The sequence below is a fragment of the Mixophyes fleayi genome, chromosome 9 (assembly GCF_038048845.1).
Source record: "Mixophyes fleayi isolate aMixFle1 chromosome 9, aMixFle1.hap1, whole genome shotgun sequence".
NCBI lineage: Eukaryota > Metazoa > Chordata > Amphibia > Anura > Limnodynastidae > Mixophyes > Mixophyes fleayi.
In genome coordinates this window covers 19,969,779-20,113,957 of record NC_134410.1, presented here as the reverse complement: position 1 = coordinate 20,113,957, position 144,179 = coordinate 19,969,779, and the positions used below count along the sequence as shown (strand labels likewise).

The 144,179-nt window shown below is 42.0% G+C and overlaps 1 long non-coding RNA gene across 1 annotated transcript; it reads left to right on the top strand.

The window, feature by feature from the left end:
• The first annotated feature begins 61,716 nt into the window (after positions 1 to 61,716).
• LOC142101479 (uncharacterized) lies at positions 61,717 to 117,967 on the top strand. The gene is made up of 2 exons (XR_012679024.1): positions 61,717 to 61,868; positions 117,648 to 117,967. It is a non-coding gene; the product is annotated as an uncharacterized LOC142101479 (long non-coding RNA).
• The last annotated feature ends 26,212 nt before the right edge of the window (positions 117,968 to 144,179 follow it).

The following is a 144,179-nucleotide window of genomic DNA, read 5'->3' as shown; positions in this document are numbered from 1 at the left end:
CCCGGGAAAAGCAGTGCACTGGGGCCGCTACCAACAAAACCACTCACAGGAATAAAAATGTCAATTATTTATAAAATTTTATATTTATTGTTACCTACTTAAAAAGTCAGTGTTTAAACATTAAAAAAAACATTCTGTACTACAGAGATTAATCCACAAAAACGTTTTTTTCTGTTTGCCCCCCTTCATCATTCTTCTGGGACTAGATTTACTAAGCTGCGGGTTTTAAAAAGTGGGGATGTTGCCTATAGCAACCAATCAGATTCTAGCTGTCATTTATTTATTACTTTCTACAAAATGACAGCCAGAATCTGATTGGTTGCTATAGGAAACATCCCCACTTTTTAAAACCCGCAGCTTAGTAAATCTAGCCCTTGGTCTCTCCTCCCCCGCCCCTGTATCAGATACTGTGCCCTCCCTTATCCTCCTAATTGTCCCCCCTCTTCACTTACCTTTCTATCTCCTTCTTCTCTTCTTTTTTCTACTTTCTGCTTTCTTTCTACGTCGCTTGGTTGTTGTGGCTCCTCTCGGTGTGCTCCTGTGTGCTCCTCACTGAGAATGTTGGGCGTGATGATGTCACGCCCAACATTCAGTGCGAGCACAGCACGGAAGAGGGAGGGAGCCGGATCGCCGCTGTGTGACCGCCAAAAAGTAAGTTTTTTTTATTAATTATTTCAGAGCCCTGGTTATAGGGCCCCTGTGCACGTGGGGCCCCTGGGCAGCTGCCCATCGTGCCCAATGGGAAAGACTGCCCTGTAGTACAAGACAGTACAGCATTGCATAAGCATGTTCCAAGAAGTATGAAAACCTAAACATATTCATCTCTTGGAAAACCTATTTCATAAAAAACAGAATTATATAAGTACATTAATGACTGCAGAACTCCGTTTTGTAACCCAAGTTGATTGCACAAAAAATTCTGTCTCAGTAGCGTAATTTTAAATACAGGTCTATAATAGTGTTTATTTTTAGTGAATATAAACAATCTCTTCCCAGTAGGACTGTAATCTCCCAGGGCTTCCTTTCTTGGTCAGATTTCTTTCTAGCACTCTACTACTTGGTGCTACATCAGCCTCATGGAGTTTCTGGTTATAATAGTCTCTACTTCAATCTGCTACTTTATTCACTGTTTTGGAAGTAATTTCTTAAACCTCAGTCAACCTCTTTGTCCAGAAAATAACAACCTCCGGATATTTGTCATCTTTATCTGTTGCAGAACTGTAAAACATACTGTCATTGGGGAGTCTGGAGGTTCACTCAAATAGCAGAAAGAAAAAGAGAAATTCCCTTGCCCTTGCAGTTATAAGCACAACTTTTATAATGGATCTTTTCCAGTCTCTGCTAAATGAGCATAAACTAAGGATAGAAGTGTGTGATTGTACATTCTATTCTCTTCTGGGTGCTATGTAGAACAATTTTTAAGAATACAGCGTTTTCCTAATACAGAAAACAATTTGTTTGCAAATGACAAGTCTTGATGTATTTTTTTTTAACAGGGAAGCCAAATTTCAAAACAGTAATTGAATATTTTGTTTACAGCGGTTCTCGTTGCTGTGTGAAAACATTCATCACAACTAAGATATACCCATAACCCCATTTGCATAGCTCTAGACAGAGAAAGTCAAATGAAACCATTCCAGATATATAAGTTGTAACAATTTGAGTAGAATGTGCTCAGGTAAGATTATTTGGGCCTATATGGCCAATATCATCTGTTTCTGACCAAATTCTCAGTTTTTTCCAACTCCTAGAGGTAAATGTATCAAGCTGCAGGTTTCCGGCGGGTTTAAAAAGTGGAGATGTTGCCTATAGCAACCAATCAGATTCTAGTTATCATTTATTTAGTACATTCTACAAAATAGCTGATATCTGATTGGTTTCTATTAGAAATGCTCACTGACCCCCGTGAACAGGTTTTGGTTTTGGTTTTGGATCTGGATTAGCTTCATGTTTTGGTTTTGGCAAAACCGCCCTTGTGTGTTTTAGTTTTGGTTTTGGATTTTTTAGAAAAAATTCTAAAATATGCTAAAATCACATAATTTTGCTCTTTTTTTGTTCCTACATTATTATTAACCTCAATAACACTAATTTTAAGTCATTTGCAGTCAGTTTTGACCACCTCACAGATCACAATATTAGGCAATATTATTTTCATACACTTTCAAACAAAGACTGGCTGGATGGTAGGCGACAGAGCAATGACACAAATACACGGCAGTTCCTAGCACATCTAGGAAACATTGGCACACAGCAGTGGCAGAAAAATGGGGCTCTGTCCTTCCTCCCACCCACCGTTATGTTGGCTCTTAAAAAGAATTCCAAAACTCGCGAGATCCGAGATCCGACGACATACCGATGACGTTTTGCCTCATTTTCAAATCCGAGGGCGCGCGGCAGTACCGAGCCAGCTCGGCTCGGTACTTGGATCTGCTAAGTTCGGGTGTGTTTGGTTCTCGGGGAACTGAGTCTGAGCATCTCTAATTGCTATAGGCAACATCTCCAATTTTCAAGCCCTCCGGAAACTTCAGCTTGATACATTTACCCCCTAGTGTCCCATCTGTGTCCTAGCTAGGAACTGGATAAAGTTTTGCTATTAATGATTTCCTGTGCCTAGATGTAGGTTGGACTACTGTAACATGAACGGAGGGATATCCTAGGACATTCCTCGTCTCTTGCATTTGTGTGGAAGCGTGTTCTGAATTTTGTACTGCAAGAGATTTACAATTACTGGGTCCACGCTCTGTACCTTATTTACAGGGTTTTAAAAGTTTTGGCTACCACTGGATTAGATTCAATGGGGGAAATTCAATTGCAGGCGAAGTCCCCTCTGAACCTCGCGTGATGAGACTCCGAGGGATGTTCGGTACCTATAACATCTCTAATCCTTACTTACACCTCTATGAAAAATCAGAGATGTTTTAGGTTCTGTAATACACAAAAAAGGAGAACCTACAAATTCTGCTTGGCTTCTAAGGGACCTCCCGCTGAATTGAATCACATCTATTGTCTGTTTTTGCAGTTGTATTGTCTATTGTTAAAACCAGAGTATTCTTCCAACCTTGTATGTAGTGGTGGAACTACAGCGGGGAGCGACCTCTACGAGGACTGGAGGTGAGGGGTCCCCTCCGAGAGACCATGCTCCCCCTGAAATTCTGCTGTGTGCTCAAAAGAGTAAAGCAGAGGAATCATCTGAGCCTGACTGTAGAGGCTCAGAAGAGGACCTCACTCTCCTCCTCTGAGATCAGACTGGAGGGGCCGGGAGGCTAGATCACCATGGCCAAGCCCCTACTCAAATTGTTCTTTGGGGCTCGGCAATGCCTGTTCTACCCCTTCTTGTGTGTCTTGAGCTGTGCTGCTGATGACTTTGAGGTCCACTTCCATATATTTTTTAGGATGATATCTATTGGTGAAGTTAAAGTCAACTAGTTCTGTAACCCACCTGTGACCTGTTGCACTCAATTTTGCTGTTGTGAGGACAAGTGCATGGGCTATTGTCAGTGTATATCACAAAAGATGGTAAAAGAACTGTGGTATAAGCAATTTTGAAACCTCTAACAGATGGCCCATTTTATTGCTGTAAATTCCAGAGTGCATATGGTAATTTTTGTCCCTTAACATCTGTCTTACAATTTCTTGTTATTCTTCGGTCAGGTGTTTTAGAGACACTTGTGAGTCGCATGTCTCCTGCCTACAACTATTACTTAGTGATTGGAAACTATTTCTGCTCTCTGTTAGCCCTTTGTGGTCCTCTTGATTTCTTGACGTATTGAGTTGACTGTATGCTTCAAATTCCTCTCCTGTCCTGGGTAAGCAGTCTTATAGATTCAATACATCCAAGTCTGGTCTTTGATTCCAAACTGGTATGAGTAGTCTGGAGAACACAACTCTTTGATTTCATTAACACAGAATCTATCAGTTAACATGTATTATTGGGCATAGATAGAATTGTCTGTTTTTGTTGTCAGAATTTTGTGTGGAATTTTGTGTTTTTTTGTGAAGGTATTATCAGGGATATTGTCCTTTTTTGTCCCAAGCTTGACCATAATAGTTAGTTTAGACTAATATCACTACAATTTATGTATCTACTTTAGCTTATGGCAATAAGACTGATGTTCATATGGCTTCAGCCAAGCTAGGATTCTACTCCTTCCCCATATACTTATACACGTGGGAGCAGCACAGTGGCTTAGTGGTTAACACTTCTACCTCACAGCACTGGGGTCATGAGCTCAGTTCTTAACCCTGGCCTTATCTATGTGGAGTTTGTATGTTCTCCCCGTGTTTGCGTGGGTTTCCTCCGGGTGCTTCGGTTTCCTCCCACACTCCAAAAACGTACTGGTAGGTTAATTGTCTGCTATTAAAAGATTGACCTTAGTCTCTCTGTCTGTGTGAGTATGTTAGGGATTTTAAGCTCCAATGGGGTAGGGACTGATGTGAGTTCTTTGTACAGCGCTGCGGAATTAGTGGCGCTATAAATAGCTGATGATGATATACTTACTTGATGACTTTCTCAATCACATTATAACTTTTTGGTTTTTCAGCACCTCTAAGGTCTGCAGACACTACTATTGACACCAACACCTCCTGGCCATGGCTGCGTTTTGATGTTACTTCAGTTCATCCCATAAACTTCTTGTTTGCTCTTTTTCCACATAAAGTTCCAGGACCTAGCACTTCCTCTATTGACTTTAGCGAAATGTTTAGTTCCAGCCATCATTGATTAAATTCCCCTGGGAGCTGGTGGCCCAAAGGACTTCATGTAAGCATCTGCTGGGGTTTTGAACCCAGGACCTCTGTGCTCCAGTGTCTACTCTGGTTATTGGAACGGGTGGTGTGTTTTGTCCCTTCTTTGTAGTCTGTCTTCTCAGCCATAATGAGCGTAGCTGCAGTGAATTCCTAGAAATCTCCAGGCCTATCTAAGGAATGCTCATACACTAAAGACTACTGATTTGTTTTGTGGCTTGTCCTTGTATCCCGCCTTGCCTTGGATTGGTTTTGTCGATTTTTGCTATATCCTGGTCCTTGTCTAGGTCCCAGTTCTCATCTTAGTCTGTTGTCTTGAGCCTTTTGATATTGTTACTGTCTGTGCCTTGTGTATCATGGTTCTCCATGTCTGTCTGTCTTGACCTATTGCTACAGGCCTAACTAGTCCTAGTCCTTGACTCCTGGAATAGACCGTGGCCTATCTGTCTACTCATTAGACTTACTCCTCAGTAACATCCATGCCTTCATCATCATCATCATCATCATCATTTATTTATATATATATGCCTGCTCGCAGAGCCATAACTAGTAACCTTAATGTCGGGTGCAAGGAGGAATTGTGACACCCCTCCCTCCAAACCCTGAATTGTAACCAAATGAAGGAATGTAAAATATTAATTCCCTGTGCCCTCCTTCATATTAGCTCCCTGACCGGATTCCATAATAACAGCCCTGCCGGCTCGGTCCCTAGACCCTGGCTTGTTTAACTATTCTCTTGTTTACTCCTTTTATTTGTTTATATAAGTTTAGCATTGTCTATACCAACCCTTTATGTGGGATTCCCCTTTTCGCTGTTGATCAGCAATCTCCAACTGATCAGTACACTTGAGTAAGAACACTGTCCATCTTGCAATTAACAAAGCATCTTCCTCCAGTAAGATACTCAATAATGTTTTGAAGCTATACAGCTTCCATAACCCGTTCAACTTTCAATCATCAGTCTTCTAAGTGGCAGTTTATCTGTGTTTCTGGAATCTAGATGGTGACGGTATTTTTGTATTATTTGTGACTTTTACCACTGTATTTCTTAGGGTGTACAAACTTTTTTTCCTTCTGCTTCCAACCCCACCCCCCCCTTTTTTTACTCGACCGTTAACTGCGCTAATCTCCTTCTCTATTATTTTTTTGTGCATAATAAAGTACTGTCCCTTTAAATGTTAAACGATGCTGCTCTTCTTGGGTCCTGATCATTATGTCTTTTTTTGCTTCAGGTTCAATTGCTTTTCCCTAGACCAGCGATGAACTGTTTGACATTCTTTATAAATAACATTGCACTTTCCTCTGTCTCATCCACCTCCTGCAGTAGATCATCAGATAACCTCCTAGAATGGCAGCAGGTTTTCCATTTTGCTATTCTATATGTTCCAAAAATTTTAGAGAAACAGCAGGTTTTAATCCTGACATCTGTTGTGATACGAGTTAGGCATCTGCCGATTGCATCTCGTATGCTTTCCACATCCGTTTTCTGAACTTTTTAGCTTGCTGCACCAAAGTTCTAGTGTGATAAATATTCTCCCCAATACAGTCTGTGTGTGTCTTTTAATTCAAGTGCTCAGTTCACCCCCTTCAGCATGCTCTCTTATCTGCACACATCTTATTACCCAGCAGCTCACAGACAATGGAGTTTTTTTTCTGGCTGCTGTGAAATTTTTTGCAATCATTACCCCAGCCCAATTTTGCTGCACACATGGGGAATAAATTGAGAGTTTCAGGGTGGGTAAAAGGAAAATGTATTCCTTTTATTAGAGGCGCCTGAAGCAATATAGGAGCAAACTTAAACCAGACGGCACATGGGGAATTGGTGTAACAGAGGACAAATCTAACCAATAGCAAATAAACATATTTAGTATTATTCTATCATACTATAACATCAGGCTACTTTGATTATATAAGACACCGTTATCATTCTAGAAATGCTGTTAACATAATCTACCTTGACAATAAAGCCTAGATAGCACTGGTTAATAATAGCAGAATTAAAATATCAGATCCTGGGAGTATATTTACTAGACTGCGGGTTTCAAAAAGTGGAGGTGTTGCCTATAGCAACCAATCAGAGTCTAGCGTTCGTTAATTTAGTGCATTCTACAAAATGACAGCTAGAAGCTGATTGGTTGCTATAGGCAACATCTCCACTTTTTCAAACCCGCAGTTTAGTAAACATACCCTCTGGCATTATAGTTTATAGTTAAGCAAATAAAGCCTTCACATCAGAGTAGCGTAGCTGCTTTACAGCAATTAGAAGTGTCTGGTTTTTGCCACTGCAAATCTGCGCATCCCCATTCCCACCGATCATCTCAATGGGCAAAAAGTGTAGTGGTTGGGCATCCAAAAATCATTTACATTCTTGCTGTCCGAGAGGGAGACTCATAAATTCCCTGGACCCCGCTTCCCTTTGCATCATCAAACCCCTGTCATCACGATTTGCATCATCACAACATGCATCACCTCGGCCCCACCCCTGCTGCGCCATGATGCAAAAATAAAATAGGCAAATGTGATCTATTGGGTTCACGATGGCTACAGAGGTGAGAGTGACATAGGTGATATCCTCCTCACACAACCTTTACCTTTCCAGCTGAGTCCATGAGCCGAATGGGGGGGGAACCGTAGGGTAAACAACTGATTGGAGCTGCCCCTGGGACTCCACTGAGGGGCGTCCTGGACAGGGTGATTTTTGGAAGTGTGGCTTTACATGGTAGCACAGAGACATCTGAATGGGTCCTAATAAAGTTGTTATTGAATTCTTAAAGATCTTGAAACAATCGGTGAAAAAAAAACCACTGCACACGGGGAAGTGTTGCTCTTCGGTAGCGCTATGCTCTTTCATCTGTGCAAGTTCGCCTTAGATTTCAGTCAAGGAGCATCGGCACTGGCGGAACTACCAGTGAAAGAGCCCATGTGCTGCCATGGGGTGTAGTGGGTGTGGGGACAAGCACAAGTGTTCTCGAGCCCCATTTGGGCTTTCACATAAGTGTTCTGGAGCCCCATTTGGGCTTTCATTTCCAGAAAGGAAAGAGGATGTAATGTGAATGTGCTAGTCCCCATGCATGGTCAAAAGAGAACTCTGGAGACTGGAGTGGATTACCGAGTTACCCCAAAATTTGACTATGAGGCCATCTGCACTTCGTCAGAGAAGCAATCCTTAAAAATGGTTATACGTTGTCCTTAATTTAATTAATTCAAAAACAGCCTTAAAATGTCCCACGCACCCTCACATCATGCATTCAAAAATAACCCCACATGCCACTTAGACCTTTCACTGCCATAAAATGCTCCTACATGCCCTAAAACCACCATGCGCCCTTTGATCCCACATGTACCCAAAAAACACGACTTACCCCCACATGCTACTCAGACCTCCCAAAATGTCCCCCATATGCCACTTAGACCTTCCCAAATGTCACTCAGGTGTCCCCACATGCCACTCAGACCACCCAACATGCCCCCCCACATTCCATTCAGACTTCCACACCTCCCCACCATGTGCCACTCAGACCTCCCCACATTCCTCCCATGTGCCACACACACCCTTCCCACATGCCCTTATTCACTAGCTAACACATACCTCTCAAATGTCCTGATTTAGGCAGGACAGCCCCGCTATGAGTGTACTGTCCCACCCTTGGAAAAAAGGAAAGTTGTTAAGTATTTCCCTTCCCATTCATGTGATACCCAGAAAACCGCAGGGCACTAGGACTTTGTCACAGTATGATACAGGAGTGGCCCTAGGACTCAGGCAAAGCCTAGGTTACTGGAAAGTTCCAGAGTTTGGTGACAGACGCTGCTGAGAGGAGGAGTCAGAGAGAGGGCTGAGGAGACATTCTGTGAAATGAGACAGGTTTCTCTGCTATGTTGTTGTGAGGAAAAGTGAGAGACAGACTGCTGCAGAGGGCTGATGTGTGTCGATAGCCAGAACCCTGTGTTGTTAAAGACTTGACGACAAGGACTGATATCAGTGAGTCAGATTGGAGCTGACAACTATCTACACAACAAGAAACAGCTCTGTGTAATCAAACTGACTGTGTATTCTCACTCACTACACAGTATATCCTACATTTTAAGAGCTGTGAGCTAGATTTACAGAGACATTTGCTTAAAAAGTGGAGTATCTCACCCAACCTTCCAGTATATACCTGAGACAGTAACTGCTGTTTTTGATCGCTGTACTGAAGTTATAAGGCTGCCATTATAATAAAAGTGCACTAGGCCATCTGTTGCCCATCTGTGATCTATGTGCTCTAGTGCAAAGCCCAAGTGATTTGTGCTACACAGCCAGTGTGCTTCGGAAGTTAGACCAATAGGATAAGAGGAACTCTATTGTGTAGTTGGTTGTTACTAGCGGCATATTCTGAGGATAACATGTTTCATTACACATCTTGAAAATCTGAGGAAAACTTACCTGGAGTTTGGCAACTATGTCAGAGATGAGATCCTGTTGAATTTGTAAGTCAATAAAAAGTAAGGGATGACAATTACAATCAGAAAAGTTGTCACATGGCTGGTTTTCTGCTTTACAATGACAGGAAATCCTACTCTAGGAAAAATAGGTTCCAGTGCTCCCTCTTGTATTTGTGCTGTAAACAAAGCTACCGGTCAGTTTGTAGCTGACATAAATCTGAATGGTTGTTAGGGGTTACTGCACGTCTGCGCACATACATAACTCGTCATGTTTCTGATATGGAAATAGGAACATTTTAAGCCATGTGTCTGTCCAATCAGATAATACCTCAATCTGCTAAGACCACGCCCCTAGATGGTCAAGCTCCACTACTAAACTACCAAGCTCCACCCCTTGGGCCATGAAAATCAGAACTGCCCCATCTAACTCTGGCCTGCTGGTGGGTATGAGCATAGCATCATATTATATCATATTATATCATATTTTTTCACATCATATAAAATGTGTTAAGCCCTAAGTGAAATATTAAATGCAATATAAAAGTAAATATTATCTCAAATGCTGATACATTTCGATATCTATTAGTTTGTTTCTCATGCATACATGATGTCACTAGTTTCTGGTGAATTGATAGGCTGCGTTCTCATGAAATTTGGTTCAGTACACAAAATGGCTGCCTCCATGGTTTGTAGACGATAGCTCAAATTGTAAATCATTACATACGGCAGCTGTCTAAGGAGTATGGTATGAAAGTGCCATGCTAATTTATCAGTAAATATTGGGGGGGGGGGGGGGGTTCTGCTAACAGGACAGAGAACAATTCTGATTTGAATTGTGCATACGTGGACAGGTGCTATTGAAATGCTAGTAACAGGGGCAAACGCAGGTTTTGTAGAGGGGGGTTTCCACACCGCGCCGCGTGGCCAGCATGCATGGGGGCGTGGCTATAATTTTAGAGAGTGCTTGGCTGCTCTCCAACTCTTCCTATCCCCATAATATACATGGGAAATGCTGCGTGCACTACTGTTAGGTGCAGACAGCTCTCCCTTTTCAAGCAGAGCTGTGTGAAGCGGGGGCAGGGTCCAGATACCTGAATTATACAGTGCCCCAGGCTTGGAGGGGGGTTTCCAGGCACTAGAAAGCCCCCTCGGTTTGCCTATGAGTAACTAACACTAAATTATTTTCCTATATGGGTGACACTTATTTTTGCTACATGTTGGATATTGGGCGCTGGCAGCCAACAGTACTTTGGCAGAATAATACAGGACTTGGCTTGAAAAGGAGATTCTGGCTTTTTTTTTTTTTGCATTGTTCATCTGAAATTCTAAATAATTCATCATCTCCCAGCCCTGTCAGTCAACACCTCTCTGTACACAAAAAAAAAGCAGGAGAGCAGACTACATTTTGTAGTATCTGGGACATAGTACGCTCATCCTTAAAAGGATGTTCATATCTAATTAATCATTAAATACGAGTCTCTTTCCCCCAGCATGCAGAATCAGTGTTTACGTTGTCTTGCTGAAGCCTGGAGGTCCCTCCTTCTTTATTTCCTTCCTTACACTGTAATATGCTTATATAACCTGCTCCTGTCCCCGAGAATTTAATTACTGAGCAGTGCTCAGGGTACTCAATGCACTTCATTGCCAGACTGCAGAATCCCCTGCGTTCAGCGCTTTGCAATATATACAGAACAGGTTAACCCTTCCCCACTTGGCTGTTTTATATTCATCGCCGAGAACAAGCCCTACGTGCTCTCAGCAAGGAGGCGCTTAACCCTTTCATGCCACGACAGGAGCAGAATGACTGCAGTCTGAATTATACAGGATAATTCAGCGTTTCTTTGGTGCCACAATCCCAGGTGGTCCAAGCCTATTAAAACTCTACTTTCAGGAACGTTGTTAAATCCTACTCGCTCCATCAATACACTTCTCTATAGCAAAGCACACAAGAGGGGGTTTCTCTTTCTGAAACACCCTGTTAGTATTCAGTGAATAAATGAGCTGTAATGTGCCGCTGAGCTACAACACCGAAACACCCTCTCCCCCAGGTCAGGATAGTCCCAACAGTTGTCCAATGATGGACAAGCCTTTAATTCTGGCAATGGACCATTCGTTGTAAGTGCAACATCTGATCTTCCGTGCTGGATTGGCATTGTACAAACACAATAACTGCTTTGTGTACACAGAAACATTTACTAGACCCCAACTGAGAGCTAAACATTGTTTATTTTCACTTCCAGCTCAGCCCATAGATCATTCTGTGTTTGCTGCGATGTGACATTGTATTTAAACTGGGAAATAGACCATTATCCGCTCGATGGATTAATAATTCCCATCATAATGACAGAAGATCTTTTAAGTCTTTGGTTATGCAATTGTTTCAGACTCAGGAAGCCAGAGACAGAGGGATTGCTTGGCTTTCGTCGGGTGTCGGTTTAGTAGACATTGCGTCAACCTCACTTCATTTGTCTGGTTCAGTATTTATGACTGACTATCTGAATTGACCAGGGATAAAGCCATTACCTGATGTCAAGCAATCAGTTTACATCAATTAGTGAAGAGAGCCTATGTTATTTCTAGAACCATTGCTAAGGAGTGGAAGGCAAACGGCATTTTCCAAGGATTCCCAAGACCCAGTTGGACCCTCAGCAATATCACAGCTTTTTTTTTAAGGTTAAAAAAATGACTGGCATCTCCTGTTGCCTATTCACTTGTCTCTCTTTCTCCTTTGCCCTCCTAGTAGGGAGGGCAAAGTCTCTCCTGGAACAGTTATACTACACATGTCTCCTGGAACCTCCGCTTCCACATAATCACTGAACCGGAGTTGAAACCACAAGCAGCTGCACGTACATATGCACTCAACTAGTTGCCAACATTTTTAAATCACTTCCATTTTGCTGCTGAGATGATGCGATGATGCACAGAGCGCGCGATAATGTCTCCACAATCTTTGGAACCCTGCAATTCCCATCATGTCATGCATTTTGAAAACTTCTCTTCAATCAATATCAACTCTTAGGGGCGTATTCAATTGTCGGCGGAAACGCAGAAAATCCCGCGGTCCATGCACGATTACCATTATTACGGTAATCGTGCGCAGAAAAACAGTTAATACGGTAAATTTACTCGCTGCATTTCAGCTCGCAGCTTCCTGAGCCGCAAGCTGAAATCCAGCTAGATAGGGCGCATTTGGGATAACGAAAGAGAACGGTGGCAAAGTAAGCCCAGGCGGTTCCCAGCAACAACAGACAGGGTGGCATAGGCGGTCCATCCTGTCACAGTTTGGTTCTCTCATTCCCACCTGGTGGGGTCGGGAGAACATGTTAGTCTGTAAGCTATTGGGGAGATCTTCTGATCCTTTGGAAGAAGTGAGGATGGGGCAGAGTATTGTCTAGTAAATGGGACCCACCAATGCCCCATGGAGATGTTGTCTAGTGCATGGGACCCACCGATGCCCCATGGACATGTTGTCTAGTGCATGGGACCCACCGATGTCCCATGGACATGTTGTCTAGTGCATGGGACCCACCGATGCACCATTGAGATGTTGTCTAGTGAATGGGACCCACCGATGCCCCATGGAGATGTTTTCTAGTGCATGGGACCCACCGTTGCCCCATGGAGATTTTGTCTAGTGAATGGGACCCACCGATGCCCCGTGGAGATTTTTTCTAGTGAATGGGACCCACCGATGCCCCATGGAGATTTTGTCTAGTTAATGGGACCCACCGATGCCCCATGGAGATTTTGTCTAGTGCATGAGACCCACCGATGCCCCATGGAGATGTTGTCTAGTGCATGGGACCCACCGATGCCCCATGGAGATGTTGTCTAGTGCATGGCACCCACCAATGCCCCATGGAGATGTTGCCATCCTGGTACCTAGGTCAAGGGGGGATATGTTTTCTCTTTTTGGTATTATTTATATTAATGGACTATGGTGACTCAAGAAAAGGGGACTGTGGATAGCACTAGGATGTTTCTTTTAGTGAAGTTTCTAACATTACAAGATAAAGACCATTAACACTACACATAGAAGAAGGGACAGTAAGTACTTTGTGATGTAATCAGGAGAGTAACAAAAGTGGGTACAGTGGCTATAGGGTCCAAAGTTACCACCCTACGAGTCTCTAGCTCCCCCCCTGAGGCCCCCTCTCTACTTTGCAAGAATGGCATCATCGCGCCTCTACACAAATTTTGCTAATGGGTCCGGCAATGCTGTAATAACGTGGTTTAAAAAAAAATATACATATTCAAATATTTTCCCCTCTAACTAATATTTTTTTTTTTATTCTAACTAATATTTTCCTCTTCCATTTGATAGAAAGTCCCCAGGTGACCACGAGAATTTTCAATGAGTTCAATCCATCAACAGGGTGTTCCAAAACACCCTCTTCTCGGCCAAATTGCTGGTGTATGAAAACGGCAATATGAAATCAGAAACGTTTGGTAACCTTTGATAACGGCAGACATCTGTTCGTGTCTCCTCTTTGTTTATGGCTAAAGTCACAAATCTATTACCTGCTACGCGCCAGCCATGCCAAGAAGACCCCATGTTCGGTATGTTATCACGTTCAGTCACGTTCAGTCACCAGGCAGATGATTAAACTATTCCATGTAAAAAAAATGCCTTTCAGCAGCTCACTGCCAAATGGCAATTAGCTCCCAGGCAGCTGGCATAAACACAGAGAACGTTGGCACACAGCTACCTCCCTCTAATATCGAGACCTTTGTGAAAACGTGTTTCTCATTTATTTATTTCACTTGAAGAATTCAGAGTCCTTTCCATCCATCACTCGCCAGCCTGTGTTGTCCACTCCGCCCCCCACGCCAGCGCTACACCTCATTCCATCTAAATTAACCGAATTATGAAAGTAATCTAATTTGGTAACACTCATTAGAGAGAAGCTTAGCAGCTAACAGCATAGCAAAATACAATGCCTCATTGTAAACACATCTGATTGATAGTCAAGACCCCTCAGGGACTTGTGTTCTATAATTAACTGAGGTCACTTTCACTGTGTAACATTAATGACTCTCATTTTATTATGCAAATGAATCGCTGTGTGACCGATATCCTCTCTGTTGCTAACTTAGATGTTACAAAATAAAGTGAATGTTTCAGGCTTTCTCGTCACAAAAGCATTGTGTGCGCTGTATATAAAATACTTCAGCTGCAAAAAGTCCCAAAGGGTATCTATTCCTACTCAGTGTGATATACAACATAAATGACATGCGTGTAGTCATTTAAAAACAAAGTTGCTTATTAAAAGAGCAAATCTGTAGTGACCTTTAGCAACCAATCAGCAATTAGCTTTGATGGGGCTAGTGCAAGTTCCATAATGAAGACAAATGTCTGATTGGTTGAAATGGGTTATGCAAATTTGCAAATACAATGGATTGCCGCAGGCAGGGGGGTAGGAATGAAACTTTTTATGGGTGGGGGGGGGGGGTCAAAGACTAAGGACTACCATAGGACTTGCATTTGGTACCTCATTTTTACAACAGTTGTAATAGTGATTGTAGATATGCAAAGACTCCCAATCCTATGTTAATTTTTGTCAGTGTTTCAGGGGTTGGCCAAAAAACGTATTTATACATTATTAAATAAATAGTATTATTAATATTAACTACCAATGTGTAAAATAGCTGTTAGCAAGATAGATCATTTCAATTGTTCATCTTAAAAATTTATATTTTTCATAATCATTAACCTATTTTTTTTTCCAGATTTTGTTGACCGCACACTTTCATTTGATTGGGAATATTTTTAAATCTGTGGTCACTGCCTCACTGGTTATGATATGTGCTATAAATTTAAATTGCTATATCTCATGTTTGTTACTGGACGCACGGCACTAAATTCAGGGTAAACGTAAAGTGCATAGATGTTCATCATTAATACAGGTTATTTATTAAATGTTTATGAATGGAACACTTAGAGTTTTTTAAATAAAAACAATTCAATCTGAATTAAATCTATACTAAAGCAATCTATATTAAAGAACACTTGGTAGTTATACAAAGACAATCTAATATTTAAAAAAGTTTCACAAGTTTAGAACAGATACAACAGAAAGTAACATGAAGGCTTTTGTGTAGAAGTTCATGGAGGGGGGGGGGGGAACCAGTCTTTGCCCACCCAAAAGAAATCCTGGGGGATGCAACTGCCCCCTCTGCCTCTCCCACTGGTTCCTGCACCCCTGACCGGGGGCACTAATAGGTATAATATATAGTTCATGGAGCAAGTAATTGTCATTTAAGGGATCACATTGTTTTGAGTCCTTGTTCAGCTACTTGCTCAACAATTTTTCTGTTTTTGATTCACTTATCCCGGGTCTCAGATTGTGTTATCAGTGTAGTGCCCCCCATATAGTCCCATATATATATTCCCAAGCATGGCATTCCTATATATCACTCTGAACTTGACCCCGTCGTCTTCCTCTGTTGCAATCCAGTTTTGACGTACAGTTCAGTATAATCCAAATGAGGCGGCACTCAAGGGATTGTACCCAAACAATCCATTGAAAGAGGTGTTTAATGGAGACAATCCAGTGTGAAAGGTGTTTAATGAATTGTTCATTAAACACCTTTTACACTGGATTATTTGGGTACAAATCCTTGGGTGTACAGTATATTTTTCAAATTAGACACCACCATGCACAGTATGAAAGCTAGGTACCAGATATGGGGTAAATAAAGATAAAATTAAAGTTCATCCTTATCTCAATTTTTTATCTTATATAAAGCAAATCTCATCTGTGCACCACAAAAACAATGTGGTTAAAGCCAGGCGTATCTTAAACAATTCTTGGGATCAGCAAAGGCTCCAATTCTGAGGTCAAACACTCCAAATTTTTCCAACAAACTCAGAGTTAACGTCATTAAGACTTTAATAATTGCTTTTAAAATTACATGGATGTCAAAATGAACAGAAAATAGGCTTATCTGAAAAGCTGGAGTCCTTCTTACAATGACCCAACGCGTTTCATCTGTGTAGTCTTCATCAGGAGGATTAAGACTAAATTCTGCATTGCAAAACATGCCAATTGTTGCGGTCAAACGAAAAACAAGGCGATAATTATTAAAATCAGGTTTTGAAGATTTTGCTTGTCTTTAGGAGTTAAAGATTTTATTGGAAAAAAAGGGGACTGTTTTGGCAAAGTCGGATCTATGGGACCAATGCAGGCATGGGCCGATCCTGCGGATCAGATGTTTCCAATTTGGCCGCACATGTGAATGACAAAATGGAATCAGATTCTTTTATGGGCATGCAGATCAGTTTTCGGTCCACATGCTGCACATAGTAATATTGGCCCAATTTACCAGAATAGGCAGTGACATCAAAACTTTTTGTTATATATTTTTTCATTAACATCCAGTCACTGACAATAGAACATATATTACTGAATAAAGGTGCTATGAAGGTTGAGTTGAAACCAATAGACATCTTGTCTTTATACATCGTTTTTCATGTTTACCGATTAGATGGCTACACCATCATCTCGTCATTAATACCAGACACAATTTATGTAAATCTCACATCACCACTAACACTAATAAAATATCTAATTATATCGTTGATCCACAAATCAATAATTGCTTCTTTTTCATACCATTGGTCATTAAAGAACACAGAGTCATAGACTTCATGAATGGTGAACAGCAATCACTGTTATCTAACTCACCGATGAGTATTCATGTTGATGATGCCCAATTTTCAAGTCCATTTGCAAGGATGAGTGGTACCTGGCTGTCAAATGTAATTACTTAGCGACAGATCCATTTATATAATGCATGTAGCAGTTAGCACTGTTTTCCCTTTCTGACACCCATGCTGCCATAATGACTTATGATATCTCTGACCCAAATACATGTAATGACTGCTCTACACGGCTGACTACCAAAAATCAATAGAGACTGTTATCTAAGACTCGCACACCAGTAATGACTGTCACCCAAGTGTCAGATTCAAACATACAGTTAATTAGTGACTGTCTGTTATCAGAGATCCGCACACCGGTAATGACTGTCGTTCAAGTATCAGACTTCCAACCCATCATTAGTAAATGACTGGATTCTCGTTGGCCATACTGTAGAGGTCATCTTTTTACGACTCCCAGATCCACTGCACAACCTGGTGGTGTTAACATTCAAACTAGTGTTGCAGTAAAGAAAGGGGAGAATGTGTAGCAGAAATGGTTGTCTTTTAGGCAAATCTAAATAAGTTCGGCTGCATCCAAGCTGAATAAATCATCAGAGGATAAAGCACAGATTTTGTAGTCTCGATTTAGACCAGCGGGTGGCGTTGCAGAGTTTTCTATTGTCTATGTCTTGAACCCTGAGGCTGGAACACTACACAGGGGCAGGATTTCTACATACTCTATAGTTACTGAGTGGTTGGAATGAGGGAGGTGTATCCGAGGAGTGGTCACTAGCCACTCACTATGGTCATTCACTAGCTCTGTTCCTGATACAGCACTCAGATTTAGATTTTGACTAGGATCTGCCTTTTTGATTTATGTTAATTTACCAGGTTACTTAAGCTGGGTACACACTACAGAATTTTCCATCAACTTTTTATGCCGAGCGATTTTACATGCGATCGATGGTCCGATCGCTCGGTCCATGGACTGCATACACACTAGCCTTGTTTTAGACCAGGGTTTCCCAAACCCAGTCCTCAGGGCTCCCTAACAGTACAAGTTTCCCATATCTCCTTGCTGGAGCACAGGGGTGTTCATTACTGACTGACACATTGTAACAGATCCACAGGTGGTCCTAATTATGTCACATGTGATCCAGAAAACCTGCACTGTTAGGGAGCCCTGAGGACTGGGTTTGGGAAACCCTGTTTTAGACGATAAAGGGAAGAGCGGACGTCCCTTTAGCGACTTTTTACAGCCATGTTGTCGTGAGCAATGATTGCAATATAATTGTGGATCAGTCGGAAGTTTATACACACTACACAACGGAAACGAGATTGGAAAATATTTAACTGTGCGACCAACCAAATGAGGCGACAATCGTCCATTTGGGCAGACTTTCGACCATAGTGTCACTGCACACACTGACCCGACTTTTGAGAGAGTGGTTGTATGTCGGCTGGTTGAGCCGATTATTGAACAAAAACCCTGTACTAGCTTAAACATATGGTTTTATCACATGGCATAGCAATCTTAAGTGTGGATCGCCTTTTTTTCCTGTTGGGGTAGATGGCTTGTTATGCTCTCCTTGATCCTCCTCATCATCATCATCCATTTATATAGCGCCACTAATTTTGCAGTGCTGTACAGAGAACTCACATCAGTCCCTGCCCCATTGAAGCTTACAGTCTAAATTAATTAACATACATACATACACACACACACACACACACACTAGGGTCAATTTTGATAGCTGCCAATTGACCTACTAGTATGTTTTTGGAATGTGGGAGAAAACCACACAGATAAGGCCATGGTTGGGAATCGAACTCATGACCCCAGTGCTGTGAGGCAGAAGTGGTAACCACTGAGCCACCCTGCTGCACGTAAAGACAGGCTGCATCCGTAATGTCGGAACACAAAAATCTTAGCCGCGGTGCATATTTTGCTACAATTCCAGCAGCCCCTTGTTGGTTCATCTATGCGCGTTGCTAGTGTAGAAGTGTGCATGTGCTACAAATATGTAAATGCATTTTGTAAAGATGAATACATAGTGTAGGTTAACTATTCAAAGTCCATAATTTATTGTTTATTAACATTTATTTACATAGTGCCTATGTATTATGCAGCGCTTCACATAAAATATTTATTCAATCAGTTCCTTCCCCAGTGGATCCTGCCATATATATCCCCCAACACACAGACACTAGGGTTAAGCTAATCAGAAGTATGTTGACCTACCAGTATGTTTTTAGAGTGTGGGAGGAAACCGGAGCACCCGGAGGAAACCCACGCAAACACGGGGAGAACATGCAAACTCCACACAGATAGTGCTATGGTCGAAATCAAACGGCCCCAGCACTGTGAGGCAGCAATGTTAACCGACCAACGTGTGACTCATTTGCATCCACAAATAATCAGGGTACAAGTATAGGAAAAATGAAGCATTAGATGATTGCTTGCTGGGTTCTTTACATTAGGGAATGATGAAGCAGTGAGGTGGTCATTATACTATACTGTTATGCTAGTCTTGTATAGTAACAGTAACTGTGTATGTTTTATGTGTCTGCAAAAATGGGCACGTGTGAATAGCCATTAAAATAGATAAAAATGGTAGTAAACATATAATATGAATAGTACATGTATTTTTCACTACTACTAAAGCTTACGGGAAGATTTTCAATTTTGAGCAAATTCAAGCAAGGAAATTTAAGCAGATGTTTAAAAGTCCATTTTAACATACACGTGCTCAATTTGTTATTTTGGACTTTTTCTTTTTCCACATAAATTAGAACTAGTGGCTATTATTGAAGATCACTGCCCTAAGCCAGGTAGACCCCAATTCAGACTTCGGAAGAGACAAAGAATAAAAGGTGGCTGCTATGTAAATATTTGTTTGCAAAGTGGTGGAAAATGATATTAATCCCATGCTTGAGGCCTATAATGACTTCTGATAAATATAGAATACAGTACTCTGAGCCCAATATCCACTTGATTGTTCCTACTCCCATTCCCACTGCGACCATTATGAGTCCTGAGGACACCACCACCTACAGCCCAAGGGCTTCACGGTACAAGCAATAGCACAAACCAGGGGAGATTTCTGAAAGCTGGCGCATTGGAAAAATAGGTGGTGTTGCCTATAGCAATCAGTCAAATGTTTGCTTTTGCTTTTTAATATGCACTCAGAAAAGAAAGTCCTAACCTGGTTGGTTCATATGGGCAACATCACCTCGTTGGTTCTTATGGGTCCAGCATATTGCTGGATTTATTTAACTTGACTGCCGCAGTCATCCAGCTGTCATACTAGGTTCACTTGTCATCACTTTCTCTTTTTATCTCTGCCTTTCATATCATGTTCACTGCAGCATTTGTCATATTCACAGCTTTCTGTTTATTTAATAAAATAATCACTTTCTGCTACTCGCCTGTAATTAACACCATTCATATTTCCCCCAGTCTCCTCTCATCTCCCCTGTTCAACAGCCATAAACTGCTCACACATATTCACAGCCTCACACCACCACCAGTCACCGCTAAACACCAACACCAATCCTATATACTGGTATGTCTCATAACCATCTTCTGTCTCTGGTCCTCCTCCCAGCCCTAGTCCTCTCTTTATCCTGCGTGGTCCTCACTTTCTCTCACCAGTATATGAAACCACAATACAAGCCCACTATGGAACTCACATTCAATAACCTTATCTCTGTCTGTGATCTCTTTCTTTCCACCTGTCTGTCTGAACCATTCCCTGAACCTTGAATTAGTTACTCAGATGCTGCCTCTCTTTCTGCCTTGTCCTATGCTGGTTTACACTTTAATTACTATCGGACACCTGGGAAAATTCTTATAATTTAAACACCCCTATTTACCAAGTAATTGCACAATTTCCTATAAGTTATTTCAAACCGTATCTTATATCAGTATTTAGACCTTTTCTAACGCATCACATTTTCTTCCTCTACTGCGTTCCTCATGCAAATCAGTATGGATTTTAACAATACAACTTTTATATTTATAACACTGTTCTTTATTATAACATTAATATGAGTTACAGCAAACTAGTTACCACATTGTTATTGCTTGAAAGCTGTTAACCCCAGCTAGTGACCCACTTATCGAATACTTCACTCAAAGATCAACCGATAGCTCCCAGTCATGTCTCTCTTCCACACATCCAATATATATATTATTTAATTAGATTATTATCAATACAATGTTCTTTAGATGGTGTACTTTATATTAAGGGTGTGCACCGAGCACTTTTGATGTTTTGGGTTTTGGGCTCTGATTAGCTTGAGGTTTTGGGTTCTGATTTGTTTTGCCAAAACACCCCACGAAAGGTTTTGGTTCTGATTTTGGGTTTTGGGTTCTGATTTTTTTTTAAAAAAGCATAAAAAGTGCTAATATCCATATTTCGGGTTTTTTTTCACTCCTACACTATTATTAACCACAATAACATTAATTTCCACTAATTTCCAGTCTATTGTGAACACCTCACCTCACAATATTGTTTTTAGTCCAAAAGGTTGCACCGAGGTAGTTGGATGTCTAAGCAAAGCGACACAAGTCGGCGGCACAAACACGCGGCCCATCGTAGGTGGCTGTGTAGGCTTGAATGGCCTTTTTCTGCTCCTCCATCCTCTGCAGCATATAGAGGGTGGAGTTCAAGCGCATCACTACCTCTTGTTTTTGTTGATGGCAGGGCAGGTTCATGCTTTTTGATGTAGCAGAAACAGTGAACGTAGTAATATAGATTGCAGTTCCTATTTTTGGGAAATGCAGAAACAGTGAACGTAGTAATATAGATTGCAGTACCTATTTTTTGGAAATGCAGAAACAGTGAACGTAGTAATATAGATTGCAGTTCCTATTTTTGGGAAATGCAGAAACAGTGAACGTAGTAATATAGATTGCAGTTCCTATTTTTGGGAAATGCAGAAACAGTGAACGTAGTAATATAGATTGCAGTACCTATTTTTTGGACTGCAGAAACAGTGAACGTAGTAATATAGATTGCAGTTCCTATTTTTTGGAAATGCAGAAACAGTGAACGTAGTAATATAGATTGCAGTTCCTATTTTTGGGAAATGCAGAAACAGTGAACGTAGTAATATAGATTGCAGTTCCTATTTTTGGGAAATGCAGAAACAGTGAACGTAGTAATATAGATTGCAGTTCCTATTTTTGGGAAATGCAGAAACAGTGAACGTAGTAATATAGATTGCAGTTCCTATTTTTTGGAAATGCAGAAACAGTGAACGTAGTAATATAGATTGCAGTTCCTATTTTTGGGAAATGCAGAAACAGTGAACGTAGTAATATAGATTGCAGTTCCTATTTTTGGGAAATGCAGAAACAGTGAACGTAGTAATATAGATTGCAGTTCCTATTTTTGGGAAATGCAGAAACAGTGAACGTAGTAATATAGATTGCAGTTCCTATTTTTTGGACTGCAGAAACAGTGAACGTAGTAATATAGATTGCAGTTCCTATTTTTTGGAAATGCAGAAACAGTGAACGTAGTAAAATAGATTGCAGTTCCTATTTTTTGGAACTGCAGGAATATATTGCTCTAGAATATTTTTTATACTTTTTAAATAATTTTTTTATATTTTTTGTAAAAAAAAATTTTTTTATATTTTTTTAAAATTTTTAGAAGATTTTATTATAATTATAAAATGACTATGGACTTAGCCCACAAAAACTAAGGAGAAAAGCACCACTGGACTCAGCAGGACAGACACTGGCCAAAGCACCACTGGAATCAGCAGGACAGAGCACTGGACAAAGTACTACTGGACTCAGCAGGACAGAACACTGGACAAAGGACCACTTGACTATAGTAAATTAGTATAACAGAGCACAGGATATCAACCTCCCTCGACAGTGATCGCAGGGAGAATGAAGATGGCGGCCGCGAGCGGGGCATTTATGACATCCGAGTCTCGCGAGATCCGACGCGAGACTTGGATGTCATAGCCTCGTTTTGGATTCGTTTGGCGGCCGGAAGTACCCGAACAGTGCTCGGATCCCGTCGGATCCGCACTGTTCGGGTGGGCTCGGATTTCGGTAATCCGAGCCCGCTCATCCTTACTTTATATACATAGCAGGCCTGAATGATTCTTTTCACAGTTAATTATAATTATGGATCTTGGAAGTGGGACCCTTTTTCAGTATTTCTTTATAATGCTTTAAGTCTTTTAATGTATTTAATATCGCACAGTTCTTGAAGGATGTCTTTGTGCTTTGTGTAAATAAGGATTAAACGCCGAGGGCCGATGCCAACACCCTGCACCATCTTGATCTTTTCCCGTTGAGTTGTCTAAACTTACTTATGACCTAAAATAATGACACGGACAAAATTAAATTTTGGCGAGCTAAGGTCACAGTTTAATTGCTTTGCAAAAGAGGTAGCAACGAAAGCAGGTGTAGGAACCACTACCGCTCAATACCCACGTATAAAAAGGTATGGCCAGCCGGCCCTGAATCCCCTGCGCTACTTTATGGTGTCAGAAATACTCGGCCCCTCCTGGCATCAAAAGGGCACACTTCCACAAACGATACCATGGGCATTTACACAAGTGACCCAGACAGAGACAAGATCGAAGCGGGAAGAATATTGGTACCTAACATAGCTCTTGCGCCCTGAATTAAACCGCTGTTTGCACTGCTTTCCAGACGACTGTGGCTTGTCTAAATAAGGAGAGAAAACATAGTTAAGAAAAGAAAAGATGTTCCTTCGAACATCGCGGATTTCTCCTTGTACCCCTATGCGCTCTCTTTGTGGGCATGGAAAGTGCAGTCTTTCATAATTTACTCTTGGCAAATTGGCATAAGTTCAACTCGGCATCAGGTACTGAGAGTTTCTTCCTAGTCACTCTGAGGAGCACTGCTATATAGAAGGCCAGTAGCAATGTTGGAAAAGATAGGGGTAACTTTTGTAATTCAATTTAGTATATTTAGTCGCGGCTATCCAAATTTAGGGGAAACAAAACCCTTATCTGGGAAACTACAAGTCCCAAGTATTCCAGATAATAGATGTCATACTTGCAAATTATTGGTAGCTAAAACGGATAGGATGTTTATCTCAGACCAGAGATGCAGTTACTATATGAGAATGTCTTTTATTTCTTGTGTAAGTACAATTCCTATGTCTCCACCTTACACCAGACGCATAATCCTTCACTACAGAAAGGGGATGCACATACCCATATTAACAACTGCTATGTAAATACACAATGACTTCCCTACATCGATTTGAAATTCCACTCTGCTTTGTAAATATGTTTGTTGCTTTCTGGTAATAGCTGAGCGATTAAGGGCTGTGGTGCCTGGCAGCGGACATTGATTTTCAGGTACTCAATATCAAATGCAATATATTCAGTTTTTTTCATCTGAAAGCAATTTGTATAGTGAGACACTCTATTTTTATCAGTGAGACACTCACTATCTCCATACTCCATACTATCCCCAGCTCCTGAATTTACCACCCTTCTAAAGGTATAATTAAATTGCATTATATTTTTAAAAAAACATGATTTGTATATGTCCTCTTATTGAATATTACAGAAAGTGTGCTGTAATGTGCCTTAGTGCCAGCAGCAAGGAGAATTCCATGCTTTTCCATGTCTTACAGATTCACTTAAGGATCTTATTTATGGAGCGTAAAGGAGGCGGACCACAAAACGTCTTTAGGTCCCGCCCCTCTACTAAACCATGCCAATTTCGTCCAAATACAGCAGGGGATGGGGCCAGGATGACACAATTAGCCCCGCCCACCCACTTCACCAATGAACAGGGCAGGGTGCAGGAGGTTGCCCTAGATGATGAAGTAGCACACGCATCACTGACGACTTTATTTTTACACTGCAATTTGCAGTTGAGCTAGGACACGGCCCCTCTAAACTTTAAATCTGTCCGGACATTTAAAATTTGCCCCCCAGCAGTGCAACATGATGCAACTTTGCTTCTTTTTTTGCTTTGCTCCTAATTGTAAAAGAGCCCCAAAATTGAAATTGCCTCCCTCTTTACATCTACCATATTTATTCACTTTTAAATATTTTTCTCTTAAATTGCTTCACAATTTAACATCATTCATGATTTAATATAATCCTGAGAGTGATGGGATATGTGGACTGTCTGTATTACATGTGGAGCTTGTGTGTGTGTGGGAAGCTTTGTATTACATCGCTCGTAGTGCGCCTAGAAATTTGCTTCTCCACTTAAGTGCGACTTGAAGGCACAAAATGGATCTCATTAAAAGTATAGGATGAATCTGCCAGCACTGATCTACAACAAACTTCAAGGGGTATATTTACTAAACTGCGGGTTTGCAAAAGTGGAGATGTTGCCTATAGCAACCAATCGGATTCTAGTTATTATTTAATCAGTACATTCTACAAAGTGACAGCTAGAACCAGACCCACAGCTATTATGTGCTTTATAAATGACCTTAACAAAGACATAAAATCTAAGATCTGTGACATTGCTATGCTATGTATGTCTGGTGAAATGCGTGTAACTCTACATTTCTACCTTTAACGCCAAAATACTTTGTCCCAACACTGCTCACACTTCTACTATTGCTTCTACCAAAAATCCTGTCCTTCTTTCCATATCAATCTGTCTGGAAAAACTGTAATTCCATTATGTTTGAACAGGGGAGGGAAAGATAGGGGGACAGAAGAGCTATTGCTTTCAGGGTCATTATGGTTTTACAGAAATGCGAGTTGCGCGGGGGAAGGGGGGTTTCGCGAGTCGGGGGAGGGGTTCAATTTTTTTTTCTCCCTTGTCCCCCCCATCTGGGCCCCCAGAGAGCCGCTAGGCCCTAGGCAGGTGCCTAGGTTGCCTAGCGGTAAATCCGGCCCTGGTTCAGCGGTGTTAATGTGGATGTTAAGCCACAATGCTTTTGTAACTTAAACAGGTTGCTGTTTATTAAAGATGATAACACAGTGGATTATATGCAGGTACTCACAGTTGCTTGTAGTACAGCAGGCGATCAACAGTTTATACAGGTTTATGTACTTGTATATGATATGGCGGTATACACTGTCTCGTACAGTATACAGATGCAGGCAGGTTCTTTAATATGCTGAATGTCCGTGCGGTACTTGTGGGCGCAGACTCTCTCCTATATTATATGGTGGGAGCATCCGGTCACCTTCTAAATCATCATCAGCAGCTATTTATATAGCGCTACTAATTCCGCAGCGCTGTACAGAGAACTCACTCACTGCCCCATTGGAGCTTACAGTCTAAATTCCCTAACACACACACACACACATACACACACAGAGAGAGAGAGAGAGAGACTAGGGTCAATTTGATAGCAGCCAATTAACCTACTAGTATGGACTTTTGGGAACTATACATATTTGTGCCAAGCAACTCTCTAAGCCGTGACTATCCCCGTCTGTATCTCTGATGGAAGTGTCGGCGCGGTTTTGGGGTGAAGAACATGAGCAAGTAGTGCAAAACGGACATAGGTATCCTGCCCTACTTCCTATCACTAGACAGATGGGAGACGGAGCAAAGCGCTCCTATATGCTAACACTTTTCAATTTCCTTCCTCTCAGTGACTGTCTGTATAGCGAATGCATTCATTTGCATTTGATTTTTACACAGTTTGTTCAGATACATAAAAAGCCTCCCGAACACATTTTTACCTTGTTTTTTTGAAAGCATTGTTTATACATGTCCCCAGTTTCCATCAGAATGTCACATGACTATTTTTTACAGTTTTTAGGTGAGGTTTTGTTTGATTTAGCTATACACAAAGGAAAGGAACACTGCAGGCATTTGTCAGCAGCTTTCAACTACATTGTGATGTGTGCTATTTAAGGTTGTGTCAAAACTCCAAAAAGCAACAGCGAAAACCAAGTATCAACTAAATAACAGCAACAAAAAAAAACATCACTTTTCTTGGAGCTGCTCTAGGGCTCTTTGCTTTTACCCTTGACCTTCTCAAGGTCATCGTGCTGTCGCCAAGACATTTTAGAGAGAGCTGTGCTCTGGCAGACCAGCTCACTCTACCCCGTATAATATTATTTCTCGGATATGTGCACCGTAAAATTACATTGCAGTCGGTTTCAGGCCCCACTATGTATTCAAGCATTGTGTATGTATTTAGTGTGGAGGAAAAGAGGGAGAAAATAACAGTGTAGAGCAGGGTTAAGCACTCGCAGTCACTACGGATTCTGATGTGTCTGAGAACAGGGGGTCTGACTCTGCACAGGGATGAAAAGGCACAAACATAAATGTTATTTCTGCTAAGAGAAGCGTGAACAACACTCTTCTTCTTTGCAGATTTATTTTAATATTTGCCAGAGAATTGAGGATGTTTCTGCATTGCCACTAAAAGTAAATATTATTCTACATAAAATGCATTTTTTTGCTTTTTATGCATCAGCACCAAATAAAAAACAGTTTTAATCCTGTAAAACATTAAAATATATTTAAAAATAACCTATTATCAATATTTGTTGTAGTTATTTATTTTTATAAAACTAAAACTAAAAATAATTTAAAAAAAAATATCTTTTAAACCAACCATATTTTTATTTAGGATTATACTGTTTAGAGTATTTCCTTTTATTTGATAACATACCATTTTTTTAATGCGTTCTAAAGTGACCTTATTAAGACATATGTTTGTGCGAATAGTGCGCTCGGTACTTGTCGTATGTCTGTTCACATACGACATGTACTGCTTAGGCAGAGTGTTCTAACACCCAGATTCAAATCGAAGCGCTTCTTGAGATCAGTTTCGATTTAAATACGGAACTTTAACTGCGCTGAAGTTCTGCGCGCTTTTTTAAACGGCAACTTGCGGCGTTCTGATTTGAATAAGGCCCTGTGTGTTTTTATTATTTATGCTTTGAGAACTGCACAGTATCACTGTAACAATTTTGTCAGCACCTGGAGATAAATGTATTAACCTGCACTTCTAGCAGATGGCCGACATTCGTAGACTTTGCTGGCCAAATATAAAACGGCAATGTGTTTAAAGGCAAAACTTTCCTTTAAACATATTGTTGTCATAATTTGCCCAGGAAAATGTCGCAGAATAGCGGTGATTTGCTAGAATGGTAGGTTAATACATTTACCCCTTAGTCTTAGTTTGTAGGCAGAACTGTAAACAGCAGCAATATTATCACAGCTCATGAATTATAAGTAGAATCCACTATTCAATCCTCCAAAAAGTTTCAGGCCCTGGGAATTAGTGTAGGTTGCCTTGTCTATACTCCCAGCTGCTAACAGAAAACAACCAAATCATTGTACCAAGAACCATGAGTGCCCTTAATTTCCTGAACAGGACAGAATAGTGTTCGATGAATGCAGAGCTCATGCCATGCTCACATGACCTCACATCAAACACAGCCGATGAGCTGACATCTCACTACCATGCCCAATAAATAACAGCGCGCACATTGGAAATGTCCGGATCCCCTTGCAGCCCAGCCTGAGATTTACACACTGTGCCGGCTTAATTTATTGCTAATCAATTACTACTTTTTTCAATATAGATACTGAATCTTTGCCTGCGAAGACGCCCGGCCCTGATTTAATGCCACAGACCTGCTCCATCAACCCCATTAATGTGTTTTCTGACAGACCTGTGCACATTTAACATATTTGCATGGCTGCCCCCCGTAAAAACTAGGCTGAACGCCGCGCTGTGATTGAAAACAAGCTGCCTGCAGAAGGTATTTAACAAAGGCTCTGAGTAATAAATAAGACAGGGGGGTGTTCTTCTGCTGAGGTAATGGATTCTCAATTGTCCGCCTTTCAATCAAGTATTGGATAGAAGGTTGATTTCAGCACCAGGGAACGTCCGAGGCAGGCTGAACGTTCTCATCTTCTCCCTCACTTGAACAGGAATACATTTACCTCTTTACTTTTTTTGCACGACTAATATGCAGATTATTATTCTATTTATTTCTGTAGGGCTGTGTTTGCTATATGAGGAAGCTGAGCACATGTTTGTGTTCATTTTACATAATTATTGTTCTTATTTTGCTATTGGATATTTCTCAACTTAGTAAACATAATACCACAGAGGCATGAATATGTTGGGTGATATATCTAATAAAGTAATATCGCAGGGAGAAGGAACAGGAGTGATCTTATGGTAATATTTAATCTCATTACCATAAATGCGCACCCTCGCTCTGACTTGGTTCCTTCCCCACAACAACTCTGAAGGTGACAGACAATGTTTAGGCAGGTGGTACATTCCAAAGTAACATCCACATGAATGCGAGGACCTAAGGTTTCCCAGCAGAACATTGCACAGAGCATCACACTGCCTCCACCTTCTTCCCATAATGCAGCCTGGTGCCATCTCTTCCCCGGGTAAACGACGCAAATGCATCCGGCCGTTCACATGATGTAGAAGAAACGTGATTCATCAGACCAGGCCACCTTCTTCTATTGTTCCATGGTCCAGTTCTGGTGCTTACGACCACCTTTGGAAGGTACTAGCCACCGCATACGGGAACACCCCACAAGACCTGCCATTTTGGATATGCTCTGACCCAGTCATCTAGCCATCACGTTTTGGCCTTTGTCAAAGTCGTTCAGATCCTTACGCTTGCCCATTTTTACTGCTTCCAACACATCATCTTCAAGAACTGACTGTTCACTTGCTGCCTACTATATCCCACCCCTTGACAACCACACCCACCAGAACTTAGCAGATCCGAGAATCGAAATTGAAAATGAGGAAACAAGTCATTGTTACGTTGTCGGGTCTCGCGAGTTTTGGATTCTATAAGTACCGCCCTCCACAGCGAACCAGCACAATTTCACAGAGAGACACAGAAGGGGGTAGCACGATTCTTGGCAGTCTCTAGTGCAGTTGGGCAGCGTCATAGCTAGAAAAGAAAGAGGAGGGGTGGCAGTGTTCTTCAAAGTCTCCAGTTACATTCTACTGAGTTATAGCTCACACAGAAACAGGAGAGCTCCATTGTTAATTGTCATTGCTGAAATAGAAATAATGGGGCTGGAATTATGTGTGGAATTATTTCTACCCAAATCCTGAACACAATTGTCTAGCTATTTGTAGCATTTGTAAAGCCACAGTCAGTAGAGGTAGGGACATTAACCATCTAGGAACCTCATCCATGTTACACCATTTGAAGCGAGTTCATGGCAAGCTGTTGGGAAAATCAGAAACTTATGCTAAAAAAATAAAAACAAGCAGTCCAGTATCAGCTAGGTCCCTTCTCTCAGCTAGATCCCGACACCTGCAATCTACACCCACAACACCTTCCTCATCAATATCCTCAGTAGCGATCAGAGTTAGTCCTGCATCCAAGTTGCTAAGACTAGATGACTCCTTCACTATCTTGGATTCCTCAGAAGAATTCTTGAGCGTTAGTCCCACTGCTGCTGCTGCTGGGGGTGAATCTTCATCCCAGAACTAGACCAAGAAGAAGACTTCTAGTATTTTACAACAATTGATTGTTAAACAATCCTTTACAAGAGGAAGCAAGTATGAAAGCTGTCACCCAGTCGCAAAGCGGATCACAGACACCATGGCGACTATGCTAATATTAGATCTGCTTCCAATATCCTCTATTAATGCAGCTGTTTTTAGACAGTTACTTGAAGTCTTGTGTCCCCATTACCAAATTCCATCACAACACCATTTCACTAGAAACTCTATTCCTCACCTCTACCAGAAGGTTCGTAAAAATGTAATTATTGGGCTACAAAATGTCATTCTACCCACTGTACTCTTAACCACAGATATGTGGACAAGCGGAACTGGGCAAACTAAAGATTATTTGACTGTGACAGTCCACTGGGTTGGTGATTCGCCTTCATCAGCAGGAACAGCAGCAGCATGTACCCAAGTACGTCACATTTTTCAGAAGCAGGCTACTCTGTGTATCACCAGCTTCACTAAGAGGCATACAGCTGACAATCTGTTACAAAAACTAAGGGATGTCATTGCAACATGGCTTATCCTGCTTGAAATCTATTCAGGATATGTCATTTCTGATACCAAAACCAATATTGTGAGAGCATTACAGCTGAGTGATTTCCTGTTTTGCTCACACAATAAACTTGGTGGTGCAGAGCTTTTTATAAAATGACAGGGATGTGCAGGAGATGCTGTCTGTGGCCCGTAAAGTATATGGACATTTCCGGCATTCAGCAACAGCACGTAGGAGACTGCAGCAGCTACAAGACCAATTTAATTTGCCCTGCCACCAACTGAAGCAAGAGGTGGTGACAAGGTGTAATTCCACCCTCTATATGCTTCTGAGGATGAAGGAACAGTGAAAAGCCATCCACGCTTACTCTACAAGCCATGAAAGGAGGCAGATGTATTTTACCCAACCGGTAATACTTTCCGTGTTGTGCAAGGTGCTGAAACCATTCAAAGTAGTCGCCTGTGAAGTGAGTTCAGACACTGCTAGCTTGAGTCAAGTGATTCCCTTAATTAGACTTTGGAAAAGCAGCTTGAGAAACTGAAGGAGGAGATTAAACAAAGCAATTACGCTAAGTATGTCAGACTTGTAGATCAAGTACTTTATTCGCTTCGCCAGGATCCAAGAGTTATCAAAATCTTGAAATCGGATCATTACATTTTGGTGAATGTGCTTGATCCTAGGTTTAAGAGCTATGTCTTCTCTTTGTTTTCAACTGACTCAGATCTCAAGGAGCTCCTGGTGAGGAAGATGACAGCTCAAGTGTTACGTGACAGGTCAGCGTCTCCTCCTTCAGTTTCTAAGTCAACTGCTGCTAGGAAAAAACTTAGCTTTCCCAAGAGAACCAGGGATGATGCAGATGACTCAGCACAACATTTTGACATCTGGCCTGGTCTATAAGAATTGACCAAAAAACGTGACACCTCTGCCGTAACTCCACCTGATCCTACTATCAACATCCAAAGGATGGAGGATTATTTTAACGACAGCATAGAAATAGACACATTAGGGAACCTTGTCAGCGATCAGCGTAGGAGGCTACTTCCTCAAATTGTGGAAAAGATGATGTTCATAAAAATGAACTACAATTTCCACAAGGAAGGCCTCTCCCGCCAAATACATCAAAATACAGAGACTTCTGCAATGGTGGATTCCAGCAGTGATGAATTCATAATGTGTGAGGATGATGTACACACTGATGAGGGTGAGGATGAGGCTGAGGATGATGACAACAACATCTTTCCACAGTAGAGTTCATTAACAGCACTGTTACCTTAGGTGTCTTAAGCCCATTGTTCGCTTGTTTTGTGGGTGCCCAAACAAACCAAGCACATCAGCCACAAAAGTGACACTCCTTGTCGCTGAAGTGTTTGGTTTGTTAAAGTGTGCATGTCTTTTTTAAGATCCAACATAAAGGATCAAGGACAATTCCATCTTGCACCACTTTTCCGTTCAGCTACCGCTCTGTGCCAATGTTACCTACATGTGCTATATACTGTTGTGTGCTTTGCAAAAATCAAAGACACCCATTGATGATGCAGATGAATTAGCACAACATTTTGACATCTGAGGCTAGATTTACTGAACTGCGGGTTTCAAAAAGTGGAGACGTTGCCTATAGCAGCCAATCAGACTCTAGCTGTCATTTTGTAGAAAGTACTAAATAAATGAAAGCTAGAATCCGATTGGTTGCTATAGGCAACATCCCCACTTTTTCAAACCCGCAGTTTAGTAAATATACCCACTTGGTCTTGTTTACTGTAAAATAATTGACCAACATTAGAGACATCTCTGCTGTAACTCCACCTGATCCTACTATCAACTATCAACATCTAAAGAATGGTGGAGGATTATTTTAAATTTTCTTGAACAGTATAAAGACAACAGTTTTATTAACAAAGAACAACGTTGCTTGCAGAAGTAATATAAGCATGGATGTCTAAATAGACGTGTATCTGTATTACCTTCCACTTTGCTGCTGTTTCATCAGTATTGCGCAAAGTGTTTGTATTCTGCACTTTACGTCAAAGGTACCTAACTATATTATATTTTTTTGGGAATTGGGGCTGATTCGAAGGTCAGTGATGACATTTCTTTTTGCTGTGAATTTCAATGGCTCTTTTTAGTGCATTGTCTGGTACAAGATCTGATATACTCATGTCAGAGTGATTCAGCCAATTTTTGGACACCTGGCGGATTTATCCTTCTGAAGTTTATTTTCAATCATCCTTTCAATTGCTTCTCTCTCGTACGTGTGACCACATACTTTGATTTTCACTGGGTTCACCATCTCCAACCCTTTGGGTTGGAGATGGTGAAGCAAGATCAAGACCTGCATTGGTCTTGGTCTTATAAATGTACGCATCCTGGGTGGGGTGCAGCGCTCATCGCCATGTATTAGCTGTAGAATTACCACAGTTATCCAAGGAACGGGTGGAGCGATCAAATGAACCATAACCGATTTCATGAGCCATTCTCAGTTCCGGACGTGTACTCAGAGTGACAGCGATCTCCTCATCGTCATCTTCCAAAGCTTAGTCTGCAGGGGCCGGTGACACACCCATTTGTTTTCTCAGGTCTCTTCACTGTTCTTTAAACTGGACATAATTATCATCCTGCCTCAGGGCCTCCTCTGTATTATTCTTCTGAAGCACAGTGTATCTCTCGTGTACAAGCTCTCTTAAATCCGGGATCTCATCTGGTGGGTCACGTTTTAACTTAAGTACAGTATCCTCAACTGCGTTTACATATTGCTTTAAATCTCTGCTCAATGCAGCGTATTCCAACATGACAGATTCCATGCTGTCCACTTGTTCCATGTCACAGTCTGTCTGAAGCTGATCTAATGCCACTCCAGTTGTAATATCCATTCCTGTGTCTACATAAGTTGTGTGACAATGTTTCCTAGATGTGCTAGGAACTGCCGTGTGTTTGTGTTATTGCTCTGTCGCTTAGCATCCAGCAAGGTCACTGCACTCTTTGTCCGAACGTGGATGAAAATAATATTGTGACCTGTGAGGTGGTCAAAATTGACTGCAAATGACTTGAAATTAGTGTTATTGAGGTTAATAATAATATAGGAACAAAAAAAGAGCAAAATTATGTGATTTCAGCATATTTTAGCATTTTTTCTAAAAAATACAGATCCAAAACCAAAACACAAAATTAATCCATATATATATATATATATATATATATATATATATATATATATATATATATATATAAAACCCTCTACATAACCCTCGACCTTCCATGAGTTTATATAACTATAATTTCCACTAGCCAACTTTATCCCCATCCTCTTGGGGTAATTTTCTAATAACATCATAATATCATATTATTCTTTTACATATTTACCTGTTTGTCCAAAGAGCAATCATTTCCCTCCCTCCCCCCCAGCTTGTTCTCAGGCATCTTGATTCCTTTGTAGATGTATCTTGCTGAGTATCTCCTACTAAAGAAAACCAGGAATTTATTGTTATTCCTTTAATCCTGAGCATCTGCCATTTTTTCAATAGAATCGAGCGAATCTCCCAATGTTTTCATTCTATGAGCAGTGTGACGTTGGTATGTTCACCCTGTTTTTGCGTGGGTTTCCTGAGGGTAATCCGGTTTCCTCCCACGCTCTATAAATATACTGGTAGATTAATTTAATTTCATAAGAATTAATTTAAAGTGTGTGTGTGTGTGTATATGTGTGTGTGTGTGTGTGTGTGTGTGTGTGTGTGTCTGTAGAGAATATAGATTGTAAGCTCCATTGGGGCAGGAATTCTTAAGTATGTATAGTGCTTTGTAATATGTAGATACATAAATAACTGCTAATAAATAGATAATCTATTTGTAATTCCCAATAGTTCATTGATTTGCAAATCTTTCATTTCTTTGAAAAATATATGAATAATGTTCAATCTTTGCTACTTTTAGATTTTCTTGTACAATTTATTGTTCAAATTGAGTACGACTGTTTTGCCAATTGTTTATAAAAATCGTACTTCAAATGGATTCTAAACCGTAACTTGTTCCCAGTTGCCTCATTTGAATATCATTTTCACGTATACTGCTGAACTGGTGTAAGTAAATGGACCACACGCTGTGCACTTTGATGCAGTACGAGTCCGTCATATCATGTACCTTGAACATGGTTATAATATCTATTTTGTATTTAAATGTTTCTACATAGTAGCTTACAGGGGGCAGCAATGGATAGGAGTTGCCTGTGAATGGATTAGATTTGTATTTTAATATTGATAAATTAAGGACTTAAAATATTGTTTGAACTAGCCCTTAAATGAGGAGTAAAAACAATTACATTAAAAAAATTATATTATTATTATATTTAAACATATAGGGAGATAGCACAGACAAAAAAAATCCTGGTATTACATTATGAAACCTGGAAATTAGGAATAGTTTGAAACTATACATCATACTTGTCTACTCTCCCGGAATTTCCAGGAGGCTCCCAAATTTCGAGGAGTCCTCCCCCGGAAGAGTAGGCAAACCTTCCGGATCCTAAAAAATGCTGATATTCACGGTATTGAATATGGGGGGTGGGGCTTAATCGCCTCATTAAAGGGGTGAAAATTAGTTTTGTATTTTGCACAATGCTGTCTGTTTTTTCATGTAGCACACAAATATCAACTTTGAATTTCAGTGTACAAATAAGCTATCAAGTATTTTTTGTGCTACATGAAAAAGCAGCCAGTATTTAACTTATGTGCAAAATAATAAACTCATGTTCACCCCTTTCATTTTAACATGGTTTTGTCTAGGAAACTTAAGTAAGAAATTTCTTGCCTAAGTCCCTTAATGAATAAGGCCCATTGCATCTATGCATCTGAGTGCATGTTATCAGCCATTGAATACATAGGCAAGGCTGACTTCAGTGCCCTTGAATAGGATAACAGGGAGGTCTGCTGTGTATAGAAAAATAACTCACTACATGATAAAAACTTAGGGCTAGATTTACTAAGCTGTGGGTTTGAAAAAGTGGAGATGTTGGCTATAGCAACCAATCAGATTCTATCTGTCATTTTGTAGAATGCACTAAATAAATGATAACTAGAATCTGATTGGTTGCTATAGGCAACATCCCCACTTTTTCAAACCCGCAGCTTAGCAAATCTAGCCCTTAATCTCAAATATCTGCATCTATGATAAGATGCTGGACCTCTTACATAAATTTGTAAATCCTATTATTAGCTGTTTTATCTAAGTTATATTGTATATTAGGTTAAGTGGTCCTGTAGTAAGTCTATTCTTGCAAGTAATTTATTTAAATGTATCCCTGTCTTGGCCATTATATGCCTAAACTAACCACATTGAATTTGCCCTCAACCTTTCATTTTGTGCAGCAGTCTTAACTCTTTAACCTCTCTTGGGCGCCTATCCAAATCAGCCTATAGTAATAAAGCCTATTTATGTGTTTTTATAAAAAAAATCCTAATAATAATGGACCACTGTTCACTCGCGTAAAATGTTTTGATTTTCCTTTACCTCCAATCTACATCTCACTTACTGGTAAGTGGTAGTCCACAGTTCAAAGTTTCAGCCATAGACTCTATTGCTTTCCCCATTTTTCAAGTGGGGAAGCTATCGCCGGTGAACCTGGGCAAATATTATCACTGGAGGTGGCTCCTTGATGTATAGTGCAAATACCCTTACAGCACTGAGACGGTGTTACCAGGGTCACTGAGTACAGATCGGCAATAATTTATTGTTAAAATGCGGTTATAACAGATTGGGGGACCAGTGACCTGTTTCTGTCTGTATATTATTATAGAGAATGAACTGTGTCTGTATGACTGAATGCTCTTATCAGTCAGAATGGACTGTGTCTGTATGACTGTATGTTCTTGTTAATCACAATGGACTGTGTCTGTGCGACTGAATGCTCTTGTTAATCAGAATTGACTGTGTCTGTGTGACTGTATGTTCTTATCAATCAGATTGGACTGTGTCTGTGTGACTGAATGCTCTTGTTAATCAGAATGGACTGTGTCTATGCGACTGTATGCTATTATCAATCAGAATGGACTGCGTCTGTGCAATTGTATGCTCTTATCAGTCAGAATGGACTGTGTCTGTATGACTGAATGTTCTTATCAATCAGATTGGACTGTGTCTGTGTGACTGTATATTCATATTAATCAGAATGGACTGTGTCTATGCGACTGAATGCTCATGTTAATCAGAATGGACTGCGTCTGTGCGACTGTATGCTCTTATCAATCAGAATGGACTGCGTCTGTGTGACTGTATGCTCTTATCAATCAGAATGGACTGTGTCTGTGCGACTGTACGCTCTTGTCATGGAGAATGGACTGTGTCTGTGCGACTGTATGCTCTTGTCAATAAGAATGGACTGCGTCTGTGCGACTACACGCTCTTTTCATGGAGAATGGACTGTATTCGTATTACTGTATATAAATTTCATACAGTATGAAGATAGGTCTCCTGACAGTGATAGGAGGTGACTGCCGAGTGACGAGATTGTCAGCGCCAGCAGGTATATATCTGTGAAGGAATGAATTAGAAACACAATATAGACAGCTCTTTGTCAGTTTGCCAGAGGACAGCCAGTGACAGGTGGAGCAAAGATCTCTGATCCATATGCTAATGCCACTCTGTAAAATGAGGAGAAATTGCAGTTCAGATAAAGCAGATTGTAATGCACTGTGACACAATGAACTTCATTACATCAATGTGACATGGCCCAAATTGTTGTGAAAAGAGGACACAGATGTTCGCGATACAAGACACATTTGTCACTCAGCTTCAGCCCCGATTGATTCTCCAGTTGCCCTTGAGACTTGATGGCCCCAAGTCCCATCTGAGACCTGGAGGATTTCAGCATCTTGGGCAGAATATGATCAATGTTTAATCACAAAGCGTGAAAGCTGTGCGTGAGAAGGGTACGACCAGGCCTATTAATCACAGCATTGATCTGAACCTGCTCACCAGTGCCCGGCCATGACAGCGTGAGCAGGAGAACAGGAGATACTGTAAGGGAGGCAGACTGTAAAGAAGAAAAATAAAGTGAGAAAGAGAGACGGAGAGAGATAAAAGAAGACTGGGAGAGATACTGACTCAGATTGAGAATGTCTGAACAATATAGAGACAGCATTCATTAGGTTGAAAGAGAGTGTGTTTTATAAACCAGAAACCAATAATAAATGATCACTTTAGCGCATGGCAGGAGTACAGCCAAGTGTTATGTTAGCATCATGTTCTATCATGCCTTGCTGACTCTGGGCTCAATCTGTATTAAACTAATTGTTTATTTAAACTGCAACTGTCCTACAAACTGTGTACACACTACAAATGGCTGAGTACACACTACAGATATTTCTCCCAATGCGATATTATTAACGATTTTAACAGCAACTGAAAGTTCCAATCAGCATTCCGATTCATATGTACACGCTATACACGTTTTACAGGCGCGGGCTGGGAGAGGCATGGCCAGGGGGGCAAAGAGGCGGCCGCATCTCATGAAAAGGGATGCGGCCACGTCATTGATGATGATGCGGCCGCATCCCCTGTCATGTGTCATCAGATGCGGCCGCGGGGGAAAGTATTGTATTTTGCATCCGGGGGGGGGGGCGGCCGGCCGGCCTACCCCCCGGCCCTAATAGTGGCCTGACCGAGCGGCCCGGGGGGCCGCTGCCCCCCTGCCCCCCGGGCCAGCCCGCCCCTGACGTTTCTCATGATTTACCTTCAGATCTGTGCTCTTCATCTGTCATAACCATCGGCTGAAAAGAACGTGACTCTGCACACTCCATAGAGATCTATGGACACTGCTGGTAGTGAGTGCGCACACAATGCAGAATCGGCAAAACGGTGTTCCATCGTTGAACGAGTTTTTTATTCCGGATTAAAATTCAAATGATACGATACAATGTGCTTTGGAAGGATAATCGTTCATCGTTGGAGCGATATCAGACCTATCAGACGATTATCGTTGTGATTGGCCCGATAATCGCATTTTAAACCTGTAGGGTGTAAACAACCTATGTCATGAGCAGGAGAGAAGTATAAGAGATGTAAATAGTTGTTCATTGCCTTCAACTCCAGTAGTTCAGGAGTTAATAATTATGGAAGCGTCAATAAAGAAGAGAGTTTTATTGCGATATGGACTGGTGCTCATTTATTATAACAATTATAATTACACTCTTTGTAATTTGCAATGCAAATTGCACCATTATACCTGTTATATCCAAAAGCTTTCATGTACTAGGGCAACTTTTTACACACAGCCCACAGAGCCTGGGGATGCAAGGGAGACTAAGCTAGCCTTGAGATCCCTAAGTGAGGGGCAGATGCATATATCAGAGCACCTATACCACCCACTAGTGTATATATGTACAGGCTACATCTGTGGGATATAGGCACCAAAACTGCAGTATTAGTGATATTGGTGAAGGGCACTGCAAATTAGATTTGGGCCATGCCACCCAACTAAATCAATCCGCACATTTTAAATCCCTCCTCCCCACAGTGCAACATAATTATGCCAATGTGCAAAATTGCATCTTCTAGCTATATTTACTCCTGAATCTTAATGAGGCCCATTATGTGTAACACCTCCTTTGGCGTATGTTTGTAGGCCATGCCCCATGGTGACCTGTAGACAATTGTCAACAGGTGGACGAGAGAAAGCAGCGGGCCTATAGGAGGTGTGGCCAAGCGGTGAGCAATGGCTCTTCAAAGTAGGGATGTGCACCGGCGACTTTTGAGGTCTCGTGTTTTGTGTTTTGGATCCGGATTTTCGTTATTTTTGAGGTTCGGATTTGTCTCGCAAAACACTTGACGAAAGGTCTCGGTTCGGATTTAAGGTATTGGATTCGGATTTTTTTTGAAAAAAACATAAAAAGTTTAAAAATCAAGTTTTTGGGCTTATTTTCACTCCTAGGCTATTATTAACCTCAATAACATTCAATAACAAGCATTTCCACTAATTTACAGTGTATTCTGAACACCTCACAATATAGTTATTAGTCCAAAACGTTGCAACAAGGTATCTTTCTGGACTGCGTAGAGGAGTGGGTCACCACAATATATATTAAAAACCCTGAACTTTTATGATTCGCACCAATAATTGTACCTGGACTGCGTAGAGGAGTGGGTCACCACAATATATTAAAAACCCTGAACTTTTATGAATCGCACCAATAAATGTACCTGGACTGCGTAGAGGAGTGGGTCACCACAATATATATAATAAGAAAACCATCAACTGGTTTGATTCGCACCAATAAATGTACCTGGACTGCGTAGAGGAGTGGGTCACCACAATATATTAAAAACCCTGAACTTTTATGAATCGCACCAATAAATGTACCTGGACTGCGTAGAGGAGTGGGTCACCACAATATATATAATAAGAAAACCATCAACTTGTTTGATTCGCACCAATAAATGTACCTGGACTGCGTAGAGGAGTGGGTCACCACAATATCTTAAAAACCCTGAACTTTTATGAATCGCACCAATAAATGTACCTGGACTGCGTAGAGGAGTGGGTCACCACAATATATATAATAAGAAAACCATCAACTTGTTTGATTCGCACCAATAAATGTACCTGGACTGCGTAGAGGAGTGGGTCACCACAATATATTAAAAACCCTGAACTTTTATGAATCGCACCAATAAATGTACCTGGACTGCGTAGAGGAGTGGGTCACCACAATATATATAATAAGAAAACCATCAACTGGTTTGATTCGCACCAATAAATGTACCTGGACTGCGTAGAGGAGTGGGTCACCACAATATATTAAAAACCCTGAACTTTTATGAATCGCACCAATAAATGTACCTGGACTGCGTAGAGGAGTGGGTCACCACAATATATATAATAAGAAAACCATCAACTTGTTTGATTCGCACCAATAAATGTACCTGGACTGCGTAGAGGAGTGGGTCACCACAATATCTTAAAAACCCTGAACTTTTATGAATCGCACCAATAAATGTACCTGGACTGCGTAGAGGAGTGGGTCACCACAATATATATAATAAGAAAACCATCAACTTGTTTGATTCGCACCAATAAATGTACCTGGACTGCGTAGAGGAGTGGGTCACCACAATATATTAAAAACCCTGAACTTTTATGAATCGCACCAATAAATGTACCTGGACTGCGTAGAGGAGTGGGTCACCACAATATCTTAAAAACCCTGAACTTTTATGAATCGCACCAATAAATGTACCTGGACTGCGTAGAGGAGTGGGTCACCACAATATATATAATAAGAAAACCATCAACTTGTTTGATTCGCACCAATAAATGTACCTGGACTGCGTAGAGGAGTGGGTCACCACAATATATATAATAAGAAAACCATCAACTTGTTTGATTCGCACCAATAAATGTACCTGGACTGCGTAGAGGAGTGGGCACTGGGCACCACAATAAAATATATAAAAAACCTTCAACAGGTCTGCATTACACTACACATACGGCTGCTCCTCCATCCTCTCCATCATATACATGTTGGAGTTTTAGCATGTGACAACCTCTTGTTTTTGATAATGTCAGTGCATTTTGAATATTTTTCAATTTGCCCCACACCACTGAATGTACTTTATCTATGATACGCATCTATCTATCTTGACTGCGTAGTGTGGTGGCCCCGGTACACAATTTGGTACCGGGGCCACAATAAAATAAATACACCCTCCACGTGTCAGAATTCCACCAAACAAGTATCTGGACTGCGTAGTGGGGTGGCCCCGGTACCCAACTTGATACCGGGGCCACAATAAAATAAATACACCCTCCACGTGTCAGAATTCCACCAAACAAGTATCTGGACTGCGTAGTGGGGTGGCCCCGGTACCCAACTTGATACCGGGGCCACAATAAAATAAATACACCCTCCACGTGTCAGAATTCCACCAAACAAGTATCTGGACTGCGTAGTGGGGTGGCCCCGGTACCCAACTTGATACCGGGGCCACAATAAAATAAATACACCCTCCACGTGTCAGAATTCCACCAAACAAGTATCTGGACTGCGTAGTGGGGTGGCCCCGGTACCCAACTTGATACCGGGGCCACAATAAAATAAATACACCCTCCACGTGTCAGAATTCCACCAAACAAGTATCTGGACTGCGTAGTGGGGTGGCCCCGGTACCCAACTTGATACCGGGGCCACAATAAAATAAATACACCCTCCACGTGTCAGAATTCCACCAAACAAGTATCTGGACTGCGTAGTGGGGTGGCCCCGGTACCCAACTTGATACCGGGGCCACAATACCTCCTCCAAACATGCTACAGACAATTCGTCATTGAGATCCCATTAAGTATGTTAAAGACAGACAGGGTCCAAGTGTTATTAGTTGACTTTGTAAAGAAAAAAACTGTCCCTGTTGCACATAGTCGTGCAATGAAGACTTACTTTTTCATTTAAAGGCACGATCTTTCAAGTGTAGTGTTTGTAAGTCTAAGTCATATTATACTTTTGGTAAAATTGGTTTTTTTGGTTCCTCTTTATGTTAATTAATTAGTAATAGAATTAAAGTAGGAAATAGAATTAAATAGAATTAAAGTAGGAAATAGAGTGGTATAGAGTTGTAGTGTGGTATAGATAGAGTGGTCCACACAATATAATAATAAAACCCTCAACTGGTCTGAATTCCACCAAACAAGTATCTTGACTGCGTAGTGTGGTGGCCCCGGTACACAATTTGGTACCGAGGCCACAATATAATTAAAAAACCCTCCACGTGTCGGAATTCCACCAAACAAGTATCTGGACTGCATAGTGGGGTGGCCCCGGTACCCAATTTGATACCGGGGCCACAATACCTCCTCAAAACATGCTCCAGACAATTCGTCATTGACAGACCCCAGACAGACAGGGTCGTAGTGTTACTGTTTGACTTTGTAAACCCAAAAAAATGTCCCTGTTGCACTTGCACATAGTCGTGCAATCAAGACTGACTTTTTCATTTAAAGGCACGATCTTTCAAGTGTCAGAAAGAGAGAGAAGACACAGGAGAGGAGAGTTGTAGCTGGGGACCTGGGGTGGAAGCTCCCAGGCTCCCCCAGCATTGCCTGGAAGTCTGAGCGTGGTGACTGAGCCAGGGCAAGGAATGTGTGCCCTGGATGAGGGGGAGAACTCCATGCCACTATAGTGAACCCAAGAGAGAGGGGGACACTGCACATGGAAGAGGCCCTGGAGTGAGGGCTGCTACAAGAGGCATGGTAGCTGTAGTGTCAGATCCTGAGGCTGAGAGTACACAGAGTGACGTGTCAGAGCACAGGAGACATTATCCCCGCAGAGGAGGGATGAGCTGCAGTTGAGAGGTCTGCTGTTGAAATAGGACATGCACACTTTAACAAACCAATCATTTCAGCGACAGGGCCTACCAAACAACTTTGACTGAAATGATTGGTTTGTTTGGGCCCCCACACCAAAAAAGCTATTCATCTCTCCCTGTACAGACTAAACAGGCTCTACTGAGGCAAGATGTCGTCCTCATCCTCAACCTCTGATTCCTCTCCCCCTACAGTGTCTACTTCCTCCTCATCACACATTATCAATTCGTCCCCGCTGGACTCCACAACCACAGGTCCCTCTGTAGTATCTGGAGGGCAGTGCTGTACTTCATTGAGGAATTGATTATTCATTTTTATAAACATCATTTTTTCAACGTTGTGAGGAAGCAACCTCCTTCGCCGCTCACTGACCAGGTTCCCCGCTGCACTAAAAACTCTTTCCGAGTACACACTGGAGGGGGGACAACTCAGGTAAAATAGAGCCAGTTTGTACAGGGGCTTCCAAACTGCCTTTTTTTCCTGCCAGTAACAATATGGACTGTCTGACATGTCTACTTGGATGGTGTCAGCAAAGTAATCATCCACAATTTTTTCTATTGTGACAGCATCCAATGCAGCGAGAGTAGACATGTCTGCAATGGTTGGCAGGTCCTTCAGTCCGGACCAGATGTTATCAGCATCCCCGCCAGTGCCTCTTTTGGGAAAACTGAGCTTTTTCCTCGCAGCCATAGATGTGGAAGAAAATGAGGGTGGAGCTGTTGGCATGTCACGGTCCTCTTCAGAGGACAATCTCCTGACCAGCAGGTCTTTGCACCGCTGTAGATTTGTGTCCGCCGGAAACAGAGACACAACATACGCTTTAAACCGAGGATCGAGCACGGTGGCCAGAATGTATTCCTCTGACTTTAAAAGAGTGACCACCCTCGGATCCTGGCAAAGCGTACGAAGGGCTACATCCACAAGAGCTACATGCTTGCTGTAATCGCAATGGCTTACCAGCTCCTCCCTCACTTTCTCCAGCTGCTTCTGCAACAGCCTGATCAGGGGAATGACCTGACTCAAGCTGGCAGTGTCGGAACTGACTTCTCGTGTGGCAAGTTCAAATGGCTGCAGAACCTTGCACAACACGGAAATCAGTCTCCACTGCGCTTGACTCAGGCGCATCCCCACTCCTTTGCCTATGTCGTAGGTGGCTGTGTAGGCCTGAATGGCCTTTTGCTGCTCCTCCATCCTCTGCAGCATATAGAGGGTGGAGTTCCAGCGCGTCACAACCTCTTGTTTGAGGTGATGGCAGGGCAGGTTCAAGCTTTTCTGATGTGCCTCTAGTCTGCGGTAGGCACTGGCTGAATGCCGAAAGTGTCCAGCAATTTTGCGGGCCACCGCAAGCATCTCCTGCACACCCCTGTCACTCTTGAGGTAATGCTGCACCACCAAATTAATGGTGTGGGCAAAACATGGGACGTGCTGGAAATTGCCCATATTTAATGCCCGCACAATGTTACTGGCATTGTCTGACACCACAAATCCCCATGAGAGTCTAAGTGGGGTAAGCCACTGGGAGATAATTTCCCTCATTTTCTCTAATATGTTGGCAGCGTTGTGCCTCTTATTAAAGCCTGTAATGCACAATGTTGCCTGCCTTTGCATGAGCAGCCATTTTGTAGATGCTGCTACTGATGCAGCTGTTGCTGTTGCTGCGGAAGGGGATGCATCTACCCAGTGGGCTGTCACAGTCATATAGTCCTTCGTTTGCCCAGAACCACTTGTCCACATGTCCGTGGTTAAGTGGACAGTGGGTACAACCGCATTTTTAAGAGCACTGAGGACACTTGATCGTACTTCTCTGTACATTTTTGGTATCGCCTGCCTAGTGAAGTGGAATCTCGAGGGGATTTGGTACCGGGGACACAATACCTCCATCAACCCTCTAAATCCCACTCCACTGATGGCGGACACCGGGCGCACGTCTAACACCAACATTGCAGTTACAGCCGCAGTTATACGCTTTGCAATAGGGTGACTACTATCGTATTTGGTGGTCATGGCAAACGACTGTTGGACGGTCAATTGTTTGGTGAAAGACTTAGCGGTCTTACGACTTCCCCTCTGGGAAGATGACCGACTAACAGCAGCAACAGCAGCAGTGGCAGTAGTAGGCGTACCGCTGCAGGATTCCTCGGATGAATCCCGTATTGAGGAGGACTCAGTCTGGCTGGTGACTTGGGCTGCAGGACTGAATCTGATGGAGATTGTGGAGGAAGTTGACGAGGAGGGTGTTGCTGGTGTGTATCCAACTGGACCACGGGATTTAGGTGTCCCTGTACCGATGAGGGTCCTAGCCCCAGTTCCTGAACTAACCACTGAACTATGAAGGTTATTCAGGTGACGTATAAGGGAGGATGTTCCTAGGTGGGCAAGATCCTTACCCCTGCTTATTTGAGCTTTACATAAGCTACATATTGCCATACATTGGTTGTCTGGATTTGGATAAAAATAACTCCAGACCGAAGAGGTGCATTTTTTGGTCTTCTGACCAGGCATGACGATGGGCTTTTTCATCCCATGGACATCAGCTGTTTCCCCCCCTGGTGCCTCATTTACAATAACCACATCACCATCCTCATCATCAAGTTCCTCCACAGCGCCAGCTACATCATCAATAGCCTCCTCCCGAGCCACCTCTTCCCGTACAGTGATGGGAAGGTCAGGCTTGACAACCACCAACACGCTTGGACTCGCCTTGGGGATTTGTGATAATTTCTCTTTAGAAGGCAGAGTTGTTTGCTGTTTTGTTGCTGACAGCATAACTCTCTTCAATTTTTTGTAGGGGGGGGGAGGAGGAGGAGGGCTAAGATCCGTGGGTGAAGCTGAACCACTAGTCATGAACACGGGCCAGGGCCTAAGCCGTTCCTTGCCACTCCGTGTCGTAAATGGCATATTGGCAACTTTACGTTTCTCCTCAGATGATTTTAAGTTTCTCTTTTTGCTACTTTTTCTTAACTTGGGCTTTTTGGATTTTACATGCCCGGTACTACGAGATTGGGCATCGGGCTTGGAAGACGACGTTGATGGCATTTCATCGTCTATGTCATGACTAGTGGCAGCAGCTTCAGCATTAGGAGGAAGTGGGTCTTGATCTTTCCCTACTTTATCCTCCAAATTTTTGGTCTCCATTATATGTAGCACAAGATACTGCAGAATGTGTGAACTTGTTAATATTGCAGTACCAATGGACTTATAATGCTGGATTGGTTTTGCAAATTTGGTTATAATTATTATATATATTTTTTTTTTTTTTAATTTTTTATTTTTTTTTACTTTTTTTTTATTTTTTACAAACTTGGGAATAATGGGGAAATAACTATGCCCTTAGAAGCACAGAGCACAGGACACAGCACCACTGGACTGAACAGGACACGGCACAGGACCCAGCAGCACTACGGAACTCAGCAGGACAGAGCACAGGACACAGCACCACTGGACTGATACTGCAGAATGTGTAAACTTTGTAATATTGCAGTACCACTGGACTTTTACTGCTGAATGTGTGAACTTGGTAATATTGCAGTACCAATGGACTTATAATGCTGGATTGGTTTTGCAAATTTGGTTATAATTATTATATATATTTTTTTTTTTTTTAATTTTTTATTTTTTTTTACTTTTTTTTTATTTTTTACAAACTTGGGAATAATGGGGAAATAACTATGCCCTTAGAAGCACAGAGCACAGGACACAGCACCACTGGACTGAACAGGACACGGCACAGGACCCAGCAGCACTACGGAACTCAGCAGGACAGAGCACAGGACACAGCACCACTGGACTGATACTGCAGAATGTGTAAACTTTGTAATATTGCAGTACCACTGGACTTTTACTGCTGAATGTGTGAACTTGGTAATATTGCAGTACCAATGGGCTTATACTGCAGGATTGGTTGTGAAAATTTTGTGGTAATTAAAAAATATTAAAGTAGTTTTTGGTATTTTATAAAAAAAACTTTTTTTTATTTTTTTAAACACAGGGGAATATTGGGGAAATAACTATGCCCTTAGAAGCACAGAGCACAGGACACAGCACCACTGGACTGAACAGGACACAGCACAGGACCCAGCAGCACCACTGACCTCAGAAGGACAGAGCACAGCACACAGCACCACTGGACTGATACTGCAGAACACAGCACAGCACAGCACAGCACAGCACTAAACAGCACAGCACTAAACAGCACAGAACTAAACAGCACAGAACTAAACAGCACAGAGGACCACCTAACACACCCTCCCTCTACCCTGATCAATGCCCGAGTGAAGATGGCGGCGACTAGCGGGGAATTTATAGGATCCGAGTATCGCGAGATCCGACAACGGGATTATGAGTCAGAGCCTCAGTTTCACTTTTGAATTTGGCGCCAATACCCGGATCTGTCTCGGATCCGACTCGGATCCGCAACGTTCGGGTGGGCTCGGATTTCAGAAATCCGAGCGCGCTCATCCCTACTTCAAAGTAGCCCCAAAACTGGAGATGTTGTGTGGACAAAACTTTGCACTCTGTCCTTGCGTGTAACAGATCAGTAAAATAGTGTTCTCAAGGCCTTCCTGCAGCATAGTGTATTGTGTACCTAATGAGTGTTATCACAGAACTCCTTTGTAATTTACAGAGCATTACCACTTTTGTACCCTTGTCAGAATGTGTGTGTGTGTGTGTGTGTGTGTGTGTGTGTGTGTGTGTTGTGTGTATATTTATTGGACTATCAGGAGATTGTACGCTCCTCTGAGCAGGGCCATCTCTCCTCCTGTTTCCACCACTTCTAACTCTGCTCTCCAGCTACTTAGCCCTCCTCCTCGAGGCTCCACTCCACGTCCACTCTCGCTCCCTCCTCCCCCCCTGGGGGTCTCCCTGTCTTCTGCGCCCTCCTTCTTGGGCCCCGTCATTTGCGGATCCTCCCTCCCCCTTCCCCGCCCTCTCTAGCTGTGCATTGAGCTTACTGAGTTGCTGTGCTTACTGTACTGTGCTGTCTCCCATTGTATTGTAATTTGTTTGTCTCTGTACGGCGCTGCGGACGCCTTGTGGCGTCTTATAAATAAAAATTAATAATAATAATAATAATAATAATAATAATAATATCAGGGGGAGTAATGTGGTCCATGCACTATTACCATTACTACGGTAATAGTGCACATTATTACTGTTAGTACGGTAATTTCAACACTGATTTTTGCTCGCAGCTCTGAAAGCCGCAAACAGAAATCCACGTTAAAATTACTGTACTAAAGGTAATAGTGTACAGGTTGCTTTACTCTCAGGAGTAACGCAGCCAATTGAATGCCCCCATCAGAGTCAAACCACGTTTAGTTGGCTTTGAGAACATGCTTTAAACTCTTAACATTGTGTGTATGAGGCTCCATAGAGCAAACAAAATATGCTAAAAATGCAAATCATCTTGTGAATTTACATAAAACATTTTAGTTTGCCTCTCCTTTAAGATCTGACTTTCTGAGTCTCAGATCACATGACATTTGCATATCCCATCCTGCCTTGTGTACTGGACCAGCTTATAGCTACTGGATAAACAGATTGGGGAAAAGGAGAAATGGCTGCCTGGATTTCTCGGCTTTGGTGGGAGTTGGGGAGATTGCAGAGCGGTGGGATAAAATATTTATTTACATTACTTCATTACTGCATAAGCTGAGTAAATATACTGAAACAACAAACCATAGCTGTGTCTCCCTGATGAGCTCAGGCACATTGTGTAGTGGGTGTAACCGATTTGACTGTGATGAAAAACTGCTTTCAAAATCCTGAAGAATATCTGCTTGTATAAAGTAGTTTTTAACCCCAGTGCTGTAGATCAGGAGCAAAAGGGAGAGTTAATGACTACTGAGCATTTCAACTTGCGGTGTATGTGATATTGAGGGGTGTATGCAGTCTGGGCCGCCAAGAGAAATTTTGGGCACCGGTACAGCAAATTTTTTTGCCCCCCAGCACAGGCAAGCAGCAAGGTTGCTGTATGCCGCAAAATGGGCGTGGTCACACAATATTGGGGGCGTGGTCAACATGGGCATGGCTGCACTTCTTTAGACCTGACATATTGGTGGAAATTCAATTGCCGGCGATGTGACACACAGACATCGCACCGCGCACATTGCTGGTAATTACGGTAGAAATCTAATAAATAATAAAATAGTAATAAATAATAATAGTAATAAATAATAATAATAGTAATACATTTATCATACTCTCCACAGCCACATCACGCCACCCCTCAACTACATCACGCTACCCCCTGCCACATCACCCATCACGTCACCCCCCAGACACACTGCGTCTACCGCCAGACACATCACGCCACCCCTCAGTTACATCACCCATTACGCCACCGCCCAGACATATCACGCCACTGCTCAGCTACATCATCCATCACGCCCTTGTACGCCCTTGAGTCCCTTGTACTCACCTCATCTTCAGAGGCTGATAGCTCCGTGGCTGAGCTATGAAATGACAGGTAGCCCGGCAACAGTCTGATTTGTTGCCTGGCTGCCTTTCTCCATCAGACTCCCGGCCGGGTGAATTAAAAAAAAAAAGCTTGTTGTCTGCAGTTTTTGCTTCGCCTAATGCACCCAAAGGGTTAAAGCTGCCTCAGCAGTATTTTTGGTGATAAGAGATTTTTTTTATCACTGCAATAAGGGCTAATAATAAATCCTATTTATGGCAGGAATTCGCATCATAATAGCCCAGCCCCCATCAAACTAGTCACCTGACAGTGTTGGCAAGTATGGAGTAAATATACACAGTAGAGAGCCTATTTATCACTCCGTGGCTATAAGGATCTTTTTATATTGTCTCTTATAATGCGGCAAAAGAAAAACACTCGGTGCCGCGATTTATCAATAAAATATTGTTTGGGCAGCTGAACGATACTGGCCGGGAACGATAAGGCTTAACTTACTGCCTCACCGGACCAATCTCGGAGGGAATTTTTGCGCACGCGTGATCTGGCTAGCCGTGTGCAATGAAACTCAAAGGTCAGATCTGGTTCCATTAAGAAAAAAAAACAAATATAAAGAAAAATAAATAACACTATAATAAATACAAAGAATTAATTACTACAATAAAAATAACTAAAATGTATAAAAATGATAGATGAAAATGTAAAAAGTGTAATCCTGCTGCAACGGTTTTTGCCAATGCTGCGATCCCCCAGAAGCCTTTGTGTCAGCAGGAAGTGAGAGATCCGGTGGGGGCGTAGCAGAGGAGGAGCACTAGGAAAAGAGGGGAGTAAGTCTGTGGAGAGACAGCTAAATCTGTGAAGAGACAACAGAGTCCTGAGAGAGAGTTTGAGGAACAACAGTGATAGAAAGAGGGACACAGTGTGAGGGTAAACCACCATTACCTGCAGGAGTACAAAGTGGTCTTCTGTGGACAAACATATAAGATTGGCTGCTATATTGATCATATTGTGGGGTCTATGCATCAATAAGATGCGGTACAGCTAAATATGCATTGCTGCACATCACAGTGATGCATATTTATGTACCGCTAAGATGCACTATGCCGGGGCTACACTGGGAGCACCGGCAAAGTGACCCCTATACTGCAAACTTTTGTTCCTGCTTACTGGCAGTTTAGCGCTGCCGGTGATAGGAGGAAGTGCGCACAGCACTTCCACTGTATCGGATTCTGCCAAGCCAGAGAGATGGTGTTACCTGTCTGCGCAATGCAAAGCTTATCAACACTTCATTCATTGCAGAGCATCACAGTCCCCATAGTAATCTATGGGGAATGCAATACTGCACGGTGTCAGCCTAAACGGAGAAGATTTCTATGAAATCTCCTCCCTTATGCAGTTAATACATAGCAAACTTACTTATAAGATGCGAAAACAGTCGTTTCCACATCTTTCAAGTAAGTTTTAGCTTGATGCATAGACCCCTGTAAGTGTTGACTAGTGAGAAGATGTGTCTTGTGAGAGTTATGTACATGCAGCGTAACCAGTAATAATACACTTGCCCAGAGGCAGTATTATATGTTACTACGAAAGGTGATTTACATTATTTACAACAAAATTATGACTATGATACCAAGGAACACATGTTAGGCAGTGCATGGATTGTTATATTGATAATAGGAACCCCAGGTGAGATTTACCTCAGAGAGACAGGAAACCTGACAGGGAGAGAGGCTAATTTGAGAAAACATGTGGCAAGGAGATAGACCGTTTTGAGAAACTCTGTTATAGGGAGAGAGGTCATTTTAAGAAAAACTGTGATAAGGCCAGAGGCAATTTTGAGAAAACATGTGACAGAGAGAGAGGTCATATTGACCTGTTACAGAGAGAGAAGTCATTTCGAGAAAACCTGTGGAAAGGTGATAGACCATTTGGCTTAAATCTGGACATGAACTGCCCATTCCAATGTTTTATCATTAAATAAACATTTCCTATTTTTTTTATTAACATTACAGTGCAACTGGAAGGCCTCAAATGTGCCTCCTTAAGAGTATAGGACGAGGACCGATCTCCACCAGCTTACAGATGGGGAAAAAACCAAGTCGTTTTGTGGCGTGGAAATGGCTGTGAGCAAGGAACAACCCTAAATCGCCAACTCTTCACCCCTTTATCTTATTTCAATAATCTCGCTCTGCAAAATAGTGTTTAGTTAAAATTGATTCTCAAAACTTGACCCACCCGTTTGCCTACTCGGTACCTTACAAGGAGTGACCTCACTCCTCCTATCCGCCAGTGCAAACTCCTGCTCATCCATCTTGTTCCACCAACCCAGGTGCTTGGTGGGAATACCACCAAAGATGACCCAAGACTTCTTAATGAAAGGAAAAAAGTGCAGTGTTTTGTGAAGCTAAATGAGACCAATGTCATGCACACTATACATTTTTATATGCCGGTCAATAAAGAGTAAATACAAACTTGCTACAACACTAACAATAACAGCTCCAACACAAAGGTCTTACAGCTCAAATGCAATTCTTTGATTCTGGCTGTGTGCAGATACAACACAGCCTGGATGGCTGTGTATGATCAGTATCCATAATAGCAGGATGATATGATGTCTAAAACATTATGTAAAACATTCTTAAAGACAATTAAACAACAAAATGGTAATAACGCTGACAGGTTTATAACAGAGGATCACCGACAATAAAACATAACTGCTGATAAGTGTATCAATAAATAGGAAGAAGCAAAGGAGAAGAGGCTTCTGGGAAATCAAAGCAGACAGAAAAGAGTCTGCAGCAGGATATATGTCAGCAAAAACATCCAGCCATGCTCTAAAAATACAGTGAGCAGGGCATTGATGCTATACTTAACTACATGCTCCCGAATTTCGGGTTGTTCTCAATCCACCCAGTTTGAGTGAATAGAACAGAATAGAACATTTATTACGGGGTCTGCATTCCTGTCCCTTTCCATTCCTGGAGATTGGGAAGAAGGTAAGAGAATTTTGTTTTTTTAAGGACGCCAACCTTAAGACTGATGTTGCTCTACAAAATATTTAGAACTTCAACAGTAGACAGAAAGATTGTAACACGTTATCAGAGGCTCCACTTAAGTAAACACATGAAACACACCTTTATTTTTAATTTCCAGGAGTTAAACAATTCATGGCTTGCAGTATAAAAAAAAGGGTGCGCTCTCGATAGAAGTGGACATGACATGGACAAATAAGTGTAGTGGAATAGGAGCATGAAGATATGCATGCAGTGGATCCCTCATGCTACCCAGAGTCCTTTGCAATCCAGTCAACTCAATATATTTAAAGTAAACAGGGCAAAGGGAACAGTTATAGAAAAGATATCCAGGTTCTTATTTGCTGTTTTGTGACCGCAGGAATACCTCAGTTTTACCTCTCGTGTCCTCATTGAGCCTGATAACACCTGACAGTTATTATGCTCTTAAGTCTGTAACTCAGCGAAGAGAACTGAGAGAAAGTAGAGAAAATGAGTTAAAGTAAGAGAATTTATGCATGATGCTGCTCTGTGCTGATTTATCGGAGATATTTAGGTGCAGGAGAGGCTGCGTAGACATAAAAGCACCAGGCTCTGCTCCCAGGCCTCACTCAGATGTGCTGACAATTGCTCTCTATGGTGGAAAATGCTGAAATATACATGGGTCATAAATGCCTGGATTCTGAGGTTATAACACCTGTCACTGCAATTTATATCACAGTATAAAACTCCATCAAGATCAGCGGCACCTGGTAATACCCAAAGTCCCCACACATCCAGCAGATCAGCAGGGCTGAGAGCAGTTTGTGGGCCAGGGAACGCGGATCTGCTCACCTATAAATAGAGACGATGGCAGGCAGCCTGTAAAACCTCACGGGATCCCGTTCCCGCTGCATTCTGGGACATCTGGCTGCTGATTATTCATTAAACGTTGCTCACGTTAAATACCACTTTTCTGTTCATGATTTACATTTTAATTAGTTAGCAGTTCTTATAGAAGCAAATGCTTTACAATCACAGGATATATTAGATGTAAAGTCCCAAAGGAAACATTTTGTCTCCTTCTCATCATCATCATCATCATCATTGAAAGGCCTAAAGAGAAAATGAGTGCCCGGGGGTTCTGTGCAGATGCGTGCCGGAAATTACATATCTTCCCACTTAGGCCCCCCCAGTGTCTTCTTACTACCACCCCTACTGCTGTAGCTCTCAGAGCTCCATTGCATCCCATAAACCAAATTGAAATGAGTAATTCCCAATTCAGACCATGTTAAAAGTTTATAATATGCAAATAATAAATTATTTATGTACAAAAAAATTCCAATAGTATGCACTAAAATCTGAATTCTGTGGCCTCTGTGGTCTTTTCTCAAATCCGAAAGATGTTACACCGGGGAAAGAAGTTGTACAGAGTAATTCATCTTTGCTCTGGGTATTTAGAAGGATGCCACGGGGCGAGAAGTTAAGGAATGATGTAATGTCTCTGGGGGAGGACGCTATAAGGGTGGTGTTGAATGATTTTTCCAGGGTAGGTGACTTTGGACACTCTGGGTCTGATTCATCAGTGCCCGCAGTCTGAGCGCAACGTGCGTTTGTCTACAGACACATGTAAATCGTCTCTGCCTACAATGGAGGGATCTGAAGATACATGTGCTGATGAATTCGGGGGCCGGTCTGCAGGATATGTCCAATGCCTATGTGGATAATAAATTTGCATTAATATCACCGGGCAATAATCTAAGCATTAATAATAAAACGGGTTTATTCAACCCCACTCCCCCCCTTCATGAAATAAATTTGTTAGTATATATTACTGTCTGCTGAACATAAAATACATTTTTTCAGTAGCTCCTGATTGCAAGCAGATCTCATGGTGGACTGTTATCACTAGTACTCAGGAATACTGTATGTTGACTCCCGTCTCATTCACTCCCCGAAATCATAGGTGTTAGTAAGTGTTCTTTGCATACAAAGACGGAACCTGGCGTATGTTCCAGTTCAGGGAAGCGCAGAGTTATACGCTCAAAATTGGCAGATACATCCCCTGATAAATCAAGCCCTATAATTGGGTTGGTTCGGACCACTACTCTTCAGATACAGTCATCCACTCACATCATCTTTATTAAAAATAGTTGGGCCTCCATTTCTTTGCTGTTGTTTTTTTTTCATGCCAATAGATAGACACAACTGTACACCAAAATATAGAAAATAAAACAGTGATGACAATGAGCAAACCTTGAATAGTAGAATACCAAAACAGTAATGCATAATTAAAATACACTTTAATAATATACGCATGTAAATAACAAAAACAAAGAATCATACAACCACTATTGCTTGCTAACATTTAGACCGTACACCCACTAATAGGAATATGTAATAATAGACGTAACTGAAAATGAACAGCGCAACGTTCATGAGAAATTGATAATGTGTTTGTTTGAGGTCTTGGACCAGTGCTTATAGCATTAAATCACAAAAACAATGTAAACCATACTCTCTCCTAAGCCGAATTGATGGAAAGTTTAAATCAGGCAGCTATAGTTGGTAAATCTGCAATTAATGCTCTAAGCCAACATGAGAAGAGAAACTGACTTTCGCAAGCTCCACTCCAATTCCACTGCAAAAGGACTACGGGCACCTTTTCAAAATGAGCAGTAAACTGTTCAGTCCTTAGAGCCACAAAGTGCAAACAACCGCAAACCACTAATGAATGATGGAGCGCTTCACTATTGAAGCAAAATGTTTCTTTTACTTTGGATGTGCGCATAAATTTGATCTATTTTGGTTTGTTTGCAAAATTTTTCAAGTTAGACCGAGCCCATCCCTGATCTTGTCACAGATTAGGAAAGACTTAGGGGTATACTTACTAGACGGCGGTTTTGAAAAAGTGGAGATGTTGCCTATAGCAACCAATCAGATTCTAGCTGTCATTTTGTAGAATGTACTAAATAAATAAGTACTAGAATCTGATTGGTTGCTCTAGGCAACATCTCCACTTTTTCAAACCTGCAGTTTAGTAAATATAACCCCTTAAAATGCTCCTTTCTTTATACCTCCCTTACACAATGCCACCCTCGCTTAACACCAGGTGTTTTCACACCACAAATGACTCTATAATGTATACATTCTATTGAAAGCAACCATAGTGATAACACCACTGTTAGTGCAATACTAGATTTTCGACCTGTCATTTCAGCTGGCTTTATACAGAGGGAACACTGTATTTTTGTCTTGAGCAACGTGCCGTTGACTGGCCTTGTCCTTTCCACTGGCAGAAATCCTCGTTTCGGCAATGAATAGTACAGCCACAGTGCTCTGCGTTATATCACAAGCAGGAGTATGAACAGAGAGAAAGAGCCTTTCTTTATATATTACTGTTGGAAAGTTTAAGAACGCTTAGGAAATGTCACATTTTGTCTGGCGTCCGCTGTGTTTGTTCACAAAGTGATTGCCGGAAGGAACTGTGAGACCTCCATAAACTGCTCCTCACTAGAGGCATGCATAACATTTTTCATTTCACAATAAATTGAAAACAGTATCTAGAGGAGGTTAACACTGACACACACAATATGTCATTGCAAACACCCACTAAAAGAAACATTGGGATAAAGCCTATAGCACGATACTGATGGGTGGTCTCAGACCTTCTGAGTAGCGTTTATTGTGCTTGCAGCAGTTATGCTCATTAACAACATTCTACACTGTGTACTAGCTGTATCGTGTTAGAGCTTATTGTCAGGGGCTGGCTGGCAAATTTTAGCCCCTGGGGTTCGGCTCAGCAGCCTGTTCGGTACATTTTAAAGGGAAAAAATTGCAGGTAGTCCAGCCTAAGGTAGCTCACTATGGGACCAGCCCTGGGAGGAAATGCCCACTCCCTGCCCAGCCAGCTCCTGCTTATTGTTTACACATAATGGTTCTGTATTAATGGCAAATGCCCTCCTACACCTATAAATCATGTGGGTTATATTGTACTTATTATTATGAGATTATTATGCTGGTCTGTGTTTCTCACTCACTGTTCCCTAATAACTAGAGATGCTCAGGCTCGCTTTCCCGAGAACCGAATATACCCCAACTTAGCAGATCCCTTTGCGCTTTTTCGGATTTGAAATTGAGGCAAAACGTCATCATTACGTCGTCGGATCTCGGATCTCACGATCTTTGGATTCCTTTTTAAGATCCAACATAACGGTGGGTGGGAGGGAGGGCGGACCCCCATTTTTCTTTTCTGCCACTGCTGTGTGCCAATGTGTCCTAGATGTGCTAGGAACTGCCGTGAGTTTGTGTCATTGCTCTGTCGCTTACCATCCAGCCAGGTCGCTGCAGTATTTGTCCGAAAGTGTATGAAAATAATATTGTGACCTGTGAGGTGGTCAAAAATGACTGCTTGTAGCCCAATACAAAGTTACCTTGATATGAACTAGTAGTGCAGAACGACACCACTTCATATGACAGGACTATGTCAGCTAACTCGCCCCGGAAGTACCGGACAGAGTTTGACTTTGGTCAAAAACAACGCGAAGGGTTAAAGCAGGCGTGATCCATGATACCACCCTTATCAAAGTTGCCAATTTGTATGCTACAGTGGTGCTCATTTTGATGGACTCTTATCTTGAGACTATACAGAGTGAGCCACAGCAAGGGGTCTCAGGGAACGTGCGGGACAAGACACCCCCTGGTTCCGGCCTAGAAGATAAGGCGATAAGGACAATTGGGATAAGGAGAGTAAACGAATGCCCTTCCAGCATCCAGGCTACACTGCCATGGGAACATAGCTGTGCACAAATGAAACAGCAGTCAAAAAGCAAATGGTTGAGATAGATAGTTCTGACTGGGAGCTACGGCTGCCATTGAACTGATCAAGAGCTGCCTAATATATTTTTTGTTAACATCTACACATTCTGCAGCACTTTACAAAAATGCCTCGAATGGAAGACGCTGCTGCTGGTGTGTACCTGCTAAAAGCTGGGGGATATCACCCCCTGAAAGAGAAGACACAGCGGGAATCATGTTGCTGTAGCTCTTGCCTTGGTGCTTTGTACCCACGAGCATCATCACCAGAAACAGCAAGTTTGACTAGTGTCATGGGGCCTGATTCATTAAGGATCTTAACTTAAGTAACTTCTTATTTCAGTCTCCTGGACAAACCATGTTACAATGCAAGGGGTGCAAATTAGTATTCTGTTTTGCACATAAGTTAAATACTGACTGTTTTTTCATGTAGCACACAAATATCAACTTTAAATTTCAGTGTACAAATAAGCTATCAAGTATTTGTGTGCTACATGAAAAAACAGTCAGTATTTAACTTATGTGCAAAACAGAATACTAATTTGCACCCCTTGTATTGTAACATGGTTTTGTCCAGGAGACTGAAATAAGAAGTTTCTTAAGTTAAGATCCTTAATGAATCAGGCCCAAGGTTAGTGACAAACAACATACACCCTTAAAAGCCAATACTCAAAACCAGGGTGGGATGGAGAGATTATGTTAAGAGAACACTGAGACATATCATTAGCCAGAGAGGACTTATAAACATTAACTCTAATCACTCTCCCAACATATACCATTGGCTACCCTGGAACCACACCAAAAAACTGCAGGTAAGTGTTTAGTGTATGTGAACCCACATGTATTCATTTAGGTGCATTCGGCCCAAGTGTCTCTCTTGTCATTGTAAAGAGTTCTTCGAGTCTTGTCCTATACTTGTAAAGGGATTCTTTTTCACCGTATTACATAATAAGTAAAATATTTCTCAATCTTTTTTATTTATGTAATATTGTTTGTTATTTCAAGAGGATATTCTACTTCCACATTTTTCCCACACCTTCCACTTCCATAACCCTACTCCTCACACAACAACAACAGGAGGGCCCCAATCTCCAATGTAACACCACTCTAGACATCATTTTACAGGACGGCAAAGGAATTTATACAGCGTTCCTTGGTGATGCATGGATAAGTATTACTGTTGTAGGTTCACTCTGTAGAATACCCTGGACCTTGATCATCAAGGAGCGTATATGCCGACATGTGCGGTATTTTGCGTATAATCGCTCTGTGCAAGCCCAGAATTAAACATACACCAGTGAACACAGCAATTCATCTTCGAGCACAAAGGACCCTTACTGCAGCCTATTATTTTAGGGGCGGAAGAGGGGAGGGAACTGGGAGCCTGCATGCTAGAACATGTATTTGCAATCAGGTGCAACTGCAAAAATATATTTTATGTACAGAAGACATTCAGAACATCCTAACAAATGTATTTTATGGTAAAAAAAAAAAAAAGTATAGATGAAAAGACTCTTTTTTAATGTTTTGTCATTAATGACTATATTATTATTAACAGGTGACAAGAGGAATATTTTTTTTTCTGTGTGTTATTTTGTGGCTTCATATTCCACATATGTATTGCTTGTATCTTGCTGCAATGTATTGTCTCTTACAGCAGAGTGGACCTGGACCCAAATTCATCTCCAGAAGTATCTTCACATTAGAGATGTTCACTGACCCCTGTGTTTTGGTTTTGGTTTTGATTTTGGATTTGGATTAACTTCATGTTTTTGTTTTTGTTTTGGCACAACCGCCCTCATGTGTTTTGGTTTTGGACCCCTATTTTGTTTTCAAAATCCCGTTTTTTTTTTCTCTAAAATCACATAATTTGGCTCTTTTTTTTTGTTCCTACATTATTATTGACATCAATAACATTCATTTCCAGTCACTTTTTGTCAAGTGACAAGAACACTGCTGCCCCTCCTGTTTCTGTATGAGCAATAGCACTGAGCAATGTCACTGGAGGGTGGAGAGTGACAAGAACACTGCTACCCCTGTTTCTGTGGGAGCAATGTCACTGGAGACTGGAGAGTGACAAGAACACTGCTACCCCTGTTTCTGTGGGAGCAATGTCACTGGAGACTGGAGAGTGACAAGAACACTGCTACTCCTGTTTCTGTGTGAGCAATGTCACTGGAGACTGGAGAGTGACAAGAACACTGCTACCCCTGTTTCTGTGGGAGCAATATCACTGGAGACTGGAGAGTGACAAGAACACTGCTACCCCTGTTTCTGTATGAGCAATGTCACTGGAGACTGGAGAGTGACAAGAACACTGCTACCCCTGTTTCTGTGGGAGCAATATCACTGGAGACTGGAGAGTGACAAGAACACTGCTACCCCTGTTTCTGTATGAGCAATGTCACTGGAGACTGGAGAGTGACATGAACACTGCTTCCCCTGTTTCTGTGTGAGCAATGTCACTGGAGACTGGAGAGTGACAAGAACACTACTACCCCTGTTTCTGTGTGAGCAATGTCACTGGAGACTGGAGAGTAACAAGAACACTGCTACCCGTGTTTATGTGTGAGCAATGGCACTGAGCAACGTCACTGGAGACTGGAGAGTGACAAGAACACTGCTACCCCTGTTTCTGTGTGAGCAATAGCGCTGGATCTCCTGGGGACGGAGGTACTTATGGAATCCAAAACCCGCGAGATCCGACAACGCAATGATGACGTTTTGCCTCGATTCAGATCCGAGGACGCGCAAAAGTACCAGACCGGCTCGCGATCCTACTCGGATCCCCTAAGTTCGGGTGGGCTCGGTTTTCAGAAAACCGAGCCCGAGCATCTTTACTTCGCATCCACTGTCAGAATGTACCTCCTACTTCATGCTGCCCTCACAATCTGACCCTGCCCACAGCTCTTACCCTGCTGTGATGTCCTTTGGAGGTGGGGCAAGAGAGGACTGCACTGCACTATACTGTGGCAGCTCACACTTTAACTCCATAATGTGGGCGGTCTGTGTAGAATTTATGGTATACTGCCAATACGGTGTCTGACCAATCAAAAAATAGCTGCAGACTAGGCCAGCCTATTTATAAGAGGGGACAGACAACCACATTCAACTTTCCCTGACAAAGCCTTTACCAAGCAAAACACATTTGCAATTATATAGACAAACCACAAACAGCTGTTTTTACCATCTACACTTGGAATTCTAACAAGAAAACTGCTCCTGGATACGCGCAGTACAGAAAGAGCTTACAAGCGCCTGGAGTGCTGTATACAGAAGCGCAGAAGACCTGAACAGACACTGGCATACCCGGGCACATCTGGAGCAAGCTCACAAGTGCAGCATGCATCAGAAGGATGAAAAGTTGGAACGGGAACCCACGGAATCTATCCACGGAGAGGATAAGTATAAATCATTAACCATGTCCTGATATTACCTGCCACCACTGCCCAATACCGTTCAAAGTGATCTCTGTTCTGCACGCAATAGACTTTATTCTCTTACAACTTCATCGGACTCCATACCTTATTAAGAGGACAAGCTATCAATGTGAATTATCTGAGGCTTTATGCCAATTTCTGCAATACTCTGGAGCATATACTCACTACAAGGATTTGTATGCGCTATCTTGTGGCTATACCTACACACGTATAGAAGATTGCGTTTATATCAAGCTATTATTGTGAATACCCGAAGCTTTCTGCCACATCTATCATTCTGAACCTTACTCTTTGGACATATTTGTCCATTGCAGCGTTTCCTGAATCACTGTGGGGCAGTTGCTTATTACGTGAACATTTGATTTACCATTATGTGGCTACATTTACCCGCATAGAACAGACTGTGTTGGCACCTACCAGCAGACTGTCATTCACAGCTTGTACTCTTTGGGCCTGATTCATTCAGGAAAGTAAGGCAAAAAATTAGTAAGTTTTCTCCTGGACAAAACCATGTTACAATGCAAGGGGTGCAAATTAGTTTGCTATTTTGCACATAAGATAAATACTGATTGTTTTTTCATGTAGCACACAAATACTTGATAACTCTATTTGTATACGGAAATTTAAAGTTGATCCAGGACATGCCTTATCCCATCTATAAATCTGCAATCACATTTTCAATTTGTCTCCCCCTCCAATGCAACATGGTTTTGACAAGGTGGAAAGTTACTCATTTTTTTATTTACTCCCCTTAATGAATCAGACCCTTTATACATATATATATATATATATATATATATATATATATATATATATATATATATATATATATATGTGTTTATTCAGTTCTGTTTCTGTATATCAGTGCACTGATGTTCTTTTGCTTTTGTTTTTTATATTACTTTATTACATGCTTACACTGATTGCATTGGCATCATTATTTGTGCCATACCACCAGATTGTTCGTACTTATCTTCAGGCTCCTTGGGAATACCATCCGAAATGGGTCTGTGCAGAGCCTCGGTGACATCATCAAGGGGAACCACCGGCGCCCTGCGCAGACTTCCTACCCACAAGGAGCACCCTCCTCCATAGAACATCGCAACAGGTAGGAATCTGTAAAACACAAGTCAGCATTGGACAATGGTGGGGGACCATGCTATGCTTCGTTTTCACATCTGCGTTTATTTCCTCTACCTTGTATGTACCCTTCCAAGAATGCTCTGTGTTCTATATGTCCTTGATTATCCCACTGTCCAAATAATAATAACAATTCTAAGAAAGTGAATCAGAAGACGATACTCACAGAAACACAAAGCTTAATCATTATCCGTAGGAGAGAAGCTCCAATCTGCAAAATGAGGTCCTGAAATGGGCAAACTCGCACCTTCTTCCACCATCTGCAATACCCAAAACACCCACAAGACAACCACAACAAGAGAAATCTAACTAAAATAGTAAACAGGCGTCACTAATATTGATCCACCGCGCACTGGCCTAGACTCCTTATTTAGAAGAATTGATGAAACAGATTGTTTGTAATTTAAGAGGTCACTCACAATAACAACTTGGAAGTCGAGGACATTGAATAATTGATGTTTTGAAAAAAAATACAGCATTGATTTTTGTTCTTTCATCCTCCCTTTTCCCTCCACATCCTTCCTGCTTCCCTCTTTATTCAGAGAAACGCGTGGCATTTAGAATATTTTCATGACCAAGGATGAATACTGTACTCTCCTTGAACTTGTAAATGTTCATTAATAGCTGCTGACCATGAACTCAGATTTCTATCTAGAGAATGACTGCAATATCCAAGAGGTGTATTCTGTCTCTGAGACGAGTGCTCAATGCCATTTGTAATAATAGAAATCATGCTAATTGCACTGAGTAGCATTAGCAGAGAGAGCCCTCGACCCTACGAGCATTGTTACATCTTTAAAAATTGCAGCCTGTGGAGTACAGGCTTTGCTGAGTAGTTTTACCTTGATGCATGAATGAGCAAAGTTTTACATTGATGCATGAATGTATTTACAACTCCAAGTTCACAATCCTAATAACAGTGCTTAGAAACCACAGGCAATGGAATGCAGAGCTGCTTGAATACAACAATCACTGACCAGAGAGTACAGCTTGGCAGGTCTCCAAGCAGCTTCTAAATCATGGGGGTTGTAAAGAATGACGGACCTCGGTCTTTCACGCTAGAAAATTCCGCTTTTGCTTTTTAAATATAAATGGGGACAAAACTGCTCTATAGGATATGTGTGTTGATCGGAGTTTTGCTGTCATTTCTCACAGGTGTGAATTTCTAGTAGACAATCCACATGTTCCGATTTTGCTTCACCATTCTACGCCATAACGTCTCACTTCGCAGAACGAAAAGAGCTGAAGTAACGCAGGCGTTAAATTCTGCTGTGTGGGGTGGGTGAGGTTGGGCTGAAAACAATTAAGGATAAATTCCGCGCAGCAAAACATGACAAATTTTTGTGCCCCAAATGTTGAGCAAGGTGAAATTTTGGCCGAACATTTTTAGAAATCTCGCTCATCTCTAGTAATGATATACCGTTATGTCAAAAGAAAGCCAATAACTTCAGTAGCATTCAGCAGGCAGCACACAAGTAGAATTAAATCGTTCTTGACTAGAGAAATGAAAAGAGGTGACACCAATCATGGCATCAAGTTGGCCGGGCAATGTGTATGATGACGGTAATTGTGTCATGGTAGCTATGCTCACCGTGTGTTCAGAGGTGACCATGGCCCACTCCTCCTAACTCAAGAGTCTCCGGTATAGTCCTGGAGAGTAGGCAATAATGATTGAAATATTGTCATACAGTCATAAAGACGAAATAAAATCTTACTTTTGTTTCCTCTTAAAACCTCAAAGCATACCACCCTTACTCCTGATCTCCTCCCCTCTCCTCCCGTCATCCCCTATTCTGCTACTCGCCTCTCTTTCCCCTGATTCCCCATTGTGCCTCCTGTCTGTCTACCCTCCCTTTGGAATGTAAGCTCTAATGAGCAGGGTCCTCTTCCCTCCTGCCTCTCTACCTTTTCTTCTCCTCCAACTCCAGTGTGCTAGCTATGTTTGGAGCTCTTGAAGTACTGGTATTTTTGTTCACTGTTCTGTACAGTGTTACCCTGTATGGTCCGCTGTCTGTTTTCTGTACTGCGCTGTGGAAATTTTGTGGCGCCCTATAAATACAGATTAATAATAATAATACTTTTGCCCCTTTTGTCCTTAAAAGTGGAGGCAGCAGTTACGTGGCTAAAATACATCATTTATATTCTTATTTTGAACTGAGCCAATAAGGAAGTTGTGGATTTACCATCAGGCACAGTAGGTGTCTGCCACATTAGGCACAGTAGGTGTCTGCCAAGAGGAGGCAGAGGTTGTAAGCCCCTCTTTCCCAGCACATCATGTACTGTCTGCTAAACCTTTGGATGACAGAGAGCAGGAATTGGCCCAAGGTAACATAAACATCTAGGTTGTAAAATAGGAAGAAACAAAATTGAACAAATTAACTTTACATAAATTTGTTATGAATTGTTAGCCAATGAGTAAAGGGGTCTAGGGAGGGGCTAAGCTAGGGATGGGAGGTGAGTAGTTTCATTCATTCATTAGGGATAAGGAAGGGAGGTGTGTAGTTTCATTCATTCATTCATTCATTCATTAGGGATAAGGAAGTGAGGTCTGTAGTTTAATTCATTCATTCATTCATTAGGGATAAGGAAGGGAGGTGTGTAGTTTCATTCTCTCGCCTGCCCGGGCCCTGATTTAATTTATGTGGCTTGCGCTGTTTGTGTTGCTCTGCTTTTTCTTCCATGAAGGGTCTTGGTGGCGGAAAAACAAGCCAATCAGCAGCCATAATGACATATTCGAGAGGCGGTTTGGCACTCTCCCTTAACAGGGAGATTCAATTAGTAATACTAATTGAAGGTATGGGATACGCGGGCCTCAGCTAGTGATCCAAAATGGGGTAAAGTAGGGCTCCACCACCTAGAAGTGTCCGAATATTTTAGTTTGATGCAATTCTGGTTTTGGACTGGCTGATGGCTGATTGGTCTTGCTTTTAGTTGCCACCACTTTAATTTGATTTTCAATACAATTGGTGAATTTTCATTCGCCAAACCAGTGTCATGTGCCATTATTTATTTAAGGTAACTCTTGGTAAGTGCAATAAGGTAAAAGTAAAAGTTATATCAACCGCTAGGCGGCACATGTTCCCTTTCATCAGTGAAGAGAAATGAACTGAAAGAATGTGATAAATCAATTTCTGTGAGTTTATTAGGGAGGAGATAGTGTTGATAAGTTCCGCTCTATGCAGGACTGGAGAAGCCAGAGAATGTTTCATGTAAAAGGGGTGTGGTTATTTGGGGGTGTGGCCTAGGGTGCAAAGGTCGGCGTGTCTACAGACAGTTTTCTGAGTGGACCCCCACTCTAAGCCATACATTGCTTCCTAACATTTTAAAAGAAAAAAACTATGACAAAATAGTTAGATTAAATATTTAGATTAAGAGTAGCTTGGAATAGAAATAGAACTGAGGGATGGTAGGCCTGAAGGAAAATAAAAGATGTAGGGTACATAACTGTATGGATCATTGAGGGTTTACAAGACAGGGAGGTGGGATGATGACAAGGCATTGCATCATAAAGGGGCTGGAGCTGAGGGACTGATTAAAATAGGTGGGAGGAGTAGGCTAGCTCTCTCTGGCTCCAGGACAAGCAACCCTCCCTCCCATTCCCAATTCCTGGATCTGATGTTCACAGCCTTGTGGAAGCGTATTATACTTTCTATTACAAGTCCTCTGGGGTGAGAAGGGCTTTACCCAATTCTGGTTGTCTTTGGAACGTAGTGCACAGCAATAGGTCAAGCCAACTTGATGTGCAGGCCATCGTTTTAATATTAGGGCTGGTGCAGTCCCAGAAGTATGTTGGGTCAACATGGAGCATGGGCCGTGGTATTGTACGGGTGCTGGTTAAGCCCCAGAGGAAGGTGGGCCAGCTTGGAGCACAGGCCATGGTATGGTACAAGTGCTGGTTAAGCCCCGGAGGTAGGTAGGACCGACCTGGAGCACGGGCTCTGGATGGTACGGGTGCTAGTTAAGCCCCGGAGGTAGGTAGGACCGACCTGGAGAAAGGGCCATGGTATTGTACGGGTGCTGGTTAAGCCCCGGAGGTAGTTGGGACCAACCTGTAGGACAGGCTGTGGTATGGTATATTTACAGGCTCTTTGGAGAGTGAGTGATCCATGATTTTGGTCACGGCTGGTGCAGCTTTTGAGTGGCAGGAGAACAGTGTATGGGATAAGCAAGGTGGGTGAAGTGCACATTCATACTAGCAGGCGTTTGGAACCCGTTCCTTTCGAAGAGTCGGCTTAGGTTCGGTGTGAACACAGCTCATCTGGGCGTTATGATTAGCCCAGAGGGGTGCGGGTTCCAAGATGCCTGGGGACGGTTGTCCCATTAACATACAGATGCTAAGGTGCGCTTATGGATAGGAAAAGCTGAGTACAGTGTTCTCCCACCACCGTTGGAGCAAATGGTTACTCAAATAAAGAAGTTTTAATTCGCCATCAAGTCGTTTATTATATTACATAGAGGGTAAGGTTAAGACTAAGGTTTATGGTTATGTTATCAAGCGTTAAGCATTTTAATATTACATTAAGCTCCTTAAAATAGTGTATCTGCCATTTAGTTGTTAACTCATTCACTCACAGAAACCTTTGACGGCCACATTATGTAAGGAGGGAACAATCTCATCCTAAATCTCACACTGTATCACCTTGCTCCTTCGTGCACCAGAACACGACAAATAGCTTAAGACATCCAATGCCCTGATACAGAGGTCGTCTGTTGTATTAAAACTCTTCTCTGCATATGCAGGAAAGACAATGTGCACATTCCCAAATGGGCCCCAGAGGGGAAATGTCAGTGAATGTTATACCGAGAAACTGGGCCACTTGTCTGGCACGGTCAGTTTTTTCTTCCTGATATTTGGCCATTAGCAAAGCAACCTCTATGCTGCAGTTCCAAAGACACATTGCATAGGAAGGGTAATACGTTACTGTCTGTGTCCCTGGCTCATAATACCAGGTTTTGGCTACAGCACCAACATATCACATGATCTGATAACCACAGCAGTCACAATAGAAGAGATTACTGGTCTCAATGTCTCCAAAGTAATATTCTGTTTATGAAAATACCACCCATTCCTTGCAAATCACCCCAAGCGAAATAGAAACTCACAAGGTGCCCGTGTATTTATCATTACTGGAATTTAAATGTCAAAGCAATAGAAAACAGTATATACAAAACACATGCACATATTTTATTTATATACGTAACATGGCACTTGCTGAACATTAAGTACATAAATCAAATTGCCAGTTACATGCGCTAACATCTGTCTTAATTGCCTTTAGCTTTTGGTCATATCGGCTGCACTCTAGAGTTTTATTCTTTTATTCGTATGTGCTGGTAATAGTTGTGTTTTGGTTTTACTTCATCAGCTCTCTAGGATTTGGATGTCCAGCTTACGGCCCGTGGACGTTTAGTTCTTAATCTCTCACTTGCCTAATTCGTTCATCACCGGTAGAGTAGCCGACTTTCATTGTGCTCTGAAAATTCCGCAGGAGAAGCATGGCTGTCATTATATGTGCTTCTTGTGCTTTTAAATGCATATTGATTTATTTATAAATTGTATGTTGATGTGTTTCTAATAAATGTAATATTATCTAATTTCATGTGTTGGTAAACCCCTCCATTTAATTATCTATATTCTTATATAAAGTATTGTTTAATACAGCACTGACCTGGAGCGTTTTGTGTAAGTGGGCCACTAGGTGGGCCCTACATAGATTTTTTGTGGACCCCACAACTCGAGCTATTACAAAGGTCCTATAGACCGTGATGGATGACATAATGTTTGAATAGTTATTGACCCCCTTGTACCACTGCATTCCCTTCGCATCCAGTTGGGTGCTCATTAGGAAGTTGTTCTTTAACAATCCAGAGCACAAGTTTCCATTATGGAGAGAGGCAGATTGTGAGCAAGACTTGAAGACAGAAACTTTTGGACACTTGATAGGGTTAACTGTTAAAATTTAATAATATAAATTGCAGGCATTTACTTGAAGCAGAATAAGCATATAAGTAAAATTGCTATTGGTGTGCACTGTTACCTGCCTTTAAATACTTCAAAACATGGTACCCCTGGGAGCTGACATTTCCTTACACCATGCATGGGAATGATCCAGGACTACAACCCACAGAGTTTGATTCTACTTTGACTTAACTCAACACCTGAAGACCAAACAAAATAAGGGTCATGCACAGATATGTAAAGTTGCACCCCCCAAGTAAATGTATATTGTGATGCTATAAGCATTTAAGTGTAAATGTGCCATTTTTATGGGGCGCACATAGGTCAGTGTATCAGGACGGCAACATCTATGAAGGTACAAAGGTTTGCACCTTCCGACTGCAGTAGCTAGATGCTAAGGGCTGGCTGGCACACCAATCCTCCACATATTTTGTCCACAGGCAAAAAAGAGATCTCAATTTGCAGGATGAGATTATTTAATTGGTTAGTGGGAGGCTGCAATAAGCCCACCCCCCAAATGACAGGTTATTTTGAGGGTGTTTGGGAGTTTCCAGTAATCAGGAGCCATCATAAAATTTCAGTGAGGTGGCTTTGTACCATCCAAGAACATTTAAGGAGCACAAATGCCCATGCAATTGTCACGAGCCATAGTCCCTCAGGTGAATGCAGGCCTTGTGCGCTTCCCGGGCGGTTCCCATGGCAGCTGGGATGTCACTTCTAGATGCCGCAACCTGAGCATTGCTGGGGCAACCAGGACACCGATCTCTCTGCCACAGCCTCCTGGCAACTTGCAAACAGCCAGGCATGCGCCTAACGTTAATTATCAGCCTCCTGTGTGCGAAGGGGGAGTGTGTGGTCTGCATGTGTGTATCTTTGGATTTTCTGACTACCTCTGAATGACTCCTGCTGTGATCCTCGGCTTCTTTTCTGGACCCTGCTTGCTTGTTTATTGCCCCTGACTCTTTGGCTCTGTCTTCTGGATTATCCTTCTTTGCTGTCAGCACCTTGGGCTTGTTTGTGACCCTCCCTGCTCGCTGCTGACCCACGACCTCTGGCTTGACCCTGGTTACCCATACACAGTGTTGCCTGACTACCTGCCTCTTATCTCCGTGCTACTCTTTCCTACTCATAAGCTTTTATTACGTTGAGTTAAATCCTGATGGGGGCATCCGAGTATCTGCAAGTGCATCTAACTCTACGGAAAAAGCGGCTGCTTTAGATGAAGACCTCTACCGCTAGTTCTAAAAGCTTTTGAGGGTTATTGGGAAGCTGTAGCAGTAACAACAGCATTCAGGCACACAAAAGTGACTGTTCCAATGTCCTGTCACTCATGGATGTTTGAACAAGCAGTATTGAGTGGGAGCCATCCCAAAGCTACATATAGTAAAGGGGGATAGTAGAGTATTAAAGTGCTAGTAGATTGGACTTTGAAGTGAGGCATGCACACGCCAATCATTATCCAAAATCTCTCAAGAATAGAACGTTCTCATTCCACTCTATGCGCTAGGTGAACAAACAGGCGCATTTGTGCAAAAGAAAATGTGCGCCACTTAATTTGTAGTTAGTAGATGATCATTAACGTATTAATACTTTTTATATACTCAAGGTAAGCCGTCTATACCTCTCCAACTGTTGTGGAACAAGACATTCCTAACTTGCCTACATCAACTATGCTAACTCAGTCTTATCATTAACAATCAGGAATAGTTAAAAATGCAAGTAACCCAGATTACATTGGCACTAAATTCACCAAAGAGACACAGTCCAACATATTAGGCTCCATTCCTCACAAGCACTAACATACTTCTGGCTGAATAAAAGGCTTGCTACTGTTTCTTCTTTGGGGAAATCTGCAATTCAATGAACACAAATATAAAACCCTGTCCAGGGGCCCCTTAGCATACATTAGGTAAGAGCCCCATGTACGGCACAATTTTCAAAAACTCACATATGCGGCTTTGAAAGTGAAGGTGGGCTCCCCATAGGTGTGGGTCCCATAACATAAGCATACATGGTAGTTACACTCTTGACCCTCTCATAGGTTGGATATATCCTACCCACTAACAGTCCCATATATCATGGGACAATCTAGATTAACTTTGTTCAATTGATTTTGGGGCAGGTGGGCTGCGAACATGGTCTGGCTGATGTGGAAGTGTGGCTTAATATGTCCCCAGTTTTAAAATGAAAATGTTGTTAGTGTCACAAGCCGCGGTGGCTGTGGAAAACGCTGCGGCTCGCTCCCTTCTCTTCCTGGCATCCCAGTCATCTCCTTGACGACTGGGACGTCACTTCCAGTACTGGCCCGACCGTTGCTAGGGCAATGGCCGGACGCTAAACACCTCAGCGTCGCGTCCCGGCAATGCAGGGCAGCCGGGCGCGAGCGCAGTGAATTTAAACAGCCTGTGTGCTGATTACTCTTCATTAATTTATTAGGCAGTGCCTGGGGGCTGGTTGCAGGGCAAGACCCTGATTGGCTACATTCAGTATTTAAGGCAGGTTATAGCGTTCCAATCCTGTGCTGTGCTGACCTGTTCTTGGATATCTATTTGCTGATCTGCTGTTGTTACCCTTGCCTGTACCTTGGACCCTGCCTGCGTGCCTGTGACCCTGACCTTTTGGCCTGTATTCTGGACTTCGCTGTTTGCCTGAGACCTTGACCCTTTGGCGAGTTATTTGACCATTCTACCTGCTTGTGACCCCTGACCTCAGCTTACGTCTGACCATCTGTTACCATCTACTCAACCTTCTCTGACCTTACGCTGCGGTATTGTTTAACGAACTTGCACTACGCTAGGAGTTAAGTCCTGGGGGCATCCGAGTACCTGTGAGTGCATAAAGCTCTACGGGAAAGGTGGCTGCTATAGGTGAAGACCTCTGTCATCTGTTCTGAAAGTTCCTTATCAGCCCGGCAGCCTAACAGTTAGTTGGTGAGGCAATATAGATTTATAAATATATATATATATATATATATATATATATATACTTTTTCTACCCTTTTTATATCATGAACTGTCATTTTGTCATCACAGTCAAACCACTTACCCTGATAACCAGGAGCTCAGGATCTTGCTGTTTGTCGAATGTCAGCAGTGAGAGGAACAGAGAGTTCTTGTCTCTTGGATGTTTGCACCTGGAGGAGAGATATGACAGGATCTCAGGAAAACACCAATACCTGCTGGGGAGTTCTGCCTGCATCCAGCCTAAGCTTTTACTAAGAGTTGGAAGAATGCACTCTGTTAATATGCCCATTGACATTGAGTGTGTACCTTCAATTAGCGGGGAACAAACTGACTGCTGTCTAGTCTGGTGCTGGTAGAATTTAACATACAACTCCAGCATAACTTATGTAATCAGGAGAATTAGATGCTATACAGCCTGATCCGACTATGTCCTAGAGAAACAATATTGGAGAACCTTTGTCAATACGGCTGCAGGTGTGTATAGGCAAACAGCCATGTCGGTACGTCCCCTGGAAGTGTAAATAAATCCGATCACTGTTCATCTGCCTAATTGCTAAATATCAGTAAGGAAAACAGCTGATGAATTCCTTTGAGTAAAATTACATTACAAATCACTAGGTATTTCCCTCTAGAAATGATAAGATTCCAGCGAGTTGCCAATGCTGGCTCTGCCTGCCAAGACACCATACAAATAAGATGTATCTGTCCTACCGATCCTACACATGAAGCAGACAGATCTACCATGAACACTGGTTTGGCCCAACATGAAGCACCTTCACTAAGAGATTCGGATCAAGTCGCAGCAGCGCTTGTTAACCCCTGCTGGGTCCTGTTAAGATTACGCTTTTAACAAATCAGAATGCCCATGTGATGTTTGTTCATCCTGAGCCTGATTCATGTACGGATGTAAGTCCCTTAACGTAGCATATCGTTGCTGAAATAGCTCTGCGCATTCTCAGAAACTACTGCACTGTACGTCCTTCTATCATATACATCTATATAATATATAATACTGTACTGATCCTCCTCCTCTCCTATACACTTATATACTATGTAATACTGTAATGATCCTCCTCCTCTCCTATACACTTATATACTATGTAATACTGTACTGATCCTCCTCCTCTCCTATACACTTATATACTATGTAATACTGTAATGATCCTTCTCCTCTCCTATACACCTATATAATATGTAATACTGTAATGATCCTCCTCCTCTCCTATACACCTATATAATATGTAATACTGTACTGATCCTCCTCCTCTCCTATACACTTATATACTATGTAATACTGTAATGATCCTTCTCCTCTCCTATACACCAATATAATATGTAATACTGTAATGATCCTCCTCCTGTCCTATACACCTATACAATATGTAATACTATACTGATCCCCCTCTTCTCCTATACACCTATATACTATGTAATACTATACTGATCCCCCTCTTCTCCTATACACCTATATAATATGTAATACTGTACTGATCCTCCTTCTCCACTGTACAGCTATATATATGTAATACTGTACTGATCCTCCTTCACCCCTGTACACCTACATACTATGTAATACTATACTGATCCTCCTTCACCCCTGTACACCTACATACTATGTAATACTATACTGATCCTCCTCCTCTCCTATACACCTATATAATATGTAATACTGTACTGATCCTCCTCCTCTCCTATACACCTATATAATATGTAATACTGTACTGATCCTCCTCCTCTCCTATACACCTATATAATATGTAATACTGTACTGATCCTCCTCCTCTCCTATACACCTATAAAATATGTAATAATGTGCTGATCCTTCTCCTCTCCTATACACCTAGGGCCTGAGTCATTAAGGAGAGCAAAGCATAAATAAGGCACCTGGGCAAAACCATGTTTCATTGGAGGGGGAGCGAAATTTAAAATGTGACGGCAGATTTATAGTTGGGGTAGGGCATGTCCTAGATCTAATTTATGTCATACTTGCCAACTCTCCCGGAATGTCCGGGAGACTCGCGCATTTTGCGAGAGTCTCCCGGACTCCCGGGCGAGTGTGGCAATCTCCCGAATTCTGCCCACTTCACTAGGAAGTGCCCCACTTCCTAGTGAAGTGGGCAGAATTAGATCCCAAACGCCGCGATTCCCGGTGAATCGCGGCGTTTAGCCAAAATGGGGCGGGGCCAAAATTACGCGATTTTGGCGCCCCGCCCCCCGCACGCCCACCTGCTACAGAGAGTCTCCCGGACACCAACTTAAAAAAGTTGGTAAGTATGATTTATGTGCAAAATAATAAACTCATTTGCATCCCTTGCATTGTAACATGGTTTGTCCCAGAGAAAACTTACTCCTTTTTTATGCCTTACATTCCTTAATGACTCAGGACTCTATATACCATGTAATAATGTACTGATCCTCCTCATTTGTGCAATTTACTGCTCAGTTATCAGAAAACAAAGCAGAAAGCAACACAAACATCTCCATCCTCCACTGAGGTGTTGTCAGAAGATTTACTTATCTCCAACACATGTCTGACCCTGAGCTTGAACAGCCATTGGTACTGATGAAATAAATCTTTTATAAGCCGCTGTCCTTCTGTGTAGGGGTCTGTTGTGACTGACAGCACACTGCATCTTAGCCTGTGTCTGAGTGTGTCCTGGACATACATTGACATCCCAGCATGCAGCTGTACTCTCCGTCTATTCAGATGCTGATGTGTGCTCCTGTGCCGTATTTGCTGCACGCCCACTCTGCATGGGGCGCTAAGCCGGAATAGAAAAGTCACGTAGAAGTGCAGCCTACATCCCTGCTTCTTATCCCCCATAATAAAACATGTCCTGGTTTCTCTGCATGTTTTTCTCTTTTCAACCTCATTAAGCTATTATTAGACTTCGGAACTGAAGGGGACATGAAGTCTCAGCTATCCTGTGTGGATAATTTACTGTTTAAATAGAGTTTAGTTATGCTACACTGTGGCCCACCTTCTCTTGTTCTCCATATGACCTTACACAGAACCTAGCGGGAAAAAGAGCGTAATATTAACTGCGGTGATGTTAAAATCAAGGCATTTTATATCATGAAAACGCTCCATTCTGCTGTGTATAGCGGGAGAGGATGTGAAGTTTTCCTTACTTCTCCACTTGTGAAGGGCTACTGAACCTTGAAAACATTCTTGCTGACATTTTTTTTAAAAAAATTTAAGGAACCAAGTTAAATGGGACTTTTTGCTTGAACAAAAATGCATTACTTTATCCTGCCCAAAGATCTACTTATAGCACTTGATGTTTCACGCAGTTCACTGGAACTGCCTGCGTGCAGGAATGTAGTAGTGCTGATGGCCCATCTGTTTTTTCTCTAGAAGTGTCAGTATAGAAATTTAGAAGTAGCGTTATGGAACTTTAGAAGTGGCGTTATGGAAAATGTAAGTGAACGGAATTGGGAGAAGTAGCAGTATTCCATACCACCTTATACCAACCCACTTCGACCACTGCCTCAATTATTGATGAACTACTACCAGCTATTATGGGACTATATGTCCCAGCGTTCACTGCCAGCACGGTGGCTAAGTGTTTAACACTTCTGCCTCACAGCACTGGGGTCATGAGTTCAATTCCTGACCATGGCCTTATCTGTGTGGAGTTTGTATGTTCTCCCCGTGTGTGCGTGGGTTTCCTCCAGGTGCTCCGGTTTCCTCCCTTACGCCAAAAACTTACAGTTAGGTTAATTGGCTATCAAAATTGACCCTAGTCTGTCTCTCTCTATCTCTGTGTGTGTGTGTGTGTGTGTTAGGGAATTTAGATTATACGCCCCAATGGGGCAGGGACTGATGTGAGGGAGTTCTCTGTACAGCGCTGCGGAATCAGTGGCGCTATATAAATAAATGGTGATGATGATGATGATTCACTGGAAGCTGGTACCACCACTCCCCTCCCCTCTTATAATCTCACATGCATTGTGCAGAGCGTTGGTGAACGGGTCATACCTCCTATCATGTTAGTCCGGCTGCCCCCCCCTAAACGGGAGGTATTACTGTTACTGGTATTTCTGATGATAGCCGGGTGAAATTCCTTTTTTTGGCTATGTTACATTTCTTCCCTTGTGGAGATAGCTGTAGTAGTGCGCACTGATACATGATCTTCAGCTCTGTCTGTCAGAGAGCTGATCTGGTCCTGTGTACAATGCAGCAGAATGCAGCCATTTGTGTCCTGATGCCTGTGGGCGGGTTTATAGAGCATCAGTCCAGATGGAACACGGCTGTCTAATACCTCCAACTGCTCACTTATACCAAACACATCTTTTGTTCTTTCCGCGCTGGTCTATGTTTTCAATGTGTTTTGTAAGAACCTTGTTGTAAAAATGACAGGTGGATAAGACACATTATTGCAATCTTAAATTGTAGTATGTATAGATGGATAGATATATAGATAGATAGATAGATAGATAGATAGATAGATAGATAGATAGAGAGAGTGGAGTTTGTATGTTCTCCCTGTATTTGTGTGGGTTTCCTCCAGGTGCTTTAGTTTCCTCCCACACTCCTAAAACATACTGGTAGGTTGGCTGCTAATAAAATTGACCCTAGTCTCTCTCTCTCTGTTTATATGTATGTATGTTAGAGAATTTAGACTGTAAGCCCCAATAGGGCAGAGACTGATGCAAGCGAGTTCTATGGACAGCTCTGCGGAATTAGTGGCGCTATATAAATAGCTGATGATGATGTATATACAGTAATGGCCAAAAGCTTTGAGAATGGCACAAGTATTGGTTTTCACAAAGTTTGCTGCTTCAGTGTTTTTGTCAGATGTTGCTATGGTATACTGAAGTAAAATTACAAGCATTTCATAAGTGTCAAAGGCTTTTATTAACATTAGTTATGCAAAGAGTCAATGTTTACAGTGTTGACCATTCTTTTTGAAGACCTCTGCGATTCGCCCTGGCATGCTGTCAATCAACTTCTGGGCCACATACTGACTGATGGCCGCCCATTGTTGCCTAATCAATGCTTGGAGTTTGTCAGAATTTGTGGGTTTTTGTTTGTCCGCCCGCCTCTTGAGGATTGACCACAAATTCTCAATGGGATTAAGGTGAGGGGAGTTGTCACCAAACTGTTCTTGGATGGTTGGGAGAAGTTGCTCTTGGAGGATCTTTTGGTACCATTTATTCATTCATGGTTGTGTTCTTAATCAAAATTGTGAGTGAGCCCACTCCCTTGGCTGAGAACCAACCCCACACATGAATGGTCTCAGGATGCTTTACTGTTGGCATGACACAGGACTGATGGTAGCGCTCATCTTTCCTTCTCCAAACAAGCATTTTTCCAGATGCCTCAAACAATCAGAAAGGGGATTCATTCAGAGAAAACTATTTTACCCCAGCCCTCAGCAGTCCAATCCCTGTAACTGATGTTTATCCTGGAGAGAAGTGACTTCTTTGCTGGCCTTCTTAACACCAGCCCATCCTCCAAAGGTCTTCCCCGCACTGTGCTTGCAGATGCACTCACACCTGGCTGCTGCCCTCCCTGAGCAAACTCTGCACTGGTGGTGCCTTGATCCTGCAGCTGAATCAACTTTAGGAGACCGGTGCTTGCTGGACGTTCTTGGGCGCCCTGAAGCCTTCTTTACAACTATCAAGTACAGACACTGGCTGTGATGGGTACTGGGGTACTGTCAGTACATCTCACCACACACAATGTGGTCTAATTGCCTGCACTCATTAGAATAAGTAAAAAAAAAAAACCTTATCTGGAGATGCCCTTCAACTATGCCTCTTTACCATTGACAAGGACGCAGGTCCGGATTTACCACTACGCAACCTAGGCACTTGCCTAGGGCCTAGCGGTCCCCAGGGGGCCCGGCAGCAGGGCTGGTGGTGGGGCATGCCAGCCAATAAAAAAAAATATTGTGCCAAGGGAGGAAAAAAGAAATTAAAAAAAATCACATGATTGCAGCGCCCCCCTGCAGCCTCCTCCCCTCCTCCCTGCTCCGTTGCGTTCCACTGGATGTCAGGCGTGAGTCACGCCATGTGACATCATCACGTCTGACATCATATTCAGAGAGGACTCATTGTGGAGCGGAGAAGAGCAGCGCACGCGGCAGGGCAAGAAAGAAGAGAACAGAAGATGAGAAAACAGAAAGAAGAAAAAAGAAGAGAAGAAAGCAATAGAAAGGTATGCAAACTAACGGAGGCACAGTGGCACACTATGATAAAGAGTAAACAAGTTGTTTCAAACACAATTATGAAGGGGCGCAGTGGTGAAGGGGCACAAAGGTGATATGAAGGGGCACTATGTTGATGTGAAGGGCACATAGGTGATGTGAAGGGGCAAAAGTGGCAATGAAGGGGCATTGTGTTATGATGGAGGAACAAAATTGACAATGAAGGTGCAAATGTGTTATTCTGAAGGGACACAATGTGATGATAGAGGGACAAAAGTTACAAGGGGCACATCCTTGGATTTATGCGTATTATTCTTGCAAACAACTTAAGAAGTATTTCTGTCCTGACTTAAATACTTATCAGGTTGTTTTGATCCAACTACTAAAAAAACGTGACTCCTCTGTAATCATTTAATGTTGCCATTTTCGGTAGGAGGGTGGCCTAGCTCTTTTCATCTTAGGTATGCCCCCAATGATGCAAGTCACGCCCCCAATGATATGGCCACCCCTCCTTTTGTGGCATATAGCTTCCCTTCTACTCAACTATAGGGGTATATGGTATGCTAAAAAAATATAGTGCTAAGGATTGTTTTGGGGAGGGGGGCCCCCAAACCAATATCTTGCCTAGGGCCCCATGAGGTCTAAATCCGGCTCTGCAAGGAGGTGGGCTATTATAGACCTTGCACGGTTTTAGAAGGAAAGTTTGTTTTCTGTTCTTGAATTTGTATTAAAGTTTAAAACGCAAAGACATACCAAATATAAACGTACCATTGCACATAGACAGTTGTGTACATTCATTTATGATATATAACCTAATATTACCTACAACTATGTTATAGTATTCTTATGCTAATAAGCTAATAAGTGACTTATAACAATAGAGAAAGTTGGGGGGGGCATAAGGGCTTAATTAAAATAGGTGAAAAGTCAAACATTGGGGAAGCCTATTTAACGCACCACAAGTACCGCAAAATCCTTGTTGTGTTACCTCCATCTCTGCATAGTGATAACAGAAGTAAATCACTGAAACATTTTTGACCATCAAGGGACATGACAGGGATTTCCCCAACCAAGTCCCAATGCAGTACAAGAGAAACCTATATTATATCTCATAACCCACTAGCACTATTAGATACACAGACTTCCAAACATTCCAATCATTGACATCAGAGCAGGGATGTGGTCCACTCACTGGGGGGCATGCTCACATCATCAGGAGAGTCTTGTCTAGCATCTCTGAACCCAACTCCTTTGCACTGCCACATGCACCAATGGCAGGTGTTGCTTTGTTGTGCACTGAGTGGTACATACCTCCCAAAATACCTAGCGGATTCCCGAAACAAATGTCCCAGCTGTTGGTACAGCAGGACAGTCATCCAGAATTAAGACTATCCCACCTAAATTGGGTCAGTTTGCGAAGTGTGGATCCATGTAAACTGGATCCACAATAAAAACAGCTCAACAAGTTGCCTACTCTCCTGGGATGTTCGGGAGACTCTCCAATTTTTGAGAGTTCTCCCAGAAGAGCAGAGCAACCACCTGCAACCTGCCCACTAATTGTGTCATCCTGGCCGCGGCCCCCTGCTGTAATAGGCTGAAATTGTTATAGTTTGACAGAGTGGCGATGCCAGGTTGACGCGATTTGGGGCAGCTTTGGCAATCTCTCAGAGGGGAGATCTCCAAAGTTGGCAAGTATGGTTTACACTTCTGAATCATACATGCAAAGTTATTTCTTATCCCCTCTGGGAGATGCCAGATGCATGGTGCTGTGAATCGTGTCAACATAATCATCATCATCATCACCATTTATTAATATAGCGCCACTGATTCTGCAGCGCTGTACAGAGAACTCATTCCCATAAGTCCCTGCCCCATTGGAGCTTAGAGTCTAAATTCCCTAACACACACAGACAGACAGACTATGGTCAATTTTGATAGCAGCCAATTAACCTCCCAGTATGTTTTTGGAGTGTGGGAGGAAACCGGAGCACCCGGAGGAAACCCACGCAGACACAGGGAGAACATACAAACTCCACACAGATAAGGCCATGGTCAGGAATTGAACTCATGACCCCAGTGCTGTGAGGCAGAAGTGCTAACCACTATGCCACCGTGCTATACACAATGCCACAGACGCCGTGGCCCCTGTCACGCCCACTTCACTAGGAAGTGGGCAGAATACTGGAGGATGGCTTTCTCTCTCGGGAGTCTGGGAAACTTATCTGGAATTCAGGAGTCCCCCAGAGATTCTAGTATGCATTAAATGTAAAATAAACTATTTGATTATATCACTGATTACATTTAAAGATTTACAAAATAAAAGCTGAATCTTGAAAAAAAAATTGCCCTAATTTTGCATCTTATCCTCTATATAACAAACTTAAAAAAAAAATATTTGTTCTAATGTGCCACTAATAGAAAGTCATATCTCACATGAGAAAAACAATATGTAACTTACATTCGTAAAATAACAAATAAGTACATTATTCTTAACACAACGGTTACACCCCAGATATGAAAACTGGCATGGTCATCAAGTGGTTAAAATCGGGAGCGAAGTTTTTCCTGTAGAAGGTTTGGGCTTGGTAAATATATTTACAAATCTACGCACGCAATTTTAGTTTAATGTTGCTTTGGATGGTTTTGTTGGAATATATCCATTAGAGTTATCGGTTTGGCCCAGGGATATCGGGGGAAATCATACAGAAGGTTCTATTACAAGCTTTACTTTGTACTATTCTGTACTCAGAAATAAGCTCCATAGGAGCCCTATCACCAAACGCAGTCTTCCAAAGCTGAATAGCAAACTTTGGTTTACAGTTCAACAACAGCTGTAGAGCCACAATTAGGCTTCTTCAGATATACAGATTGAAATGATGAACACATTCAATTAATATTAATTTACAACATGGAGAGACTTAATATAACTCTGTGAATATCACACAATCCTCAAAATTTGTCACTTCCTAAATTACTCTTCATTTTCTGGAAGGGGTGGGGGGGAGTCCCGCATGTTCTTGCCTTGCCAATATGACGATGAGAAGGTGGCGATTGCTTTGTCCGTCTCATTTGCCTCCAAATTGCATTAAAATAAAAATCCTCGAAAAAAAACAGACACAAAATTCTGAGCAACGTTTTCCTATCTGCGTTCCTAAACCCACCTGGATTTATGGGGGGGAAGAGAAGTAAGAAAAAAAAATAAAAAGAGATAGATAAAAATAAAATAAATAAATAAGAGCTGCCATCTCGCTGACATTTAAACGATATGTCCACGCTCTGTGGTGCTATGATTGATGGCCGCATCGTATTTTATGTCAGGTTCTGCTCCCGGCTGCCAAGCAAACATTCCTTCTTTCAAGTCCCAGCTGAGCTAGTTAGTATTCACAGAGAAAAGAGCCATCCAGCCGGCCGACTCCAAGCAGCGCCTCTGCTCCGAATAGCAATTCAACTAGTGCGGCACCGAGCGCCAGCTCAACAAGGCTTCTCTAACCTGTATGATTTCCAGGAACCGAGGCTTGTTCAAGAGAAACAGTAAATGTAATATGTACATTTGAAAATTACTCCTGACTTCCCCCACTACTACCCCTGGCATTTCAACCTTCAATGAGTGGATTATCAGGGCTCCTTCAAAGCAGGACTCATTCCCCAAAGCGCAGAGCAAATGTTGTTTTATGCCATCTCTGAAATGAACCTGTGTTTACTAGCAAATGCAAGGATATGAGGGTCACATCTATGGGGTGTACCGTGTGATGGGCCGTTCGGAGGTCATATTTGCCATCCTCATTTTTCTTCCTCTCCGTGAAGTGCAAGTACGGGGCCAAAGTGGCATGCTCTGTGGCAAATTGCAACCTGGGAAGTGGGTGGGAGAATGGCCTGTTCTGATGGGAGTACAGGAGACCTACCCAGAATTCCGGAGTCTCCCAGATAAGTATGCTGGAGGCTTTCCTTGCAGAGTGTGGGATAGGCACATGAAGCATAGGCAATCCGAGGGGGAAGGGGGGTCCCTAGTGCCTGGAAACCCCCCTCCAAGCATGGGGCACTGTATTATTGAGGTGGCTGCTCCTGCTTAACACAGCTCTGCTTGAAAAGGGAGAGCACCTAACAGTAGTGAACGCAGCATTGCCCATGTATATTATAGGGATAGGTAGAGTTGGAGAGCAGCCAAGCACTGTCTAAAATTATAGCCACGCCCCATGCATGCTGGTCATGCCCACTGGCGGTGTGGAAACCCCACTCTACAAATCCTGCGTTTGCCCCTGTGAAGGCTCGTACTTTTGCACCCACATGTAAAAACAAGATTTCATTTTGAAAGATGAGATTATTCCTATAAGATAAAGGGGTGGATAAAGCAAATTTAGGGAGCTCCCGGTTTTGTGGGAGGGCGCAAGGCAAAACAACTTTATTTTCCCCCCATCTCTGAGGTGGCAGAGTGTTCGGATCTCATCCTATACTTTCAATGGGGTGCGTTTTTGCACCTTCTTGTTGCACTTTTGTGTGAATTAAGATATAATAGAGTAATTTTAGGTTAAAACCATAGTGAAGTAAATTAATGGAGGGGTGGTCTTAAGTGCTGGTGGGTTGTATTTTGAAGTCAAATTTCACTCTTTCCACCATGCACAATTTTCGGTGGATCCGCCAACCCGCAAAGTAGGTTCAAATTGATTTTTTTGGGAGGCAGTTTCAAGAACCAAAAAAGAAAAACAAAAAAAACAACCCCAATCTTAGACTGTCCCAATCTTCAGACCCCAAAGAGATGTGGCCTAGCATAGGAGTTTCTTATTTTGTCCTGATTTTGTCCCGATTTCGATTTTGTGAGGTATGGTAGTGTGTGTTCACGATAATATGCACTAACCAGACAAACAGGAGCAGTGTGGGTTAGCTTTTTGTGGTTCAAACATCAGACTTAGGGGTATATTTACTTTGAAAAAGTGGAGATGTTGCCTATAGCAACCAATCAGATTCTAGCTGTCATTTTGTAGATTGTACTAAATAAATGACAGCGAGAATCTGATTGGTTGCTATAGGTAACATCTCCACATTTTCAAACCCACAGTTTAGTAAATATAGCCCTTAGGGTTTATTTATGAAGCTACAATGAGCCAAAAATCCTGAGAAAACAACTGCTTTACTCGGGTTTAGGATGGGGGATTTCACCAGGGCTCACCAATGGGCCTTTTAGTTTTAATGTTAAACAGCGGCGATACTACAGTTTGTATCACTGTGATGTCCCACTAGCCAATAGAATAAATAGATACCTTATTACCTGTAGGGAACACAAGGGCTTATTGACTAACTTTGCTGTTAGGTGTGTAATATTCAGTAACCATAACAACTAATCAGACCCTTTCTTCATGGTATACATTGCACTAGACAGATAAAAGCTAGCTGCTGTTCATGTTGCACCTCAAGGCAGAGTGTGTGTATTTCCTAAAGCTACACATGAGAAATACATTGATATTTAGAAATATAGGGAGAAGTGCACACTTCCACTTCCTTGCCGTCAAAACAGTTATATTTACTAACATTTACCGAATTTCAAGTTCCAGGCAAACTGTTTCCATTAAATCAATTAGGCTCAAACATACATATTAGTTCATACAATATGCTACCTGTGAGCTGTAGTTTAGAAGATCCAGCAATGTTTGTCCTCCTGTAGAGTAATACTGTTCAGTCTGATGTGCCCCATCCCACATCATCATCATCTATTTATATAGCGCAACTAATTCCGCAGCGCTGTACAGAGACCTCACATCAGTCCCTGCCCCATTGGAGCTTACAGTCTAACTTCCCTAACACACATACACACAGACTAGGGTCAATTACCAACCAATTAACCTACTAGTATGTTTTTGGAGTGTAGGAGGAAATCAGAGCTCCCCGAGGAAACCCACGCAAACACGGGGAGAACATACAAACTCCACACAGATCACGGTCAGGATCGGGAATCGAACCCATGACCTCAGTGCTGAGAGGCAGAAGTGCTAACCACTGAGCCACTGTGCTGCCTTTCAAATTCCATGTTGTGCTTGTGAATTGCGTCATCAGGCCAGATGACGCAAAGCGCGTTAATGAGCAACAGGGTGTGGGGCCGTGTTGACACAAATTGCGTCATCACGGGCCCTGCATTTGCCCCTTGAACCTCCCCTCCAGGATCTCCCTTAGGGGGAAAACACCCTAAAAAAGTTGCCAAGCACTATCTATGCACTTCCCGGATAAATGTGCGTACTAGCTCAAAATATAGATGCATGATGTCAGTTTTTGCAGGACCCTTTCAGGTGTTGTAAAGCATTTCAGTCTCTAGCTGTGACACAATTTATAGACATAAGTTGAATAACAGGCTGGGAACTGGCATAAAAGAAAACGGTGGCTATACCTTATTTAAATGTCCCTACGGATAAAATCCTCATTATATATAGCATGCATTTTATTTTTCTATGAACGTTCAGCAAAGCTTATGTGTATAATTGACCTCATTTTTCTACTTATTTGCATTTAACAAAGGAAAACTATATTTACATGGATTTCCACATTTTCTAAAAATATTGGCTAAAACCTACAGGCATAAATCACAGAGAACCTATATTTTCTGCACTGATTGACTTAAGGGGAAGTGATGCTTACTCCGTCGTCATAAAAATGGAAAATTTAAATGAAACTTACTGGATTTCTCGTTTCCTATTCCGTAGCATGGCAGTGGTCACCGGGGCTGTTTACAGGAAAAATGTTGCCCCCCCCTTCCCCTTCCCTAGGTTGTGCACCCACCAGTCTAATTTGAAACAACCTGAGCAGGACACAATCCTTGAAAACCTTTCCAGTCGAAATGAACTTAGGCCCCAAAAAAGTATCTTCTAATGCTAGCTGAGGACTGCCATGAGTGTACGCTTAGACCGAACTGTTCCTGAACTGCCTGAATAGTGTAAGCTCTCCTAATATAGGGGTCTATTTATAATCCCAGCATGGTGCTGGGATTATAAATAAGTACTGCTGTAATTTATTAAGCCGAGGCTGCTCTCCGATCCCCAGCATTGACCCCCCCCCTTCCTCCGCCAAGACTTCTCTTCTCTGTACCGGCAGCCTAACACTGTCAGAGAAAAGAGAAAGTGCAATGCACATAGCACTTCAACCTGGTAAGGTCTCAGCAGAGCCAGAGACGCTTCAGCTGAATCCCATTGAAAAAAAAACCCCAGTAACGCCATATGGAGAATATCAGCTTAATAAATTACCTATTGCTATTGATGCCATAGAGGTCTATGGGGACAGCGGTAAGTGCTGGTAATTAGATTAATGCTGGAGAAATCTATTTCTCCAGTGTTAACCCTTTATTAAATACGAAAAAGTGGTAAAAATCTGTTATAGATCTGGAGATAGGTCTTCTAAAACTAGGAGAGCCTTTATTATTCCCCATTATGAAAATAAATTTAGATCAAGAAGCCTTGGGTTCTTTCAACATAAATTATGAGGTACTTTTACTAAATCCAGGTTATGACATCTTTATTTCTCTTAATTCTGAGAGTTTGGTAGACATGAATGAGAGATAATATCCTGCCTTGCAGGACAGGTTGAGACATCCTCAGGCCAAATAGTCTCCCTTGGTCTCAGTAGCACTCTGTTCTGTTGAAAGGGCACTTTGGGCTGTTTCACCTGTGTTAACCAGTAGGCTCCCTTCTATGGCTCCTTGTCTGCTCGCTCTGCTTAGGGAATTCGGGTCTGTGGGTTGCTGCCTCTGTCTATATCTGCACCCTGGTTTGGCTGCCATTCCGATGCCATCTGACGTACAATCGCTGATCATGGTGATGGGAAGCAGGTATTAAGATCTTACCTGCTAGACAGACTTCCCAACCATAGGAGGTAATTTACTTATTTTCTAAAATTTAACCCTAGATGTCTCAAACTTTGCTATCCCATTAACTAATTTTATGTTATTTGATTGCAAGTTGCAGCACATCCATTTCAACTACCCTGCAATCTAGCCCTTCTAAGGTGTCTAGGCTATAATTCTTAATCTAGGCCTTTTTGCGTGAACTTCATTGTTTTGAGTGCAAGAAGTTGTTGAGAAATGCCCCGAAGATACTAATGTGGTCCTTGGAGAGAATCTCTTGTGGCAGGGTTTGGAATTGTAGATGTTAACCCTTGAAAATGTAATTTATGACCCATCTCCCCTGGTTGGTGTGAGCCATCTCAGCACTGCTGGTCTCCCCAAATCTCAGTGCAATTTGGCACTTGAAGTCTTAAGACCTTCCTTGGAACCTTGGAAGAAAGAGATCTGGCAGCCTTGGAGGCAGGTGGTCTATGGTTTTCCCAGCCTGTACTGTTTTGCTTCCTGTAATGAGTACCTTCCAGTGGAAGTACAGTAAATAGCTTTTATGAGCTGCGGCCTTGGATAAGTTAGCTTGGAAAGTTAGCTCTCCATTTAAAAACACATGAATGTATGACCCTGTGTATAGGGACTCTCATTGTTTAAAGTTAGAACCACGCTATTAGCAGAAGTGCCTTGATGGGGCGGGTGGATTATCATGCATTTGCAAATATGTGTATCTGAGAATTCTGCATTTTTATGTACAAGTAGAAAAGCAGCTCTTTCACTGGTTCACAGCAGTGTGCTGGGGGATTTTTCTCTGTTTGTTCCTTTCAGGATAACCCCACCCTTTCAAGCACCTGCTGTGAACCTATAAATTGATTGAACAACTTCCATTTCTGTATAGTGTGCAATTTTGTGTGAAACAAGAATTTTCCTACACAAGGCAGTTGACACAAGTTAATCTTCGAGATGGTTTTCACCTGCCTCTGTTTCAGCCATAAGCAAACCTACGCAGTTACAGATAAGATCAAGGATATACTTGCCAATTTCAAAGATGTTTCTGCCATAAATGTTAGCAGCTGTAATTGTACTTTGATTTAGTGATCTCTTCATCCTAGTTCCATACTATAAGGCCTTTTCCACATCTGTTAGACAGAATTTATTCGCTCTAATTAACAATCAAATAGCTATAACCAGCCTCCAGGCCGGTCCTGCCACATTGTGTGCTCTGTAGTATTGTATCTTGCCTTCTCTGCATTGGCTTTCAGGGGGAAGCACTATAATCATCTGGCAATGTTGTCTTATTGGGAATCGAGGTAATCACAGCATCCCACAACTTTGGCAGGTCTTTTTTCAAAGGATTAATTCCGGTCATTCTGTTACTGAAGAAGAATCTCCAATCCGTCTTTAAACATGTTCTTGTTTCACCAATTCTAAAGAAACCATCTGTTGACCCACAATCTCTCTCTTTCTAACTACCACCCTTAATCTCTCCTCCCCTTTGTCTCCAAACTTCTTTAGCGGCTGATGTATAAACTGCCATCTCACTTTCTCTCCTCTATCTACCCTCTCGATTCTGCAATCAGGCTTCTACCCCCAGCATTCCACTGGGACTGCCCTCACAAAAAAGATCAACAAACTGATTAAAGCAAAATCTAAGGATCACATGTCCATACTCAGTCTTCAGGAACTCCCTGATACTTTTGAAACCTATCCAACTCTTTCTTCAGTGCTTAACCTCTGGCACATGCTCTGCTCTACTCCCACTATCTATTGTGGTCCTGTCTTTATTCTTGACTCTCTGGTTTTCTCACTGTACATCTCATCTCTGTGTGAACTAACTTACCCATTTGGCTTCCAATACGTCCATTTGGAGCTTCATTGCATATGCACCACTCCCCCATGCCCAAGTGCCTATTCCTGTCCCTGCTCTGTTGAGAGAGGGGACTTGTTGAGAGATAGGACTTGGCAGCTAAGCTAACGGGCCACCCCTGTTAGTGTGGCGCCATCCTGCTAAGCTTAGTGTGCTCCGTCGGCCTTCGGTGAGTCCCCCCATCAGTTCTACCACATTCTACTACTACAGTCCCCACGCATCCAATTCTCCTTTCTGTTTTTTATCTCTTCCATTCTCTGCTCTTTGAGGGCTCCAAGGTTCATGCATGTCAAAAAGAAATTGTTTTATGTAAATTGGTACATGTTATCCAGCACTGGGGGACATTTTATTACATTTGACTCTTTGTTTCGTCAAGACAGTGACTATAGCTGTGACCCTGGAACAGACTTTGTATCATAGGAATAAAGAGTCTTAACATCTTTAAGCCCTTTGCAAAACATTAGGGGCTAGATTTACTAAGCTGTGGGTTTGAAAAAGTGGGGATGTTGCCTATAGCAACCAATCAGATTCTAGCTTTCATTTATTTAGTACCTTCTACAAAATGACAGCTAGAATCTGATTGGTTGCTATAGGCAACATCCCCACTTTTTCAAACCCGCAGCTTAGTAAATCTAGCCCTTGGTGTTTCTTTGTGGACCCCTCCACAAACTACAGGAACTTTGTAATACTTTTTATTAATATGTATTTGGTTCAGCCTTTGTGTCTTCCCTTCATCGCCACCCTTCTTAGATTGCACTAATCTAGATTAGTTTTATATTAGTAATGGAGTGATGGAATATTGTGTCATTAAAATTAGAGCTTGACCTCTGAGGGTGTATGGGGCCTTATTTAGGTAAATTTTCCTCTCTATTTATTTTTTTTTAAATTATTTATCACCCTGTCTTTTTTACCATTTATATCCTTTGTCAGGAGCTCCGATATTTCTTTTAGGCGTTTGGAGTTTTTTAATGATTTGAATATGTGTTTATTGAAATTCTACTACACTCCAGTGTTGCCTGTTATTGAATTTGAACTACTAGTGTTTTTTTATAAATGTCATTATTGATATTTCAATTCTGGTGGACACTCCCACTCTTGTAGGCTGTATTATAATATAGCCAGTGCCTTCGTAGCTATTGTTAATTTGATTCGGGGGTTTACCCTATTGATGGAATTGAGCACAGTTTTAAATATTCCACTGCATTTTTAGAGGTCCCACCATGGAATGTATAGTTGGCTGCACCTATTTTGCCCCACACTGGAAAGGAAATTTTCCCTGGTGTGCATAGTGTACAAACTAGAGACATTTGATATCTGTTACCGTGTTTTATTCTTAATATTCAGTGTACTAAATTGGAGAAAACTATCCACAGCTTGGAGCAATATTTAATTTTGAAACTGCTTCTTAAGGGACTGTGTACTCAGAGGTTTTTTTTCCTCATATGGAATTTAAAAATAAACGGGAGTCTAATTAGAATATTTGTTCTTATAAAACTATTTAAATTCTCATGGAACCTGATCAACAACTTGTGGTCCAGGTGCACATTCAGATAGACAAATTGGATTCTCATCTATCTAGGTTTGATCAAGAATCCTCTGTACTTTATTTTCATACTAAATGAGAATTGGCTAAGGTGAAGCAGACTATTATTATTTTTAGGAAAAAGGAGAATTTGGCACCTGACTAATGACTATACTTATAAAAGGGCGTACAGATGGTCTTGTGTTGGCAAACGTAGAGGTCATTTTTCCAGTGGCAGCAACAAATCCCCTAAGATAATACAAAGTGACACTACAGATGGTGGTACCAGCAATTCAGAGTTTTTTAGATTCAAATGGAAAATAATGTGACAAACGGTCAAGCACTATGACTAATAGGTTGGTGATGAGCTCTGTAACTCACATCCCCCTCAAATTACAAAACCAAATTTATAATTAGGAAGTAAGGACACTCTGTTATTGAATTTGAACTATATGTGTTATATATGTAGCAATAATATAAAAATCTAATAATTCTAATAGGCTAAAGGCTAATTGTGAACATTGTGAACCACATTTAGAGTCCGTGTAAGAAGTCTAGGAGTGGGAGTGTGCCGCAGCTTGGTAGGGTATTACGAGTGGCAAGCAGCCCCATTTTGCGTCCCACTCTTAATACCCTATCCAGTTGCGAGCAGTTCCTGCAGCTAGCTAACGCTTGCTCCACCTAATTCCTGCCGCACAGCTTTAGCCCTATATACAACATGCAACATTTACAAATATTGGGCTTAATTAATTAAGGAAAGTAAGGGGGGGAAAAAAGGTGTAACTTTGCACCTTGGAAAAACCCATGTTGCATTGGAGAGGGGGGGATTTAAAATGTGAGGACAGATTTAGTTGGGGTAGAGCATGTCCTAGATCAACTTTACATTTCTGGCCACAAATAAAGCTATCAAGTATTTGTGTACTACATGGAAAAAAAAAACAGCCAGTATCTACAATATAAATGCCTAGTGGCGTGTGTGGAAAAAAAAACCCAAGCTGCAGCGCCACCTGCTGGGCAGAGTTATACACTGACCTATATATTTCTTAAAGGAGAAGTGACAGTTTGGAGTGGTTGGTGGTTGCCGGGGGTGACAGTGGGGAGTTTTTAACACCTTAAGTAGCTTGATGAAGGATGTGGCGATGAAGATGAACGATGAGGTGATGGAGAAAAATGATGAGGTGGCGACATGTGGACAAAACCACGTTAAAAAAGGGCGCTTGCGTCGGGAAGTAACACTCTTCCCCTGAGGAGGCCTGGGCTAGGCCCAAATGCATGACAAGAACCTTTTTAACACCTTAAGTAGCTTGATTTGACTAGAATGCATGAGTATCATGCATGGGTTAACTTGTTTAACATATGTGCAAAATAATAAACTAATTTGCACCCTTTGCATTGTAACATGGTTTTGCCAATGTGCAAAGTTACTCATTTTTTTTGCCTTAGTTTCCTTAATGAATCAGGTCCAATAAAGTTAGAAAAAGGAGTCACTAAAGATTAAGGGGCTCCTGTAGCAATGGAGGCATTAGCGCTCCGAACGTAAGCAGGATTAAACACACGCAAGAAGATGATCACATTTACATGGATGTGTTCAGTCAGACGTATCTTAGAATGTGCCCAGCTGTATATTCTTAGCATATGTGGCAGGTTTATGTGAGAAGTCACAGAAGAATAGTTATTATGCGCTCTGTTGACTTTTGACGGGCCTCATGTTATGTCAATATGTTTTCCAGTGTGTGTCTATAATTATCTGGTATTGTGGCATAAAGGCCGTGACGATATATATATAGAGTGGTATAATATCCACTTCCTACGTGGATATTATATTTATGTTCAATAGTACAAGTCAATTAGCATAAATATGAGCTTAGATAATTAAAATCTATCTGTCTATTTTCCTACAGGATGATTTGATGTTTGAGCCTAGAATAGGGTGAACCTGTCTAACAACAACTAGTCAGATGGCCAACCTGAATTAATTTTATTAATATTATAAATTTTTATTTATAAGGCGCCACTCAGTGTCCATAGCGCCGTACAGGGACAAACAAGTACAATACAAGGTGGGAAAGCACGGTACAGTAAACAATAAGCACAGTAACTCAGTAAGCTCAAAGCGCTGCTAGAGAGAGGGGGGAGGGAAGACCAGCAGGCGCCGGAGCCCAAGAGGGAGGGCGCGGATGACGGGGAGACCCCCAGATGGGTGGGGGGAATTAATGATGGGGGGAATTAATGATATCAAATTTAGCATGATGATACAAGTTCTAATTTTTAGTATTAGTTATGCGCTCATTGGGCCTGATTCATTAAGGAAAGCAAGGCAAAAAAATAAGTACGTTTTCTCCTGGACAAAACCATGTTGCAATGAAAAGGGTGCAAATTAGTTTATTATTTTGCACATAAGTTAAATACTGGCAGTTTTTTTTTATGTAGCACACAAATACTTGATAGCTTTATTTGTACACTGAAATGAAAAGTTGATCTAGGACATGCCCTATCCCAACTATAAATCTGCCATCACATTTTAAATTTACCTCCCGCTCCAATACAACATGGTTTTGCCAAGGGACAAAGTTACTCATTTTTTTTTTGCTTTACTTTCTTTAATGAATCGGGACCATTGATTTTATTTTTTCAATTCTGATATTTGATTTCTATAATGTAACCTCTATAGTACTGGTATAAGTGATATGGTGGCTAATCCCTCCCTCCAGAATTTAACCAAGGTATTGTTATCCAACGTGGTTAAGCAGATCTTTAATTGATACACAGTTATACTAGGAGCAATAAGTGTGACAAGTCCCTATAATTATTTAAAACTGTACCTATCAATTGATGCAATTAAATAGAATAGCTAAAAATTGATCAAAACGAATTCCATTTCATATCTAAAACAAAACTCAAACAGATTAAATCACAAGGTTAACAAAAGGAAGTTCATCACCATAACACCAATAGTCTAATTTCATTATGGTGTCAATAAATATTTAAATTAATTAATGAATAACTATCCACACAAGACAAGCAATTTGAAAATCAGTTAAATGGAGCCAAGTTCCTATATTCTGATTATTGCCAGCTTGAAGGAGATGGCAATCAGATAACAATCAGATAGCAATCAGATAGCAGTAGTGTCCACAGATCTAGTCCTAGGTTCCCAGTTATCTCAGGGGGATAGCAGCAGTCAAATCTGCGGCAGCATCAGCTAAACTTCACCGTTCAACCCGTCAGGCTGCGTTGTAGCAATATAGACTTGTAGTTTTCCAGAGTACAGAGTGTTGATGAAAATTAAATGATATAAAGTATTTGCTTTTACCCACCTGGTGTTGCTGTGAGGCTGGGTACTCAGCACGATCTGTATCCACTGTGGAGAAAGGAAAGGGTCGCTGTGGAGAGATGAGACGTATCGCGTGAGTTCCACAGTGGAACACAGGCGCCGTATAGAACTTCCTGTGTCTCAGTCAATACATCAATATGGTCGTGAACCCAACGCGTTTCATCTGGCTTGCAGAGTTTCTCAAGGGATTGTGCTCATCATTAGTGTAAGATGTCCTTTTATTGGGTCTCCTCTGACAGTGTAATAAGTGCCTCCACTCAATGGATGGTCCACATTTGTGTAATCCGAACAAAAGTTAATTTCTTAATAAATATTTCAGCATAACGAAATTCTTAATATAATAATAATAATACAATCATATGCACTCCAATCGTCTTTGTCATATATAAACAATGGGGTGAATCTACTTATCTTAGATCTGATCAATATCATATCTACACTGGAACTTATAATAATTATACATATACACTCATGTACGGACCAACCATCAGGTTGGTCCTGATACAGTAAAAAATAATTATGTATATGGATAGACACTGAACAAATTCAGGGTTTAAGGTCTAATTTTCAACTGATACAATGTGTTTAACTATTGACATTTATTTTATACCACCACAATAAAGATTAAATTGAAATTGGGTATCAGGTGCCGTCCCTCCGCTCCTTCGGGACGGCCACCTGTCACTGCTCATACTGCATCATTTTTAGGATCCATGGATGTCCTAGAGAGTTCATCCTCAACAGGGGGGTTCAATTCATTGCCCGTTTTTGGAGAGCATTTTGTAAAGGTTTCCACCAGAAACCTAAAACTCAGAGTACCTGCGATGAAGTTGGCACCACATTTTATTGGGCCCTACCCCATTTCACAGGTCATCAATCCTGTTTGTTACAAGTTGAAATTACTCCTTCTCTCAAGTGCCACAATACCTTTCACGTCTCCTTGTTACGACCATTGGTGCTCAATGAATTCTTCCGGCCTCCATCTCGCCCTGCTCCCATCCAGTCTTCCTTGGGTGAAGAGTATGAGATTAGTCGTATCTTGGATTCTCACACACTGCATGGTCGCCAACAATTTCTAGTTCACTTGAGGAGTTTCAGTCCTGAGTAAAGGTCCTTGGTGGACAAGTTGGATTTACACACTCCTCGGTTACTCAAAGAATTTCGCAAACAAATGATTGAGAAGACAGGAGGGTATACTGTCAGGCGCCGTCCCTCCGCTCCTTCAGAATGGTCGCCTGTCACTGCCCACACACTGCGTGTGGTTGCCAGGCAACCAGACGCAATACATCCGTCCAGACCGCCGGCCCTATTGTGCATGAGCTTCCCGTTGCTAGGCAACGGGAAGCTACTCGGATTGCCGGCCGATGACATCATGCCGTTGGCATTCCTATTGGCCTCCTGCATTATTTAAGGCTGACTCTGGCACCAGCAGTATTAGGTCTAACCTGCTCAGAGTCCTTGTTGTTTCCTTGGCTAAGTCTGACTACTCCTGCTCTCCTGTGTTCCCTGATGACCCGGCTTGTCTGACCTCTCTATTCGGATTCCTTTGCCTGACAATTCTGTACCCCAAAAATGTTTCACCCCCCCCCCCGCTAAAAGCCATGAATAATGGACACCCCCTGGATGTCAACTGTAATCAAGTTAATCTAAATTTTCCCTTCCCTGCACTACTCCCCCCCCCCATCCTTCAGCTTTGTGCCTTGGGCGGTTTTTCCTGTCGCACAGCCCTAGTTATGGCCCTAGCCCTAAGATCCAGGCTAGCCAGCCTATTGGATAATCAGGCCCTGGATCCTTTTCATTGACTATCTTTCAAACACAGGCAAGAGATTGACCTCCTGACAGGTCTGTGTACAGGTCTGTGTACAGGTCTGCATCAGTGATAATTCAGGCACCACACGCTTGCTGTACTTGGCTACACTTGCCCGCCCCTTCTCTTACTTTTTCCGCCTCTCCAGCAGGAAGGAGTTTTTAGTGGACAAAATCTGCCTACAGACACATGTATGCGCGCAGCACAGAAATGCGCATTTTGCACACAAAAAAAACCCAGAAGTGCATCAGCAAGTCCAAGATATCCAAAGGATGCATCTTGTCCATTTGGACTGTAATAGAATAAAAAATGTGATTCACAATTTAATTGACATAACAAAATGATTAAACTATTGAGTGCATTGAGGAACAAACTACCCCCTCCTATTAATTATATAAAGGAGTTTAATATTTACTATGCCCCACTGCACCTTCTTCTGCTCCCCCTCCCTTAGTGCTGACTATTCACCTGGACCTAAAAAGCACCTGAACAACATAGTCACAGGAATGAAGTGGATTCACCAGAACAGACCCTCACGTCCCTTTTGCAAGTGTTGGTAAAGATGTCATTTTTCTACCAGCTTCGTTCATGGAAAGTGATTATCGCAATGCTGTTACCTTATGTCTGTTTCACTGCAAGAAGAAAACTGTCAACGACTCTAGACAGATGGAGACCGCAGTCCCCAGTCACCACATGTCTATGTGCCTGAGTCTCCGCAAATAGCGCCAGCCAGTCTGTGCCTTCCTAGCAGCAGCTCTCTATCTGACACATTCCTCGCCTGATAACATGATAACAGAGGACAACACTGTTCATTTACACAATTAATCGCCGACGACACTAACTCCATGTACGAGCAATTAAAACAATTACATCTGAGCTTGTCCTTGCTTGCCCTTTGACAAAATGGCAGAGCTGTGCAGCATTGTGTCTGGGATTTTGTTCAGCTGCAAGCGATGGATCTTTGAGCGTTTATTAAAAGGGCCTAGGCTGGAAAATAATGTATGCTATAATTTATGCGATGCAAATAAAATGTCAAGCTAATGTTTTTCTTTCTGCTTTACGGATGCGGCTAATTGTGTCTCTTGCACAAAGTAACCTCGACCCAGAGTGACAAAGGACTTTTGTTTTAAAAAGCAAAAACTTTATTGATCTGATGTTTCATCACAGGCGTGCAGCCAGATCAGTGTCAAAGCGGTAAACGCCAGAAAAATAAATATTCCACAGTGACCAATCACCAAATCCCGTGTCCGACAGCCGACTCTTAGGGCTAGATTTACTAAGCTGCGGGTTTGAAAAAGTGGGGATGTTGCCTATAGCAACCAATCAGATTCTAGCTGTCATTTTGTAGAAAGTACTAAATAAATGACAGCTAGAATCTGATTGGTTGCTATAGGCAACATCCCCACTTTTTCAAACCCGCAGCTTAGTAAATCTAGCCCCTAGTGGAAGTTGTGTCCACAATGAGGTAGACGTGATACAAATTCTTGTTTGTTTGGTGAGTAGATCACAATAACACAATTGACCTGATTCTTAAAGGGTCATAAACGACAAATTTGTGCTTACAGTCTGCAAAATCACTCTGAAGCCCGATTACTACTGATGATGGCTGTGTATGCATGCTATTGCATGTGTTTGGAGCAACTGTAAAAAAATATTTTATATACAGTAGACATTCTAAGCATACTAATAAATGTATTTCATGGAAAAATTAAATAGAACACTCTTTTTTATTTTTTAATGTTTTATCATTAATGCCTATAGTATTAACAGGCAACATTAATTGAAAAGTTTTTCTCCGTGAGCTATTTTGCGATTTATTATTCCTCATATATAATGGACGTATCCTGCAGTGTCTTGTTTAGTAGAGCAGAGCACACGTATCTTCAAATCCGCTCCTTGTTGAATTCGGGCATATGTATGCTCAATTTACGTGCGCTATACAACAAACGCACATTACGTTCAGAATCCTTGCCAGGTCCAATGTTCCATGTCACATAATTACTTCAATTGATGCAGCCAGACCACAGGATTGATCTCCCAGGCCAAATGATCTCTTCGGATTTCATAGGATTCTAATCAGACCAAATGAGAATTCTGAGACTAGCGTCTAGAATTAACAAACTGGCTAGGAAAATTGCCATTTGGGGCCAGATGTAAAGGCAAAAGATCTGCTGTACGTATTAATAAAAAAATCTACATCCGCAGTCTGATCTTTACATCAAATAATTTCAGACTGAAATTGATATGTTTGTGAATGTTAATACCAGCTACTTTATATAATCCAATTTCTATTGTAGTTGAAGTGGTCCTTTAAAAGAAACTGATATGTTTGCGAATATTATTAGTAGCCCTTTGATATAATGCAATTTGCATTGTAGGTTAAGTGGTTTTTTGAAATAGCCTCATGTGTTTTCCAGTGGTCATTGCTATTCATGTGCAGTCTCAGCAAAGGGAACTCTGGGTAATTATTAGCCATGACCGTTTAAAGTCATATGGTCCCCATGCTCTGCCAGACCTTTAGCTGCAAGATATAAGCTGGTAGCAATAAATTATGAAAATATACGATAGCTTCTTCTTGATCGACACACCTCTTCTTGGCAACTAGGAATTGATCAGTTTTTCCCTAAAGCTGCCAATACACACCATAGTCTCGGTGGCTGGTTCAGAAATGTTAGACCTAGCTGGCCTCAAATTGTAGCATCTTTGGGTCAAAAAAGACAGCTGATCCCTATCAACATCAGGGGCTAGATTTACTAAGCTGCGGGTTTGAAAAAGTTGGATGTTGCCTACAGCAACCAATCAGATTCTAGCTGTCATTTTGTAGAAGGTACTAAATAAATGAAAGCTAGAATCTGATTGGTTGCTATAGGCAACATCCCCACTTTTTCAAACCCACAGCTCAGTAAATCTAGCCCCAAATCTATTAGTAGTCAGTCGGGTTGGACAGTAATTAGGTGATGACCATCAAATGACCATGCTAGTGGTGCCCAATCTAATCTGGCCGTTCAGCTCCAGTACCAATAGCTGGATGATACAGATTTGGGGGCCTATTTATAAAGGTGCAATGAGCCATTCAGATGGAGAAAACAGCAGTTTTCTCCGTAAAATGGCCATCGCATTAATTACAAAGGGTTCAACGGTCATATCATTGATTCTTCTGCCACCACCCATTTATCTGTTCTTAACACAGACCTCATGTATTAATATGTGGAATACGAACTTATTTAAATTCTAATGCCATCTCAGGATGACATTAGGCATTGGATGCACAGACTCCTATAGACTTACCTTTAGGCAGCCAGAGCCTTTTGCATAATTGCACTGCACGTGGCCGGATATTTCACCGGTGCATGTGCAGTTGATCATTCAGAAGGAAGAACTATCACTTCTGACCAACGCAGGAGTGGGGATAGCAGTGCAAAGCCCTTTCCCTGTATCACAGAGAATGGAGACTTTCTCATTACATCGAAACACGGTAACTAGCATAGTAAATAGACCCCTTGGTCACAAAAGGGTATGTGTACGTATAGCCAAATCTGCTGGAGCTCTGGCCTTTCAGTAGTAGGACCTGGTGGCCAGATCGTGGTATATATGGTCATCTTAAGGAGACAGGAACTGTGACCCGGCAGGGCACAACAACAGCTACAACCTTGCTATCATTGCTATCGTCAAAACGATAATAATGATTCAATAGACACATACCAGTGAGATTGCATTTTTCTCACTGACTGTGTAAACAAAGGCTGTTATTGGAAGGAAAATAGCATAAAGTCAGAAAATTCTGGAAATTACATCCATAAATCACTAGGAATTAAATACTGCATGTCAGTTTCAGTGAGCAAAGGGAAGTTAGCAGTAAACAATGCAAGGCTAATATTGATCAGTAGGAAGTTAGCAGAGAGAAGGTTTATATGTTACCTATGTTCTAACATAGCGGTGAAAATGATCGCCTCTCCTCACCAAAGGAGTGTGTTTAATCAGACAAAGACAGAGCCACAATGCTACGAGGATTTAGCCTCTTTTTCAGGTGCTGACCATGACAGCTAAAATTTGCATATTTAATATCAAGCCCATAATAAAAAAATGGAGGGAATATGGCACATCTGTCTAGAACAGGCTGTCCTATGAACTGAGTACCGTGCGAGAAAGAGATATGTTAGGAAGGCAACCAAGAGGCTTATGGCAACTCTGGCACACTTACAGTCTTCCGTGGCAAAGATGGAAGAAACTGTCCATGGGGCAACATTACTGTCGCACAGACACCCGACAACTCTGCACTGTGAAATCTAGCCTACAGTTTGCCAGAAGTATTGGGAGACCATATCCGGCATAGCACGGTGGCCTAGTGGTTAGCACTTCTGCCTTACAGCACTGGGGTCATGAGTTCAATTCCCAACCATGGCCTTATCTGTGTGGAGTCTGTATGTTCTCCCTGGGTTTCCTCCGGGTGCTCCGGTTTTACTCCCACACTCCAAAAACATACTGGTAGGTTAATTGGCTGCTAACAAATTGACTCTAGTCTGTGTGTCTGTCTGTCTGTGTGTGTGTGTGTGTTAGGGAATTTAGACTGTAAGCTCCAATGGGGCAGGGACTGATGTGAATGAGTTCTCTGTACAGCGCTGCGGAATTAGTGGCGCTATATAAATAAATGATGATGATGAAGTGGTGGAAGATTCTGTGGTGAACATTTTGGCTTAACATTTGTTTGGTGCACCTAACACCTATCTTTACATGGTTCTGGGAGCATAATGATCTATGGATGATCTTCGGCTTCAGCAACTGGAGAAATTGTGAAAATAGTGGGCAAAATGAATGTAGCAAAATATATATAGACAAATCTTAGAGGAATATGCCGTAGTCTGCAAGAATTTGAGGGATTTAAACGTAAAAAATAATGTCCTGGAGGGGCCCAATCAAACGCTACACCTCAATAGCATTGAGAAAAATTTGGACATTTCATCATCATCATCATCAACATTTATTTATATAGCGCCAGCAAATTCCGTAGCGCTTTACAATTGGGAACAAACATTGATAAGACAATACTGGGTAATACATACAGACAGAGAGGTAAGAGAACCCTGCTCGCAAGCTTACAATTGCTGCCACCAATGGTAGAACTCAAAGAATTTTGCAAAGCATGAGCTGACATTGCAGTAGCCAGATGTGAAAAGCTGGTAGAGACTCACCCACGTAGAATCACAGCTAGCAAGTGTTAAAACAAGAGGGTGAATACTTATAATCCAGTATGGTCTGATTTTTTATATTTGTATTGGATAAAGGAAAAACTTTAAATCCAGAATAAATCTATTTTTATTTCAAAAATTGAAATATTCCATGAATACTTTTTATAGCTACGGTAACATACAGGAAAAAAGCAAGATCCTAAAAATGGACCATAGGAAGGGCCCATTCACAAACAATATTGTTTTTCATCGCCCTGAGGGATTGTTTGAGTAGAGTTGCCAGACACTAAGTGTAAACTGGTCTGGCTCTTAGAAGGCATTAATATTGCTACCAATTGTCTATGAAGTACAAACATTTATATAACTGGGTGCTTGTGAGTGCTTGAAGTCTGCAGAACCTACACAGAAACTCTCCAGAAAAACAGACCACATTCTCAGAAGTGTGTCATAAGTAATTCCTTCTTAATTCTCCCATCAGTTTCTGGCTGAAGAGGACAGGTGAGTCTGTTATCAATGTGTCACTCATTTTCCTGTCCTGCTGCAAGTGAATGAAGATCTTGGGCTCCTTTGATGTGACTCAGTCAATAAGCCATTACCTTCTCCCGTAATCATAGGCTGCCAGCTGTCTCCATCGTTGGCTGATAAAGGAACAGACCGCAGCACAGGCTGACTGCCCGAACCCCAGCCAAAGAGACCTTGGCTCACTGGCAAGAGGAAGAGCCACAGGTAAAATATAGATTTACTGTAAATTCTTCCTACCTGGTCAGTACAGAATATGCAAATATAACTGTGATATTTTCCTTTCTAACTGCAAGCACATTGGGTGACAATTGTAGCAAATGAAAAGTGAAAGAATTATGAAAAAATAGCATTGTTTGTATTTCATTCTGAAAACTTGAACACATACGTTAAAATTGCAACGTATGCATGTCTGGTGGACAGTGGTGGTGTATTTCTCTATGACTCATTTCTCTGGAACACTCTTGGATCAACCAGTCAGGTTCTAGATCAGTCTCTCTCACCTCAGGCCTCTGAGAATGTACAGGTGTCCCTACACTTGTAGGCTTAATAACAGTAATCTATATGCATGGGTAGCAACGTACAGTTCCTTATGCTGAAATGAATGGGCACCAGATCATCTCTCTTGATGAAAGCAAGTGGGATAGGATTTTATCTACATTTTCTAGCTTGAGACTCCAAATTTCACTTATTACGTTAGACAATACACTTGGTAGATACAAGAGATAACATTCTCTTGAGTTCCATTTGACCCAAGATACAGAGTTCTGAACACATTCATATTGATTTCCTTTGCATGCTCTAATTTTCCTCCCATTGAGTTTATTCCCCTGTACAATGATCATTTAGAAATACACTAGGTCCAATTTTCATCCAAGTCCTGTAAAATACATCTCAGACACATCTCCAGAATAATCACTTATCTCACCCAGGACACTGACCCTTCTAAATGGTTTTGTCGTAACCAGAATTTCACCCCTACAATCTATTGTGCATACTGTAGCTGGACTACTTTTCCTTACTAAATGTTCCTCAACTGCAGCTTGGCTCTGCCCATCCCTACATTGTTTGCCTGTATTTTACATAATCCAATATAAAATACATCTTCTAACATACAAAGTCATTAGCAAAACTGCACCAACATACTTCCCTTCCCTTGTCTCAAAAAATCCCCCAAAATATCCCCCAACTCAACCCCTTCGCACTTCACAAGATCTGCGTCTCTCTTCATCACCCATTACTTGCTCCCATTTCCAGTTACTGGACTGTTTTCGGACTGCACTCACTCAACATAGCTATGTGACTGAATCATATAGCCCCATTTAGCACTTTTTCCCATTGCAATCCAACTGGACCAATAGGCAAAATTTGACACTTATCTTTGTGTATTAAACTCCTATTTTCCTTGCTTTTGACTGTTTGTCAGTACCTAGTCTTGTGTTATTAGAGGGTTTGTTCCCAATTGTAAAGCACTGCTGGGTATGCTGGCGCTAAATTAATTAACGTTAAAATTAACAAGCACTGCACAAAGTGGGTCATAAGTCCATTAAATTTGTGACCCAACTGTGTCTCAGGAACCTGCAAATATTCCCAATTTAAATGAAGACCGAGACAAATCCCTGGGACATTTTGTTTTACTTCTTTGTGTGGGGGCACTGCATTAAGAATACCTCCACTTTGGGTCAATTATGAACTGTACAAGGCAGTTGTGTGATTGTCCTCTTTTATCACACAACACATATAAAAGTGGACAAAGTATATCTCATTAAGCAAAATAAAAAATATAAAATTCCCATGATGCATCAAACAAGAGCTTTCTAAATGTCAATCAAGCCTTCTGTATAGTCTGTAAGGCGGGTGGGATTCTGTTTGGCAAGCTCCCCCCCATAATGTGCAGACAAGTCCCGCTCCTCCAATGCATGCCATCTTGTCATAGTAATCAATGTCTGGTTAGAGGCTGGTATAATGGAGCGAACATGGGTGATTGACCTTGCAAAGCAGGAACTAATCAATTTTACATTGTTCCTCTGTGTTTGTCCATGACCTTTGTGTATGAACGCCTATTAGAATGCATGATTATTGCAGTGATTATCAGAAGTAGCACCACATAAAAGGTGAAATGATATGTACACATGAACGATAGCACATCCAACTGTGCTGCGTTGAAGATCAATGTATGTTGCTGGTCAAAATTGTAAACTATTGATCACTATTAGGCATTAGATCCACTGGCATCAATTTTCTGAATTGTGCTAGTATTTTCTATGCTAGTAGTAAGCACAAAGAAACAAGTCTGAGAGTGGAATCTGATGTTTCCAATAGCGTCATACCCACTGCCATATGGGAGCGTTGCTCTTTTCGAAATGTTGCCTGCATTAGTGATCTCTAATGAGCTCCAAAATGAAACAAAGGTATGTGAAACGCGTTTGGATATCTCAGGCATTAGAACTGGTATATTTAAATGCACATCAAAGTAAGTACCGGGCTTAACAAGTGCCGTGTCTTTACTCACTGCAGTTATTACAAATCCCAGGTGAATCATGAACTTTACACGTTGCACTTATAGGACTCCATCAATCAATAGTAGGTGATATAGAAGATTACCTACCAATGCTTATTGCAGCCATAGAAAATCTTTTGCCCACTTTACCAATAAAAGTTCACCTGTACAGCTGAGCAATGCTCAGCTCCCTGGCGATACCGGGTAGCAGCGGTAAGAGGACTTACCAATTTGCCAACCAGTGCAGGGTCCCTCTGTGCTTGCCTGATCTGGGCAGCACAGTGGCTCAGTGTTTAGCACTTCTGCCTTACAGCACTGGGGTCATGAGTTCAATTCCCGATCATGGCCTTATCTGTGAGGAGTTTGTATGTTCTCCCCGTGTTTGCGTGGGTTTCCTCCGGGTGCTCCGGTTTCCTCCCACACTGCAAAAAAAAACATACTGGTAGGTTAGTTGGCTGCTAACAAATTAACCCTAGTCTGTGTCTGTGTATATTAGGGAATTTAGACTGTAAGCCTCAATGGGGCAGGGACTGATGTGAGTGAGTTCTCTGTACAGCGCTGCGGAATTAGTGGCGCTATATAAATAAATGGTGATGATGATGATTGGCGGTTCGCACCAGCGCAGTAGAACTGGAAGACCGGACGGGCTTTGTATTCCACTTTGGACATAAATAAATAATATTGTTTTTTAAAAAAAAAAAAAAGGAAAAAAAATGCTTTATTTAAATAATAAAGCATATTTTCTGGTGGGGAGCCCCTACTTTCGCCTTAATGAGATGGCGATAACGATAGGATGACAGAGGCGGTACTTGTACCACCACAGTGGTAAATAGACTTCCCCTGTGCTTTGTTATAAAGGGGTACATTTATCAACACTCGCAAAATATGAAAAATAGTTTTCAATCCTTATCGCATTGATGAGGATTGAACTATTTCTCATATTTATTTAAAAAAAAAGCAGCACTGGAACAGCAGTTCCGAAAAAACTGCTGTTCCTGTGAAGTGGAAAACATACTTACTACTGCCTCTTCGTTCCCAAAGCGGTATGCGATCAACGGGGCTCCTCCTCTGACTCCAGTGCGCATGCGCCGAGTGAAACCCTCAGGCATGCGCACAAACATCTCTGCTCTCTGAGAGCTGACAGCACTGAAACTATTCATTTATGATAATATACGTCAGCTTGAGGTGACGTACATTAACATGTTTGAAAAGTTAATTTCATTTATTGTTAAATAGCGTTACTGAGCACTCCCCATACACTGTTATGGGGAGTGCTCAGTAAAATGATAGGAGATGTAAAGCAGCAGATATCTATGATATCTGCTGCGATGCTATAATCATAAATACCAATTTAGTGTTTAATCCCCGAAAACTGTTGTTTTGGGGGATTTTGCTCCCCTCCACTGGAAAGACCTCCCCCGCTCCATCCGTCTCTCACCCAGTCTGTGCTCCTTCAAACGGGCACTTAAAACTCACCTGTTCCTCAAAGCCTACCAACCATCCACTTAACCCTCACCTTGTTGCTCCTTTGCTAACCTCCTTCTCTCGTTCTCCTCTCTCTCCACCAGCCCCGCCTTTCTCTCCCTTTCTTTAATGGCTCCCTCTTGTGCCTGTTTGTCCACCCTCCCTTAGGATGTGAGCTTGTATGAGCAGGGCCCCTCTCCCCTCCTGTCTCCATACCTGTTCTTCTGCTCCATCTTCGCTCATATGTCTGCCCGGAGTTCTGAAGTATTGGTACTTTGTGTTTATTGCTCTGTACTATGTCACCCTGTATGGTCTCCTGCTTGTATTATGTACGGCGCTGCGGAACCCTTGTGGCGCCTAACAAATAAATGATAATAATAATAATTTTACAGGGGGAAAACCTTTGATAAATAGGCCCCAAAGTGAGAGGTCCTCAATTTTAGGGCTTTTCTCACTTTCATAAACAGACCCCATACTCTATAGATTAGAAACACTGCTTTTTATAGTAATCAGTAGAAGTGAAAAAGTGAAAGTGCTCATATACATATATACAAGGACCTCCGCTATAGTTATACTTACATTGTAGGCACACAGTGTGTACTCGGACATTGTGGGAGGTTTTCTGTTTGCTTTCAGTTAATGACCTCCTTAGATTTAAATACGTACCTTTTCCTGCAACTATTTAAAGAAATGTCAGGGAAATATATAGCCCTGCCATGATTCACGGCTATTTTTGGAACTATACACTCCTACCGCAGAGATCACGAAATAAGTAATTAGCTGGAGCGAGCGAGGTTGAAGGGTTCACACTAATTTGCAGTGTAACATTTGTGAATCCCCTCGCTTGATAAGTTACCCATGCTTGCAGAAAGAAAAAAAAAAACACACAGCAATCAGTGTTGATGAAAAAAGAGAAAGCCAGATAGCATCTAGTTTATTACTCAATGACAATCCCCAGGAGAGGCGACATTTCAGTGAATTAAATAAATCCTTGCAGCTCATGTTAGGCAATATATTCTTTATTTCTTTTTGCTAAATAATAAATCTTGCATACATAATATTACTGGGAAGTGTCATGTCATTATTTGTTCATTTTCAAGGATTCTTGACAAGAAACAGATAGGAAACTTGTACAACAATGCCCGATAATATGGTTTTATCTGAGATATATGTACATTATGGCATCACAGGTCACTTGGAGAGAGGTTCATGTGAAATTGATAAATGCTTTGAGGATGAATGTAGCATACGAATGTCTTTATCTAGAGGGGTCTGTTGCAGCAAAACCAGATTCCCAGTGTATCTGTGGATGACCCAGTTTTTAGGTGTTTTTTTTTTTTTACCATTTATTCCAGTGTTCCTAGACAGATGACAGAGCGTACACAAAAGGTTTATCTTGTAGTCATGTGTAACACTTAGAAAACTAGGCCACATATGGATGTGAGAAGCTATTCTAGAGCCACACAGCTGTTATCCAAGTCTTTTTACCAGTTGCTGGCGTTAAAAAGCCGCTGGTTGACAAATACGCTGGATTAAGCTTTCCATCCGCAAGTCAGATGGACGCTCTGTGATAAAACTACTACACAACTTTCATCTTCTCTCCAAAGAGAAGCGGCTCTCCCGGCTGTGCTTTTCTACATGGGTAATCTTAATTACACGATTAAATATACAACCTCCTCAGTGCCATAGAACGCCAGGGGAAGAACACTGTGAATGTATACAGTGCTTATTTACAAACGTGGCTTTGGAAATGTTAAAAAAAAAAAACAGTCTAACAAACGATCGTACGAAAATCAAATTAAAAAAGAAGCTGAAAATAACTTGTTTACGGATTTGAGGCCAGTAGCCACATATTTCATTCTTTCTGTTTAATAGAACTCTCGGGTATTTCAGGTTTTTGGATAAAATATACCTAGATAGACACCATCCACATGTTCACTATATTTTAGCAATATAAACATCCTAGGGGATCTAGGAACAAAACCAACGTCTTCAAAGCAGATAGGACATAATTTTCCTCACTGGCTTCAGGGAGATCCCGGAGGGTGGTGGGCGGTGCAGGGGGGGGCTTGACGAATCACATCATGTTTGCCCCGACCCTTAAACGATTGTCACCATTTTGGCCAATTACAGCAGGGGGCGGGGCTAAGATGGCACAATATTTGCGTCAATAAGCCCCCCCCAAATTAACTATTGCAGGGGCGAGAACCGGGAGGTTGCCCTGCTCTCCTGAATTGTGGGAGTCTCCCGGACATTCCGAGAGAGTAGGCAACTATGCGTTAAAGAAAAGCAGCTAATGAATCTCTAGAGACTGAAACGTCTTTTACATTTCTGTCTCCATTATTGAAGTCATGTTGTCTTACCTGTCAGTCCTTGATTAAATCTTGGTCTCCATGAAAATGGCCACCTCCATAGGCAGCAATACATGGACATAGGACACAATTTCTGAACTGAGTCATCATGCCACAGATGGCGAAGCCAACCACGTCTTGTACTTGTTCAGCATCAGGGAGAATGTCAGACTCTTCAGGGAGTGAGGGAGATCACCCCTGTTTCAGGGAGAGTTGGCATCACAGAACTGTTAAAACTGGTCTGAACACTGCGCATTAGAACTCTTCCTGTCACTGATTGTAGTCACGGGTCCATATAGGATTCCAACGTGGTAGACATCACTGCAAATCTCAGTGGTTCATAAAGAGGAGCTGCTGCAATTTACTATGCTGGAGCTGCTTTGGCAACCTGGCGTAAACCCAGGGGTGGTCTGACGAATTTTAGCCCAGGGGGCAAGACTCCACTCAGCAGCCTATTTTAAAGGAAAATAAATGCAAGTGGCCCAGTGACCCAGCCCATGGTAGCTCATTATGAGACCCTCTTCCCCCCAGCCCCCCAGCCCCTGCATAGACCCATCTCCTGAACAAGGACTTATTTCTATTCACTGACAGCCTACGCTTCCAGCAAATGCGGAAACTGCTATGCGCACGTGCATATCGCTTTCTTCTGGCAGCGATTCAGTGAAGCCGGAGAGGTTTCAGCTGAATACCATTGAAATCGCAGCTTAATGAATTACCTAATGTTACTCTCCCCTTAGAATTCTATGGAGACAGCAATACGTGCCAGTAATTAGGTTAATGCCAGAGAAATGTATTATTTCTCCAGCATTAACCCATTTACACCGGTATCTTGACTCTTCACCCTTCACCACTTCATAAATAGACCCCACAGTTTTGTATTAATTTTTTGTTTCTGTTCAAAATCACTTTTTGATAGAATTTGCTTTACATGCAGAAGTAATTTAGCTACAAATGACATTGTACTTCCATCAATACAATGTTATGCTTTTCTATGTTGTTGGTGTAATCATAATGTATTTTAAATAAGCCCTAAGGCAAGCATTACATTAGGAGGTAAATATATTCTGGGGAAAGAAGTATGTATATCTAATACTTTGCCTAAAACTAATCCTGGCATTCTGGCATGGTTTACTGATAGTCACTAAGCTTTCCCTGTCTTCATATTTTACACAGCTCATTCAATATTTCGGGTCTGAATAGCGATCTAAGCACCTCTATTCTTACCTCTCTATCAACACAAGTTATGTTTCTAACTTTCAAAGTATAAGACCATTATTGACCAGCGCAGTTTTCAGCACTGTGATGCCTGGGTGACAGATGTAATTTAATTTGTGTCTATTGAGCGTTTATGAAAAAAAAAAATCACTTCTTGTTGAAATGCGAAGTGAGCAGCACATCCAGGTGGGATTTGTCAGTAAGTGAAAATCGACCTCTTAGCTGTTTTTTATCTCCTCAAACTTTATATTTGACGTTAGATATCACCAGACACATTGGAGAGTTAACTAGGGCGCGTTTTTGGTATAGTCATAATGGGGAGTGGGGGGGGTTATGAAAACTGCAACCTAAAGGGCGTTGTAACCCAAAGAAATCAAACAATCTAATAACTGTTACACAAATGACACAATTTGATTGACTGGTATTGGTTTCTGAATTTTTGTTTTGTGCGGTTAACAATGTGGACGCGGTCGTCTTGTGAGCTGAGACAATATTCGCGAGAATGTAGTTGATGCGCTAGGAACAGCAGTATCAATAGTAACTAGTGAATTGATTGGATAAATATTGATTCAGCCCTCAAAATATCTGTCTCCACATTGACCGAGTGGCATGTACACTTCCTTTCATAAATAGGACTAGGAAATAACGTTCTCAGATCCTGACACTTGCAGGGTTGCCAAGTTTCTCTAATATCACACTTCAATCTTGCTAAATCTTCCCACCATTCTCCTACTGTTAACTTGTGTTCATGCCTGGTCTCTGAACTGGTTTCCTGCTCTTCAGTATTTTTGCTTCCAGACCAGAAACACTGAACAATCAATGGAAGGATTCTACGTCGCTGTCCGCCAGTGTGGTGCTGAAATCCGAGAGATGAAGCAGTTCCACCTGTCACTGGCTGAGAGTCACTCCATTCCGCTTGATACCTTTTTAGACAATGCTTCCTTCTATGCTTTTAACCTGTTCGGTGTTCTTCTTTCATGCTGGTTTACAGACCTGAAGCTTGAGTTTCTGCTATTATTTTGTTTCTTAATTAGTCTACAATCCGAGCCACAGAAGCCTAGATGTTGAGCTCAAGGAATTCCGCTGTTTGTACTTGTATCTCTGACCTTCTGTCTATTCTCTGTTTTTGTTCCTCTGTTTTCTGTCATCTATCTCAAGTTAGCTGTCACATTTAACAGGTTATATCAATACTGAATTTGATTATTTTTTTTTTAACAATGCCAGTAGGTTAGAGAAAACACCTTGGGGCCTAATTGTTATAGCTAATTTGCATGTAAATTCCCAGAAAACGGCTGTTTTCAGGGAATAGATGCAAATGTAAGTATAGTCCAAATCTATCAACAGTGCATCACAGCAGACATCATAGATATCTGTTGCTTTGCATTTTATTTTGAAATAAATAGCAGTCCCCATAGATGTTTATGAGGACTGCCATTTACCGCAATTTAACAAGTAATGAAAATGCAGTTACACATACAGTAATGTACGGCAGCTCAGGCACATACAGCTCAAGCTGCTGTACATTACCGTATGTGTAATTCTTCAGCTCTGCCATAGGGGCAGAGCATTGTGGTAGAGCAGGGGTCAGGGAAATTTTTTACCTTTTATCCCAAAATATATTTAGATACGCCGACGTTACCCCCTTGATTTGAAAGGAAGGAAATCATATATTATTAATTATTGAAATTCAAAGTTTTATTGAATTTATTCAAAATTTCTTTGAAAGCTTCAACTTCAAAACTTCAGGTTTTGGAGAAATGATGTTGTTTAATTTTGGATACGAGAGCATTAATATTGGGGCATTTTGATTTCAGAGCAATTTGGATACAGTCTTCAGCGTCCAATCGATTTCTCTGCTTTGTTTTTATGTTCGTTAGAGTGGAAAATCCTTGCTCGCAAAGGTAGGTTGTTGCAAAAGGCAGCAATTTTTTTGACTGCCTCATTATGTGCAATTTTGAATGCCTTTGCAGCTGTTGACATCCAAAAATATGACAGATCTGCTTTGTTTTCAAATGCAGTATGTGCTTCATTATTGCATCGAAGCTCAAGAAGTGCCTCTGCTAACCCTTGAGGCTCTTCTGGTACAACAGCAATTTCACATTTAAAGGGGTCTACAATCCAACTGACAGCATGTGAACCGGCAGCATTACCCCCAGGAATTTCATTTTTACCCCATTTGGGGTAATTTACCCCTGTTCCCTGGCCACTGCGGTAGAGGAATCTTCGGATCCCTTACTGCATCTTACTGCTCTTCCCTCCGGTCACTATAGCAAAGGTGACCATAGGAAAGATAAGAGAGGGGCCACGCAAGTACAACAGTGACTGTTGTTCCTGTTGACATTTTTAATAAATACACACAATCTTTCAATCCTTATTTTTGCGATAAGGATTGAAAGGGATCGTCTTAAAAAGGTGGTTAATAAATATTCCTCCTTGTGTAAAAGAGGAGGAACCCCTGTTTAAAATATAAGTAGTCTTTTCTGTTTCTAAGAACCAGGATAGTTTTGATAGAAGGTTTTATTGAGATTTTGATGTGTAGCCCCCATTGGTAGTAAATGTACTGGGTCTTTTTAGGACACACTAACGTAAAGTAACCCTTTGAATTATAATCAGTGGTACTCTTTGTGTTCCTCTCGTCATCAGATGTACAGGAGGAGCTTCCAGGAATAGAACTGGTCATTGTTCTCTACAACTACCAGATAAATATTAATTTGCAGCATGGACGTTCTGTCCCAAATGTCAACACTGCCAAAACTCACTCTCTCCCACTTGCGGTGCTGGCCTGCCTTTTGTTAATAGAGTCATATGCATATAGGATGTAGACTGTAACGAAGATCAAAACAGCCTGTGCTTTGATTGGATAGTAGTAACCGATGCCTGCTTCATCATTGAATTCCAATTGGCTACCAAAGCTTACTGAGGAAGCAGCCAAACAATGGTTCCTAACCAGCCATGCCCAATGTCTGCTGGACGTCACTGGTCCCTAGGCTGTATACTCATGAATATTTGGGTTGTCCCACATAATGGCTCTCTCCACTTTGTGAAGGCAACAGTCAAACTTTAAGGCTATTTTATGCCTGGCCGTCTTTCATTCTGCAGTAGCGGGTAAAATCTAGTTTCTGCTCTTTCCAGCTCGTATTTCTGTGACCATGTGGTCTAATGTGCATTTAGCTAGTAGACAAATACAGGTGAAATCATGCAGCCAATAAATTCATCTCTAGCATGGGACAAAAATAGGATTAAATGACAATGAATACACTCTTCACAGATATTTATGGCAGTTTCTGATTCCAGCATCACATCTAATATCACCCATCTCTGACTGTGAGATTGTTTCTGAAAACTGGAGTTTATAGCGTAATATAGAAACAGAATATGGGAAATGAGGGAGCAGATCTTTCTGAATGCATATTTAGGATTGAGGGGGGGAGGGAGCTGAATATTTATCCTTTATTGCAAATCCAATATACCATGCTAAGTGGCACTTGACCTTTCCTCATTCCTTTAGCTTTCATGCTCTATCAAAATTCATAAATCATATATCCAGAGCCAGTCTCTCTGTAAGTAAATGAGATGACACGTCGCTATCCACACCATGTGCTCATCACCGGGCTGCTGGCAGAGGGGGTAAATTGCTTGCGCCAGACCAATAGACCGCTGAGCCTAGTAATTACACTAATATAACACAGATGAAAACAATCTTCTCTGGAGATATCTAGGTAGCATGTAATATGGGGAAAAAAGCACTGGACGACTGCAGAGGAGATTTATCAACTTGCAATTAGTGACACTTTAGTAAGCCAAGCATATTCTCTATAATTATAGGGGATAGTATCTAAAGTGATGTACAAAATGTACTAGTAAGGTTTATATCTGGGTCATGGTAAATACTTGGCCACAGTAAATGAATATCTATTATTATTTGTATCAAGTCACACCTACCCACCTCCCTCTGCCTTACCTACCTCATCTGAATTGGTGCAGTGTCTTCATGTAAAAATTTAGCCATGCAACAACTATGTCAGAGAGGGAGATGAAATAATGTTTGGTTACATTCAGGCCGACCTCTGCTGTCCGAATTCTGTCCGAGTCAGAATTAGGATTTTGCACTGTCCTTTCCTCAGGTTGGGTCCGCTTGATCGATGAGGAAAAATCCGACATCGTCAAGCCCTCCAACTAAAATCCGAATTTCTGCCAAACCGATGTGAAAATAAAAGACTTACCTTGAAGCCGACAATGGAGATCTCCGATTGGATCATCATGCTGACAGCAAGTTATCCTGATTGGAGAAATGTTCACCACTGCAGTTTGACGTCTTCGCGACGTCTGTCAGTAGAAATTTAAAGCGGCAATGTGGGTGTCAGGTGCCGTCTCCGCACTGACACTTGGTGCAGGAGACGGACGCCTGCACCTTCTCAGCAACCACGTCCTGCTGCCTAGCAGCGGGACACTATCTCTGCTCACCTGTCTGCAGCCAGCATGTCTTACCGCCAAAATCTCCCTAACCCAATCAGGAGGCACCTTAGGGTATATAAAGCAGCCTCTGACACATGTCTAGTGCCAGAGTATTAGTTCACTCCTGCTCCAGTGTTTCCTGAACTTCTGATCCAGTGTGTTATTCGGTTCTGACTCGGCTTCCTGTGACTACTCTCCTGTGTTTCGTTTTGGTACCTCGCTGCCGGGCTGGTTTGACTATTTGGCTTGACCTGACTTCTCTCTGGATCCTCCCTCTGTACTGCACCACTCGATTGGCTCTGACCTGGATTGCCTGACTACGCCTGTCTACTACTGTCACTACACCGGTGACTGTCTTGGAGAACCGCAACCTGCGTACCCTCTGCAGCTAAGCCCAAATCCCCTCGCGGGGGTCCCTGGTGAATACCGGGGGTACGTTACACTCCCCGCCTCCCTGTTCAGTTGCGCCAATACCGGTTAGCGGCCATCTCTGCAATTCCGTGACAGTGGGGACTCCAAGGGTTTAAATTTCTATTGACAGATGTCGCGATGACATCAATCTACACTTCTCCAATTCTCCAATCGGGATAGCTTGGTGTCAGCATGGAGATCCAATCGGAGATCCAGTGTCGGCTTCTAGGTAAGTCTATTTATTTTCACATCGGTTTGGCAGAAATTTGGATTTTAGTTGGAGGGCTTGTCGATGTAGGATTGGTAGTAATCGTGAAAACGATGACCACCACTTTCCTTCCCCCTCTCTTCCTAATCACTGCTCTTAAACAGGGCCATATTTAGAGTTAGTGTTGCCCTTGGCATTGTGAGTAAGAGCACTATATAGCACTGACGCTCCTCTATTTAACCACCCTTTCTCCATTATATCTACTGGGAAAATGGGTAACTGGCCAGGCCTTTGCATATCACTTGATTTGGGTGGGGTGCGTGCCTCTGGCACAGCACTAATGGTTTGTCAAGTGCCACAGGCCACGGAGCAGCACAGAGGCGGCATCGGGCAGCGGGAGGGTCAGTACTGCTGGGCATATTACTGGGCATTGTTATCATTGCTGGACTATATTACTGGCTGTTAATGCTGCTACTAGACCCCATTACTGGGGATTCTATTACATATTATTGTGCATAGCTACTTCTGCTAGTACATTGCTGGACTTCTACGGCTGACATATTACTAGGAGTTACTGCTACTGGTGAACTATATTATGGGGTATTATTTCTACTGCTGGAGCATAACTGACCATTGCTACTACTCTTGGAGCATATTATCAATTACTGGGTATATAGCTGGGCATATTACTGGGCATTACTATTACGATAGCATATTACTGGGCATTACTACTGCTGATAGCATATTACTGGGCATTACTATTACGATAGCATATTACTGGGCATTACTACTGCTGATAGCATATTACTGGGCATTACTATTACTGATAGCATATTACTGGGCATTACTATTACGATAGCATATTACTGGGCATTACTACTGCTGATAGCATATTACTGGGCATTACTACTGCTGATAGCATATTACTGGGCATTACTATTATGATAGCATATTACTGGGCATTACTACTGCTGATAGCATATTACTGGGCATTACTATTACGATAGCATATTACTGGGCATTACTACTGCTGATAGCATATTACTGGACATTACTACTGCTGATAGCATATTACTGGGCATTACTACTGCTGATAGCATATTACTGGACATTACTACTGCTGATAGCATATTACTGGACATTACTACTGCTGATAGCATATTACTGGACATTACTACTGCTGATAGCATATTACTGGACATTACTACTGCTGATAGCATATTACTGGACATTACTACTGCTGATAGCATATTACTGGGCATTACTATTACGATAGCATATTACTGCCGAGCTGCCCCTCTCCACTGGAACGACCTTCCACGCTCCATCCGACTGTCCCCTAACTTGTGCTCTGTCAAACGGGCACTTAAAACTCACCTCTTCCTCAAAGCCTACCAGCCTTCCACCTAATCCTCTCTCCATGCTCATTCTCCTCACCTTTCTCGTCCCGGCCCTTACTCGCTCCTCCTGCACGTGACCTCTACTGACTACCTTTGTACCTGCTGTCTGTTTGCCCTCTTCTTAGGATGTAAGCTCTTATGAGCAGGGCCCTCTTCCCTCCTGTCTCTATACCATTTCTTCTGCTCCAGCCTCACTATAATTGCTATGCCTGGAGCTTCGGGAGTCTTGATTTACTCAGTTTTTGTTCTGTACTTGTTTTACCCTGTATGGTCTGCTGTTTGTCCTGCAGGAAAAACCTTGTGGCGTAACACAAAGAAACAATAATAATAATAATAATAATAATAATAATAATGGGCATTACTTGTGGTGTGTAAAGTCTCCCTTTGGCTTTTACAAAAGCCAAAATAGTGAAATAACATTATTTCACTGCCACATAAAGGAAAATGTTGGCGCTATATTGGATAAGGGAGGAATCGCGGGGGCACACATATATCCCTTTACCTCTTCTGTAACAGTACCATTTGTATTGTTCTCTACACCGAATGTATTTCTCAGCTTCTCTTTTTCATTCTCTATTGTCATGTTCTGCATACTTGGTGTAATTCTCTGTATTTAAAATATAATGGCATTGCAACACAATCATGCCATGTTGGGGGTGCAGTACTCTACTCTACATCTAATGTGTATAATATAGCAATGTGTCCCTGGAGATAGCATTCACATTCGAGAACACGTGTCTGTTATTTTGGTGTACAACAGTGGGAGCAGAGTGTTGTGGGTTCTACAGCTCTTGTCTTTCATACAATGCGACTATTGATATCTCCGTAGAGTGTTCTTTCTACCGGTTTGATAGGTTGATCTGCCGGGCTGAGCCTGGCTCCACCAGTGTAAGGTATTTGCTGAATTCTGCTCTTACTGAATGTGTTAAACAAATAGGATTCATATTTTTGAATACAAATTACAACTATTGATTCTATTAATATTCCTTGCAAAATACAAATGTAATATTCAGTAGGTTTTCTCCAGCACAATAAGGTTTGCAAGAAAGTGTCTATGTGGGGGGTATCACTCTCGCTGTGAGGCAATCTTTTACTGAATCCCACCCCACGAGCAGAAAACTGGCAGCTCAGCACAGTCACAATCTGTGATCCGAGCTTTGCTTATACATTGCCAAACAATCGGAATAATGAGTCATTATTTTAATAAATAACATCATTTGTCAGGCTTTATGAATCAGCTCGACATGCTGCACTAATCCCAAATGGAATTTCTACGTAAAAATTTTGATTAATTGGCCTTGCTAAACCTGTCTGTTGTTCTTCGTTCTCTCGCTCCGCTGGTTGTCTCTTTATCTCTCTCTCTTTTGAGATATGCTGATCTAGAGAGAGAGTGTAGAAGGGACATGTAAATGAGATGGTGAGCTGTGGGACAGAGAACAAGTTACACTTTATTAGACACATAGGTCATGGCTATACAACTTTTTATCAGAGTTGACCAGAATCATAGCTTCTTTTTTATGTATGTGTGTGCCCCGGGGTGGTCATTGTGCCAAATCCACAACGACTGCTCTGCAAAAGTATGGGGCATAAGGTCTTCGGACCCTTTCCAATAATAGAAAACCCCTTTAATCCCCTACCCCTGAAAACAAAAGGTCCTTTAAGGGTCAAGGGTCTCCCTCTGTCGTAAGTTTTGGTTTTGGATCTGGATTAGCTTTGTGTTTTGGTTTTGGTTTTTTTAGAAAAAATCCTAAAATATGGTAAAATTACATAATTTTGCTCTTTTTTTGTTCCTACATTATTATTAACCTCAATAACACTAATTTCAAGTCATTTGCAGTCAATTTAGACCACCTCACAGGTCACATTATTATTTTCATACACTTTCAGACAAATACTGCAGCGACTTAGCTGGATGGTAAGTGACAGAGCAATGACACAAACACACGGCAGTTCCTAGCACATCTAGGACACATTGGCACTCAGCAGTGGCAGAAAAGAAAAATGGGGGTCTGCCCTCCCTCCCACCCCTCGCTATGTTGGATCTTAAAAAGGAATTAAAAACTCAATGACGTTTGGCCTCATTTTCAATTCCGAGGGCGCACTACAGTACCAAGCGGGCTCGGTTCGGTACTCGGATCCCCTAAGTTGGGGTGTGTTCGGTTCTCGAGGAACTGAGCCTGAGCATCTCTACAGATAATGTATTACATTGGGACCTCATTTATGGAGTGCAAAGGTGCGTAGTACAAAATTCTCTTTGATCTTGAACAGGTGCGCCTAGATTTGCAGAGAAGTAGAAGTTTGGGAGGAGTTGGGTGCAGTGAGGGGTGTTTCCTGTATGAAGTCAATGCACCAGCAAGCCTAGCTTTACAAAAAAAATTAATTTCATTTTGCAGAGCGAGATTATTGCAATGAGTGGAGTGGAAATGTGCCTTTCATGAGTGTCTCTTGCTGGTTGAAAGAGAGTAAAGCAATTTCCAGTCTGCAAAAGGATTTTTGCATCGTACTGTTAATAGGATGCATTTTCAGTTGTACTTCAGCAGATAGATGCATTCCTAGGCCAACTTGGCCAAATGTAAAAAAAAAAAAATAATCTTCAAGCGCACAAAAGTTCCACATGTAAAAAGAAAGTCCCAATAACCCCTCACTCTCACCTAATTAACAATTAGTTAATTAATTAAGCTAAGCCTAGCAAGGATGGTTCTAAGGAGTTTGGATATTTGGGGGCTCATTTAGAGTTGAAGTCACCTTGTTTTTTATGCATAAATACGTACTATAGATGAGCACTAAAAATGCGCATATACGTCTGCCCTAAATGACCCCCTTAATGTGAGGTTCACATTTGCCTATTTGCAAAGCTAGTCACACATTTAGGGGTATATTTATTAAACTGCAGGTTTGAAAAAGTGGAGATGTTGCCTATAGCAACCAATCAGACTCTAGCTGTCATTTTGTAGAATGACTTAATAAATGACAGCTAGAATCTGATTGGTTGCTATAGGCAACAGCTCCACTTTTTCAAACCCGCAGTTTAGTAAATCTAGCCCTTAGGCTTCTTCACAGAGTGAGTAGATGTTATCTTGAAGTGTGCTGGACGTGTTTTGTGCGGCACATCAGGCACATGTCATAAATGAGAGCCAAAATAGTAACACAGCTTTTAGTTATGCTTTTAGCCAGGGCCAGCCCACTCCCCAATCAGAAGTAACACCCCAACCCCACCCTACCAGACCCAGCCTCCTCAGCTCCTCAGCTGTGACATCATAGAACTATAGTGATCTATAGGAAGACTTGTACTGTATAGAACAAATCCGGCTTCTGTGCATGCTTGGAACATTCATAGGTCCGGTCTGCCGGATTGAAATGATTGTTGTGAGTGGAATCACAGATGGTCAATTTAACCTACATTTCTATAAATTCAGTCATTATATGTGAATCCATTTTTTGTGGCGGACGAAATGGAAAATTAGAACTTTTGGCTCAGGAAAACTATTGATTCAGTCTGCGTGTCTTAACCTCCTTGTGATTTCACTTCCTAGGACCCTGTGATTTTACCTCTTTAGATCAATATGATTTCACATCTTAACCTCATAATTTCACCTCTTTCCTCCCTGTGATTTCACACCTCTTTATTCCCTGGTAAATGAAGGCCTGCATAGGGATAAATGCACATAAACGCTAGGCTTGTCAGCTCCCATTTCACTAACCTTCAATGGTTAAAATTTTACCTGGCTTGTTCTGAATTTATATAAATACTCTGCCACTGGGAAGGGCAAACAAGCCTATATAGCATCCAAGAACAGGACGTTCTCCTTAAATGCTTAACGGCTGATAACAATTCCTTACCTTATACTCTTACCATTTAACTATAACCATAAATAAAACAGACAACTTAAATGTGGCGAAAGCAAAGGAAATTTATTGTAAGGTATGGTGGTGGAAAAAGAGAGCAGTCAGAATCGACTTCCGCCAGGCAAACCAGTATGCCCCAGCCTTCCATGGGACATCCGCAAACCGGGGACAACCACACACCCCAAGGTGCACATATCTACCTCAATGGGGCCAAGGCCCTGGGGCACTACAGAACCCTCCCCTTTTCTAGGCTAACGGAAGCAACCACAAGCCAACCCGCTCAGGAGGTACTTGGACCGAGACTAATAGCACATTCCATTGAAAAAAAGGTGGGTTAAGTGTGCCCACTACCATCATGTGCCCTTACCACTGGCCGTTGACTGTACTGTGATTTCCGGCCCTGCCACTCCAACACAACCACCAAAACCAAACTATACCGGTACTGTATAACACTGAAACAATAGCATTCAACAGGGAGGGAGGGTGGGCAATGTCCAGCTGCACAAGGGACTGATTCTTCTCCGCCCATTCCTGATATAACCTCCGTAACCCCTCCCTATGACTCATATGGGCTTCCTTCCACAGACAAAAATATTAACCCCCAGAGTACCAATACAGTCCAATACAGCCTCAGCTTTTAATATCCCTTGAGCTTAAATACAGCCCTCAGTTCCTATTCTTTTACTTCCTGAAATCTCTCCATCCCTCCCCGTCACGATATGTCTGTTAATTATGTGTGATTGCTTGTGTTGTTCATCTAATTTTCTTTTTCCCCATTCAGACGAGGCACAGTCGTCGGGAAAGCACTGCAGTCAGCGGTTAATACATGGCGCAAGAGTTTATGTTTGGCCGCAGGATTCTGTCTCTCTTTGAGGCTTCTTTCTGCAAAGGCCCTGGGCAGCATTTCAACGAACATGCCCTTTGAGGCCAGGAGGGGTGTAGTCTTTCTGACGCCGTAAGTTAGCGCCTGGGATTCTGGGCCGGTTGGCCATCCCTATGTTTGGTTGTATAGTATTAGCTTGTTGGTTGAACTTGTATTGCTTTCTTCTCCACCATCATTTATACAATTAAAACTGTGAACTTAGTTGGCCAAAATTTAAATCTGTGTCTGTGTCTTATTTCAGGTTATTAAGTATCTATCTTTATTATATAATGGGTAGAAGATGAATGTGCAGAGGGAATATATCAGCCATTTGGCGTTTATGTGATTTCACACTACACCCTCTTTAATCCCCACTCGTAGCTTCACCTCTTCTCTTATGTTTTCCCCTCCTGTCTCCTGCTTGGTCCTCTATAATGTATCTCTAATAACCTTCCTCATTTATCTCTCTCCATAATTCCTATTATTAAACCAGTTCCCCAGCGGATGGACCCTCCCCTCCCTGTGACCTCTCGGAGGTGACAGAAAGGACCACAATACACTGTCACTGCTGAATCCCCAGCAATAAATCCTGAGCTTGCCAGGCAGACGCAGTCCGGTCTATATCTATTTCAGATTATTTGTAAGAATCCTTATCGGTACTTGAAATAGAATAAGCGCCTAACACTGGGGATTGAGCAAATCTGAGGAAGAGCAATAGTTTATCTCTCGCCTCAATACACAACCATGAATACTATCACAAAGAAAAGTACTGTTTATCTAACTTACATTTAAGTGGCCAAAAAAACACATAACATGGATTGAAGACATTGAAGCTTTTGCCATGTTACACTCAGCTCAATGCGTGAACTTGTCTTAGTAACTTGTGTTGTGTTATACTGCAATATCACTTAGTTTTAGCCCACTCTATTACAATTTCATGCTCATGCCTCAGTCACAAAAGAAATTCTATGTTCCAATCATATTCCATACTCATTGCGATAGAATGGCACTTCAATATTTGTGTGTCCAAAAATGTCAAAATTGTATAATTGTACCTCTCCTTACACTGACTATCCTATTTATAGTGTTTACTGGATAATAGCTAGAATCTGATTGGCTGGTACGGGCAACACCTCCACTTTTTCTTTTTAAAATGTTTGATACCCATTAGTCTCAAATAAGCAAACAGTATATTGCATGCTGCCATTGGAGCTTTTCCACAATGCAAATCCTCTATGGTGGCTCTCAAATTAGGGAACACCTTCCACTCTCTGCAGCTTTTAACTGGGTGGAAGGTGGGGTAACTAAGTAGCTCGTGTTTCTGCCACCATGGGGCAGGGTTCTCTTACCTCTCTGTATGTATGTATTACCCAGTATTGTCTTATTAATGTTTGTTCCCAATTGTAAAGCGCTACGGAATTTGCTGGCGCTATATAAATAAATGTTGATGCTGAGGATGTTGATGACAATTGAACCCTTAGCGGCATTAATCAATTGTTCTGCAGATGTACATGGAGCAAATTATGTGCTCCGATTCCTTGCCCAACCACTATCAGCTCTGTCCAATACAAACTGATAGACAAATATGGCCTCCTATCTAGAAACGCAATTTTTTTTCGAAATCTGAGACCATGCTGTTTCTGTACTTGGCCTACATTAGACCGCTCCTTCCCTCCCCCCGTTCCCCCTCTCCAGTCATGAAGAAGCTCAAGGGGTAAATGTATCAAGCTGCGAGTTTCCGGCGGGTTTGAAAAGTGGAGATGTTGCCTATAGCAACCAATCAGATTCTAGCTGTCATTTTGTAGCATGTACTAGATAAATGACAGCTAGAATCTAATTGGTTGCTATAGGCAACATCTCAACTTTTCAAACCAACCGGAAACTAGCAGTTTGATAAATTTACCCCCAAGTGTCAGATGCTCGTAAGCCTGTGTACCGCATACACTGTATGTGCGCTCGCTTTGTGGACATGCACAGTGTATATTTTTATCATTTATACTACACAAACAGGCCTACAGACAACTCATCATCAGGCCTATGTCCGTGGCCACAATATGCTGCCTGATCATACCGCCATATTACAGCCCTTTCACCTGCAGTAATGTTGTATTGGCAGAAGTAGAGGTAACATATATTTTCGCCATTAGTAGGCAACCTCAGACTTATAACATCAGGCAAAAAAATGTTTTTGTTCTCTTGTATTATTATTGCTGGATTATGTTGCTGGATAATGTTTCACAGCATTCATAAATAAGATATTCAATTATTGATTTATGTCACTTCTTATCTTCAGTTTAGCACTGTATTAATGGATTAATTGTAGCCTGAGTGCTATAAAGCATGCAGAGGCTACAGCTTCTCCAACCACTACATAAATACAAATCCCAGCACAATTTTTCTAGTGGTAGGGCATATAGTTCCAAGTGATAATAAAGACAGGCTTATCTGTATAATACTCTTGGTCTGTGTTGGGTATGTAGTTGAACTGTCGACAATGAATATGCTGACATTCAGAATGTTGACACCATAATGTTGACATGCTAAAAGGTTAACACAGTTAAAAGGTTGACATACAGAATGTCGACATTCATTAGGTCGACAGGGTTAAAAATGTTGACATCGATGTATGATTGCTCTCTCCTCAGATAGCCTTTGTCCAAAATGTAGAAAACCAGAGGCACTTTCTCCAGAGGCACCTTCTCTGTATCCACGTCTGGCTCTTCCTCTGACCCCTCCCCTCTCCCTGTTGGAGTCCCTCAGGGCTCTGTTCTCGGCCCTCTACTCTTTTCGCTCTACACCTCCTCCCTTGGTGCTCTCATCTCCTCCTTCAGTCTTCAGTATCACCTCTATGCTGACGACATCCAACTGTACATCTCCTTGCCCGATCTTTCCTCCACCCTCCTCTCTCGTGTTTCCGACTGCCTCTCTGCCATCTCCTCCTGCATGTCTTCGCGCTTTCTCAAAATTAACACCTCTAAGACTGAACTCATTGTCTTTCCTCCCGCCAGGCTCCCCTCCCACTTTGACCTCTCTATCACTGTCAACAACACCACTATCTCCTCTGTCACCCAACTTCGCTGCCTGGGCGCTACCTTCGACTCCTCCCTCTCTTTTGCCCCCCACATTCAATCCCTTGCCCAAGCCTGTCGCTTCCAACTTCGCAACATTACCCGCATCCGACCCTTCCTCTCTCAGGATGCCACCAAAACTATCATCCACGCACTCATTATCTCCCGCCTCGACTACTGCAACCTCCTCCTTACTGGCCTCCCTCTCTCCCACCTTGCCCCCCTCCGCTCTATTCTCAATGCGGCGGCTAGACTAATCTTCCTCTCTCACCGCTCCCTCTCCGCTTCCCCTCTATGCCTTGCCCTTCACTGGCTCCCCATCCCCTTCAGAATCCTGTTCAAACTCCTGACCACCACGTACAAGGCCCTCTCCCAGTCTACTGCCCCCTATATCTCTAACTTCCTCTCCATTCACACTCCTGCCCGCTCCCTGCGCTCGACAAATGACCGTCGCCTCTCCTCCACCCTGGTCACCTCATCCCACTTCAGAATCCAGGACTTCTCCCGTGCAGCCCCCCTTCACTGGAACGACCTCCCCCGCTCCATCCGTCTCTCTCCCAATCTAAGCTCCTTCAAACGGGCACTCAAAACCCACCTGTTCCCTAAAGCCTACCAATCTTCCACCTAACCCGTCCTACCCGCCCTATTCTGCCCTTACACGTCAACTGGCTCCCTTTGTGCTTGTGTTTTGTTCACCCTCCCTTAGGATGTAAGCTCATTTGAGCAGGGCCCTCTTCCCTCCTGTCTCCATACCTGCTCTTCTGCTCCGTCTGTACTGCATCAGCCTGCCTGGAGCCTCTGAAGTTTTGGTATTTATTGTTTACTGTTCAGTGATGTCTCACCCTGTATAGTCTACTGTTTGTACTGTGTACGGCGCTGCGGAACTCTTGTGGCGCCTAACAAATAAAGGATAATATTAATAATAATAATTGAATTTAACTACCCCACAATGGGCCATATTAGGACATGTAGCGGACCAACCCAAAATCTCAAGATTTAATTAAAAAAATGTTGATAATATCAGCAGCTGTATCCTTTAACAATGGATCCACACTACCACTCCTTCTGTCTAAATGGCCCCCTCCAGACTTCTCTTTCTATTTCAAATGGATTGGCCAGAAACAACCTACAATAAAGAACTTTTAACACCAGCCCTATTCCAATGCTGGGGAAAATGTATACACACTCTCCTATTATGCACAAAACTTGCTATCAAAAAATGCTTCCAATACACCTCCTGGTATTCCTATCAACTACTAAAAGACCACTTCGGGTGAGCAGTAGTTGTTATTATAGCTTTAATTTTAGTTACTATTATAGCTTTAATTTATTGATTTATTTAAAATAAAATGGATATGTTTTTAGTCTCTTGGGACCCAGACTGATCCCACATAAATATCAAATCATAATGTGCTCAGTCCGACTCTCAACAATTGGAAAACATTACATTTCTTTTAATATTGATATTATTGTAATTTATAATTATAAATATATAACTAGTTATTGATATAATATATGTTGTCATTGTTTTCTTTATCTACTTAATATATAAACTTTATGACAAACTCACATAGATTACATTTATATATAACATATATACAATAAAATGTGAGAATATTATTTTGTGATACAATATGGTTATATTACATATATATGTGTTATATGTATATATGTATTTATTACTAACTTACATATGCTATATATATATATATATATATATATATATATATATATATATATATATATATATATATTCGCCCACAAACAAGCCAACAAACTTCTATATATATATATATATGAAAGAAGAAGTTTGCTGGTTTGTTTGTTTGTGGGTGAATATCTTTCACAGCTCTCAAGGTAAAGCAGCCAAGTCTTACATAGCTCTTCCATATCGAATAAGTAAGCTGTTAGACCACATAGCGACAACGGGACAAAGCGACAGAGAGACAAATATTGTACACTGGGCAGAACTTTGACCCGGGGAGCCTGTTCTGGGCCTTCCACTGGATGGATTTGGAATTCACAGAGTGGTAACATTGGGTCCCAGAAGACATACTAGCGGGTTCAGGTCCTGGTCGGACCTCCCGTTGGTGTACGCTGGGCAGAACTTTGACCCGGGGAGCCTGTTCTGGGCCTTCCACTGGATGGATTTGGGTGACATTTATTATAAACACAAAAACGTCATTGGGCAGCCACCTCATGGGTGTGCTGGAAGAGCTGCTGAGCTGCTAATTATTTTTAAAAGGCTGCCAGTTACATCCGACTCATTGATAGCTTAATAACTTGAAGATTTAAACCCTGAGAACGCCGGAATCTTCAGCATAAAAGAGAATTTTAAAATATTATTTATTAATCTCTTGAAACCTAAAATTATTTAGTTAGTACTAAAATCCTCTTATGTTCAATCTGACTCTCAACAGTTTATTCAATATTCATACATTGTATCATTATATATTACTTTCCTTTTTATACCATAGCAAAAAGATTTTGGGGAAACAAAAAGGTAATATCATCCAGATAAATAAGGGGCCACAAGGACTACACCTTTAAAATTTAATATGTTTTGTAGGTTGTAATTGCCTTCTTCTAGCGCTCAATGTGGTCTTTATGCGGCTCTGGTATGATCTAGTGTTAGTCATTTTTGTGCTATAAAACTTGATGACTGTGCTGCGCTATGAATGAGACATTGCAGTTTGGTATCCATTGTGTGTATAAACCTTGTGCTTTATAAATTCACAATCTAGTCCTAAATGGGTATAAATATGTAGATTTGATATTGGAAAACGGCCGGGATATTTAATTTGCTACGCACACCGCTGCTTGAGCTCCTTTACAACCTCTGATCACGCAGCCGGCTGTGTCATCAAATAAGTGTCACTTTTCCGCTCACACTGAATTGCTACGTGTCAGCCCTCCGTTCCGTGGACTCGGCGGCATACACAATGCCTTCTGACGATCAAACTGTTCAAGAAAAACAAAGCAGGAATGCTTAATAAGTCGACTTATCGCTGGCTTCAGTTGCGAAAAATATAATAATTCTATTTCATGCTCAGATCATTCTTCAAAGACGCGCAGAGAATGAGATATTAAAGGCTTCACAAAGTAGGCAGGCAGTAATCCACACATAAGCCCGGACACAAATAATGAGGTGAAGTCTAGCCTCCAACTTCCACCTTAGAGGCAGAAAATTGCGATTTGACCAGCAAAGCATCACCTTGCTAAAGGAGGGAGATAATCTCGTGATCTCCCAAAAATGCCACAGCATCATTGATGTCTTGTAGACCGCATCAAAATAGGGAAGAGATGGAACAATCAGGATCTGCATTGAATAACAACACTGTGTTTTGTAAAGCTACAAAAAAAAAACCCTGCATTTACCAGCAAGCCAGGAGCAATTGCTGCAGTGTGTGTGACCTATTCTGGCTGCTGATATAGCAAACGCCAGAGTCCCTGATCTATGTAGCTTGCAGCGTGGGCTCCCACCATCCCCTCCCCTCCCTTTAAGAAGCCCTGTGCAACAAGCCTCTCGCATCCATTCCAATGACACCTCTGGCTTCTTCTGTCTCCATCAACTTGGAATTAGTTAATTTCCAATGCGGAGTCTCTGATGGGCCCTTAATCAGCAAACCGCAATGCATTCTTGTAAGTTTCCAAGCTCTGCAATCAGACACAAACAGAACATTATTCTCCATCTAAATGTTATGCTTGTGGAACAGGTAGAAAGCCAAGCGCTAGGACCAGAATGTTTCCTGCTGGGGAACAGATATCTGTCCTCAATTATCCATGTTATTAAAGCAAACAAGAATAAAAAAAAATAAGGACATAAAATTGTGGTTGTTCAAGGATGCTAAGCCTGTTCTCATCAGCAGCAAAATTGTGTGATACTACAAATGGTTATTACATGTTGTTGTCATATATTGTAGAAGACGGCTGCTGCTGAGATGGGAGTAGGATTACTAATCATCCCTTTAGTGAAAAATCTATTAGATTTTAAACATCTGCCGCAATTTGGTGACTATCACAGAGTGCATAGCTCACGGTGCATTGATGTCAGAGTGCCAATTGCTGTTATTAAGGCAGCTTTCACATAGAAACGGATGTGGGTGCTTTACTTTAGAAATTTGGGATCTTTATTTGGCCCCTTCTTATTATCACTAACCTCCTATCTATTTTAACTAGTGGTTCCCAATCTATTGGATGCTCCGTTTTCCTCCCACAGTCCAAAAACATACTGGTAGGTTAATTGGCTGCTAACTAATTGACCCTAGTCTGTGTGTGTGTGTGTGTGTGTGTGTGTGTGTGTATTGGGGAATTTAGGCTGTAAGCTCCAATGGGGCAGGGACTGATGTGAATGAGTTCTCTGTACAGCGCTGCGGAATTAGTGGCGCTATATAAATAAATGATGATGATGATGATGGAAGCTTAGCGATTCTAGGAGCAGAACTTTCCGCTCTGTGTTTGGCACTAAGAATCTTCTGTAGTGAAGCATCAGTGGATGGTTCGCACGCTATCAGTGACGAAATAGTGTAGAATATTGCCACACGATTTTTCATTCGCACTTACAAATTGAGGACCGCCAATTCTAAATACTTTTCCCGCCAAAATAAAGCAATCTTTTTTGTTCGTGCTCATTTTTACAATCTACATATGATACTGTATAACAGTTTTGGCTAGCCTGTGACACCCCAGGGGGTAAATCTATTATGCTCCGGTTTTTTCATCATGCCTTTACAAGCCAGCGCCGCTTTAAATTTTACATGCAAAGTCGCCGATCTCCCGCGAGATGAAAAAAACGGAGCATAATACATTTACCCCCAGGTGTTGTGAAACTACAAGTCCCGACATACCCTTCCAGCAATAATACAAAAAAACATAATTTTGACCCACGGCGCTATGAATGTATAATCCACAATAAAAATAAAATAAAAAATATAAAATAAAAATGGATATAAATATGCACAAAAGTGATGACAATGATAAATGACAACAGTAGGCACTATGGTTATACCCACAAGGGTTTAATAAATAAATAAATCCCTAAATGATGATGGATGAAAGAATAGGCAAAAATAGTCCATTAAATGTACACCAAAACAGAAAAATAATTCCAATAGCAGAAAAGTTTAAAATAAAAAATACACAATAAGTATATAAAAAAAAAAAGGGGGGGGGGGCAGTGATGTTGTAAGCCAGAAAAAAATCACAAATCCACTAAATGGAATGGAAAAATAAAAATAAAAATAAAAATTACCTCTGGATAAGTCTAAAGGCAGGTATCTAGGTTTGTGAGTCTGTAAAGCCCTCCGGGGCTAGAGATGGGGACTCTCTCTCTCCAAAAAGCGATGCACCGCCAACGGTGTTTACCTTCAGTGAGCTCACCCTCTCTTCCTGTGTCCTGGAACGCAAGCCTGCGTTCCAAGTGCCGCACTTCCGGTTTCGGACAGCGGGGATGTATAAAGCGTAAAAAGCTAATACAAGTGTATAAAAGTGTATAGAATCCTCTTTTTACAAGGAATGTTTAAAATATAAGTGACCAACGCGTTTCACCCCTCCATCAGGGGCTTCCTCAGGGAAAGAAAAAATGTATAGCCTTCCAGCAATAAGCTGCTATATATTGGCAAAGCATGCTGGGACTTGTAGTTTCACAACACCTGGAGTGTCACAGGTTAGCCAACACTGCTGTATATCATATTTGCCTGTTCTCACGGCGTTTCCGGGAAACTCCAGAATATCGGGGAGACCTCCCAGACTCCCAGAAGAATAAGCATCCTCCCGGACCCTTGTGGAGGTGGGGCTTAATTTGCGTCATTAAGCCTCGTCCCCCGCTAGGCCATGGCGTTAATATGACCATTTCCTAGCAGGAGGCGGGGCTTATTAATACACCTGTCATGTGACTTCCCGCAGGGAAGGTATCAAAAGTTGTCGAGTATGCTGTATATCATATGTAGGTTGTAAAAATTAATCAGTATAAGATCTTTGTCCCATCTTTGCTCTCAGGTATTGGGGGCATACGCAGGATTGCAGCAGCTCTGTTTCGGCAGCGCTGTCCTATACAGCAGCCGCGGAGCTGCCAAAGAAGCGTCCGCGGCTGCAGTATAGGACAGTGCCGATATGGTGGGCACTGAGTTAGCGCAGGGGGGGGTTTCTGGAGGCTCTGAAACCCCCCCTGCATGCGCCATGGGGTATGGACACATAGCTGTGCATTATCTGAAACTTAACGTCCCACATTCCCTTTATTCAGCAACATCAGCAAGAATTCACAACAATACATTAAAACCTATGTGCATAATATTAGGCAGTTTCATTCATCAAAAGGTGTAAATAGACCGGAAATTTGTTATATACCACATAACATAAATTGGATACACACTTTATAATATATAAATCAGGAGCAAAGCAAAACAAATGAGCAAATTTGCACCTTGTTAAAGCCACGTGGCACTGCGGGGGGGGGGGAGGATTGATAATGTGCTGACAGATTTAGATTTGGGAGAGGGGGTGTCTGAGCCTCATCTCTAAAGTACAGTGTAAAAATAAACTGTCCACAGTATATATGTGCTACATGCAAGCAGCCTTTTCCCTACATGTAAAAATAAATGTATCGGCACCTCTTGCAATGTCCCATGGTTTGTCCGGGAGCAAATGAAATACTTTTTACTTTTTAGATTTGCTCCTAACTGTAATTCCCCCCTTCCCCCCTTCCCCACTCCCTTTATGTCTAAACCAACCACAGTGGTCTAGATTTCTAGGGTGCAGAGGAAGTGGAGAGTGCATTAAGCAAACAAGTCTTCAATATTAAGAATCCCGCAGAATGTTGTCGTGATTCTATCTGAACAGTTTACAGCTACAAGAACAAGAGGAATTTGATACAAATTAACAGCTCCCTCTACTGAATGACTTTCCAAATTATTCCGGCAGGAGCTCAGTCCTGGGAGAATTGTGGCTGTGCCGTGCACACTAACACCCGACCCTCTCCCAGTGTCAGTGCTTGTCTTCCAGGATGGAGATAGAGGGCTGTCTTCCTACCCAGTGCTAGGATCCTTAAGAAGACATAGAATAAATTCAGTATCATGCAAGTACACCGTGCCCTTGGGAAGACTGTGTGTAGTTGATAAACACATGAAAAATAATTGCATTTCCATGGGGTCACCTTCACAGGCATTCTTGGGCAGCCTCTCTCTCTTCTATATGGAAGAAATTATCTGGGTGGTTAGACACGGCTATCAAAGGGTCTGAAGGGAATGGATTATGACTAATGAAATATGTTTTTGTTGGTCCCACTGCCCTGATTGTAATGTGTACACAGTATATTCCAAACCCACATCTAGGCAGCATGAAGGTGCATTTGCTGAAAAGCAGGTTGTGTTTCTGCACTGTGATTCACAAGTACAGGTTCTATGGCATATTCCCACCCACTGTGGCTCAAAAGGTAAATTAATCATAGCAGGCTGTCCCATCCTTCCAATATTTCATGTTACTTAAAGGGACAAGATCATCAGTTTGTATGATTTAAAATGTATGTTTAAACATAACATATAGAATCATATTTTTGTAACTGGTGCTGAAGCAGTTTTTCTTTAATGTTGCTGGACGGACGGTTGCTATTTTCTTTGTCCCCGTACAGCGTTCATGACCTAAAGAAGCATTTATGTACAATCCCTAAAGTTAGATACACTATATTATTGGAAGGATCCGACAGAGGCGCCGGGCTTTGTCACCAGTCCGTGTGGCCGCCATGCATCTCAGTAATGTGCCTTTAGATTGGCTCCTGGGTGATCAGGCAGTTTCATCACTGGGTGCAGCCATGTTGGAATCAGCTGTTTAAAGTATTCATTTACTGCATCTTACACACAGCTGTCAATCATTCCTTTAGGCTGCTTCTATTGGATATCTGTTCTTTAAAAGACTTCATTTCCCTGCTTCCTGTGCTGGTTGTAGTGTATATCTGCTAGCGTGTGCTTGTCTCTATTTGGATATTTTGAATTTTGCCTTTAACTTGGATTTTTAGATTTTCCTCGTACTCTGCCAGATCCGTCCTTTGGATTGAATTTAGACTTTGCTAATACTCAGCCTGCTCTGACTTTGATTTTGGATTTAACTTCTGTTGTACACCATTCTTTCTGGACTTTTGCTAGACACTGGTGCATGATCTCCTTAGTCCTCTCCTGATTACATCCTAACCTCCACAATAATTGTCAACCTAAGCCTCTACTACCTAGAGCAGGGGTTGGCAACCTTTTTCTATCGGAGTGCCACCTAAAATCTAGTGAAGCCCAGGTGTGCCAGTTGGGTGTGATATATATATATACAGGGGCGCGCGGCGGTGCTGTATACAATACAATACAGCACCGCCGCGGACGCTTCTTTGACAGCGCCGCGGCTGCTCTATAGGACAGTGGCCACTTAGTTAGCGCAGGGGGGGGGGGTTCTAGAGACTCAGAAACCCCCCCTGCGTGCGCCACTGATATACACACACACACACACACACACACACACACACACACACATACATACATACATACAGGGCTGCCTAGAGAAATTCATGGCCCCAGTATAGCAACTTCATGTGTCCCCCTTTATAGCCAAGCATGATAAAAAAAATGTGCGGCGGCGCAACATTTTTTTGCCATGCAAGTGGTCGTACAATTGGGGGCGTGCAGTGCATCATTGGGGGCTTGTCTAGCAGGTGAAAAGCACCAGGCCACCCTCTTACAGAAAAATGCATTACTCACACATGCCCCTTTGCTCAGCAGCTTTGCTCACATATGTCCCCTCTGCCCACATGCTTTAATCACACTTGCCCCCCCTCTGCCCAGCACCTTTAGTCACACATGCCCCCTCTCCAGCACACCTTCTTACCTTATTCTCCACTGCACAGCATGGGAAGATATCCAGCAGATCGCCGAGTACCATGTGACCACTGCAGTCACATGACCTGGCGTCTGAAGATACCTGAGCTGAAGGGGATTTAGCTACTACCGATCCCTCCTGCACTCAATAAAAAAAATAAAAAAAAATACTTTTAAAATAAAAAATGTATTTTCAAAGATAGGTCTCCAGTGGGGACTCGGGCCACCAAGCAGGCCCGGGCAATTTGTAGCCGCCCCCTTCCCTCTCGGCTATATATATATATATATATATATATATATATATATCATTTTATGAGGCTAATATCATATTAACAGTAAGGGACCAGCATAACGTTATGCCGCACAGTAGTGCCCCAGTTCACATCATACCTCATAATTGTGTCCCCAATTCATCTTATGCCTCATAGTTGTGCCCACAATTTATACTTTGCCACAGTTGCCCCCACAAATACATAGTATGCCACAGTTGCCCCCAGAAACACATAGCATGCCACAGTTGCCCCCAGAAACACATAGCATGCCACAGTTGCCCCCAGAAACACATAGTATGCCACAGTTGCCCCATAAATATATAGTATGCCACAGTTGCCCCCTATAAATATATAGCATGCCACAGTTGCCCCCATAAATATATGGCATGCCACAGTTGCCCCCTATAAATATATAGCATGCCACTGTTGCCCCCATAAATATATAGCATGCCACAGTTGCCCCCATAAATATATAGCATGCCACAGTTGCCCCCACAAATACATAGTATGCCACAGTTGCCCCATAAATATATAGCATGCCACAGTTGCCCCCATAAATATATAGCATGCCACAGTTGCCCCCATAAATATATAGCATGCCACAGTTGTCCCCATAAATATATAGCATGCCACAGTTGCCCCCATAAATATATAGTATGCCACAGTTGCCCCCACAAATGCAAAGTATGCCACGTATATATGCCCCTCAATTTGTTTCCCTTACTTACCTTTGTAGACTCGTCTTTCTGGAGAAACCTGGGAGCTGCTTCAGCAAAGCAGCCGATGATGGCCGAAACGGAGCTTCTGCGCAACGGAGCTTCTGCGCATGCGCAGAAGCTCAGTTTCGGCCATCATCGGCTGCTTTGCTGAAGCAGCTTCAGCGTCGGCGTGCCAGACAAAAGTGGTCAGCGTGCCACGTCTGGCATGCGTGCCGGGGGTTGCCGACCCCTGACCTAGAGCAAAGGTGTCCAAGTTCAGTCCTCAATAGAGATGCTTACTGACCCCCGTGAACTGGTTTTGGATCTGGATTAGTTTTGTGTTTTGATTTTGCAAAACTGCCCTCGTGTGTTTTGGTTTTTGGTTTTGGATTTTTTAGAAAAAATCCTACATTATGCTAAAATCACATAATTTTGCTCTTTTTTTGTTCCTACATTATTATTTACCTCAATAATACTAATTTCAAGTCATTTGCAGTCACTTTTGACCACCTCACAGGTCACAATATTATTTTAATACACTTTCGGACAAACACTGCAGCAACCTGGCTGGATGTTAAGCGACAGAGCAATGACACAAACACACGGCAGTTCTTAGCACATCTAGGAAACATTGACACACAGCAGTGGCAGAAAAGAAAAATGGGGGTCCGCCTTCCTTCCCACCCCTCGCTATGTTGGATCTCAAAAACAAATTCAAAACTCGCAGGATCCGACGACATCACAATGACGTTTTGCCTCGTTTTCAATTCCGAGGGTGTGCGACAGTACTGAGCCGGCTTGGCTCCGTACTCGGATCCCCTAAGTTTGGGTGTGTTCGGTTTTCGAGGAACCGAGCCTGAGCATCTCTAGTCCTCAAGGGCTACCAACAGTTCATGTTTTCAGGATTTCTTTAAACATGCACAGGTGAGTTATCCTATTTGGTTAGGTCAGTAATTATCCCATTTGTTTCTACAGACAAAAATCCTGAAAACATGACCTGTTGGTAGCCCTTGAGAACTGAAATTGGAAACCTTTGACCTAGATACCAGTACTGTAAAAACTATAGAGTGTTTCTAGCCAATGCTTGTAGATAGGCAAGTAATTTAATTTGAAACATTCTACATTTAAATCTAACACAAATGTCAACAAAGCTGGACGCGTCCTTAATTCCTTTCGTTTTGTGTTCACGTTTCCAAACCATTGAGGGACACAAGACAAGTACATGTCACATAGAATGTATTTTATTATGCTGCGGAAAAAACACGCAATTACAAGTTCCCCCCATTTAATCCTCCGTGTCTCTTATGAAAATGGATTTCATTTGTCATGTAACTCGTGAACAGCAATTTGTACAAGCACATTAAAAATGTAGAGGGCCCATGCAGGCCATCAACGTCGACATGTATCGGACGCTCCAGGCTTTTCTTCCCCTTAAGTGCAATTAGATTTTTCACAGGTCCGACTTGCCTGTGTTCCCTAATTATCCAATTTACAATCAGAGCTCTGGTTCCCGCTGAGCAGATTACAAATTGCATCTTCTTACTACTGTTTCTTCTGTGCGCTGGTCGAGTGCAGAATCCCCCCCACCACCATCAGCCAGAGAGGAAATGCTTGTGCAAAGCAACCATTTGTCCTTATCTTCAAGTATTTTTATATAAATCAGTTTTATGAACGTAAGGTTAGGAAAATTTTAATGGAAGTCAATCCACAAATAACTCTTAAAAGAACTTGACCTCATTTCACGTACAGGAAATAATGCATTGCTCATGAATAATAAATCATATGTGAGAGCAGAGTGCCCTGGAACCACTGCAAAATTGTAACCACCAGAAAATCATGAATCTCGGAACTTGTAAACCTAAGCCAATTAGGTCCTGAGCCCCATGATGTCCTGTTACCAGGGCCGGATTAACCCTAGGGCTAACTGGGCTACAGCCCAGGGGCCTCGGGCATCCAGGGGGCCCTTGGAAGTGCTCAGCAGCAGTATTGATCGGTCGGGGGCGGGGGTGCCCCTGGCGCGATCAATGCTGCTGAACACTTTCACTGCGGTCCTTCCCCGGCGCGATGTAGTCTCCTTACTGAGGAGATCTCGTGAGTCTCACTCTCACGAGATCTCCTCAGTAAAGAGCGTACAGCGCGCCAGGGAAGGACTGCAATGCCAGGAGAAGCAGGTAAGTGCCTTGGGGGCGGCTCGGCTAAGGGGGGGGAGGCTCGGATCACGGCGCGGGGGAGCCTCACGGGGGAATGGAGGCCCCCTTAGCCCAGGGGCCTCCATTCGCTTAATCCGGCACTGCCTGTTACCCAGAGGTATTGAAAAGTGTAGCCTAGTGATGATGCATATCCTTAAAATGATTTTGGTGGTAGGTAGGGACTGAACGTTTGCAAATAAAGGATTTGAATGTCCAGTGCCTCCTTTCACCAAGATAGTAATTAATGAGTTATAGCCCAGTTGGTGCTGTATAGTTCTGTTTCCATCTCACTGCAGGTGTTTAAAATGATTATTTCCTGTTGGTACAGAATCAATAGTTGGTCTGAATGATGCGTTTATGCCCGAGAACCAGGGTAAGAAAAGACTCACTAAAACCAGCCGGCATCCCAGTTATCCGATAGGAATCCTTTGGTGAGAAAGAAAATCCTGTTACCTAGAGAGCCATAACTTGGGCATTGCAATAGCTATAAGAACTGAGGGATGAAGTAAGCATGAAGGAAATTAAAAGCTGAGGATGTGTCACTAAACTTTAGTTAGTCCTCTGGGGTTAAAAGTTTAACTGGGGAAGGTGGACACCGATCTGATGTCAAAGGGGAGGGCTAGGTGTAGAATATAAGATTTATGGGCAGAGTAAATCTTTCTCTGGAGTTCAGGACATTGCCCTTCCACCCTCCCTGGTTGGCTGAACTCTGGTGCCTGTGGCTGGTTCCTGGTATGTCTGGCATTGGCTTGTGGAGATCCTGGATGGCGTGTTGCTGGAAAACACAGTGCAGTCAACAGCCAGTGGTTGGGGCGCACATTACTGTAGTCGGCACACTGAGTAGGCTATAGTCGATGCAAGTATTGCCCCTGTGGGTCGGCTTGTGGTTGCGTTCCTTTCAGCCCAGAAGGGTTGTGTTTTGGTTGTCTTCCCCCGTTTGCGGATGTCCTATGGTTAATGCTGGGACATTTTGGTTGCCAGGTGGATGTCATACTGACTTGTCTTTTCACTCCCACCATATGTGGTTGAAAAAAAATTCCTCTTAATTTTGCCAAATTTAAGTCTTGTGTCAATTATTCAAAGTAGTTAAAATAAGTATTAAGAGGTTTAAGTGAAGTGAAGGATATCAGCTGTTAAACATTGTATACGAGGCCCTAACCTGGTGAGGATGGAGTTCTGGGGGGGGGGGGAGTTATGTTTTATACTGGCTGAGGATTGCTATTCCTGCTAGATAGCGTAAAACTAGGAGGTGGCTTGATAGTGTTAGTAGTAAAGTCGCATTTTCTATTTATACACAATCTAATAATATAATGAACTGTCATGTACAAAAGAGATAATAATTATTAAGAAATGCTAAGCACATTTACCGCAAAAAATATCATTAACTACAAACACACACAACTAAAAACTGAAATGAAATGAAATACAAGTATCTGTTATTTTCCCCTTTAAAAAATAAATGGGAATTATATTTTCTACCGCGATCCAAATGGAAATCTCAAGGAAGCAAAGCGAATAGACAGCCAAGACTTTACATAATATAGCAGCCACACTAATCAATGAAGTACTCGCAGCTAGAGAGGTTAATCCTCAGTCACCCAATCAGAAACAGTTATCTTGTGCTGAGGATCGTCATCTTCATCATTCTTTATCGTGTTTCGTAGCGCCGGCCCTCCAGCTGGCACAAGAGATATGGCTCTTGACAGGAGTATATATGCTGTTGCGTCTCGGGTCATGCTTTCACTGTACTCTGCTGACGCTCCTACCCCTTCCACATTGTGCCTCTTCTGTTGTAAACAGTGGTAAGGTGAGATGTGACGCAATCTGCATATGCACATATTCTGGCGATAATGCAGAATCACTTATCACCGCAATCTTCCAAATAACTGAGTGGCAGCCAGTTCACACATGTTCACTGGAATAGAGTGCCCAGATTTGAGCTTTCCATTTGTTGAAAAAATAAACACAAATATTTCCATGTGTATATATATATATATACACAAGTTAACCCGTGCATGATACTCATGCATTCTAGTCAAATCAAGCTACTTAAGGTGTTAAAAAGGTTCTTGTCATGCATTTGGGCCTAGCCCAGGCCTCCTCAGGGGAAGAGCGTTACTTCCCGACGCAAGCGCCCTTTTTAACGTGGTTTTATCCACATGTCACCACCTTATCATTTTTCTCCATCACCTCATCCTTCATCTTCATCGCCACATCCTTCATCAAGCTACTTAAGGTGTTAAAAACTCCCCACTGTCACCCCCGGCAACCACCAACCACTCCCAACTGTCACTTCTCCTTCAAAAAATATATAGGTCAGTGTATAACTCTACCCAGCAGGTGGCGCTGCAGCTTGTTGTTTTTTTTCCACACACGCCACTAGGCATTTATATAGTAGATATATATATATATATATATATATATATATATATATATACCCTAAACACGAAATAAACAAAGGCCAGCTCTCTAGACGCCGGCCGGCTTTTCTAGCATCGGTCACACTGAACAGTGAGATAAACAGGTTTTTATACATGACATTCCTCCCACAGCCCTAGCTTGATGGGCAGATGACACTCCAACCTTCCCTTTAAAAAGGAGTGCTCACCAGCTGCTCTTCTTGCTCTGACTTCAGACACACCCTATCAGCTTGCTGTGGGGAAAGATATATCCAATCCTTGTACGTTAAATCAGACTTTATACCACTATTTTATTTTGTCACACATATGTCCTCCACCTGTTTATCTTTAACCTAGGTGTACTGTTGCACAAATGTGTAACACTGCTAGCATCCTTTCTCTGTGGAATGATAGCTAAATTCCTCCCTTTGTAGCAATATAAATATATGTATATATATATATATATATATATATATATATATATATATAGTTAGATACATAGATAGATAGATAGATAGATAGATAGATAGATAGATAGATAGATATAGATATGTATATATTGCAATTCCCATTTGGAATAAAAACTTAATTTAATTATGAAATAAAGCATTTTTTCACTGATTTTCATGGGTAAGTTTTCGAGGCACTGTCATGACCAGTGATGTCCCTTTGATGGATGGGAGAAGGCCTATCTTTGGCAAATCACTTAAATATGGTCCTCAAGACAAACACAATTTGGTTAATGAGACCTCCACCTCACACTAACCAGATAACTACTGCACTGACATTTAGTTTTAGCTGAGGAACAGCCCTATCTAAAAGGTACATAGACGGTAGTCGGAAGTGGCATAGTGCTTAGAAGCACTAGACATGCCCACAATGTAGTACCACCCCCTTGTCAGGGTAGGTGTGGCTGTATCCTGATTTCCCAAACCAGAATGTATGTTACAATCAGAATGCTGGATACAGTCAGTGGCCAACATAAAATGATGTAGATACCCTAAGCGACACCTGCTAAAATAACTTTATGTCATCTGGCTTGGATGATGACAAATGATTAGTGGCAGAGCCGGATTTAGACCTCATGGGGCCCTAGGCAGGATACTGGTTTGGGGCCACCCTCCCTGAAACAATCCATAGCACTATATTTTTGTAGCATAGCATATACCTCTATAGTTAAGCAGAAGTGAAAGTATGTGCCGCCGCCAAAGGAGGTGTGGCCATACCATTGGGGGCATGGCTGGCATCATTGGGGGCATACCTAACTTGTGAAAAGCGCTAGGCCACCCTCCTACAGAAAATGGCACCCCTAAACAACTACCGAGCAGTCCCCTTTTTTAAGTAGTTGGGTCAAAACAACTTAATAAGTATTTAAGTCAGGGCAGAAATACTTATTAGGCTTTTTGAAAAAATAATAAGCATAAATTCAAGTATGTGTTCTTGTCACTTTATCCCTCTATCACCACACTGTGCCCTTCACAATATAACATGTGCCCCCTCTTTGCCACTTTTGCCCCTTCACAATATCACATGTGCCCCTTCATCATAACCTCTGTGCATTCATTGTTTTACTTACCTTTCTATTGCCTTGTTCTCTTTTGTAGTCCTCTTTTCTGGTCCTCTCGTCTTCTTTCTTCTCTGGCATGCTGCTCCTCTCTGCTCCTCGGTTAGTCCCCACTGTGGCCAGAAACAAATTAAAGAAAAAACAGTCACGTGATCGTGCGGCGGCTCACGGCAGTCTCTTCTCCTCTCTGCTACCACTGAATGTCTCAGTAGGAGGCGGGACTGCCGGTAGCCTCCGCATGATCACGTGACTGATTTTTTTTATTTTTTTTTAATCTGTTTCTGGCCGCAATTTGTTTTATTATGCCAGCGGACAGAGGGGGATGGCAGGCGGAGGGGAGCACCCCTCCACCTTGCCTACCCTGCTCACCGCCGGCCCTGGGAAGGCCCTCTGGGGACCGCTGGGCCCTAGGCAGTTGCCTAGGTTGCCTAGCGGTAAATCCGGCCCTGATTAGTGGCATTTGAACGAGTAAAAAGGGAAAGTTGTGGGTGACTAGTAAATATCCTATAGAGAGCTGCACTCCAGTGTCTTGGTGGCTGCTCGCTTACACTTCTCTAGATTCAGCCCAGATACGGGAACATGTTATGTAAATCTATTAGACGTTATTCTATTTTGGAATGTGTTATCCAAAGCAGTGACATTAATTTCATTTTATCTTCCTTCACTGGCTGCATAACAAATCTTTGCACATTTAAAGAAGCTATGAAGTATAATGACATCAGAGCTCAGTACAGCCCGAAGCTCACAAGTTTGGAACCATATTGAATTATTTTAGAAGTTCCGTTACTATGGCAACTTGTTGCAGATTTTTTAAAAGTATATTCCGTGCATACTTTGATGTAGAGTAAATTAGGTGATTTCATACAAACCTCCAAATAGGAAAGGAACGATTCATTGCACAGGCATTAAACACAAATATAACTGAAGAAGAATAGGTAATTACATCAGATGGATCTGTCTGTAAAACGGTTTCCCTGTCTCATTTTATAAATCCCTGGCACCCACCACATGATAGAGAATCCGGGGAGACGCGGGAGAGATTCATTCAATTATTGATGACTGTACGCGCAGAAATGGAAATATTACAGACGAAGGAAATGATTATGTAAAACATTTGCAAAGAAAAGTAAACTAATAGAAAGAGGCATTTGGCACAAGATGGATAAGGAGAGGAGACTGTCTCACCCACTGGAAGAAGGAATTAGTAGCTCATTATCATGCAAATTCTGCTTCATCAATCTCTTCTCGAGTGCAGCCTTGGCTCCCAAATGCTAAAACCTCCGGTTTCTAAATAACTTCCCCTAACATGGAGGCATGACTAGAACTCTCAGGATCCAAATTTAAATTGGACATTTTAATCTCCTTCCTTCAGCTGTTCTTACAGAGAAGTATTGCATATAATGGCACAAGATATTACTATAGCTGCGAATAGTATAGATTTTCACGGGACTGTTTTCAGAAAAGGAGTGTGGCCTGCTGGAAAGAGCTGTGGCCTTGCCCAGAATGCATATGGTTTGGGAGGATCTGGGTGGATTTTGGAGTGGTATGGCGATTTTGCTGCAAATGACCTACAGGGAATGTTTGCATGTAGATACCCATTACAGATAAGTATTATCGAAGTCAAATAATTGGATATGGAGATTTCAATTAATATCTAACAACTTGATTGCCTTTGTCTGAAATTATGCGAATTGCACGCTACGGCGTGGAGGAGCGCAATCAACCGCAACACCTGGTAAACACTTTTGCACACGTTTACACAAACACACACACTTGTAATTAGCTCATATTAAAAGAAGTTGCAATACATAGTTATTTGTACTGAAATGTAGCAGAGTTTATGGTAAAATATTATGATGTTATATACACGTTAATAAGATCTAAGGTTCAGGTCACAGGATACATATCATGTCTGGTATCATTCTAATCCCCTATTTATCTGCAGACGTCCTGTTCAATTGCCAAAAGGAACGCACCTTGCGTATGCTAGTTATGGATGGTAGGGAATAAATGATTAAGAAGCGTATTTTCTGTGTAATGCTAATAGACCAGTTTGAACTAGTTCTTGGCGGGAAGATTAGCATGCATCTTGTGGAGAGCTGATCCCACCCCTGGATGGCATCGTTTGAACTGGCCAATGACCTGCATTACACTGGACTTTCCTTAAGCCTGAACCTATGGAAACATGCCAAATCATTTGTATTGTTTTTACTGTATCACTGACTGTATATAAGCAGGGGCTCTGGGACCAATGTTCAGTCACTTTGACCCAGACTTCAGGATTGAATGCCGTATACTGGATCCAGGACGCCTACTAAGTAACGGCTGTACTTATTTTATTCTGACTTGTTACTCTGCTACTTTTTGCTATTAAATCACATTGTGCTTTGGAACACATCACTGGAAGTGGACAATCGTTATTGGATAGCGACTAGACGTACATAACAGTATATATCATCTTAGAACAGTATATAGTAAAATATTACCAAACAGAATGTAGAGCTACAAGGCAATATAGAACATGAGCGGATGGCTTATGATATCACAGTGTAGTACAGGTAAGGTCATCTGTACCATGATGGAAGGTGAGGATCTCATATCAGGCACCAGAATTGCAAGGACAATAGAGGTGAGGTTCTCAACGTGCCTACTGCACCCCCAGCATATCTTCTCCTGCTCCCATACCCCAACATAGGACAGTATGGTTACTCGGTGGACAACCAGTGTGTAGGTAGCCTAGAGAAATGTGGGTGGATTATGATAAAAAAAGCATTGTTTGCTGCACATGGGTTGTGTAATACAGGGGAGGAACTACCATTGGTGCCGCAGTGGCGGTGCATCGGATGCCCGTGGAGATAATGGGGCCCACTGCACAGGGAACTAGCGAGCTGTGGGGTCCAGTTCCCTCCTCCCGCTACCGTATACCAGGGCCCACAGCTCAATTGTTCCACCTTTGGTGTAATGGGTCAGGATGCAAACTTACGTTCTGCGAACAGCCACGGGGCCCAGACTTGGTTAAAAACACGGCCTCTATCGTAAAGGTAATAGGTGATTTCTTCCATGGCTGCTTTTTAAGGGCGAGAAGTGACAGTGGGAAGTGTCCTTCCAGTGTACGGTGTCGAAGTTGTATAATTGGATGAAAGAAAGTATATCGGTTAATATTGTTTTACCGTGTGATTGTGATCAGTATGCCACGTAACCAGTGGCATGGCACGATCACATGGTAAAATACGCACGCATACACTCGCACTCTCATATTTAGTTATTTATATATTTCATATTTATAATGGTAACATTCCACAGTGATTTATGAGCAGATGGTATTTAGTTTATAGTTATATATATATATATTAAGGTTATATGTACACTTTAGTGATACTTCAGATTCAGGTTACAGGAAACATGCCATGTTTAGTATCATTTTAATCCCCATATTCATCTGCAGTTGTCCTTTTTATTCGCCGAAGGGATCGCACATTGCATACTCTAGTTAGCGATGCTAGGGAATAAATGTTTAAAATGTTACTGACTGTGTATTGTGAATAGACTAGCTTAAACTGGTTTCTGGGCGGGAGAATCATCTGGAATGTTGACCCTCACCCCTGGAGGGAGTTGTTTGAACTGGCCTATGACCTGTTTACACTGGACCCTCCTGAAGCCTGGAACTATAGAAGCAATACACATCATCTGTATTGTTTTCTCTGTAGCACTGGGTATATATATACAAGCTCCCTCGGACCATCTACCGCAGTCATTCTCTGGCCACAGTATTCTGGAGTGAAGTACTGTAGCTGGTACCAGCGAAGCGCAGCTAGCGCAGGCGGGCGCAGCGGTATGTATGTATCTTTGGTATCGACTGTACTGTATTATAATTATGTATTGAACTGCTAAAATTTTTGATCTGCTAAATAAATTGTTTGTGCTTTGGAAACACAAGAAATCGCTTAGACAATGCTTATTGGAAAACGATAAAATTACTTTAATAAGGGCTATGAGGGACTTGGAGGCTGCCAGTTTGTGCGCAGTCAGTGTTCTGGAGAATTCGTCAAGCTCTTGGGGAGGGTAGCAGAGCAGGAATACCCAGGGCTCTTAAGTCACGGGCGCCTCAACTAGAGTATTTAAGAATTCATTGACCAAGTCCCAGAAGGGGGCGAGAACCGGACAAGTCCACCAAAGATGGAGCATAGTACCCCTGTGGCCACAGCCCTACCAGCAATCCGGCAAGAGGAGGGAAACATTCTATGAAGTCGGGTGGGAGTATAATACAAGCGATAATAAAATTAGCAGGAAGTCTCCTTGATTTTAGTTGAGATGGAGCTGTTGGCCATCCCCAATCTTATGTTCTCCCATGCTTCATCGTTCACATATTTTTTTTAATAGGAAACAATTGCAAATATGGGTCTAGAAAGGCCCATTACCCCGTAAGGCATTCAAGCTATGGTTTTAGTATTCATTTTCTTTACTTTTTGTTTAATTAGTAGTTTTTTGGCAGTCACCCATTGATACAGAATATTTTGCCAAATATAATCAGGTAATATTATTATGCGCCGTTTATGATACTACAGCAGATGTAAAGCCGCACATATGAAGCTAATTAACATCACTGCTCCTACAAATAAGAAATGGTCATTACCAGTGTCACAACTATAGAATTTCAATTAACTAAGAATGTTGCCTTTATATCACACAATCGATATGTGAACACAGACATTAGTTTCCACCTAATTTGAAGACTATATAAAGGTTGATACAAAGCAACAACTAAATAAGGCTGGCCATAGATGTTGGAGGTGAGAGAAATGTTAGAATTATTCAGAAAAATATTCTCATTCCAAAATTTTGTACATTTTGTAAATGTCGCTGACATGGGCAGAACGGTGGCTAAGTGGTTAGTACTTCTGCCTTACAGCACTGGGGTCATGAGTTCAATTCCCGATCATGGCCTTATCTGTGAGGAGTTTGTATGTTCTCTCTGTGTTTGCGTGGGTTTCCTCCTGGTGCTCCGGTTTCCTCCCACACTCCAAAAACATACTGGTAGGTTAATTGGCTGCTAACAAATTGACCCTAGTCTGTGTGTCTGTCTGTCTGTGTGTGTTAGGGAATTTAGACTGTAAGCCCCAATGGGGCAGGGACTGATGTGAGTGAGTTCTCTGTACAGCGCTGCGGAATTAGTGGCGCTATATAAATAAATGGTGATGATGATGATGATAATTTGTCCTAGCATTACCCCAGCCACCCAACATGGCAGAATGAGTTAACCCTTGTTGTCGCAGATCTATTACAAGACTATACCTTCTGCAAAATTCAAATTTACACATTGTGGAATGGGATTCTGACACAGTGTGAAAAGCAAAACAAGAGCTGGAGTTGAAGACTGATGGGCCTGATTCACCTAGGAATGCAAAGTGAAGACGATTTTCGTTTTTAAAAGAAGAGAGAAATTGCACACCCGTACGGGTATATTCAAGTACAAGCGGATCTCAAGAAATGCTTAAATTAGAATATGGGTATAAGTATACTCTGCCTATACAGTACTTACCATATGCACATAGATAGAACACACTGCTGGATACGCACAATGCATATGTGCAATATAAAGTCCTATCAGAGTGCATGCAAAAAAATAAACTTTAAATACATTAAAACCTCGTAATACTATAATCATTAATAAAAATAAATTTAAAAAGAATTATAACTTTTTTTAATTTGAAATACACGTATCATGATGTTAATACCTACTGTACATAAAATACATTTTTACAGTTTCCCTTACTTGCAAACACATGTTCTAGCATGTATACGGGTCCATCATCACTGTCAGTCGGCACTGACACCTGCCCTGTAGTTGGAGCAAGTGATACGGCTAAAGATCATGTACCTGAGAGATGCCCAGAGCTTGAATCGGCCACATATGCCTGCTCTTGGCATCGACATGCCATTACTGTCTTACTATACATCGCCCATGTGCGTCCTCTCTTTCCCCTAACCGTTCCGCCCTTTAAATCGCAGGCAGTCGGAAGTGTCATTTGCGTGCGACTATGAATTGCGTGCTCTGGTGTAAGTCTCGTTGTGACACGTGTGCAGAGTGATTTTACACAGTATACAACACGTAAAAAGGACTTACGTTCCTAAATAAATCAGACCCTGGCGGAAAGTTCGCTTTAAAGAAAGCCCATCAAAATAATGCCAATGAATTGCTTATCACATGATTATAATACATCCACTTCAATGAACTTGATTCCACCACTACATTTTTGACTATTCACAATTAGAGATGCTCGGGCTCGGTTTTCTGAAAACCGAACCCATCCGAGTAGGCTCGCGAGCCGGCTCTGTACTTTCACGCGTCCTAGGATCTGAATCGAGGCAAAACGTCATCATTGCGTTGTTGGATCTCGCAGGTTTTGGACTGTATAAGTACCTCCTTCCCCAGGAGATCCAGGGCCATTGCTCGCACAGAAACAGGGGCAGTAGTGTTCTTGTCACTCTCCATTCTCCAGTGACATTGCTCAGTGCCATTGCTTACACAGAAACAGAGGTAACAGTGTCCTTGTCACTCTCCAGTCTCCAGTGACATTGCTCAGGGACATTGCTCATACAGAAACAGGGGTAGCAGTGTTCTTGTCACTCTCCAGTGACATTGCTCAGTGCCATTGCTCACACAGAAACAGAGGTAACAGTGTCCTTGTCACTCTCCAGTCTCCAGTGACATTGCTCAGGGACATTGCTCATACAGAAACAGGGGTAGTAGTGTTCTTGTCACTCTCCAGTCTCCAGTGACATTGCTCAGTGCCATTGCTTACACAGAAACAGAGGTAACAGTGTCCTTGTCACTCTCCAGTCTCCAGTGACATTGCTCAGGGACATTGCTCATACAGAAACAGGGGTAGCAGTGTTCTTGTCACTCTCCAGTGACATTGCTCAGTGCCATTGCTCACACAGAAACAGAGGTAACAGTGTCCTTGTCACTCTCCAGTCTCCAGTGACATTGCTCAGGGACATTGCTCATACAGAAACAGGGATAGCAGTGTTCTTGTCACTCTCCAGTGACATTGCTCAGTGCCATTGCTTACACAGAAACAGAGGTAACAGTGTCCTTGTCACGCTCCAGTCTCCAGTGCCATTGCTCAGTGCCATTGCTCACACAGAAACAGGAGAAGCAGTGTTCTTGTCACTCTCCAGTGACATTGCTCAGTGCCATTGCTCACACAGAAACAGGGGTAGCAGTGTTCTTGTCACTCTCCAGTCTCCAGTGACATTGCACAGTGACATTGCTCACACAGAAACAGGGGTAGCAGTGTTCTTGTCACTCTCCAGTCTCCAGTGACATTGCTCAGTGCCATTGCTCATACAGAAACAGGGGTAGCAGTGTTCTTGTCACTTGACAAAAATTTACTGGAAATGGCAGGAAA